Below are 144,179 nucleotides of genomic sequence, written 5' to 3' on the forward strand. Positions count from 1 at the left end.
CCTGTGGTCGTGGGAGGAGCCAGCATTCATAGTGCACTGGTCCCCCTGACATGCCAGGACACCAACCAGGCACCCTAAGGGGCAATGCAGTGGACTTCAGAAAAAGCTCCTAGGTGCATAGCTCCCTTACCTTGGGTGCTGAGCCCCAACCTCCCCCCCAAAACCCACTCCCCACAACTGTACACCACTACCAGAGCCCTTAGGGATGAAGGGGGCACCTAGATGTGGGTACAGCAGGTTTCGTGTGGGTTTTGGAGGGCTCACATTTACCACCACAAGTTTAACAGGCATGGGGGGGGGGGGCCTGGGTCCGCCTGCCGGAAGTGCACTGCAGTACCCACTAAAACTGCTCCAGGGACCTGCATACTGCTGTCATGGAGCTTCGTATGATATTTAAGGCTGGCATAGAGGCTGGAAAAATATTTTAACATTTTTTTAGGGTGGGAGGGGGTTAGTGACCACTGGGGGAGAAGGGGGAGATCATCCCCGATTCCCTCCGGTGGTCATGTGGTCATTTAGGTCACATTTTTGTGGCTCAGTCGTAAAATAAAAGAACCAAGTAAAGTCAGCCAAGTGTTCGTCAGGGACGCCCTTCTTTTTTTCCATTATTGCCTGAGGACACCCATGTGTTAAGCACGCCCCAGTCCCGCCTTCGCTATGCTTCCGACACGCCCCCGGGAACTTTGGTCATCCCCACGATGGAAAGCAGTTGAGGGCGCCCAAAATCGGCTTTCGATTATGCCAATTTGGGCAACCCTGGGAGAAGGACGCCCATCTCCCGATTTGTGTCGAAAGATGGGCGCCCTTCTCTTTCGAAAATGAGCCCAATAGTCTGTCCACAAGACATCTTGTGTCAGAACAATTTAGAAGAAACCAGGATGTTGAACAAGACTATAGTCATTTTCCAGTGAAAAGTTGTGCTATGATTTTAAGTTGAGGCTGGCTTTTAAGGAAGCCATCTTACTGGGTAAGCCGTAGCCGCAGGTGCATTTGACACAGAATTCTGTGAAAAGTAAAGATGAACAGAGGCTAGATGATGACAGCATTTTGTGGCAAATACTGTATCCTCAGAAGCAAGAAGGAAATGAAGGTAATAATGTCAGCATCAAGGTTTTAATAAACTCTCTTGAAAGCTCATCCCTTCTCCGCCCCAGCTGAGGAAACAGCAGCCAATGATGACTTAACTATACCATTAACCTCAGAAGATGATTCTTTGAGTGTAGCATGAGCCATTCTGAGCCCTCTGGATTGCAGGGAAGAAAAAAAAATGTGAAGATGCTTTCTGGGAGAAAGAGAGAATTTTGGACACTACAGCTAAAAAACATTAACGTTAGCTTGTACTACAGGCAGAAGAGAGAGAGGGATTGTGAGGGAAGAATATGAGAATTCGGTGTCTCATCCAGAAAGTGGAGTGGAGGAGTGGCCTAGTGGTTAGGGTGGTGGGCTTTGGTCCTGGAGAACTGAGGAACTGAGTTCGATTCCCACTTCAGGCACAGGCAGCTCCTTGTGACTCTGGGCAAGTCACTTAACCCTCCATTGCCCCAGGTACAAATAAGTACCTGTAAGCCGCATTGAGCCTGCCATGAGTGGGAAAGCACAAGGTACAAATGTAACAAAAATAAAATAGATACTATTGGAGATTCTACATGGAATGTTGCTATTCCACTAGCAACATTCCATGTAGAAGCCTGCGCGACCACATTGGTGATCTGCAAGGGCCGACTTCTACATGGAATGTTGCTAGTGGAATAGCAACATTCCATGTAGAATCTCAAATAGTAGCAACAGTGGAGGAGTGGCCTAGTGGTTAGGGTGGTGGACTTTGGTCCTGAGGAACTGAGTTCGATTCCCACTACAGGCACAGGCAGCTCCTTGTGACTCTGGGTAAGTCACTTAACCCTCCATTGCCCCATGTAAGCCACATTGAGCCTGCCATGAGTGGGAAAGCGCAGGGTACAAATGTAACAAAAAAAAATGGAATTTCTATCCTCTTCACTAATTCTGATCCCATTTCTGTTTGACCAGGGCAAAAGTGTTGGTTTACTTGACCTCCCCCACAATGTTTTGAAACTTTTTTCCCCGACATTCATTTTAATTAAAAAAAAAAAAGCACATTAAAGCTTTGTAACAGATGCTAATCAAGTTTATATGTGTTAAGGTTAAGGTATGCTAAATTGATTTAGCATTTACTAATCTCCTTATTCAATAACAGGTTGCTTAAATTTTATAGTGTTAGGGGGGAATTCATCAAAGCTTTAGTTCGCCCATTTTATACCTATGGGCTTCTTAGCATTTAGTGCGTGCTAAGTCCATTAGCACGCACTAAAGCTTTATTTATTTATTTGTTACATTTTATTTGTTACATTTGTTATTTGTTACATTTATATCCCACATTTTCCCACCTATTTGTAATGTGGCTTACATAGTACCGGTGAGGCCTTTGCAGGCTCCGGTGTGAACAAATACAGGGTGATGTTGTGGTAAGATCAAGTTCATGTGGCACAGCCACATTAGGGAATCGGAGAACGGAAGAGTTGCGTTATGTCCATTACGTGCTTTAGTTTGGTTGTGTTGCAGAGATTAGGCATTTAAGTTGGATCGGTAGGGTATGCCTTTTTAAACAGGTTGGTTTTTAGTGATTTCCGGAAGTTTAGGTGGCCGTACGTCGTTTTCAAGGCTTTTGGTAATGCGTTCCACAGTTGTGTGCTTATGTAGGAAAAACCAGATGCGTAAGTTGTTTTGTATTTAAGTCCTTTGCAGCTTGGGTAGTGCAGATTTAGATAAGATCGTGTTGATTCGGATGTATTTCTAATTGGTAAGTCGATCAAGTCTGTCATGTAACTCGGAGCTTCTAAGTAGATGTTTTTGTGAACCAGGGTACAGATTTTGAAGGCAATACGTTCTTTGATTGGGAGCCAATGTAGTTTTTCACGGAGGGGTTTTGCGCGGGGGGAAGAGGGGTTTGTGGTTGAGAGGCTAGGATAGGGGAGGGCAGACTTATACGGGGTCTGTGCCAGAGCCGGTGATGGGAGGCGGGACTGGTAGTTGGGAGGCGGGAAATACTGCTGGACAGACTTATACGGTCTGTGCCCTGAAAAAGACAGGTACAAATCAAGGTAAGGTATACACATATGAGTTTATCGTGGGCAGACTAGATGGACCGTGCAGGTCTTTTTCTGCCGTCATCTACTATGTTACTATGTAAATCGCGTTTTACCAAATATAAGCCTAGCTGCCGTGTTTTGAGCGGTCTGAAGTTTGTTTAAGGTTTATTCTTTACATCTCGCATAAATTCCATTGCAGTGATCTAAGTGGCTTAGTACCATTGATTGTATCAGGTTGCGAAATGTTTCCCTCGGGAAGAATTGATGAATTCCCCCCAAGTCTTCTTATAGAATAGGCTCCCAACCCATGGAAATTTGGCCCTAAAGTCTATAAAAAGTGCTAAAAATTGAGTGCACAAATTTGGACATGTACCCAATTTGCACGCACAATGAAATTGAATAATGAGCTATTTAGCACTGATAATTGGTTTTTAAGAAGCAATTATTGGCACCAATGAGAATTAATTAAAATCTACATGTGTAAATTGAGGCATGAGTCAAGAAATGGGATGTGGAGAACCAAGTTGGCTGTAGTGGTATGAGACGCTTGAGGATTAGCTCTGCCACTCTCTTACCTTTTCTTAGGAAATTATGCCTAACCGTCGTGGGAAACCATTGGTTCAACCCTCTCATCAATTGGTTTTCCCTTAGTTACAGCTGACTGAAATCACAGCGAATGCTAGTGCTGCTTTGGGCGTACTGGCAGCTCAGGTGGACGAGAAGAGCCTGAACCATGGAAGCGAGGTTTTGCTCAGCCCTGTGGAACCTGATGACTCCCCTGCCTCCCGGGAAGGACTCGTAGGACTTGTGTTCAATTCTGGTCGCTGCATCTCAAAAAAGATATAGTGGAATTAGAAAAGGTACAGCAAAGGGCGATGAAAATGATAAAGGAGATGGGACGACTTCCCTATGAGGAAAGGCTGAAGCTTCTAGGACTTTTCAGCTTGGAGAAGAGACGGCTGAGGGGAGATATGATAGAGGTCTATAAAATAATGAGTGGAGTGGAACAGGTAGTCGTGAACTGTTTGTTCACTCTTTCCAAAAATACTAGGACTAGGGGCCATGCAATGAAGCTACAAAGTAGTAAATTTAATATGAATCTGAGAAATGTTTCTTCACTAAATGTGTAAACTCTGTAATTCATTACTAGAGAATGTGATAAAGGCGGTTAGCTTAGCAGGGTTTAAAAAGGGTCTGGACAGCTTCCTAAAGGAAAAGTCCATAGTCTATTATTACATTGACTTGGGAAAATCCACTGCTTATTTCTGGGATAAGCATCATAAAATGAGCTTTTCTGGGATCTTGCCAGGTATTTGTGACCTGGATTGGCCACTGTTGGGAACAGAATACTGGGCTTGATTGACCTTTGGTCTATCCCAGTGTTGCAATACTTATGTACTTTGTACCCACTGTACGTCAGCGGGCTGAAACTTTTGTGTTGACAGACTTGCTGAACATCCACTCTTCACTGGCAAAAAAACCCAGACCACTAACGTACAGAGGCATTTTTCCTGTTTCAAATCTCAGCAACATGAATAAATCTCATCTCCTAACAATATAGATATAATAATAAAATTAAGACATAAGATTTATGACAAAATCAAAAGTTAAAAAATTAAGTTATTAGAAAACAAAAAATAAGTTAAATTGTTTATTGAGTTACACAGTACCACAAGGTAAGCACTGTTGATTAGGAATAATTTTCATCTTTGAATGGTTAAGTTCTAGTTTTTTTGGAAATAAAATTACCCACCACAAGCCTGCAGGCCAGTCCTGCCATTCACTGATAAAACCTGTCCCTAAACATTTGTGTAAAGCACCTCCATTCCCCTCTCTCCCCAAGCTCTGGGGTTCAAAGGAGACAGGAGTGAACCCCAGTAATTCCTGCCCCACTAGTATCATACTCCAAAATGGTTCCGAAAAATGAGTGGCTAAATCTAAAAAAATAAAATCCAGTGCACCCTTTTTAAGAAAAATTTATTTATCATTTTACATAATTACATTCACATTTATCACATAAATGTAAGGAAATACAGAAATTAATATAAAGAAAAAGGAAAACATTTTCTCTCAACAACATATATATTTATACAATTGTCCACAATTGGAAGATCCAAGATCAGGAAAACAATCTTAAAGAAAATGAGAAAAACTCAAAATGGTTAATCTTACACTTCACATTTTCTGAGGGAGGAAGGTTAATCGGTTATTGCAGCCGGTACAGTGGTAACTGAAGGAAGTTGCTGCAGAGGATTCTTCATCTGTTTCCACAAACTCTTATAATTTCTTAGGTAACATAGTAGATGACGGCAGAAAAAGACCTGCACGGTCCATCCAGTCTGCCCAACATGACAACTCATGTGTGCTAGCTCTTTAGGGCACAGACCGTATAAGTCTGCCCAGCATTATCCCCGCCTCCCAACCACCAGCCCCGCCTCCCAACCACCGGCTCTGGCACAGACCGTATAAGTCTGCCCAGCACTATCCCCGCCTCCCACCACCGGCTCTGGCACAGACCGTATAAGTCTGCCCAGCACTATCCCCGCCTCCCACCACTGGCTCTGGTACAGACCGTATAAGTCTGCCTAGCACTATCCCCGCCTCCCAACCTCCAGTCCCGCCTTCCACCACTGGCTCTGGCACAGACCGTATAAGTCTGCCCCGCACTATCAAACAAATAAGTAATAAGGAAATAAAACACTTACAAGGGAATCGCTCTAGGAAGGTCCCACCTAGGGCAATGATTCCTGGCTTGAAAGCTAAGACTTCACACCTCCCAGTCTGCAATTCCCTTGATGTGTCAGGAAATATATGCATCTTTGAACCCAAAAAACTATCAACCATGTATCGGAAATACAATTTCAAAACATTGCTCCTATCTAAATCAAAGGCAAAACTCACTAATAATATAACTCTTTTTTAATGTATGCATTGGCCTACGTACTTTTCTGTGTGACGCCCATTAGTTCGAGCAGTTGCAGTGAACTAGTGGTTCCACTAGGAGCAGTCTAACTTCAATCACTGAATGGACATTCTTTAGTCTGACTTGTTTTCCCTTCCAACACAACCCAAGTGGATCTAGTCTGAATTCCTCTTTGCTTGATTTCTGCAGCTCCTATTAGAGATTCCGACAGTTGCTAGATAAAGTTAAAGAATCCTGGAGTGATCTTCACACTAATTGGACAATAATGTATAGCCTGGGTCAAGCAAATCTCTCCCGGCACTCCTCTCCACAGACAGCAATCAAGCCATTTACAGAAGATGCATGGGCTGCTGGGACCCTGGAGTAACCTTAAGCTGCACTGGCCTTTAAGTAGAAAATACAATTAATTTTGATACTGAAGGGCAATTAGGACTAGGGTTAAAATAAAAAGTCTTTTGGACGGGTAATGTCAAAGACAGAAAGAAACCTTTTCTTTCAGACAGTACTATGGACAGTCAGAGCTGCTTAATCATGCTTGATTGGTATACTCTGTTATGATTCAAATAGAGCTAATTCATTAGTGCAATGGAATACTTTATCTGCCATAAGATTAATTACCACTTGCCATACATAAATTTTGTGTCTCTATGTGCATGGGTAAAAGACATCAATATGAACTTTGTAGGCCGAGATCTCCTTTTGCTTTGCATATGTTGAATGTGTGGCAAATCTGCGTGCAGAGGGGCCTTGTGAGGTTCTGTAGAAAAGACGTATATATTTTCTTCAAGCATTCTCCATTCATTTTTTGATACGATATGACTCAACCTTGATGCCGCAGGCCGCATGCAAGAGTCCTCAGTTTAATTCTGGAGCTCAGCTTCTGCCTCCCAAATTGGGGTTATGAATTCTATGTGGGCATCCCCCAGGAAAGAGAACGCTATTTTCTTTTGTGCCAGGTTCATGGGTCACTTGTGTCTGGTTCTGGAAAGAAGCCACATTTGCCAATACCCACATAGAGAAAAGGATACGTGTACTAATTACCCATGTGCTTAGTTATAAAATTACTCCCAAGAAGAGGATGAGGTATGCTGATGTGCCAGCAGATTTCAGCTTCGTGAAGGATGATCCTGGAACCAGGGAAGTATAATTGATATTAATTTATATAGCCAAAGCCTGGCCTAGGGGTAGGGTGGTGCACGTGTCCTACTCAGAATCACTTTCAGCATCCCTTGTGACTAGTACAGTTCTTTGGGTGCCATTTCATAAGTATTGCCATACTGGGAAAGATCAAAGGCCCATCAAGCCCAGCATCCTGTTTCCAACAGTGGCCAATCCAGGTCACAAATACCTGGCAAGATCCCAGAAAAGCTCATTTTATGATGCTTATGCCAGAAAGAAGCAGTGGATTTTCCCAAGTCAATTTAATAATAGTCTATGGACTTTTCCTTTAGGAAGCTGTCCTTTTTAAACCGTGCTAAGCTAACCACCTTTACCACATTCTCTGGTAACGAATTCCAGAGTTTAATTACACGTTGAGTGAAGAAACATTTTCTCCGATTCGTTTTAAATTTACTACATTGTAGCTTCATCTACACTGACCATCTACCTTTTCGGAAGCTGCTAAAAACTTACCTCTTCAAGCAAGCCTACAATAAAGACTTGACTTAATCTGCGAGTCCATCTGTACTACCTAGATCAGACTACGAAGACTAAATCTGGAATGTGTCCCCCGTATAATTCTTCTAGTACACTCCTCTTCCTACACCTCCCTGTACATTATAGTACATCCCTCTTCTTCCCTCCCTTTCATTTTTCCATTATAAACAACATGCTAACCCCATTACACACCCACCTCCCATTCCCTAAGTCTACCATCCTCCTTCCTTGCCCAACTCACCTATCCACATCTTACGATCACTTTTCAATTTACTAAATTACATCGACATGCATTTTATATTACTTTGTTTAATCTGCATTACTATTTAAACGACCCCCTCTTTACTTACTGTATTATAGCTGCATCCATTTTATGATACTTTGTTTAACCTGTAGGATTTGTAAGCCGCATTGAACCTGCTAATGAGTGGGAAAGCGCGGGTATAAGTGTTACAAAAAAATAAATAAATATATTAATCGCATGCCCCCCAGTCCTAGTATTTGCTATGAATGAGGTTTGGTACAGCTCTTGTGGGCTATACGTGAAGGGGCATAATCGAACGGAAACGTCTATCTCCATGGGCGTTTATCTCCGAGAACGGGTCCGTGAAGGGGCAGACCGAAGCGTATTTTCGAAAAACATGGACGTTTATCTTTTTTTGAGCTGGGCGTTTTTGTTTTTCAGCGATAATTCCAAGACATTTATTCGTGGGAGGGGCCAGGATTCGTAGTGCACTGGTCCCCCTCACATGCCAGGACACCAACCGGGCACCCTAGGGGGCACTTTTACAAAAAAAAAAAACCAAGGTAAAACAGCTCCCAGGTGCATAGCACCCTTCCCTTGGGTGTTGAGCCCCCCAAATCCCCCTCAAAACCCACTGCCCACAAGTCTACACCATTACTATAGCCCTAAGGGGTGAAGGGGGGCACCTACATGTGGGTACAGTGGTTTTGGGGGGCGGTTTGTAGGGTTCCCATTTACCAGCACAAGTGTAACAGGTGGGGGGGGGGGGGTGGGCCTGGGTCCACCTGCCTGAAGTCCACTGCACCCCCTAATAACTGCTCCAGTGACCTGCATACTGCTGCCAGGGAGGTGGGTATGACATTTGAGGGTGAACATAAAAAGTTCTGAAACGGCATATTTTTGTGGTGGGAGGGGGTTTGTGACCACTGGGGGAGTCAGGGGAGGTCATCCCCGATTCCCTCTGGGGGTAATCTGGTCATTTAGGGCACTTTTTGGGGCCTTATTCGTGGAAAAACACGGTCCAGGAAAAGTACCCTAAATTCTCGCTAAAAACGCATATTTGTTTTCCATTATCGGCAAAAGGCACCCATCTCTGATCGCCTGATAACCACGCCCCAGTTCCGCCTTCACCACGCCTTCGACACGCCCCCATAAACTTTGTCCGCATCCGCGACGGAGTGCAGTTGAAAACGTCCAAATTCGGCTTTCGATTATACCGCTTTATTCGTTTTTGTGAGATAAACGTCTATCTCCCGATTTGGGTCACAATATAGGCGTTTTTCTATTTTGATTATAAGCAGAAAAAGACCTGCACGGTCCATCCAGTCTGCCCAACAAGACAACTCATGTGTGCTACCTTTTGTGTATACCCTACTTTGATTTGTACCTATGCTCTTTAGGGCACAGACCGTATAAGTCTGCCCAGCACTATCCCCGCCTCCCAACCACCAGCCCCGCCTCCCAACCACCGGCTCTGGCACAGACCGTATAAGTGTGCCCCGCACTATCCCCACCTCCCAACCTCCAGCCCCGCCTCCCACTACCGGCTCTGCTATCCAATCTCGGTTAAGCTCCTGAGGATCCATTCCTTCTGAACAGGATTCCTTTATGTTTATCCCACGCATGTTTGAATTCCGTTACCGTTTTCATCTCCACCACCTCCCGCGGGAGGGCGTTAAAGATGTGGGTCCCAAGGGACAGAGTGAAAGAACACTCTCAAAGCCCTGTGTGTATAAGACAACTTCTTACCTCTGCGATATCTTCCCTCTCACTCCTCACAGTTCACTTCCACAAAGACCGGTCATCCCAGTAGTAGGGTTAAAAATAATTTACGAGGTGTTAAAATACTAACAGTTCATATGTTACTTCATTACATTACATTATATATTTTTTTAAACTGCTAATACAGTAAAGTTCAAAGCAGTTTGCCAAACTAAAAAAGATTAGCCAAGTCATACGCTTGGGGATCACGTCGAAACAAACTTCTTAAAAAGCATTGTCCTCATTTTTTTTCCTTCAATAAATTGAAGTTAGACAAAACAATAAAACATGGCTGCAATTCCTTCCAATTCTGGGAGCCTGATAAGCAAGCAACTTCTCAAACAGTTTAAATCTTTTAACACCTCTTGAAATAGGAAACGCAAGGGGGAATTATGCAATGCTCTTCACAGACAGTGCCGAAAAGAAAAAGAAGGAAAAGGGCAAAATAAAAAAAGACCCAGCTTTAGAGGCTGACATTTAAACTCTCTGGGTCTTCTGTATTTTCCTCTCCTTACTTTGCCTTCCACCATTGGGCTTATCAAATTTTTTTGATTTTATTTTAGTTACATTTGTACCCCGCACTTTCCCACTCATGGCTGGCTCAATGCGGCTTACATGGGGCAATGGAGGGTTAAGTGACTTGCCCAGAGTCACAAGGAGCTGCCTGTGCCTGAAGTGGGAGTCAAACTCAGTTCCTCAGGACCAAAGTCCACCACCCTAACCACTAGGCCACTCCTCCACTGTTGCTACTATTTGAGATTCTACATGGAATGTTGCAATTCCACTAGCAACATTCCATGTAGAAGTCGGCCCTTGCAGATCACCAATGTGGCTGCGCAGGCTTCTGCTTCCGTGAGTCTGACGTCCTGCACGTACGTGCAGGACGTCAGACTCACAGAAACAGAAGCCTGCGCATCCTTCTATATGGAATGTTGCTAGTGGAATAGCAACATTCCATGTAGAATCTCCAATAGTATCTATTTTATTTTTGTTACATTTGTACCCCGCGCTTCCCACTCATGGCAGGCTCAATGCGGCTTACATGGGGCAATGGAGGGTTAAGTGACTTGCCCAGAGTCACAAGGAGCTGCCTGTGCCTGAAGTGGGAGTCAAACTCAGTTCCTCAGTTCCCCAGGACCAAAGTCCAACACCCTAACCACTAGGCCACTCCTCCACTCCTCTTCAGTTACTCCTCTTGTGTTAAGGTCTTGGTAGAATCTCACAGAATCTGTAAAGCCACTCCACTCGTTCACTTGCAAAGTTGCTTGAACTCAGGAGACACATATGGGGTCCTTGGCCGTTCCTATTAGGTCGTCTGTACTAACCCTCTATATTTATTTTTTTATTACATTTGTACCCCGCGCTTTCCCACTCAAAGCAGGTTCAATGCGGCTTACACAGTACCAGGGTTTACAGAGTAATGATGAGGAAATATAAATTAAGTATAGCAGAATAATAATAGAAATAGGTAGACAGAGAGGGGCAAAAGTGAAGGGAGTAGGAGAGGTATGATCAAGGGTAAGTGAGCATTGGAGGAGGGGTAGAGGAGGCGGAGGGTGATGGGACATGGGATAAGCATAGGGAAATTTGGTGGGAGAAGTAGTCTAGGTCAATGTCGTTTTCTCCTGGATATGTAATGGGTAGATGGGTTCATAGGATGGCGTAGCCACAGGTGGGCCTGGATGGGCCAAGGCCCACCCACTTAGGTTTCAGGCCCACCCAACAATAGCACATGTTTAGTGGTAGCTGGTGAGGATGCCAAGCTCCAGCAGCTGAAGACTTCCCCCCGATGGTAACTCTACTCTCCATGCTACTCTCCACGATACCGGCACCTGTACATTCTCAGTTTTCAGTACATGCCTGCTGCAGACTGCCAAGATGGAAAGAAGCGTTTTTCTGCCAGCTGAGATATTTTTTGGGTGGTGGTGAAGGAGGGAAACACTTGGTGCCCACCCACTTCTTGCCTAGGCCCACTCAAAATCTGTTGTCTGGCTACGCCCCTGGATTAATCTGGCTCATTTGGGTAGGCTTGCTTGAACAGATGGGTTTTTAGTGATTTCCGGAAGGGTAGATATTCACTGATTGATCGGACAGTTCTGGGGAGGGCATTCCAGAGTTGGCTGCCTAAGAAGGAGAAGTTGGATCCGTAATAAGTTTTGTACTTGAGTCCTTTGCAATTGGGGTAATGTAGGTTGAGGTAAGTTCGCAAAGTTACAGATATGTTTCTGGTATGGGACTGCATGACCTTTCCTCAAAGCTCCCATTCAGTTCTTTGACTCAAAGGCAGGATTTCTGTCTAGCAAGCTTGAGGATCTTATCTTATTCTGCAGATAACACATTATCAGACACTGCACCTTTCTTTTCTCTTTCCTGAAATAATGCAACTTCTTTCCACCTCACGGTGTACACTATTTCCCAAAAATGCATGGTATTATCAGTGAATGACAAAACACAAAGGGCCCCTTTTTCCAAGCTGTGGCAAAAAGGGGCCTGGTAAAGGGGGCCCATAGATATGATGCTAAAGATTTTCTATAATATGGCTTACCATATGTCTAAGGCACTGCCATAAAGATGGTCCTGATTACAAACCTGATTTCAAACTCTTGGTTACTGCAGTTTATCTGCTTGGTCACAGAAGCTCTGGTTTGTTAAATAGAATTGCAAAGAAACTCCCTGCCAGACTCTGATGTTTTGGGGGCTAAGCATCATTTGCTGATCTTTAGCCCCTAGAAATGTCATCAAAGTTCAGAAAATTTCTCTTGAGGTTCTCAAACTTTGATGATGGGTTTTGTAGAAAAAGGTCGCATTTTGACCTTCCACCCCAGTAAAGTTCATCAAAGTTTGTGGAATGATTTAAATCTCAGTGTCAGCTGAGTCGGTAGAAAAGAAGAGGAAGGATAAATCCTGATCACAGGCAGTAGGGTCATTTTAATAGGGAGACAAAATTTATCATAAATAATTATAACGGATGTCACAGGGGAATAACAACTACTAAAATATAAGGCATAGTTGTGCCTCTCGCTTTCGGGTTCAGTAAGTGGTCACCGTTCGAACTTTGAACGTAAAAAAAGGCCCTTTTGCTGAGCGGGTAAATTTTGCCCAGCCAACCTGTAACATGAATCTTTACCTGCATAGAAAAAGGTGGAGCTGGGGGCATTCCCAGCTGCAGTACAAATTTAGCCAGTCAAAGCTGGACATGGTGAAAGGCTGTTCTAAAGAAGGGCCTCCGAGAGACAGAGCCAGACCCAGGGCAAGGCTACTGCAGTTGCCGGTCGGGTCACCCCCACTTAGGGTTACCATATGTTCCTCTTTTTGAGGACAACCGGGTGGGTTTTGCCAATCTGCCCGTTTGTCCGGATTTCTGGTGGGCGGGCCATCCTATAGGATCCAGAGATCTGGACAAACGAGCAGATTGCTAGCCTCCCCTCCCCTTACTTACTAGTGCCTGATTCAAAATGGCCGCTGAGAGTTGAAGTGACCTCGTGAGACTTCAACTCAGGGGCGTAGCCAGACAATAGATTTTGTGTGGGCCTAGGCAAGAAGTGAGTGGGCACCAAGTGTTCTCTCTCCCCCCAACCACCACCCAAAGAATATCTCAGCTGGTGGAAAAATGCTTCTTTCCACCTTGGCAGTCCGCAGCAGCATGCGCAGGTGCCGGTATCGTGGAGAGTAGCGTTTTCATTACCATCAGGAGAAAGTCTTCAGCTGGCTGAGCTTGGGATCCCACCAGCTACCATTAAACGTGTGCTACTGTTGGATGGACCTGAGCCCTGAATGAGTGGGCCCCGGCCCACCTAGGCCCACCTGTGGCTACGCCACTGCTTCAACTCTCGGCGGCCATTTTGAATCAGCGCTGAGGATCAGGAACAGGAAGGATGCATGCAGGGCAGCGCTCAGGGCAGGAAAGGGGGGCTTTTTCCTGCCCCGAAGAGGTCACTAGACCACCAGTAGTAAGGTAAGGCGAGGGGGGAGACGGGGAGGGGGGCGATGGGGTATGTGACAGGGGGGAGGGGAAAATGTGACAGGGGGCGGAGCAAGGGTGTGACGGGGGTGGAGTGTGAAATGGAGCGGGGCAGGGTATGTGGTGGAGGTGGGGCATGTGTCCTCCTTTTTGGGGAACAAAAAATGGTAACCCTACCCCCACTTAGGCAGCTGCTGCTGCCACCCTCTACCTTCCTGCGTCTGGTCCTCCCTCAGTCTGTCACTCTACTGCTTCTGTGTACCAGGACCTGGTTTATAGCATTAATACAATCATCCGGGACCCAACACACAGGAACAGGAGAGAGACCGAGATAGACCGAGATAGACCGAGGGAGAAAAACCTTCTGGTGCTGGGACCCTCCTTGGAGATGGGGCTTGGGGAATCTTGCCCCCCCCCCCCCCCCCCCCCCGGTAGCCCTGTCCTAAAGTTATCCTGATCAAGTTATTGGAGTAAATTTATCTGGATATATTTAGCAGCAGTCTTATCTCAGACGGCTGAGACGGCTGAGACGAGACATGAGAGAGGTATATAAAATAATGAGTGGAGTGGAACAGGTGGATGTGAAGCGTCTGTTCACGCTTTCCAAAAATACTAGGACTAGGGGGCATGCGATGAAACCACAGTGTAGTAAATTTAAAACAAATCGGAGAAAATGTTTCTTCACCCAACGTATAATTAAACTCTGGAATTTGTTGCCGGAGAAAGTGGTGAAGGCGGTTAACTTAGCAGAGTTTAAAAAGGGGTTGGACGGTTTCCTAAAGGACAAGTCCATAAACTGCTACTAAATGGACTTGGGAAACATCCACAATTCCAGGAATAACATGTATAGAATGTTTGTACGTTTGGGAAGCTTGCCAGGTGCCCTTGGCCTGGATTGGCCACTGTCGTGGACAGGATGCTGGGCTCGATGGACCCTTGGTCTTTTCCCAGTATGGCATTACTTATGTAAGCCCAGCTGAACATGCAGGTAGCTCTATTTAAATAACTTTGGGGTCCATTTACTAAGCTGCAGTAAAAAGTGGCCTTCGCACCCTTACACAGGTTTGTACCACATGCCAAGGTCACTTTTACTGTAGCAGTAAAATGGCCGATTTTCTGTTTTGTTTCTTTTTTTTTGTTTAAATTAATAGCCATACGCAGTGGCATAGGAAGGGAGGGCGGTGGGGCGGTCCGCTCCGGGTGCACGCACTGGGGGGGGGGGGGGGGGTGTCGGCTCGCTGGTTCCCTGCTCTTTCTGCCCCGGAACAGGTTACTTCCTGTTCCTGGGCAGAGAAAGCAGGGAAGCAGCAGAGCCGACGCAGCTCCCAGTGACATGCACTGGGGGCGGATCAGCCCTCCCGCCTGCCTCCCGCTGAAAGGTAGGGTGCATTTCGGGGGGAGGGGGGGCGCCATGCCCTGCACCCGGGGGGGGGGGGGGGGGTGCACAGCGGCGACCCGCCCCGGGTGTCAGGCACCCTCGCTACGGCACTGGCCATACGGTAATGTTGCCGTTAACGGAGTGAGCATTTACCGCCACCCATTTTGTAGGGAATAAAGGCTCACATGGTAATCCTGCTCTAACCAGTTAGCGTTGCGATAATGTGGATAGATACACTGTTTAGAGCAGCAACACCCATTCTCTGCCCCCTGATGTGTTCCCTACCCCTCCTCCCTCCCCCCCAAAAAAACCCCAAAATGTTAGCTCCTGAATTAGTGTGTGCTAATTTGGCTATTATCTCAGAACATCTAAGTGTATCCCATAGTCACGGCTGGTCTTAGGCAGGGGCAACAGGAGCGGTCGCACAGGGCCTGGCATCTCCAGGGGCCCCGCGGCACTTCCTGTCGCTCCCTGCCATATCGTCACTCAGCTGTCTATTTGAAATAAAAGAAAATGTATAAAACATATCTTGTCAACAAGGGGCGGGGCTGGGTGGGGCTAGGGGGACTGGGGGGGCCCCAGCGAACTGGTCTGCACAGGGCCCCGCAGTTGCTAAGACCGGCCCTGCCCATAGTACGCCATTTTATGCAAGGGACACGTGTGTACACTGTATGTCTTTCTTAAAAATCACCAAACGACTTGACACAGCTGCCGTGTTTCAGCGCAAAACAGCCTGCTTCAGGAGTCTTAGGGTGTAAATAATAATAATAAGAAGGATGATGTTTTCAAAGTCTAGTGCAAATGAAGGCGAATGGGGAGCTGGTTGATATTGTGTATCTGGATTTTCAAAAGGCGTTTGACAAGGTACCTCATGAAAGGCTTCAGGGGAAATTGGAGGGTCATGGGATAGGAGGAAATGTCCTATTGTGGATTAAAAACTGGTTGAAGGATAGGAAACAGAGAGTGGGGTTAAATGGGCAGTATTCACAATGGAGAAGGGTAGTTAGTGGGGTTCCTCAGGGGTCCGTGCTAGGACCGCTGCTTTTTAATATATTTATAAATGATTTAGAGATGGGAGTAACTAGCGAGGTAATTAAATTTGCTGATGACACAAAGTTATTCAAAGTCGTTAACTCGCGACAGGATTGTGAAAAATTACAAGAGGACCTTACGAGACTGGGAGACTGGGCGGCTAGATGGCAGATGACATTTAATATGAGCAAGTGCAAGGTGATACATGTGGGAAAAAAGAACCTGAATTAAAGCTACGTCATGCAAGTTTCCACGTTAGGTGTTACGGACCAAGAAAGGGATCTGGGTGTTGTTGACGATAATACACTGAAACGTTCTGCTCAGTGTGCTGCTGTGGCTTGGAAAGCAAATAGAATGTTGGGTATTATTAGGAAAGGTATGGAAAACAGGTGTGAGGATGTTATAATGCCGTTATACCGCTCCATGGTGCAACCACACCTTGAGTATTGTGTTCAATTCTGGTCGCCGCATCTCAAGAAAGATATAGTGGAATTGGAAAAGGTGCAGCGAAGGGTGACTAAAATGATAGCGGGGATGGGACGACTTCCCTATGAAGAAAGACTAAGGAGGCTAGGGCTTTTCAGCTTGGAGAAGAGACGGCTGAGGGGAGACATGATAGAGGTATATAAAATAATGAGTGGAGTGGAACAGGTGGATGTGAAGCGTCTGTTCGCGCTTTCCAAAAATACTAGGACTAGGGGGCATGCGATGAAACTACAGTGTAGTAAATTTAAAACAAATCAGAGAAAAGTTTTCTTCACCCAACGCGTAATTAAACTCTGGAATTCGTTGCCGGAGAATGTGGTGAAGGCGGTTAGCTTAGCAGAGTTTAAAAAGGGGTTAGACGGTTTCCTAAAGGACAAATCCATAAATTGCTACTAAATGGACTTGGGAAAAATTCACAATTCCAGGAATAACATGTATAGAATGTTTGTACGTTTGGGAAGCTTGCCAGGTGCCCTTGGCCTGGATTGGCCGTTGTCGTGGACAGGATGCTGGGCTCGATGGACCCTTGGTCTTTGCCCAGTGTGGCATTACTTATGTACTTATTATCCAAGGATTAAAGGAGATATTTCCAACAAACGTCGGCATAACACCATAAGAGTCCTGAAGCAGGCGCTTTGGCGCCGAAACACGGCAGCTGTGTCGAGTCGTTTGGTGATTTTTAATAAAGACTTATACATTGTACACGTGTCTCCCTTGCTGTTTTTGGAAGACCCAGCCTACCCTACTCTTGAATTTACTTGGTTGACGTTCATAGGAATTGAGTGTTCCTCCACATCCTGTAGTTGCTCCCTGTTTTTTGTTGTGTGATGCCATTTTAAGCTGCATTAGGAGCACATTATGACCAAATGCAGCTTAGTAAAAAGGCCCCCTTATCGGGATAACTTCCTTGCTTGCTTGCTATTTGCATATTGCTACTTTGGGGTAATTGACAATATTGCTATAATTCTGAGTTTTAAGAGTCTTTCCTGATGATCAATTTCTGCGTTCAGATATACCCTGTGATATATTTACATAGTAACATAGTAGATGACGACATAAAAAGACCCGCATGGTCCATCCAGTCTGCCCAACAAGAAAAACCTTACTTTGATTTGTACCTGCCTTATTCAGGGCACAGACCATACAAGTCTGCGCAGCAGTACTTCACGCCTCCCAACCACCAGTCCTGCCTCCCATCACCGGCTCTGGCACAGACCGTATAAGTCTGCCCTCCACTATCCTCGCCTCCCAACCACCAACCCCTCTTCCCCCCACCTGCTCCGCCGCCCAATTTCAGCTAAGCTTCTGAGAATCCATTCCTTCTGAACAGGATTCCTTTATGCATATCCCACGCATGTTTGAATTCCGTTACTGTTTTCATCTCCACCACCTCCCGTGGGAGGGCATTCCAAGCATCCACCACCCTCTCTGTGAAAAAATACTTCCTGACATCTTTCCTGAGGCTGCCCCCCTTCAACCTCATTTCATGTCCTCTCGTTCTACCGCCTTCCCATCTCCGGAAAAGATTTGTTTGCGGATTAATACCTTTCAAATATTTGAACGTCTGTATCATATCACCCCTGTTCCTCCTTTCCTCTAGGGTATACATGTTCAGGTGAGCAAGTCTCTCCTCATACGTCTTGGAACGCAAATTCCGTACCATTCTCGTAGCTTTTCTTTGCACCGCTTCCATTTTTTAAACATCCTTCGCAAGGTACGACCTCCAAAACTGAACACAATACTCCAGGTGGGGCCTCACCAACGACTTGTACAGGGGCATCAACACTTCCTTTCTTCTGCTGATCACACCTCTCTCTATACAGCCTAGCAACCTTCTCGCTACGGCCACCGCCTTGTCACACTGTTTCCTCGCCTTCAGATCCTCGGATACTATCACACCAAGATCCCTCTCCCCCTCAGTACCTATCAGACTCTCACCGCATAACACATAGTCTCTCTTGGGTTTCTACTCCCTAAGTGCATCACTTTGCATTTCTTCGCATTGAATTTTAATTGCCAAACCTTAGACCATTCTTCTAGCTTCCTCAGATCCTTTTCATGTTTTCCACTCCCTCCCAGGTGTCCACTCTGTTGCAAATCTTAGTATCATCAGCAAATAGGCAAACTTTACCTTCTAATCCTATGGCAATGTCACTCACAAATATATTGAACAGAATCGGCCCCAGCACCGATCCCTGAGGCACTCCGCTACTCACCTTTCCCTCCTCTGAGCAAACTCCATTTACCACCACCCTCTGTTGTCTTATTGGATGCTTTTATATAGGTCTGAATCCTGAATAAATCTCAAATGCATGATGAATCCAAAAAGATAAAACAGGATGAACCAAAAGCAATTCATGCTCTTAGTATGAGGCTTTTTTAAGCACTTGAACAGACCCTGTTGTTTGACCCTGATCTCTGTTGCGAATAATTTTACTGTAAATCATGGCTCTGAGTTTTGGAGGATATAACACCAGAAGTTAAAGACTTCTAGCGCTTAAGGAGGAAATTCAATAATTGACAAGAAACGCTAGGCTCCCGGATGATCTACGCTATGCTACTATTCTGTAAAAGGTGCTTTGCGTGGACAACTTTTACAGAATACTAGCTTAGCAAATGTAATGCTTAACTTTGGTGCGAGCATTTCCACCAGACAAAGACCATTAGGTTCCCAAATGCAAGTATTCTATAACATGGCTTCTGGGAACGCCCATGACCCGCCCACAAGACATGCTGACCTCCCCAATAGCCTGGCTACTGAAGCATGCCTAACAGCTGTGGGATATATGCAGGACACCCTGATGGCCATGACTCACACGAGAGCTTTATAGTTATGCACCGTGGTGAGAGAAACCCCCAGAGCTTTGGCTGCACTAGATGTGATTTGACGACACCATCGAGGGGAGGAGAGACCTTTTCGATAAAAATGTGTTGTTTATGTCTGTCTTTGTCTTATTTCACAGATGTCATAGTAGAGTAGAGGATCCAGGGAACATCTGAGAGCTCTACTGACCTATGCTAGGTGGTAATGGATGGTGGTTGGTTGGTTGCATATAGTGGTTCCTTGCTTGATTTTTAATGTTAGTGTATAGGTTGGGGTGGTCTTTCATTGGGAATTGCTATGTTTCTTAAGAACATAAGAATAGCCATACTGGGTCAGAATAATAGTCTGTCTAGCCTAGTACCCTGCTTCCAACAATGGCCAATCCAGCACACAAGTACCTGGCAGAAACCCAATTAGTAGCAACATTTCATGTAGAACCCCAAAGAGTAGCAACATTCCATATAGAACCCCAAAGAATCACATGATTCCATTCAAAATCCCAAAGAGTAGCAACATTCCAATAAGAACCCCAAAGAATAGCAACATTCTGGAATACTGAAGAGTAACAAGATTCCAAGCAGAATCTCAAAGAGTAGCAACATTCCATGTTATCAATCCAGGGGCAAGCAGTGGCTTCCCCCATGTCCATCTCAATAACAGACTATGGATTTTTTCCTCCAGGAACTTCTCCAAACCTTTTTTTAAACCTATGTACAATAACCGACGTTACCACATCCTCCAGCAGAGAGTTTCAGAGCTTAACTATTCTTGGAATGAAAAAATACTTCTTTATATTTGTGTTAAAAGCTTTTTTCATGTAATTTCATTGAGTGTCCCCTGGTCTTTGCACTTTTAGAAAGAGTGAAAAATTGATTCACTTTTACCTGTTTCTACATCACTCAAAATTTTGTAGACCTCAATCATATCCCCCATCAGGCATCTCTTTTGTATGTTGAAGAGCCCTAACGTCTTTAGCCTTTCCTCATGTTGGAGGAATTCCATCTCCTTTATTATTTTGGTCGCTCTTCTTTGAACCTTTTCAGATTCCGCTTTATCCTTTTTGAGATACGGTGACCAGAAATGAATTCAATACTCAAGGTGAGGATGCACCATGGGGTGATACAGAGGCATTATAATATTCTTGGTCTTAATTTGCATCCTGCTTGCTTTTTTGACTGCTGCCGCACACTGAGCAGAAGATTTTAGCATATTGTCTACAATGACACCTAGTTCTTTTTCCTGTATGCTGACTCCTAAAATGGACTCTAGCATCAGGAAACTATGATTTGGATTATTCTTTCCAATGTGCATCACTTTGCATTTGTCCACGTTAAATTTAATATGACGTTCGGATGCCTAGTCTTCCAGTTTCCTAACGTCTTCCTGCAATTTTCCACAAATATGCATGTGTTTTCACAATTTTGAATAGTTTTATGTCATCTGCTAATTTAGTCACCTCACTCGTCGTTCCAATTTCCAGATCATTTATAAATATAGTACAAGGCTGGCCAAGTCATTACTGGGAGGGATAGTATATGTGCAGCATAGAGATACAGATTTTCTGCTACAGAGACTCTGCATCTTGTACTAAACATTTTGCATCACAACCAGTATAAGATATTCCCCCCCGTTTACTAAGCTGCGCTAGCGGCTGCTGTGCAGCAAAGCCGACGCAGCTCATTTAAAGTGAATAGGCTGTGTCAGCATTAGCACACAGGAGCTGCTCATGCAGCTTAGTAAACGGGGGGTGTGGGGGTGTGGTTAGCATTAAATGTCTTGCACCCACATGTAATCCACTGCTGGAACCAGGATCACTGCTACCTAATAGAAACTCATACTAATATACTCCAATCCAGTAGTACACTATCCTGCTTATTTTCGAAAGAGAAGGGCGCCCATCTTCCGACACAAATCGGGAGATGGGCACCCTTCTCTCAGGTGTGGCCAAATCGGCGTAATCGAAAGCCGATTTTGGCCGCCCTCAACTGCAGTCCGTTGCAGGAGCGGCCAAAGTTTAAGGGGGCATGTCGGGAGCGTAGCGAAGGTAGGAATGGGCATGGTTAACACATGGGCGCCCTCGGCCGATAATGGAAAAAAGAAGGGCGGCCCTGACGAGCATTTGGCCGACTTTACTTGGTCCATTTATTTTCAGGACCAAGCCTCAAAAAGGTGCCCGAACTGACCAGATGACCACCGGAGGGAATCGGGGATGACCTCCCTGTACTTCCCCAGTGGTCACCAACCCCCTCCCACCCTAAAAAAAAAAAAAAATTAAAAACATTTTTTTCCAGCCTCTATGCCAGCCTCAAATGTCATACCCAGCTCCATGGCAGTAGTATGCAGGTCCCTGGAGCAGTTTTAGTGGATACTGCAGTGCACTTCAGGCAGGCGGACCCAGGCCCATCCCCCCCTACCTGTTACACTTGTGCTGGTAAATGTGAGCCCTCCAAAACCCACCCGAAACCCACTGTACCCACATGTAGGTGCCCCCCTTCATCCCTAAGGGCTATGGTAGTGGTGTACAGTTGTGGGGAGTGGGTTTTGGGGGGATTTGGGGGGCTCAGCACCCAAGGGAAAGAGCTATGAACCTCGGAGCAATTAATGAAGTCCACTGCAGTGCCCCCTAGGGTGCCCGGTTGGTGTCCTGGCATGTGAGGGGGACCAGTGCACTACAAATGCTGGCTACTCCCACGACCAAATGGCTTGGATTTGGCCGGTTTTGAGATGGCTGTCCTTAGTTTCCATTATCAGAGAAACCTTCTCCACCACTGCCAACTCCAGGCTCCGCTCATTCTGCCTTGCCTCACCCTATGCCTGGAACAATCTTCCTTTACCCATACGCCAGGCCCCCTCCCTACCCATCTTCAAATCTCTGCTTAAAACTCACCTCTTCAATGCTGCCTTCGGCGCCTAACCGCTCGAGATAGATAGAATGCCCCAATCTATCCACCCTATCAGATTAACTGTTCACTCGTCCTCTAGATTGTTCACTTGTCTTTAGATTGTTATCTTGTCTTTTAGATTGTAAGCTCTTTGAGCAGGGACCGTCCTTCTATGTTTAAATTGTACAGCGCTGCGTAACCCTAGTAGCGCTTTAGAAATGCTAGTTAGTAGTAGTAGTAGTTTCCATTATCAGAGAAAACCAATGGCGGCCATCTGTAAGGGCGTCGGGACTGTCTCTTTGTATCAGGTGTTCAGCGCTGCGTGCATCTGGTAGCGCTATACAAATGCTAATAATAATAATAAGGTCGACCCAAATGTTGAGATTTGGCCGTCCCCGACCGTATTATCGAAACGAAAGATGGCTGCCCATCTTGTTTCAATAATACAGTTGGGTACGCTTCTTTACGGGGCCGTCCTTAGAGATGGGCACCCTTATAGATGGGCGCCCCAGTTCGATTATGCCCCTCTATATTGCCATTCACTATATATATATATATATATATATATATATATGTGTGTGTGTGTGTGTGTATGTATATATATATATTTGTTTTGAGTACCTTCAGATATTTCCACTATCTTCGCCACTCAGATATACTGCTGCCTAGTGGATACAGAAAGTGAACGTGCCTTGGTGCTTTGTAGCTTTTACTATATGAGACGTGGGGTAAGGAATAATATATTGTAGAGGAATATATTCAAGTTATTCCCCAAGTTTTCCACGTCATCACTGTGACCCCTGATGCAGGTGCTAGTCACCGAAACACGGCCCGTGTCGGGTCTTTTTGTCAAGGCTCATTCATTAAAGAATTGTGTTCCTTTTTTTTTTTTTTGGTGTGTAATTAAAACACCACATAAGTGCTAACGGACTGGTATGTTCACACGACCTTCTAAGCGATACACCTTCTGAACCAGCCCTTGTGTGATAAGCTGTATAAACCAACACCAGTTCACTTCATAAAATAATACTTCAAAATTGGCAATAATTTCAATGAATCGACCAGCACTTATCTTTTTTCGTGCTGCCTCCTCAATGCCTCGCTGCGTCCAAAGGCAAAATTATTAGAAAACATCCGACTGCCTTCCCCTGAACACGCCTGACTCCGCGGGTTTCAAGATTCTTTCTTCAGGGACTAGGGTTAAGGCCGCCCTCTGCACCATCTATCGTTATAGAGCAAACTGCACCCACATGTAGCACTATACATTTTGCATCCAGCCCAAGACGGACAGTGCTCTGTGGGGTCCTTTTACTAAGCCACGGTAAAAAGTGACTTGCAGCAGTGTAGGCATGGGTTTGGGCACATGCAGAAATATTTTTCAGCGCACGTAAAAAAAATGCCTTTTTTTTTCCAAAAATGGAAGTATGGCAAAATAAAAATTGTTGCGTGTCTATTTTGGGTCTCTGACCTTATCGCCAGCCATAGACCTAGCGGTAAAGAATTTGGGCGGTAAGGACCTATGTGCGTCAGATGCCACTTGATGCGTGTCCACTACACACGTCCGAAATAAAAAAATATTTTCCAGACGTACGGTAAAAATGAAATTACTGCAAGAGGCACGCGGTAGTCGGGCAGTAAGTTCATTTTGGCACACGTTGGGCACACGTAGACGCTTACACGGCTTAGTAAAAGGGGTCCTATATTTTGAGCACACTGGGCTAGCACTATACCAGTTGCAGCCAGTGCTATATGCTTTATGTCACCGCTGTAGGCTGTGCTAGGTGTTTTCCCCTGCAGGTGATGATTGGACTCCTGGAACAGCATGGGGACTTCCCAGATGCTACGAAATTGTTCCATGAGGGCAGAGCATGCTGCTGTGGGCTGTTTTCTGTTTTTTGGGTGCACTTGGGTACACTTCTCTATTTATACATTTCACAGTCACACATTTTGAGACATTGCCATTGATGTGGGTCCAAGAAAACACAAGGGCAAACGGTCTGCAAGCTCCAAGATGGAAAACAAACGAAGCAGCGATTTCAGAGATAAGAGACTGATCGTTTGACGTTATGTCAATACTCTTTTGGCATCTCTGATAGAGCTGTTTTTCTAAATTAAGCAAGGTGATCTCCTATTTATGAAATTTCAGTTCATCTCAGCACATATCCAATATTATAAATTAAACTTGTGAGTAAAGGATTGTTGTATAGCCCCTGAAGCAGCCCTGTCGGGCGAAACACGGCCTGTGTCGGGCTATTTATGTATATATTGCCATTGATTGCCATATGTTTTTGATAGGCTTTTTGATGTGCAGTCAGGAGATAGAGGGATGTCAATTTTACAGTACACTTATATGTTCAGTTCTGCATTTGTAAAATATATCATTCTTCATACAAAGGAACCGACTAAGTATTAGGCGTTTGTGCCCTTTGGGACCCTAATGGCTGTTAACCCCTGACGCAGCCTGTAGAGAGGCGAAACATGGCCACCTCAGTGGCAAGAATAAAAGCCTTTTAACTTTTCAGGATGTACTACTACTACTACCACTACTACCAGTGCCGTAGCGGGGGTGGCTGGCACCCGGGGCGGGTCGCCGCCGCGCACCCCCCCCCCGGGTACAGCGTGGCGCGCACCCCTCCTCCGGCGCGCACCCTCCCCCCCCCGGAGCGCATTGTACCTTACTTTGGCAGCGAGGGTCGGGCGGGAGGGCCGATCCGCCCCCGAGCCCACGTCGCTGGGAGCTGCGTCGGCTCCATTGGTTCCTTGCTTTCTCTGCTCCGGAACAGGAAGTAACCTGTTCCGGGGCAGAGGGAACAAGGAACCAACGGAGATGACACCCCCCCAGCGGCGTGCATCCGGGGCAGACCACCCCACCTTCCTACGCCACTGACTACTACTTATCATTTCTAAAGCACTACTAGGGTTACGCAGCGCTGTACAGTTTAACAAAGAAGGACAGTCCCTGCTCAAAGGAGCTTACAATCTAATGGACAACATGTGCAGACAGTCAAATTGGGGCAGTCCAGATTTCCTGGATAGAGGTGAAATGGTTAGGTGCCGAAGGTGACATTGAAGAGATGGGCTTTGAGCAAGGATTTAAAGATGGGCAGGGAGGGGGCTTGGCATAAGGGCTCAGGAAGTTTGTTCCAAGCATAGGGAGAGGCAAGACAGAAAGGGCGGAGCCTGGAGTTGGCGATGATGGAGCAGGGAACAGAGAGGAGGGATTTGTCCTGTGAGCGGAGGTTTCGGGTAGGAGCGTACGGGGAGATAAGGGTAGAGAGGTAGTGAGGGGCTGCAGATTGAGTGCATTTGTAGGTTAGTAGGAGAAGCTTGAACTGTATGCGGTACCTGATCGGAAGCCAGTGAAGTGACTTGAGGAGAGGGGTGATATGAGCATATCGGTCCAGGCGGAAGATAAGACGTGCAGCTCCTCAGTACCTCTCCAGGATGTGTGCTCTGCTGTTGTGGACTGCGCTATATATGTACAACTTACTGTATTCTGTTATGTGCATAAGTGTGTCTGCCCATATTCTACCAATCTCCACCTATGTGCAAGCCTACCTTTAAAATACATGCTATGTAAGATACATGCACTTGTGCAAAATAGCACTTAGGCAGAATTTTGGCATATAGGGTCCCTATTCAAATGAAATGTGTGTGTAATCAGCGAAACTCCACTGCTTATTTCTGGGATAAGCAATATAAAATGTTTTGCACTTTCTTGGGATCTTGCCAGGTATTTGTGACCTGGATTGGCCACTGTTGGAAACAGGATGCTGGGCTTGATGGACCTTTGGCCTGTTTCAGTATGGCAATACTTATGTACTTAACTGTGAGTATGTCCTGTATGAAAGTAAATGCATAAAGGGGTACCTATATATTGATGCCAAGAAGGTGCTTATCTAGATCCTATTAGAAGGCTAACTAAAAGGTTAGGAAAACTCATTAGTACATTATAGTTTGCAAGACAACAATTGAATGCATAGAGTGTTCCTGCCTGGCATTTATGGGCTAAAAAAAGGGTATATAGACAATTCCCCTCTCCCTCACCCCCCCCCCCTCTTCCGTGCTTCCCTATCGTTGTTTAACTTATTGTGTCAGCTGTTACAAAAAAAAAAAATGGTTTCTGGCACAAAACATGACAAATTCTGAAATCCTTTCTCTCTCTCTCTTTGCAAAAGTGTCTGTGCTAGCTCTTGAAAAATTCTGCCTTTGCTCCCCTGAGACCCCCTGACTGCAAAAATCAGCTCAAGTAAGTTCACAGATGCTCATTTCCTCTTCCTGTGTCCAAAGTCAAGGGAAGTAGGTTGAGACCTTTAGCAGATAATCTGACACACGCGTGTAGAAGCGGAAAGCAGGCAATCGCTTAAACAAAAGCTTGGATCTTCAGAGTGTAGGGAAGTTCAGGAAAGAGAGGGAGAACGTTCCCTGAAGGAAATGACCACAAATAAGCATTCGTGAAGGAGAGGTTCCTGGCACAGAGTACGTTCAATCTTAGGTCCTGAACCACAATAACTAAAAATCACAAAACCTATTAGAAATCCCTTGTGAATTCAAATAAAAATATCATTTAATATCCCCATGACTCTCTAAGGTCATGGAGGACATCTGAATTAATTCTGACTGTGTCCCCATGATGCATGGATAGGCAGATCAGAGTCTTTTTTAAGAATTTTTTTTTGCTACATTTGTATCCTGCGCTTTCCCACTCATGGCAGGCTCAATGCGGCTTACATGGGGCAATGGAGGGTTAAGTGACTTGCCCAGAATCACAAGGAGCTGCCTGTGCCTGAAGTGGGAGTCGAACTCAGTTCCTCAGGACCAGAGTCCACCACCCTAACCACTAGGCCACTCCTCCACTGTTGTTACTGTTTGAGATTCTACATGGAATGTTGCTATTCCACTAGCAACATTCCATGTAGAAGTCGGCCCTTGCAGATCACCAATGTGGCCGCGCAGGCTTCTGCTTCTGTGAGTCTGATGTCCTGCACGTACGTGCAGGACGTCAGACTCACAGAAACAGAAGCCTGCGCAGCCTTCTACATGGAATGTTGCTAGTGGAATAGCAACATTCCATGTAGAATCTCCAATTGTATCTATTTTATTTTTGTTACATTAGTACCCTGTGCTTTCCCACTCATGGCAGGCTCAATGTGGCTTACATGGGGCAATGGAGGGTTAAGTGACTTGCCCAGAGTCACAAGGAGCTGCCTGTGCCTGAAGTGGGAATCAAACTCAGTTTCTCAGGACCAAAGTCCACCACCCTAACCACTAGGCCACTCCTCATGTAGGGTAGAGCTACAAATTCCTAAAGGCAGTGGGGTGAAAGCTGTTATTTCTGAGCCTTAAACACTAAAATCATTCTCTTCATAATAAAATAGGCAGCCAGAAACATAAGCATGGAGAGTATAGTGGGAGCAGTTCCGTAACTGTAGTGTTACAAGTTAGGCGCTGACGTTCAGCGTGATGAGTGCAGAAAGTGAAAGTGCCTTGTTGCTTTGTAGCTTTTACTATATGAGACGTGGGGTAAGGAATAATATATTGTAGAGGAATATATTCGAGTTATTCCCCGAGTTTTCCACGTCATCACTGTGACCCCTGACGCAGGTGCTAGTCACCGAAACACGGCTCGTGTCGGGTCTTTTTGTCAAGGCTCATTTGAGTTCCATTTTTAAAGCCCCGTGGTGCTGTTTTTTTGTTTGGACTTTAGCTTGTACTTCGTTCCCTCTCTTTTGTTATATGCTAATTCTATAATGGCATCTGGACGCAAGGAACTGATATCAAAGACTGGTGTAAGTTGGTATCTTAGGTGACTACATTTAGGTGTGCCCAAATATGCCATATCAATAGGAGGCCTACAGTTTCCTTTAATGTCTATCAAATTGACCTCAACTTTGGAAAAGTTGTCTAAATGGCTGAAAACCATTTGCTTGGAGGATATTTGATTCTGACCCATCGAGGTTTACGACTGTTTATGAAGTTGTGGCTTCCCTAGCTAATTGGTGGCATTTATATATGTAGGTTTCTAAAACTGGGCCAGTATGGACCAGATGCTATAAATGGCATAAAAGGTCAGCACTCAATGCTATTCTAGAAAGAGCTCTTTGCAGGGGCGGACTGGGAGTACTCTGAGCCCCCAGGCACAGAGACTACTTTGGGCCCCCCCCCTACTATGCCACTCTGCCCCCCCTGCCATGCTGATGCCAGCCCCCCCACCATGCTGCTGCTGCCATCAGTACCCTCACCCCGCCATGCTGCCTCTCTCCCACTGTGTTGCTGCCGTCCCCCCCCCTCCCCCCACTTTGAAGGGCCCTGGTGGTCTAGTAGCTGTGTCTTCTTCAGGGGCAGGAAATAAATCCTCTCTTTCTTGCCCACCTGCTGCCAAGACGTCCCACGGTAGTCTCGCCTCTCGCAAGACTTCCGCGGAAGTATCAGCAGCCATTTTGTAAACACAGCGGTGCAATCAGGGAGAATAGTGGCAGCAGCCACTAGACCATCAGGGCCCCGTGGGGGCTGTAGTGTGTGGCAGTGGGCAACTAGGCAGAGCCTCTGGGCCCTCAGGAACGGCCCAGTTGCCCGAATGGTCAGTCCACCCCTGGTGCTTTGGGATGATCACTCAACTTTGGGCACCAAATTCAGCATTCAGCTTTGGGCTCGAGTTCTCTTACCGCATGGCCACGTGCCTGGGGTCTTTTTACCCACTGCGGTAAAAATGGCCCCCGCCGCTAGCGCAGGGTCCTTTTCCCTGTAGCTTGGTAAAAGGACCCCTTGGTGTCCAATCATAAGTGGACTGTACTCATGGGCAGAGCATGGTCATATCATAGGTGTTCTACGTAGCAATATGCACAATTTATAAAATACTATCAGTTGGGTGCATTGCGAGGTGCATGTGGAGGGGCATAATTGAACGGGGCCGACCATCTCTAAGGACGCCCATCTCTGAGGACGTCCCCGCGAATGGGCGGGGCATCCTTATTATCGAAACAAGATGGGCGTCCATCTTTCGTTTCGATAATACGGTCGGGGATGCCCAAATCTCAGCATTTAGGTCGACCTTAGAGATGGTCGACCTAAATGTTGAGATGGGCGACCTTAGAGATGGGCTACCTCGGTTTTCGCGTGTGGCACTGGCCGATTACCGCTGGGTACGCACTGGCACTACAGAAATTGAAATACTTTTGCAGCGCTGGAAACGGCGTGAGCTGGGAGAGGGAATGGATGTCGGGCTGCTGCGGTAGCCCGGCGATACTTCCCTTTTAGCGAGCAGGGCCCGTTAATGCATTTTAGTAATAGGGCCTCTAAGGAGCAATATTTATTATTATTATTATTTCAAGATTTCCACATAAACGTACTGGCACTTATAGCTGCGAGGTGATAATTTTTTTTTCATGTACATATTTTTTAAAATCAATGCTCCCATTGTACGTATTTTATAAAAGTCTACACGCTCAGCAGTACCTGTTATAGAAAACTAGTAAAAAAGGCCCGTTTCTGGAAAAAAATGAAACGGGTGCTAGCAAGGCTATTCCCCTCCATTCACCCATGTGGAGCAACCCTCCTGTCCCTTCCATGCAGCCATGGCGAGCAACCCTTCTGTGCCCTCCATGCAGCCATGTGCAGCAAGCGACGTCACCCCTGTATGCAGCAATATGGAGCAGGTGTGCTGTCCCCTGGCTCCCCCTGCATCCAGCCCTGTGCAGCAAGTGTCCTGTGCCGCACCCCGCAATGTGCACACCCCGTGTCTCCCTCTGCACCTGTGAGAGCAACTCGTGTGCCGTGCCATCCCGTCCAGTTGAACGCCCCCGCCCCTCGCAGAAAGCAGAGCACCTGTCACCTGTGTGAAAGCGGTGCAGACAGAAGAACGTTTCTGTTGGATCTCCTTCCCTGCCTGTGTGCCGGTGTCGCACGACGTGCCGTAATGTGACGTCAGGGAGGGCAGGACATAGGGAGGGAAGGCGATCAGAAGGGAAGCGATGTTGGGGGGGGGAGCGTCGTAGGATGGTGGAACTCGCTATTCGGTGGCCTGGGGAGGGGGGGTGGAGCGTCGGAGGGGGGTGGAAGTGGTGATTCGCATATCCCCGCCATCAACAGGTGCAGCCTGGGGGAGGGGGGCGGAGCGTCGGAGTGCGGTGGAAGTGGGGATTCGGTGGCCTGGTGGGGGTGGAGCATCGGAGGGCAGTGGAACTGGCGATTTGCTGAGTGTCATAGCCCTGCCCTCGACATCATAACGTTGTGACGTGAGGGACGGGGCAGACACACATGGGGAGAAATTCTGATCGATGCCACCTCAAAAACAGAAGTGGCAGCTTCATTAGAACGTTGGGGTTGCGAATTATGTGCGGAAGGGGCGTGGCTGAGGGCGGGTCTATGAGTGAGAGTGAGTGGTGCATGAGTGACAGTGAGCGTTGCTAACAGCCTAAGTGCAGGGCTTCAGTGTTTCCCCGAGCTTCAGAATGTTTGAGGTGAGACTTATTTATATAGATACTGGGGGAACATTGAACATCCTGACCTGGACAGTTCAATTCCGCCCCTCCCCCGTCCAACATGCTATTTAAAATGAAGCCTCACGTGTTTGTTTTTATGGCTTTTCTTCCACATACACAATACTAGAATCTTGTCACTCTCATGTTTCCTGGGGACATTTTAGATCAAAAGGAGCTTTGCTTATTTCACTAGCCCTGAGACGGCATTCCAGAAGATGAAAGGAAGAGTTAAGTCCTCTCTCAATATTAGAGAAGGTTTCGGAAATAAATGTTGAGGTTAAAAAGTCCAGATGGTAATTCAACTGTATCCTCGCTATAAACAGGGTTTGATTTATGAAAACCACTAATGGTATCTCAGTTTAGATCTGGCTAGTTTTGCTGTCTCTCCTCTACAGCACTAAATTCATCAGATTCCTTCACTCCCACCATCAATCCTTCACTACAAAGAGATGCTTTTATCAAGAATTTGGGAGTTCTTTAAAAATCCAGCAAATGATAAATGTGAGCAACTCTGATCCATGCAAATGACTGCTTACTGCCTTTATTTATAGTTCACAACGGATGTGCTTAGTCAAAGTATCCTCCCAGGGCCTCCTGACAACTTCATGCTCACAGGACTGATTCTGTTCGGACTACGGATCAAATAGGATCCATTTTCACTTTTTTCTGCCACTGCGGCTATGAAGCTCTTAGTTTATTTCGGCAAATCCATTGGAAATCTTTACCTTGTGAGACAAAGGAGTGGCCTAGTGGTTAAGGTGGTGGACTTTGGTTCCTGAGGAACTGAGTTCGATTCCCACTTCAGGCACAGGCAAGCTCCTTGTGACTCTGGGCAAGTCACTTAACCCTCCATTGCCCCATGTAAGCCGCATTGAGCTTGCCATGAGTGGGAAAGCGCAGGGTACAAATGTAACAAAAAAAAAAAATAGATACTATTGGAGATTCTACATGGAATGTTGCTACTGGATTCTACATGGAATGTTGCTATTCCACTAGCAACATTCCATGTAGAAGGCTGCACAGGCTTTTGTTTCTGTGAGTCTCACAGCGGCCACATTGGTGATCTGCAAGGGCCGACTTCTACTTGGAATGTTGCTTGTTGCTAGTGGAATAGCAACATTCCATGTAGAATCTCAAATAGTAGCAACAGTGGAGGAGTGGCCTAGTGGTTAAGGTGGTGGACTTTGGTCCTGGGGAACTGAGGAACTGAGTTCCATTCCCACTTCAGGCACAGGCAGCTCCTTGTGACTCTGGGCAAGTCACTTAACCCTCCATTGCCCCATGTAAGCCGCATTGAGCCTGCCATGAGTGGGAAAGCGCGGGGTACAAATGTAACAAAAATAAAATAGATACTATTGGAGATTCTACATGGAATGTTGCTACTATTGGACATTCTAGATGGAATGTTGCTACTATTGGACATTCTAGATGGAATGTTGCTACTATTGGAGATTCCACATGGAATGTTGCTACTATTGGAGATTCTACATGGAATGTTGCTATTCCACTAGTAACATTCCATGTAGAAGGCTGCGCAGGCTTCTGTTTCTGTGAGTCTGACGTCCTGCACGTACGTCAGACTCACAGAAGCAGAAGCCTGCGCGGCCACATTGGTGATCTGCAAGGGCCGACTTCTACATGGAATGTTGCTAGTGGAATAGCAACATTCCATGTAGAATCTCCAATAGTAGCAACAGTGGAGGAGTGGCCTAGTGGTTAGGGTGGTGGACTTTGGTCCTGGGGAACTGAGGAACTGAGTTCCATTCCCACTTCAGGCACAGGCAGCTCCTTGTGACTCTGGGCAAGTCACTTAACCCTCCATTGCCCCATGTAAGCCGCATTGAGCCCGCCATGAGTGGGAAAGCGCTGGGTACAAATGTAGCAAAAAAGATAAAATAAAGAACAGCCAAAACTTTGCTTCTGGCAGTGCAACGACTGTTTTGTCCTAAAGCAGGGGTATGGGTGTACTACAAAAACTCCTGGGATGCTCCTTTCATATATACTCCTCAAGCCCTAATAATCAATGCAAATTCAGAATGGACACATGGCTGCTTGTGTTGGCAAAAGAAGTCACATGTGGAGCCAGTTGCAGGTTAATCCTCTAATAAGAAATCCCACCCATGGAGGTAGTTCCACTCCTCAAATAGTTGTTCCAGGAAGAAAGAAGGCTTGATTAGAGATAAGTGAATGGAGTTGTAAAGTCAATGCCAGGATTATGTCTGAGCACACACAGACTAATCCACATGTAATTCTGGGGCAGTTCTGCAGTGTGAAAGCGAACACGGATAAAGGCCAAACTAACCTCAAATTGAATGTTGCATGAACTAATTCAGAAGGAGATGTATTTGTCATAGGCTTATTCACAGTTTATTTTGCAGGTACAAGACCAGCAAAAAGGGAGAAATCAGGATCTTTTTCCCACTCTACTGAAGTTTGACCTACTGTGAAGCAGGGGCGTATCTCCTAGGGGGCCACGGGGGCCAGGGCCCCCATAGATTTGTCCCTGGACCCCCCTCCCGACGACCCTCGCAAACCCCTCCCGCCGCCAACCTGCCGTCTGACTCTGACATCCTGCACGTACACAACGTGCAGGACGTCAGACTCACAGAAACAGAACAAAGCAACGTTCTGTTTCTGTGAGTCTGACGTCCTGCACGTTGTGTACGTGCAGGACGTCAGAGTCAGACTCAGAAAGAAGAAACCCAAACGAACGAAGGAAGACGACCTCGGCTGGCGGGGGTTGGGGTCCCCCGCCAGCAAAGGTAGTCGACAGCGGGCGGGGGGTCGAGAGGGTCATCGGGCGGGCGGGCAGGCCACAGTTTTTGGAGGTGGTTCTGGCGGCGCCGGGGGGGGGGGGCTAAAATGTGCCCCCTCACCTCGACTCTGGACCCCCCTACCAGCGAAGTCTAGATACGCCCCTGCTGTGAAGGGACATACGGAGATAAAGGAATCGAGTCTAGACAGAGCTATGCACCGGGACTCCCGATGATCAAAACTCCAGCACTGTACAGAGCAGCACTGGAAAAACAACGCCCAAACAGCGCATCAAAGGAACTCCCTAATAGTCAATGCTAATGACATGCAAATGTATGCATGCTCATAGCAATGAGCATTAGGGACCTTCTACGGGAGGACAGTGTCTGGTGCATATGCTGAAGAGTTGTCCGTTAAGCAACGCTCTTGAGCGCATGCACAGAACACCAGAGGGGGGAGGAGGGAAGGAGGAGGAAGAGGTTTTGGTTTCCTTTAACCTGAAGTGGAAGTCGTAAGCTTTTTTCCTTTTTACCTGTTTTCTCCTCCCATCTTCAAGCAAGCCTACCCAAACGACCCAACTTAATCCTCAAACCTAGACCACACCACCAGTACCACCCACACCCCAATTCTTTCCCCACATCTTTTACTATTGTCCCACTCTATATAGCTATGTTATCTCTGTGATACATTGTAACATACTTTGCACTGTCTCTGTGATACTTTGTAATATACTTCGTATTGTATCTGTGATACTTTGCACCATACTCTGTAAGCCGCATTGAACCTGCTATCGAGTGGGAAAGAGCGGGGTATATATGCTACAAAGAAATAAATAAATAAATCTCTACCAGGTACCAGTTCCTGTGAACCTGATTCTGCAAAGCTCCAGTGACCGAGCCAGGTCATGCTGAAGTGGGGGGAAGACGATTGAGTCTCCCTCCCTGCCTAGCTCAAGAACAGATGCCCGATGACCACAGCCACCAGCGACACCGGTCTTCATATTCCTCCCCATGGCTCGGCACAACCCTAACACCAGCTCAGAGCTGACGTAGGGTTTGTCGCAGGAGGAGCGCCCCTATTTGGTACGCCACCCACTGAGCATTGGCGAGGAATATGGGATGACTTCTTTAGCATGCATTTGTATGCTGATTGTTCACAAAATCATTCACGCAGATGCCCCACTCTATATGTTAAACTTAGTGGACTTACCGCCACGGAATGCCAAAAGATCGGCCCGCAAATTCCTCAACTTGAACTTTCCCAGCTGTAAAGGAATGAAATACAAACAGGCTTATGCTACTTCCTTTGCGTACAAAAGTACACTACCCATGGCCCTAAAAACCATGACCAATCTAACCAGTTTTCGCAAAGCTTTAAAAACACATCTCTTCAACAGAGCCTACAAAAGTCACCCTCAATGAAACAAATCATTCCTTAAACCACCCAAGTACACCAAAACACCTCTCACACGACCTTACCTAACCTAACACCTTCTACCTAATTTCCTCTTTCACCTCAGCTTATGAACGACTGTTTTCTTATATCTTGTAATGACGTTTTCATTTCCATACTCTGTAAGCCACATTGAGCCTGCAAAAAGGTGGGACAATGTGGGGTACAAATACAATCCTATATAATAAAAAGCACCTCCAACATTCTGAAGCTGACTCCGTGACACTGTGGCAGTGTAGGGTTCGTAAGTCTGTAGTTCAGCGTTTCATTGGCTCTCACTGTCAACGAAGAACCAATCAGACAGAACGGAACTTGGAGGAGGGAAGTGGAGTGGATTGAATCTCTAACAAACAATCATATACAGGGAGGTAGGAACATCAGTGGAGGTAAGTGCACAGAACGGAAGGGAAGACAAACATTTAATCACTTTGTCACTCACACACATCACACACACACACACAGACATCACACACACACTCAATCACTCTGTGTATCTCTCTCTTACACTGTCTGTAAAACACACTGTCACTCTCAGTCTCTCACATGGGCAACTGTATGTTGCATTCTCACGAGTAAGGAGCTCTTCTGATGTGATTGTTAAACTGATTGAAGGGCCTGAACAAGGAAAACTTTTACCACATTGTAACACAGTTTACACAAAAAACATTGTATATAAAGAAACCTTACACATGTAAACAACAATTATATTCAGAATACAACCGTGGAAACATTAATGGCAGGAACTCATTACATTGCTAGCGCCCGTTTCATTGCGTTAAGAAACGGGCCTTTTTTACTAGTAAATAAATAAATTGCACTCAGAGCCAGTGAACTCAAATGCTCTGAGCATTTGGCACTAGGAAATGCAGGGGTTAGTCCAACGCTAATGGCCTCTAGTACCCATATTTGCTTCTGAACATCGGGGCCCGGGTCTTTGCTTACCTACTAACTGCCTGTGTTTTTATGGAGGCATGAAACGCAGTTGTAAATTACAAGATTCTCTGAAAAAGGTTCCACCAAGAAAGAGGTGAAAATGGTTTCTTTAGAAGAAAAATTAGCCAAGCTAATGTGTTAAGCAGCCTAATCAGTAAAATCCATGGTTCTCAGAAACATAAAATTAATTAACTGCTTCAAACCACACCCACCAATAAAGCTCAGCAATCTTCATACATCTCACTAGGGAGATCAATAGAAACATGCACTAAAAATAACATTTGTTATAAAATTATCACTCTTTGCCAACAGGAAAATGCTTTTTTGAAAACTAATGCTGTGTTGTTTCTTCTTGGAAAAGCTATTCTGTCTCTTTCTCCTCTTAGCTGTCCTCCTTGAAGCTGCGATGATTGCTTCTCTCTCACTCTCTCTGAACTTCCCCTCAATTAGAGTCCTTTCTTAATTAGAGGGCCATCAAAAATGTCTTCAGAGAGGACCGAACTCATTTAAAATCGCACAGGCAATCTGCAGTCATGTGGCAGGTATGAACGGATCTGATTGATCTCGCTTCTGGAAGCAGAGGTCGTGATAAGAGGTTCTAAAGTGGTAGACTGAGAAGTTGCATCAGAACATCATTTTTCACGGAAAGGGTGATGAATTCGCGGAACGTCCTCCAGAGGATGTGATGCAGGCAAAAGAACAGAAAAAAAACATTTAAGAAAGCCAGACATGAGTACAGATCTTAGAGATCAGCTGACACTATAACAAGATGTACACTTGACAGACTAAGGGGGTAGTTATCAAGATTCATTATTTGGCCCCTGGCACACGATAAAGGGCTCTACACCTGGCTGTGGTGTTCTCATGCAGTCAGGGCTTTTTTTGAGGGGGTACTTGGGGGTACTGAGTACCGGCACCTTTTCCATTGGCTGCTAAAATTGACCCATGGACCCCAAGTTTTAATGAAAGAGCTCAGGCTCTACACACCAATTCTGCCTTGTCATAGATTCTGTGACTGGTTGTAGGGGGCCTGGCTATTGTGGGGAGGGTCCCTCAGTGATTACCCCCACCCCTGAAGGGTGGCCTAGCATTTGAGTACCGGCACCTTTTTCACTAGAAAAAGTGCACTGCATGCAGTGATATTCAGGTGACCCCACATTACATAGTAATGAGATGTATATCATGCAAATGCTTGTAAAGCAGCTTGTGACTGTGTTAATACTGTAACATGGCTTGCAGTGTTCCTCTTAAATAGGTCTTATATCCTTGAATGCTGCTATATACTAATGGAATGTTTATTAGATTTGTTAAGCAGTTAGGGCAGGATTCTTTTTATGGCACGGCGACTAGTACGCGTTAAATCATGTGCACGGCCAATTTATTCTCACTATGCAATTGAGTAATGAGCTAATCAGTGATGATAATTGGCTGATAACCAATTACCATCACTAATTGGCAATAATTGGCATTTACACATGCTTCATTTTAAGTGTATTCTAGGTAATCAATAGAAGTAAAACAAAATAAAACATGGAAAAGAAAATAAGATGATACCTTTTTTATTGGACATAACTTAATACATTACTTGATACTTAATACATTACTTGACGAAGAAGGTTGCCCTTCTTCGTCAGATCAGAAATAAGCAAATGTTGGTAGATGGCGGTATATATAAGTACAGGAACATAAGACCTTTGAAGTCAGAATGATTAAATATTGTGACACCCACCAGACAGGACTTAGCAAAGATCTGGGTTTTCTAGCCCATTATCTAATATAATAATTTGCTCCTGCAATGTTCCAATGTCTCTCACTGCGTTCGTAACCATCTCCTGATGTCACTCTCCCGCAGTAGAAGCCTGCTTGCCTGACGTCTACCTCCCACCACTGCCTTCGTTTGCCTGCGCTGCCCAGGGATTCTCCTCTCTCCCCTACCCCCTCAATCCACCCAGCGATTCTCCTCTCTCCCCTGCCCCCCCCTACAGCCACCCAGCAATTCTCTTCTCTCCCCTGATTACCTCTGTTGAAGCGGCCGCATTATTGAAAGCCTTGCCTGTCTCTAGCCTTCCCTTCAAGTTTGTTCCCTCAGAGTCCCGCCTTCTGTCATCGTTTCCTCTTTCCGCGAGGGCAGGACTCTGAGGGAATGAACTCGAAGGGAAGGCTAGAGACGGGCAGGGCTTTCAATAACACGGCCGCTTTGATGGAGGTAATCAGGGGAGAGAGGAGAATCCCTGGGTGGCTGGAGGTGGGCAGGGGAGAGAGGAGAATCGCTGGGTGGCTGGAGGGGGGGCAGGGGAGAGAGGAGAATTGCTGGGTGGCTGGAGGGGGGCAGGGGAGAGAGGAGAATCGCTGGGTATGGGTGGCTGGAGGGGGGCAGGGGAGAGAAGAGAATCGCTGGGTGGCTGGAGGGGGGGCAGGGGAGAGAGGAGAATTGCTGGGTGGCTGGAGGGGGGGCAGGGGAGAGAGGAGAATCGCTGGGTGGCTGGAGGGGGGGCAGGGGAGAGAGGAGAATTGCTGGGTGGCTGGAGGGGGGGCAGGGGAGAGAGGAGAATCCCTGGGTGGCTGGAGGTGGGCAGGGGAGAGAGGAGAATCGCTGGGTGGCTGGAGGGGGGGCAGGGGAGAGAGGAGAATTGCTGGGTGGCTGGAGGGGGGCAGGGGAGAGAGGAGAATCGCTGGGTATGGGTGGCTGGAGGGGGGCAGGAGAGAGAAGAGAATCGCTGGGTGGCTGGAGGGGGGGCAGGGGAGAGAGGAGAATCGCTGGGTGGCTGGAGGGGGGGCAGGGGAGAGAGGAGAATTGCTGGGTGGCTGGAGGGGGGCAGGGGAGAGAGGAGAATCGCTGGGTATGGGTGGCTGGAGGTGGGCAGGGGAGAGAGGAGAATCGCTGGGTGGCTGGAGGGGGGGCAGGGGAGAGAGGAGAATTGCTGGGTGGCTGGAGGGGGGCAGGGGAGAGAGGAGAATCGCTGGGTATGGGTGGCTGGAGGGGGGCAGGGGAGAGAAGAGAATCGCTGGGTATGGGTGGCTGGAAGGGGGCAGGGGAGAGGAGAGAATCGCTGGGTATGGGTGGCTGGAGGGGGGCAGGGGAGAGAAGAGAATCGTTGGGTATGGGTGGATGGAGGGGAGGGCAGGGGAGAGGAGAGTTGCTGGACATAGGTGGATGGAGAAAAAAATTTCCTGTTAAATTGGCTTTTGCAATGACAATTAATAAGTCACAAGGACAAACATTTGAAAAAGTTGTCATTTTCCTACCAGAACCAGTGTTTACACATGGACAACTGTATGTTGCATTTTCACAAGTTCGTAAGTCTTCTGATGCAATTGTTAAAGGTATAGATGGTCCTGAACAAGGAAAGCTTTTCCCTCATTGTGACAAAGTTTACACAAAAAATATTGGTATGACAGTGAAAAGAGTTCGGCTGCTCTACTTGAAAATAAAGAAATTTTAAAAATCTAAACCAGCATTATGTTTGCAATTAAAGTTATTTACATTCTGCTTACTCTCTATTTTTTTAAAATACTATACAAATTTCTAAAAAGCACAGTATTACTCATTATATCCCCTGATTTTTGGTAATGGCTCCCTTAACAACATTTTTTTTTTTTTTTGCTACATTTGTACCCTTCGCTTTCCCACTCATGGCAGGCTCAATGCGGCTTACATGGGGCAATGGAGGGTTAAGTGACTTGCCCGGAGTCACAAGGAGCTGCCTGTGCCTGAAGTGGGAATCAAACTCAGTTCCTCAGTTCCCCAGGACCAAAGTCCACCATCCTAACCACTAGGCCACTCCTCCACTGTTGCTACTATTTGAGATTCTACATGGAATGTTGCTATTCCACTAGCAACATTCCATGTAGAAGTCGAAGTCGGCCCTTACAGATCACCAATGTGGCCGCGCAGGCTTCTGCTTCTGTGAGTCTGATGTCCTGCACGTACGTGCAGGACGTCATACTCACAGAAACAGAAGCCTGCGCAGCCTTCTACATGGAATGTTGCTAGTGGAATAGCAACATTCCATGTAGAATCTCCAATTGTATCTATTTTATTTTTGTTACATTAGTACCCTGCGCTTTCCCACTCATGGCAGGCTCAATGTGGTTTACATGGGGCAATAGAGGGTTAAGTGACTTGCCCAGAGTCACAAGGAGCTGCCTGTGCCTGAAGTGGGAATCAAACTCAGTTCCTCAGGACCAAAGTCCACCACCCTAACCACTAGGCCACTCTTCCACTGTTGCTACTATTTGAGAAGTCGGCCCTTGCAGATCACCAATGTGGCCGCGCAGGCTTCTGCTTCTGTGAGTCTGATGTCCTGCACGTACGTGCAGGACGTCAGCCTCACAGAAACAGAAGCCTGCGCAGCCTTCTACATGGAATGTTGCTAGTTAGCAACATTCCATATAGAATCTCCAATAGTAGCAACATTCCATGTAGAATCTCCAATAGTATCTATTTTATTTTTGTTACATTTGTACCCTGCGCTTTCCCACTCATGGCAGGCTCAATGCGGCTTACATGGGGCAATGGAGGGTTAAGTGACTTGCCCGGAGTCACAAGGAGCTGCCTGTGCCTGAAGTGGGAATCAAACTCAGTTCCTCAGTTCCCCAGGACCAAAGTCCACCATCCTAACCACTAGGCCACTCCTCCACTGTTGCTACTATTTGAGATTCTACATGGAATGTTGCTATTCCACTAGCAACATTCCATGTAGAAGTCGAAGTCGGCCCTTACAGATCACCAATGTGGCCGCGCAGGCTTCTGCTTCTGTGAGTCTGATGTCCTGCACGTACGTGCAGGACGTCATACTCACAGAAACAGAAGCCTGCGCAGCCTTCTACATGGAATGTTGCTAGTGGAATAGCAACATTCCATGTAGAATCTCCAATTGTATCTATTTTATTTTTGTTACATTTGTACCCTGCGCTTTCCCACTCATGGCAGGCTCAATGCGGCTTACATGGGGCAATGGAGGGTTAAGTGACTTGCCCAGAGTCACAAAGAGCTGCCTGTGCCTGAAGTGGGAATCAAACTCAGTTACTTAGTTCCCCAGGACCAAAGTCCAGCACCCTAACCACTAGGCCACTCCTCCACACCAATTGCAATTAGATCATCATTTACCTAGCGCCAGTTTCATTTCTTTCAAAAACGGGCCTTTTTTACTAGTAAACCATAAAATTATACTGCTTTGTCACCCTCCTGTCTCCATGCATATCCCCCTGTCCCTCTTCCTGTCTCTCACCTATCCACCCCCATCCTGTTAGACTGCCACTGAAATGCTTTGATGTTTCACTTATATATACTATCATCTACCAACATTTGCTTATTTCCGATCTGAGGAAGAAAGGCAACCTTCGAAAGCTAATCAAGAAATGTACTAAGTTATGTCCAATAAAAAAGGTATCATCTTATTTACTTTTCCATGTTTTATTTTGTTTTATTTCTATTGATTACCTTTAAAAGTGGACTAACACGGCTACCACACCTCTCTACTCAAGCGTATTCTAAAAAGAGGTGTGCATAAATTCCAATGCACGTAGTTGAAAAGGGGGCACGGCCATGGGAGGACTATGCAGTGGCGTAGCAAGGGCGGGGCGGTCCGCCCCGGGTGCACACCGCTGGGGGGGGGGGTGTCGACTCCGCTGGTTCCCTGCTCCCTCTGCCACGGAACAGGTTACTTCCTGTTCCGGGGCAGAGGGAGTAGGGAACCAGCGGAACCGACACCCCCCCCCCCTATGGTGTGCACATGGCAGGCAAGAATGCAGCAGCGAACCTCCCCGGGTGGCAGCCGCCCTCGCTATGCCACTGGGACTATGGGTGTGTCGGGTGTCACTTGAATTTATGCACGTTGTTATAGAATTCTGTAGAACACACCTACATTGAGGTGCAGATTTTTACACCAGGTTTTCAGTGGCATTATCCGCGCCTCAATGTAGGTGCATTCCCCGCTCCTATGTGCTATTCTATAAACTGCGCTTAACTTTAGGTGTGATATATAGAATAGCGCTAGGCACATTAATTGGGTACATCTCGAGTTTAGATGCCAGTTACAGAATCTGGCCCTTAACGCACAGTAGCCATTAGCATGGACCGACTCTAATGACTACCGCCTGTTACAAAGAACAGTGTATGAAAAATAAGGCATTAAGGGAGTAGATCCATAACTATATTTTTTAAGCAACAAGGAGATACTTATTTGTTTCCTATTCAGTAAAGAAAATGATGTATCTACTGTTCTTTATAGATTGCTAGCTTACTAGGCAATATGCCCCTGTATTTTAAACATCACCATTTACACCAGCCATAGAACCATGGTTATGCCTAGATGGCCACGAAATCCACATAAATTATGGTATTCTATAACTTAGGCAGTGGCATTCCTAGGGGGGGGGGCAGTGGGTGCGGTCTGTCCCGGGTGCACGCCGCTGGGGGAGGTGCTGCGCGCACCTGTCCTTCGTTCGTTCCATGCTCCCTCTGCCCCGGAACAGGTTACTTCCTGTTCTGGGGCAGAGGGAGCATGGAACGAACAAAGGACAGGCGCGCGCGGCACCACCCCCCAGCGGCGTGCACCCGGGGAGGGAGGTTCTTTCGTGGGGGGGGTGTCCTTTTGCCAGGGGGTGGGTCGCGCTGCATCCGGGGGGCGCTGCACCCGGGGGGCGGGGCGCATCAGTGATGCGACCCGGGTGTCAGCCTCCTAGGAACGCCACTGAACTTAGGAACCCGATATTCAGTCAACAGCAATTAGCATTTTGCTTTCTGCCCCCAGTGTTAAACTCAGAAATTCAATGCTAGGCCATGTCTAGGCAATAGCTTTGAATTTTCAGGTTTGCAGAGTCAGCTAATGCATAGCTGGTTAAGTGTGATATTCAGCACATAACCAGCTATGGGTTTCTGCATAAAGGGGCCCTTTTACTAAAGAGCGGTAGGGCTACCACCACTTTGGCATGTGGCAAATCGGCCCTACCACTGAGCTACCACAGGAGCCCGGCGGTAGTCCCAGCCTCCGCCGTGCACCAACTCTGATTCTATAACGGAATCTACGTGGGATGTAAAGAACAACTCACATAAAAACTCCAGACCGCCCAAAATACAGCAGCCAGATTGATATTCAGCAAAACACGATTCGAAAGTGCCAAACCCCTTCGAGAAAAGCTGCATTGGCTCCCAATCAAAGAACGGATCATCTTCAAAATCTGCACTCTAGTCCACAAAATTATATACAGCGTAGTCTCAGGATACATGATAGACCTTATAGATCTACCAGTAAGAAACAGAGTTGGATCGTCAAGATCATACCTAAACCTTCACTACCCAAATTCCAAAGGACTGAAATACAAAACAACTCACCAGGGTGATGCTCTCCTTCTAGGAGACCTCCGTTCTTCAAGGTAGCACAGGGGCTACCAGACTGGAGGTGGGACTTCTCTACAACATCCCTGTAGGTCTCCTCTATGTTCCTCTCTGTCTCCCTCAGCTCCACCTAGTCTGCTACTCTAGACTCAAGACAACGGTCACGTTCTCTGAGAGCTAGGAACTCTTTGCATCGGGCACACACATATGACATCTCACCAACTGGGAGATAATCATACATGTGACACTCAATGCAAAAGACTGGACAGCACCCCTCTCGCTGCTGGACTGCTGACTCCATCTTAGTGTTTTTGAGCTTTTCAATAATTTAAAACTTGCTACAGTATTAAGGATATTAGCCTAATATAAAAGTGTCTTTTAGTTTATATAGTATATTGTATGATTTATTTAATGTTTCCTTCTTAGATGGTAATAAAATGCATTTAAAACTCTGTAGGAGCACTCCTTGCTTGTTACCCTAATTACAATTACTGACTATATTTGAAGAGTTGTCCTAGGGGTGGGTGGGAAGACTCAACTAGATCCTGTAATGCCTGCTAGATTCTATCTGTTAATGCTGTGGTACAAAGATTTTAAATGTCCTTTGTGGTTGGATTTCTGCATGGGGGAGGGGGGACAACATGCACATAAACTTTTTGTACTTTGGTTTGAGCCAGATATTTCTGAATTACTTGACTGATCTAGAGTGATTGTGTTTTCCTATCCGTATGATGACATTCCTGTGTTAGTTTTAGCCATTTTTATTATTATTATTATTATATTTTAATGCATTGTGAACCGTTTCGATCTGAGTTCAAGAGAAGCGGTATAATAAACATAATAAATGAAAAATAATAACAGCCGAGTTTCAATTTGGCGCTAACTGGTTAAATGCCACTGAAAATTAGCAGTTAGCTCCAAACAGCCAATTTAACCAGCCAGTGGCTGCTTCTGGCTTTGAATATCAATCCAGATGTGCATAATTATGCACTCTACCCATGTTCCACCAGGCTCCGCCCTTCTACACACTCACCTGGAGGTATTGCATGCAAATTTATCTCATGCATATTCATTGTGGATCATCTGGAAACATGAATGGTTGGGTATTTCCCAAAGACTGGGCTGGGAGCCTCTGTGCTGATTTGAGTATAGCAAAGATTGCAGAAATGATGATATTTCTTTCAAAACTGAGGTAAAGTTTCATCTTCATACAGAGGGGCTGAATTTCTGTGAGATTTAAATCGTATATGTGACTATTTACTATTATTCGTTGGTAGAAAGAGTTGCTATAGCAACCCCTTCCATTCTTTCAACACAAAGAGCCACATCTACCGTTCAGAAAGAGCACAGTAGAGTATAATGTCAACCTCTACAAATTTCGACAATGTTTCAGGGGAACCAGTGTTATGGGAGGAAGATAACAGCCTTGCGTTTTTCTTTTTGTTTTGATTAAAAATTCCTATTGAATGAAAACAAGAGATATTAAACAGGTAATATCAACATGGTAAGCACAGTAATGAATCTTTTCATAAAGACGGTTAATAAATCCCATTAAAAAAAACAAAGAAATTAATTAATAGCACAATGTGTACGCTGACATTTCTTTGATAATAGTACATGGGTGTGGAGGAGTGGCCTAGTGGTTACAGCACTGGTCTTGCAATCCAGAGGCGAAAGAATGAAGGGAGGCATTTTAGTTCTGCTCAAATGTGATTCCTTTTAACAGTAGTGGGGTTATGTTTACGCCTCAGAACAGTTTGGTTAGCCATGCTGTAATTAGTCTTGATACACGTGGCTGGTTTAGGTATACTGTTTGGGAGGGCAGAGGCTGTTAGAGGGTAGCTATGTAAGAGAAGTGGGGGGGGAGGTGTATTGGAGAGTGGACTGTTGATGTTTAGAGTGTGCTGGTATGAGGCTGTGGATGGAGTTGTCGGGTTGATTGTACGTATGAGAGGTTATGGAGGAGGGGTATTGTAGTGATGGCAGAGTTGGGAAAGGGTGTGGGGAGGGGGGGATGTGTGAGGTTGGGATGTCAGGAGCGCGGTGGCTTCGTTCCTCGACTTCCCATTCAGGGGTCATTTGTCCTCTGTCCGGTGTAGGTGGTGGGGAAAAGGGGGTGGCAGGGAGGGTGGGTAGGGTATGTATTGGCTTAGACAAGAAGGAATTGATCTTATGTAACATTTCAGTTTGGGAGGTCCACTGTGTTGAGAGGAAAGGGTTCCCAGATTTACATGCGAAAATAGATACGCTTAGTGAAGAAAGGTTAAGGAGGCTAGGGCTATTCAGCTTGGAGAAGAGACGGCTGAGGGGAGACATGATAGAGGTATATAAAAATAATGAGTGGAGTGGAACAGGTGGATGTGAAGCGTCTGTTCACGCTTTCCAAAAATACTAGGACTAGGGGGCATGCGATTAAACTACAGTGTAGTAAATTTAAAACAAATCGGAGAAAATTTTTCTTCACTCAACGCATAATTAAACTCTGGAATTCGTTGCTGGAGAACGTGGTGAAGGCAGTTAGCTTAGCAGAGTTTAAAAAGGGGTTGGACGGTTTCCTAAAGGACAAGTCCATAAACCGCTACTAAATGGACTTGGGAAAAATCCACAATTCCAGGAATAACATGTATAGAATGTTTGTACGTTTGGGAAGCTTGCCAGGTGCCCTTGGCCTGGATTGGCCGCTGTCGTGGACAGGATGCTGGGCTCGATGGACCCTTGGTCTTTTCCCAGTATGGCATTACTTATGTACTTATTAAATGATGAGCTCTGACCTAAAGATTATGTCTTGCAATGTCAAAGTAGACAATAGTAAGAGGATTACCATACAGGACTCCAAGATGTAAGATCACCGAACTTATAAAGAGGAATCCAATAACATTTATATGGAAATATAATGTTTGATTTTAACAAAATATGTCTGAAAAGCAAGGAAAAGACCTCAAAACGCCTGACCGCTTACTTTCAGTTTTCAGCGGCTTTAACTGGGGGGAGGGGGGGGCGTGGTGTTCATCACTGGTCATAAAAACCTTGCTTGGAAAGAATTATTTTAACTTTTAATTTATTTCCAAATAGATTTTAACAATTTTGCTCTTTTTGCAAGAAAATTTTTTTTTTATATATTGACAATATCAATGCTAACTTCAAATTTTCTTTGGTTCATGAAAACCTTCACTGATTCTCATGAAGTGCTCTAAAGCAGCTTTACAAAGATAAAATAAAGTCAAGCACTTATCTGTTGCCCAAAATGTCAAAGGCCTTAATATGCCTCAGAAGCATCAAAAACCTTTCAAAGAGCTGTTGCAGCTTAGACCACATATAGTGTTTTTGCAGGAGCGCATGAAAGGCTTCTCTCTCACTCCAGTTATCCTACTACTACTACTACTGCTACTATTTAGCATTTTTATAGCGCTACAAGGCGTACGCAGCGCTGCACAAACATAGAAGAAAGGCAGCCCCTGCTCAAAGAGCTTACAATCTAATAGACAAAAATAAAGTAAGCAAATCAAATCAATTAATGTGTAGAGGAAGGAGGAGAGGAGGGTAGGTGGAGGCAGTGCCGTAGCGAGGGCTAATGGCACCCGGGGCGGGTCGCTGCTGCTCACCACCCCCCCCCCCCGGGTGCAGCATGGCGCGACCCCCCTCTCTGCGGTGCACCCTCCCCGGAGCACAACCCCCCCCCCCGGACTGCATTCTTACCTGCGGGAGGGCCGATCCGCTCCGAGTGCACGCCACTCGGAGCTGCGTCGGCCCCGCTGGTTCCCTGCTCTTTCTGCCCCGGAACAGGAAGTAACCTGTTCCTGGGCAGAGAGAGCAGGGAACCAGCGGGGCCGGCACCCCCCCCCCCCCCGAGCGCGTGCACCCGGGGCGGACCGCCCCTCCCGCCCCCCCCTTCCTACGCCACTGGGTGAAGGCGAGTGGTTACAAGTGGTTACGAGTCAAAAGCAATGTTAAAGAGGTGGGCTTTCAGTCTAGATTTAAAGGTGGCCAAGGATGGGGCAAGACGTAGGGGCTCAGGAAGTTTATTCCAGGCGCAGGGTGCAGCGAGACAGAAGGCGCGAAGTCTGGAGTTGGCAGTAGTGGAGAAGGGAACAGATAAGAAGGATTAATCCATGGAGCGGAGTGCACGGGAAGGGGTGTAGGGAAAGACGAGTGTGGAGAGATACTGGGGAACAGCAGAGTGAGTACATTTATAGGTTAGTAGAAGAAGTTTGATTGCCTGCTTTACCTCATCTGTTGAAGCCTCTAAGAAATGTGGAGTGGCTGTGTTGATACATTCTTCAATACCAGCTTGAATAGTTAAGGTTCATTGGGACCCGGGTGGGCGCTTTTTATACAAATTTTAGAGTCAATATCCTTCCTTAGGCTTGTTTGTAAAAATGACATCATCGAGTCACCAAGGATGTAAGAATGCTTTCCATCCCAGTGACAAACTGCCAAACATCCAATAAGGAAATAACCTGTTTCACATGTTGCTTTTATCGAACTTTTCAAAATCACCAGGGTGCACAACAGCATTAGATATAGGGACGCTTTAGGTGTAGGGATGCTAAGGCTCTCTTCCAGAGGAGAGCTAGCCAATGGTAAAAACTTGAGGGCCCTATTACTAAGCTGCGGTACGCACTAACACACGCTAACCGCAGCAAAAAATGGTTTCCTGTGGGGTGCGCAGAGGCATCACGCAGTAAGTTTTGGGCAGGTCTGGGAGTGGAAAGTGGGTGTGTTCTGCACTAATTGATTAGCACAGCTACATTCCTGCGTGCTATTTGACTAGCGCATGCTTAGTGCATGAGGGAAGGGAAATGGGATGTGATATACTGCCTTTCTGAGGTTTTTGCAACTACATTCAAAACGGTTTACATATATTCAGGTACTTATTTTGTACCAGGGGCAATGGAGGGTTAAGTGATTTGCCCAGAGTCACAAGGAGCTGCAGTGGGAATTGAACTCAGTTCCCCAGAATCAAAATCCACTGCACTAACCACTGGGCTATTCCTCCACTAGCAACATTCCATGTAGAATCTTCAAATAGTAGCAACAACAACATTCCATGTAGAATCTTCAAATAGCAACATTCCAGAATCTCAAATAGTAGGAACAGCAACATTCCATGTAGAATCTCAAATAGTAGCAACATTCCATCTAGAATCTCCAATAGTAGCAACATTCCATCTAGAATCTCAAATAGGGAAAGGGGAATTGGGACTTGATATACTGCCTTTCTGAGGTTTTTGCAACTACATTCAAAGCGGTTTACATATATTCAGGTACTTATTTTGTACCAGGGACAATGGAGGGTTAAGTGACTTGCCCACAGTCACAAGGAGCTGCAGTGGGAATTGAACCCAGTTCCCCAGGATCAAAGTCCACTGCACTAACCACTAGGCTACTCCTCCACTAGCAACATTCCATGTAGAAGCCTGCCCTTGCAGATCAGCAGTGCGGCCGCACAGGCTTCTGTTTCTGTGAGTCTGATGTCCTGCACATACGTGCAGGACGTCAGACTCACAGAAACAGAAGCCTGCGTGGCCACGTTGCTGATCTGCAAGGGTAGGCTTCTACATGAAATGTTGCTAGTGGAATAGCAACATTCCATGTAGAATCTCAAATAGTAGCAACAGAATCTCTATAGTAGCAACATTCCATCTAGAATCTCCAATAGTAGCAACATTCCATATAGAATCTCAGATAGGGAAAGGGAAATGGGACTTGATATACCACCTTTCTGTGGTATTTTGCAACTACATTCAAAGCGGTTTACATATATTCAGGTACTTATTTTGTACCAGGGGCAATGGAGGGTTAAGTGACTTGCCCAGAGTCACAAGGAGCTGCAGTGGGAACTGAACTCAGTTCCCCAGGATCAAAGTCCACTGCACTAACCACTAGGCTACTCATCCTTTACTTTTTTTTTTTTTTCATAATTGTCCACAATTTGAAGATCCAAGATCAAGAAAACAATCTTAAAGAAAATAAGAAAAACTCAAAATGGTTAATCTTACACTTCACATTTGGATGGTGGTAGGGTTCATAGGCTAATGGCCGCACACAAATGGGAAAATTAGCCTCTCGCCATTAATTCAGAAAATACAAAAATTGGTCATTTTACCCTACTGGTAAAAATGGCCTTCTCGGGCAGGAATGACCCTCATAAGGATATGCTAAGGCTACTTTTTACCAGGCCCCTAGTGACCAACATGCCCTCTGCCCAATACCAAAACATATTGGTCCACAGAGTCTTGTATAGTCAGAGGAGTCTCACTTTGTATCTTCCCCTGGGGGGGGGGGGGGAGGGTTAATTATCAAGGTTTGGTAAAAGCCTGGCTTTTACTACACCTTAAATTACCAAGTGAGTTACTAGCCAGCAGTAGCTCATGTTACTAATTCCCATGGTATATGAATAGCACTGTATGTGAGCAACCTTGCAAGTAGTGTTATTCTACCATTCTGTAAGCATCAGGCTGCAAAACTGTGGCCTTAAGCTCCTGGGCACATCTGCAAGAGGCCACCCAAAGTCACAAGTGTCCTCAATACCTCCTCTCCAAATCAAGCCTCCTGGAAGTACCCCCAATAAAAGACCTTCCAACCCAAAGCTCTCCCCATCATGATCCCCAACCTGGAAGATTCTTCCCCCCAATTCATAAAACCCACCAGGAAGGTCCAGGAGCAGCAAAGTTCCCCACATATCTCACACAGGTTCCTCAAGCCAACCTTCAAACATCCCTGGTGTCTAGTAGGCTCGGCAAAAGTGATCCTCAGTCCTTCCTGCCCTTGCCAGTGTTAGGTTCAAAATGGTGCTGGCATCCCCTAGAAAGCAGAGGGCCTGCCAAACCTCCACCAACTGTTCTGAGTGGGCTTCCAGCACCCATTCTACCTCTCCATCCAATCTCGGAGAGGGCTCTCTTTAGATCGTTCATCAAAGTGCTCAAATTTGATTCAATTTTTTTCAGATATCATTCTTGCTCTGACAACCATCTTCAGTGAAAGCGAGCTTTGCTTCCGCCTCCTCATACTGATCTGCACCACATGTTTCAGTTGGCACCATCACCATCTCAGTCACTACAGCACCAGCTGTCTGTTCAACTTTGCAGAGTCTGTCTTCAGGCATAAAGTAGCTTTTAAACCTTTTCACCTCCTCTTTTCAGCCATACAGGGGTACTTGACATCTACATAAGTACATAAGCATCGCCATGCTGGGACAGACCAAGGGTCCATTGAGCCCAGCACCCTGTCACCGACAGCGGCCAAAAGAACAACCAATTTGTCCCACCCATCCTAGAAATACTGTATTATTCCCTTGTCCATTCAATAACGTTCTATGGCTTTTTTTTCTCCAGGAAGCCGTCCAACCCTTTTTTGAAGTCCGCTAAGTTAACCGCCTTAACCACGTTTTCCAGCAGCGAATTCCAGAGTTGAACTACGCGTTGAGTGAAGAAAAATTTCCTCCGATTCGTTTTAAATTTACCACACTGCAGCTTCATCGCATGCCCCCTTTTCCTAGTATTTTTGGAAAGTGTAAACAGGCGCTCCACATCAACCCGTTCCATTCCACTCATTATCTTATAGACCTCTATCATATCTCCCCTCAGCCGCCTTTCCTCCAAGCTGAAGAGCCCCATCCTCTTCAGCCTATCCTGATAGGGAAGCCGTCCCATCCCCTGTATTATCTTTGTCGCCCTTCTCTGCACCTTTTCCAATTCCACTATGTCTTTTTTGAGGTGTGGCGACCAGAATTGAACACAGTACTCGAGGTGCGGTGTTGGGGATATGGTTTAACGCTATTGGCTCTTGATGTGACTGAATTGAAAGTTTTGGCTCGAGCTGCTCTGCTCCTAACCCTCCAACTATATGAAATGTATTCCCATGCAGACTGTATAGCAAACAATATAACTGTGTGATGTATAAAATAGATGTATCGTTGTGAAAATAAGAGAGATGGTATTTGAGATGAATTTCAGCACACAAGGTAAGGGAGCTATGTTCCTGGGAGCAATTTCTGAAGTCCACTGCAGTGCCCCCTAGGGTGCCCGGTTGGTGTCCTGGCATGTCAGGGGGTCCAGTGCACTACGAATGCTGGCTCCTTCCACGACCAAAGGGCTTGCATTTGGTCGTTTCTGAGATGGGCGTCCTTGGTTTCCATTATCACCGAAAATCAGAAACAACCAAGTCTAGGGATGACCTAAATTTCAGGATTTGGGCATCCCCGACCGTATTATCGAAATGAAAGATGGTCACCCATCTTGTTTCGATAATACGGGTTTCCCTGCCCCTCCATAGGGAAGTTTTGCGAGGACGTCCTCTGCAAAACTTGGGCGTCCCTTTCGATTATGCCCCTCTTGGTATTTTGGATCTTCCAATGTTTCACGTTTCTGGCTTCCCTTGTGGAAGAGTTGGTGTTCTTTAAAGTTTTTCTCCCTGGCTCTATTGTGAATGAGTATCACACAATGTACAGGAGTTTTCCATCTTCTAAAATGTGATGCTTATTTACATGGAAGGAAAGTGGGAGTTGAGGGCAGAGTTGGAATGATCTATCGTATTGCTCAGGAAAGGGAGGGAGAGTTAACTTTCAAGTAGAAACAGGGTAGAAGGGAAAAAGATGGAAACTCCCACCCATACCAAAGAACTCAGAATGCTGGATTTAGGTCAGTGTTAGGGGGTCACAGTACTTGCATATTTAAGAAAAGAATAAAAGCCTCCTTTTGATAGCTTCTTTGCATTTTCTGGGCCAGATTTTGTATAAAAAGGCCGTTACATCCTCTGCTATTGACCGATATAAATTCAACCTTCCAACTCATGTTCATGCTTATCTTTGTGCAACTTCATTCTAGTGCAATTGTATTATTCTCATATGTCACTTTGAGTTGCTTTCCCCCTAAATGACATATGGTCCTTTTCAGATTCTCTGCTAATTTTCTTCCAGTGGGCTTGTTATAAACCTTCTCATTTGATACGTCTCTGTTATATTCACACATGACATATCTGTGATGTCTGACTTGGGTTCTCAGGAGGAAGAACATTTACATTCAATATTGCATTTTTTGGAGCATGAACTAAGTGGAAAAAAATGAATAATTCAATGCCCCATCTGTTAAGTTTCTTCTAAGGTGGGGTTTGCATTACAAACACATCTAAAGACATATTTAGGTAATTATTTGGATTTTTAATCAAGTCCTCAAAGAGTGAACAAGGTGAGGTAACAAAATCAAAAACATAAAATATAAAATCATTATGGGGCCCTTTTACTAAGGTGCATAGCTGTATAAATGCATTCAACGTGCATTAATTTGGAACTACTGCCCGGCTACCACATGCCCTGGGTGATAATTCCATTTTTCACCTGCGTCCGAAAATATGTTTTTCTACCACGTGGCGCTAATTGGGCACTAATTGGCAGTATACGTGTGCTATAGATTACTGCCCGGTTAACGCATGAGACCCTACCACTAAGTCAATGAGTGGCAGTAAAGTCTCAGGTCCAAAATGGATGCGTGCCAATTTTTATTTTGCCACACGTCCATTTTCGGCCCCAAAAAGGCCTTTTTTGCAGGTACGCTGAAAAATGGACCTGCGCAATCCAATACACGTGTGTACAACAGAGCAGGCCATTTTTCAGTGCACCTTAAAGGACCCCTGTAGCTGTAATATAATACATTTGACATTTATAGCCTACGCATTCCTTTCCAGTTAGTGTGGCTTACACAATATTTATTTAAAGCATTTATATCCCACATTTTTCCACCCAAGGGCAGGCCCAATGTGGCTAACAGTTATCTACAGAAATCATACAACAGTTCTACAGCAAACAATCAACGACATGGAAGTGAAAGAGACAAGGGAGTAACAGCAAAGGTGGGGAAATGTGGAAAGAGTAAGTGAATTCAATAGGAAGCGATGCAGAGCGGGTCTGGAGCGTAAGCGTTTCCAAATAAGAAGGTCTTAAGATATTTTTTGAAGGTTGGATGATCAGGGGCAATAGGAAACTGGGCTTTCCCAGGACCATTACAACATGAGGCTTTATAAAGATTGAATCAACTGGACATCAGGTACCTCCTATATAAATGTTTTTAACATTTTTCAAAGATTACCATAACTTATCTGATATCTAATTACCCGTGGAACTTTATTCCATTAATTGGCTGCTTGGTAAGCAGATGATGTAGAGAATAACTTTGTATAAAAAAAACCTTTCTAGGAGTAGAATAATGCAGTATCAAAAGCTCCCTAGAAACAAACCTAGAATTTCTTGCAGAAAGATACCAGTATTAACCATAATACATAACAAATAAATATAGTTTAATAATGTATCATAACCAACAATATTGCAAAGTCATAACAAATGCACCAAAAATCAAAGAAAAACAACAAAGCAACATAAACTATCATAGCAATAAATTATGATCGTCAATGTATATCATCACCACTGATAGTAGTAGATGATGGCAGAAAAAGACCTGCATGGTCCATCCAGTCTGCCCAACAAGATAAACTCATATGTGCTACTTTTTGTGTATACCTGACCTTGATTTGTATCTTGCCATTTTTAGGGCACAGACCGTAGAAGTCTGCCCAGCACTATCCCCACCTCCCAATCACCAGTCCTGCCTCCCACCACTGGCTCTGCCACCTAATCTCAGCTAAGCTTCTGAGGATTCATTCACTGATCTCAATTAAAATACAAATCGTGGCTACCAAAAATAAAAACCTGAAAATAATCAATAAATAAAATAAGTCATTTAAAATCACAAACCTCAAATATAATAGAAATAGCAGGTTAAGAGCTGAAGTTAATAACATTGATCTTGGCGAGTTTATTTGATAATCTTTCAGGAAGAATTTTGTAGGAATTTGTGTAATGCTCCCTGAAATAGGACATCACACATGGCCTTATCAGGCTTATAGGCATTTTTCAGTGCAGAACAACCCATTGGACAGCAGATGTGTAAAGAAACTTTGTACATGTGATAAGTTTTTCATTTACCATATTCAGTGCCTTGGTTAATGTGTTATTTAATTGCAGATCACAAACAAACACAAACAGAGGAGGAAGAGTTTCAATATCCAAAATATAAAAAAACAAATACTCTACCTATAATTGTATACCAGGAGAACTTGCTTACAGTGCTACTGGCCTTTGCCACTAAAGGCCTGAGAGGGAAGACCTTCAAAGAGAAGTGAGCGATGACTCAGGTGTATAGACGATTAGCCGCACAAACAAGCAGTGGCCTGGCACAGCAGGGGATGAGGCTGTGAGAGGGAAGGGAGGCTTGGGGGGTTTGGATTGGGGGCAGGTTGAAGCAAGTTAGATCAGGCATAGGAAGGTGAGGCGATAGAAAGGAGTAGGGGGCTGGGGTGGAGTAGAGTCATGTAAGGCGAAGAAAAGGGAAAGGGCCGCTGGAGACAGTAGGAGCAGTGTTTGCCAAGGTTCAATTGCCATTTTTGCCTGCTGCCCCAATGGCTTACCCACCCCACCCGCCCCATGTCAGGGGCGTTGGGTCCTAGCCTGATAGAGTACACAGCAGTATGTCTTAGACCAAATCAAGGTCAAATGTGAAGTGGTACCAGAGTAAGAAATTGGTGGTGCCTACCTCAGACGGTGATGGAATGGGGAGGCTGAAGGCTTCAAGAAAGAGAGTCAACGATTGGGAAGGGGAGGATGTTTTTACAGTAATCCCCTGACCAAAGATGTGATGTTAGTGCCTAGGCATGTGTATGGTATATGCCCCAGGCAGAGTAGATAATCTACATGCATAAGGAGGAAGTACAGGGAGCAGTGTGTCTCAAAAGGCTAGACCCCTTGCCCAAAATGCTCTAGATAGAAGATCGAGTCAGGTATTTAATTGCTTGTTCCTGTGTATCTGGATTTTCAAAAGGCATTTGACAAAGTACCTCATAAAAGACTCCAGAGGAAATTGGAGAGTCATGGGATAGGAGGTAGTGTTCTATTGTGCATTAAAAACTGGTTAAAAGATGGAAAACAGAGAGTAGTGTTAAATGGGCAGTATTCTCAATGGAGAAGGGTAGATAGTGGGGTTCCCCAGGGGTCTGTGCTGGGACCGCTGCTTTTTAACATATTTGTAAGCACCAGATCCACCGTCGCTCCCTCCCTCATGGGTAGATGTGAATTGCTTTTTTTACACTTTGCAAAAAAATTCAAACTAGGGGGCACACAATGAAGCCACAAATTAGTAAATTTAAACCAAATCAGAGAAAATAGTTCTTCACTCAGTGTGTAATTAAATGCTGGAATTCGTTGCCAGAGAATGTGGTAAAAGCAGTTAGCTTTAGCGGGGTTTATAAAAAGTTTGGGTTACTTCCTAAAAGAAAAGTCCATAAGCCATTATTAAGATGGACTTGGGGAAAATCCACTGAAGCAGCAAAAAAATGTATTGTACTGTTCTGAGATGTTGCCAGGTACTTGTAACCTGGATTGGCCACTGTTGGAAACAGGATGCTGGGCGTGATGGACCTTCGATCTGTCCAAGTATGGCAACACTTATGTTCTTATGTTCCTAGGTGTCCCTTTATAGGTTCCAGAGGCAGCAGAAGATAAAGGGGCTCATTTACTAAGCTACACTGAGAAATGAGCTTAGGGCACCCATACTAAGGCCTTTCAAGTGAATTAAGCCTATTTCTTGAAAGCTATGAAAAAGCCTTTTTTTAAAAAAAGATTGTTTCATTTATGGTTCTCATTTATGTGGCCATTTAAAAAAATTAACTCGGGGAACTCTTATCGCCTCCTATTTAGGAGGTAATAAGCACTGTTCCCTCTAAGCTGAGTGGGAGTCCTTCATCACTGCCAGTAGTAGGCGGTGGTTCAATATTGTGTTTTCAATCCCTAGGGACAGGCAGGTTTCCATGGAATCCTGCAGAACTTGCCTGTCCCTCACTATTTAAATTGTGATAGTGAAACAGCACCTCTCCCCCCCGCCCCCACTGGCAGGACTGTAGGTAGAGGACTTCTGTTCAGTTTAGAGGGAACAGTGGCAGTAAGGGCTCCTTTGTTAACCCTTCAGTAACCAGTTAGAGGGCACTAATGTGCAAGCACTAACTGGTTATTGCTTTCACGCCTGTTCTCCGCTCCCTGTCTTTTTGAACCAGGGACGTAGCCAGACCTCACGGTGGGAGGAGGCCAGAGTCCAAGGTGGGGGGCACATTTTGGTCTGCCGCCCCCGCCGCCCTGCCACTCCCCACCCACTGCTGCTGCAAATACCTTGGCTGGCGGGAGTCCCCAACCTCTGCCAGCTGAAGCGTTGTCCAGCGCCGCAAGCAAACCCAGGGGCCCACAGGAAATTTGTGGGGCCCAGGCCCCCATGGCCCCATGTAGCTATGCCACTGCTTTGAACACTGTGATTTTGGACCCCTGAGGCAGGCGTTTGTACGCCGAAACACAGCCTATGTCGGGTCTTCTTTGAAATAAAGGACACCGTTTATCACAATCTTGAAGGCCCAGCTGTGCTTTTTTTTCTTTTATTGCTCATCCGTGTGTACTGTTTTACCCTCTGTTTTGTTACCTAACATACACAAAAAACAAAAGTAACGCAGGACGCTTTAGTGTGTCCTGTGTTTGGCCCAGTGGCGTAGCCACAGGTGGGCCTGGGTGGGCCAGGGCCCACCCACTTAGAGCTCAGGCCCACCCAACAGTAGCACACATTTAGCGGTAGTTGGTGGGGATCCAAAGCTCCGTCAGCTGAAGACTTCCGCCTAATGGTAACAAAAATGCTACTCTCAACAATACCGGAACCTGCACATGCTCAGTTTTCAGCGCATGCCTTCTGCAGACTGCCAAAGTGGAAAGAAGCATTTTCCTGCCAGCTTAGATATGTATTTGGTGGTGGTGGTGGTGGTGGTGTGGAGAACACTTGGTGCCCACCCACTTCTTGCCTAGGCCCACCCAAAATCTGTTGTCTGGCTACGCCCCTGGTTAGGCCATTTTCTAACACAGCTTAGCAAAAGGACACCGCCATCACTAGCTCCAAGTCATTAGGAATATCAACAGGGGAAGTTGGATTTGAATCCCGGTTTCCCTGATTCTCAGCCCGTTACTTCAATTAGGGACCTCTCCTCTCTTTATATGTTTACTGTATTATGACCCTTGGAAACTGTAAAGGAGCGAGAGAGCGTTTTCTCCATAAAACGTTCTTGTTTCGCATTAAGAGCTAAATATTCACACCTTGGTTAGACCTCGTCAGGTATGATCATGTTAAGTATTACAAATATTTGAAGAACTTAAGCAGGCCACGCTCATCTCGAAACATTTTGAGATCTCGAATAAGTTGCTGTGAGCGAGGCATTGTCCCTTTAAATCTTCTCTGCAGGAATCGAAACATTTGACACATGAGAATTAACAATAGCTGGTTCTCTTCAGGTACTACATGTTAAAGAGAAGCTTTGAATGGGAATGAGATTACACCTCTTTAAAGATGCAAATTGGTAACCAAATGTAAAATCTAAACAGTAGAACTCTGTTGATACTTTCACCAAGGTGCAAATTACTAATCAAGGCCGTGCGCCAGACTGGCTGGCTGCCTTATACAACAATGTATTTATTTCAAAGGCTGTTTAAGGCAGGTGGATGAAGGCTTAAGTTTCATTAACCACATTATTATGCGGGGGGTGGGGGGGCGGGGGGGGGGGGGGGGAGGAACTCTGAGCCCTTGGGTGTCTATGAATATCTCCAAAGATAGAAAATAAAATGAAAAAAAAATGTATTCTAGGGGGTGGGAAAATATTGATTGAAAGAGATTTGGAAGGAATGCATGCTTCGTTAATGGACCTTTTCCATTCTTTTTTAAGTATAATACTCAGCAAGATGCGTTGCATTCCGTGATTTTGGACATGTGAAGGGCACCGTTTCCTTTAAGCTGAGCGGAAGTCCTCCACCTTCAGTCCTGCTAGTGGGCGGTGCTGTTTTGCTATCACATTTTCAATAGTGAGGGGCAGGCACGCTCTGCAGAGCTCCAGGAAATCTGCTTGCCCCTAGCAATTAAAAGAACAATTTTGAAGCATCGCCCCCTACTGGTAACAATGCAGCTGGAGGACTCCTGCCCAGCTTAGAGGGAACAGTGGTAAAGGGTAATTTTATAAGGGGGAGTCTTGTTTAAGAGGGCAAATAGATGCCTCCTGAGGCACGATTTTATAAAATACTAGCATAAGCTGTAAAGATTGCCCTTACACTCGAAGTGCTTGACAACAGGTGTAAATGTTTGCATGAAAGAGTTGGCAAGTACATATTGATAAAAAGTATTTTATAATCTGCCTATGCTCTTGGAAACTCCGCCTCTGGACATGCCTACTGGCAAAATATATATCGCCATGTCAGTGCACATGCACATACTTTTATGCCAAAATCGAACCCAAAGGTAAAGGTAGAAACCCCTACGTGTAATCCAAGAAAAAGTCCAAGAAGCAGGGGTGGACTAAGAAATTCTCCACAGCCAGATGTCAGTAGGTAACCAGATTTATTCAACACCACACTTGTACTTGACCCGACACGGGGCAATGTTTCAATGGAACAACTGTCTGCTTCAGGGCTATTCAGCTTGGAGAAGAGACGGCTGAGGGGAGACATGATAGAGGTATATAAAATAATGAGTGGAGTGGAACAGGTGGATGTGAAGCGTCTGTTCACGCTTTCCAAATATGCTAGGACTAGGGGGCATGCGATTAAACTACAGTGCAGTAAATTTAAAACAAATTGGAGAAAATGTTTCTTCACCCAACGTGTAATTAAACTCTGGAATTCATTGCCGGAAAATGTGATGAAGGCGGTTAGCTTAGCAGAGTTTAAAAAGGGGTTGGACGGTTTCCTAAAGGACAAGTCCATAAACCGCTACTAAACGGACTTGGAAAAATCCAAAATCCCAGGAATAACATGTATAGAATGTTTGTACGTTTGGGAAGCTTGCCAGGTGCCCTTGGCCTGGATTGGCCGCTGTCGTGGACAAGATGCTGGGCTCGATGGACCCTTGGTCTTTTCCCAGTATGGCATTACTTATGTACTTAGGGTTCACACACTACACAAAGAAATGCCAAACATTAAAATCATGTGGTAGGTTTAAAACAAATCGGAGTACGTTTTTCTTTACTCAGTGCGTAGTTAGACTCTGGAACTCATTGCCGGAGAAGGTAGTGACGGAAGCTGGCCTTACTGAGTTTAAAGGGGGGTCTGGACAGATTCCTGAAGGAAAAGTCCATTGATCATTATTAAATTTTGGGTTTTTTGCCAGGTTCTTGGGGCCTGGATTGGCTGCTGTCGGAGACAGAGTGCTGGCCTTGATGGACCTTTGGTCTTTTCCCAGCGTGGCAGTGCTTATGTGCTTATATATATAAAAAACATTAAAATGATCTAAAAAACCTCATAACATGTGTGTAACAAAAAGCAAAATATATATGAACAAAAACTGGTACCTTTATCGAATATATCAAATAATAATAATAATGAGAAAATAATGTATAAATATGAAAACATTAAAAATAAATAATAAAAAAGAAATGAAAATACTGCATAAAAAAGTAACCTCGCAAACGGAAATCTCAAAATATGGGTGCAGAACAATACAACTTGTAATGATAAATTTTATAGCAGTGCACAAATGACTTCATCAAATGACCCCCCCCCCCTTTTTTTTTCTATCATACTGGGTACTTTATTGTAAATCTATTCTCATTTATCTAGGACAATTTCCTTGGATCATACTATGACCCTTCTTAAAAACAGGACATCAGAACTGTACCAGAATTAGTTAACACTGAATTATTCTTATTTTGGTTACTTTATCACATTGTCATTATTGAACGCTTTTCACTACTCTTGATTTCAGCACCTGAAATGTATTGATTACCGATTTTATTCCAATTTACTGTGTACTCTAGGTTATCAATAGAAATCAAACAAAATAAAACATGGAAAAGAAAATAAGATGATACCTTTTTTATTGGACATAACTTAATACGTTTCTTGAGTAGCTTTCGAAGGTTGCCCTTCTTCCTCAGATCGGAAATAAGCAAATGTGCTAGCTGACAGTGTATATAAGTGAAAACATTCAAGTATTACTATGACAGTAAAATAGATACCATTGGAGATTCTACATGGAATGTTGCTACTATTGGAGATTCTACATGGAATGTTGCTATTCCACTAGCAACATTCCATGTAGAAGGCTGCGCAGGCTTCTGTTTCTGTGAGTCTGACGTCCTGCACGTACGTGCAGGACGTCAGACTCACAGAAGCAGAAGCCTGCGCGGCCACATTGGTGATCTACAAGGGCTGACTTCTACATGGAATATTGCTAGTGGAATAGCAACATTCCATGTAGAATCTATAGAAATCAAACAAAATAAAACATGGAAAAGAAAATAAGATGATACCTTTTTTATTGGACATAACTTAATACATTTCTTGATTAGCTTTCGAAGGTTGCCCTTCTTCGTCAGATCGGAAATAAGCAAATGTGGTAGCAGATAGTATATATCAGAGAAACATCAAAGCATTACTATGACAGTTTGAAAGAGTGGGAGGGTGGGAGTATGCATGGGGACCTCTCTGTGTATTCTATATACTCTGATTGGAACATACTTCTGTATTTCTTATTCCGGAAATAGCGATCGCCACTATGGTATTTTTATATGTGGGATATAAATGCAGAAAATAAATAAATAAATGACATGATATGATATGGAAATACTGTGGGGGTTATTTATTTATTTATTGCATTTGTATCCCACATTATCCCACCTCTTTGCAGGCTCAATGTGGCTTACAATTCTTCAAGGATGCTGGAGGTAGAAGAGAACATACAGTTGGTTTTACAGAGGGTTTCGGGTGGTGAAATACATGATATTTTTAAAGCAAAAGACATTAAAGAACATTTCTGGATATATGAGAGAGAGTGCAGTTATACGTGTTCATCTTTATGATATATTTACAGTAGTTTGCGGAAGTTGGTCAATTCATAGACCGTTTTCACTACCAAAGAACAAAAAGAGAGGAAAAAAATTAAACATCCCACTTACAAGATGATATCAAATATCAGCTTTACTGATAGGTGCTTGGTAGGACCCAGCTCAGTGACCAGTTCCAGTGTGTACATTGTTATGTATTTACCCCCCTCCCCCAACCCAAGCTAGGCCAATATTATCAGTTACTCTGGTGCTGAACTAGAAGGCACCAAGGGGTTTTGGAATAATCAATCACCTCTTCCAAATCTGAGCTCAAGGTAAGTCGCAAACGCAGGTACCGCAAGTGAGTTATTTCCCTGCCGTACTCAGCTCACAATCTAATTACACCAGAGGCAGCGCAATAATAAGTTACTTTCCCAAGGTGTCAGTGGAAGAAGTGAGATTTGAGGTTTGGCTTCCACGGTCCACAACTTGCTTCTTGAATCACTAGGGCTACTCCTACACTCTGTCATGATGACTCAGATTCCATTATCATATCATTGGCGAGCAAGGATATAAAGTGGAAAAATAATAACAGATCTACACCAAACACTCCCTGCTCCAGCAAGAATAAGCAAGGACTATAATTGGTTGACTGTAGGAAGCTATCAGAGCATCATCAGTGAATTTGTTCCATTTAGTGTCATTTTCTTCCGTTCATCATCATTTGGATGTGGAGTCTCTGTGTACTATTTAGTTACCATGCTTTTGTCATCACCCAGCTAGATTACTGTAACGTCGCATATGCAGGGCTCCCTCAATCTAGTCTAAAACGGTTGCAATCCTTGCAAAACATGGCTGCTCACTTTTTATGCAGAGCAAGGCATCAGGGACTCTCCCCCTCCATTTTTCTTGAAATTGCATTGGCTTCCCGTTTGGGCCCGCATTCAGTTCAAGTTTCTATCTCTAACGTTCAAGGCCTTGCATGATGGCATTCCAGATTACTTATTCTCAGTGCGTTCTTTCTAGCAAAAAAGGTGCCGGTACTCAAATGCTAGGCCACCCTTCAGGGGGTGGGGTGATCACTGAGGGATCCACCCCACAATAGCCAAGCCCCCTGCAATCAGTCATAGAATGTATGACAAGCCAGAATTAGTGTGTAGAGCCTGAGCTCTTTCATTAAAACTTGTGTTCCATGGGTCAATTTTAGTAGACAATGGAAAAGGTGCCAGTACTCAGTACCCCCAAGTACCCCAATTTTAGTAGACAATGGAAAAGGTGCCAGTACTCAGTACCCCCAAGTACCCCCTCAAAAAAAAGCCCTGCTTAGTCTATTGTATTCATTAGTCTTATATACCACTTCTAACCTTAAAAAAATCCCGAAGTGGTTTACAAAAGAAATAAACTATAGGATGCAATACCTAGAGAACCAGAAAGAATAGAGAGAACTCAAGTACTACCAGGCATTGTTTAGGGCCCTGTTTACTAAGGTGCACTAGCAATTTTAGCACGTGCTAAAAATTAGCACGCACTAACCATTTATTTATTTATTAGGATTTATTTACCGCCTTTTTAAAGGAATTCACTCAAGGCGGTGTACAGTAAGAAGAGATCAAACATGAGCAATAGGCAATTAGAGCAGTAAAAAAAAATAGAGCAATTAGAGCAGTAAAAACCATGTAGATGCCCATAGTAACATAGTAAATGACAGCAGGTAAAGACCTGAACGGTCCATCCAGTCTGCCCAACGAGATAAAGTCATTTTACAGGGTATGTGGTACTTTATATGTATACCCGAGTTTGATCTGTCCTTGCCTTTCTCAGGGCACAGACCGTAGACGTCTGCCCAGCACTCTTCCTGTACTAAATGTTCTGAAGATTCTGGAATCCTAAAGAGTTACAAGATTCCGGAATCCCAATTAGTAGCAACATTCCATGTAGAACCCCAAAGAGTAACATAGTAACCTAGTAAATGACAGCAGATAAAGACCTGTACGGTCCATCCAGTCTGCCCAACAAGATAAACTCATTTACATGGTATATGATACTTTATACCCGAGTTTGATTTGTTCTTGCCATTCTCAGGGCACAGACCGTAGAAGTCTGACCAGCACTGTTCCTGTACTAAAAGTTCTGAAGATTCTGGAATCCTAAAGAGTTACAAGATTCCAGAATCCCAGTTAGTAGCAACATTCCATGTAGAACCCCAAAGAGCAACACAGTAACCTAGTAAATGACGTCAGATAAAGACCTGAACGGTCCATCCAGTCTGCTGAGGAGGAAGGAGGTGTTTTAGAGAGCTCTGCTGACTTCCAGTGGAAAGGGAGTGAGACCTAGCTCCCTCCCCAAAGATGAGGAGGGTCCCTGGGGAGAAGGCCTCAGGAAAGTCCCAGGCTATGGGGCCTCCTGGGGCCCGGGACCAGAAGGCCGAAAGGAGTGGCTCTCTCCCTGGTTTGACTACCGGGAGAAGGGAAAGGAGTCCAGTGGACCGAAGGGAGAAGCAGCCCAGTGGAGGCCACCAGAGCATTTCCCCCTCCATGGCCCAGCTTGCGGAAGGTAAGCGAGAAGACAGTGGAGGGGGGAGGAAGATAGTACAGGCCCCAGAAGGGCGCTTCCAAGGAAGGGAGAAGGAAGAGGCGATGGAAGTTTGCCAGAAGCCTTTGCTGGGGGCAGCTGAGAGTGAGAGTGAGGAGAGTGGATCGTCAGATGAGGAGTTCCTTGAAGTGAGCTATGACCCTGATGATCCAGCAAGTAGTGTGGTAAATATTGTAAGACGAATTAAGCTGGTGGAAAAAGAAGTAGTGGAGCTAGGAAAACGTCTGAAAATGGCAAGAACTATGTGTAAATTTGCCCCAGCGGAGCACAGACAAATGTATGTTAAAGAGGAAGCCCGGATATCAAAGTTGTTGGGGAAAAAAGAACACTTGTTGAACTGTTTAAAAAAGGGCTCTGTGAATCCTTTGAGGGAGCTCTATGTTAACCGAGAAAGGATGGCTTCAATACCACAGTCTGGGGGTTCAGGAACACTACAGTTGCAGCAAGCTTCAGTGTCTTCAGCAGCATTAGACTCAAAAGAGTTGTCTGGGTTCAGAGGTGACCCCACTTTAAAATACATGAGACAGTTGGCAACACAGTCCAGAGCACTTACCCAGCAGCCAGAGGATAAGGAGGCAGCGGCAGGACATGGCTCTGAGGTGGGGGCTGGAGTAGAGATCCTACCTGTGGAGGGGAGGACAGAACTCAGTAACTTTTCAAAACTCCAGATAATGGAGGCAGCAGAGGGAGACGCAGGTAGCAGCCTGTTTTCTACAGAGGTGGTGGTCGAAGTCTCAGAGGGCTTACCTGCAGTTGTGCAAACAGCAGAGACAGTTGCCGTGAAGGAGGCCCTGTTGGAAAAGGGTCAGCAGAGGCAGACTCCGGTATTTTTGGCCGGGTCTGCAATGACTGAAGTGGAAACCGAAGCAGCATGGCATCTGGAGAAGCCCCGCCCACGAAGTCCGGGAGCAGGGGAGGTCTTCCCTGAGCATGGAGTAGCTGGCGGTTTACAGGAGAGGGGTCGGAGAGAGAGGAATAGGAGCGGGCAGCAGCTGGGACCTCATTTGACCAGCTGTCCATTACAAGAGGTGAAATCGGGGGGGTGCTAACAGCCAGCCTGTGGCGGAATCAGGAACAGACAAGCCATGCCCCCGGGAAGCGCCAGCCATTGGGAGAACGCAGGAGGGACTGCACCAGAAGCAAGGGGGAAGTAACCCGATTGTTGAGAGACTTTCGTTGACTACAGAAGTGGACATGGCAAGTCTAACAGATGTGCAGCGGGTGGTGGAGCAGACCTGCCAGCAGGACGGCTGGGAGCGAGGAGCCAAGGGGAGCGGCGGAGTTCCGGAGGCTTCGCCCCTGGTGCCGGAGGTTGGAGGGAGTTCGGGGGCAGAGCGAGCAGGGAGTCTGGTATCGCCAGCTGCAGACCTGACTGGGCAGGTGCCAGAGTATCGCCAGGAGACAGAGGAGAGGAGGCGATTAGCCCAGAGGCTGGAGCCTGCAGTGGCAGGGACGAGCAGGGACGTTCCAGGAAGTGGAGATGGGCAGGACAATCAGTTGGAGGCAGCCCAAGCCGCAGAACTGACTATGGACGTTGCTGGATGTTTGTCTGAGAGGGAAGGGGACGGGGGACAACGGGAGGGGGAGGGGGCGGTGGATATTGAGGAAGGGAGAGGGATGAGGGGAGGGGCAGAGGGACAGAAGGGGGGGGAGGCAGAGGGAAGGGCTGGAACAAGTGTGGAGGGGGGGCGGTGGGGGCTGGGGTCCAAGTCCTTTGCGGCAGTAGTCCAGGGAGGGGGAAGGAGGGAGGGGGGGAGATCGGGTGGTTTTGAGGGCCCAGGGAGGGGTTGGGGGGGAGCGGGGACAGGGGGTGGACAGCTGCCTAAGCGGCGAAATGTGGTACAGCTCAAATGGATAGGGGAGGGGGCAATGCCCTCCAGGGATCGGGTCTTGAGGCTGGTGATGGGGATGGGGTTTATACCCGAGGACTTTTACGCGTGTATACACCCCATCAACATCCCAGAATATGACTTGAGCTTCATGACCCAGAGGGGGATGGAAATATTCTGGGAAAGGTACGAGGGGGTGAGGGGAAAGGGGAAAGGGGGAGTGGCGGGACCTCAGGGCCATTCCAGTCAGCAAGCCGGACCTGGTGCAGATCACCCTGCTCGTGAGAAATGAGTCTATCTCTGGGGCAGATTTAGCCTACTGGCTACAGAGGTACGCGGAGCTGAGATCCCCACTTACAAAGTTACCGGATCCAAGCAGGGTTTGGGCAGGAGGTTGGGGAGCCCTGGTCAAATTGAGACAGGAGAGCCATGTGGTCCAGCACATTCCTTCGGCTGCCTTTATCGGTCGTGACAGGATACTGTGCTTTTACAAGGGGCAGCCGCGGCAGTGCTTCAGATGTGGTTCGTTTAGGCACTTCAGCATGTCATGCCCAGTGGTAAAGTGTGGAAGATGCGGGGATCAGCATGCCACAGAGGACTGCACCGCGATCAGGTGCAACCTCTGCGGCGGGTTAGGCCATGCATATCGGAACTGCCCTAGGGCGGCCCATAACGAGTGGGATATGTGGGGGAAGGGACGGGGAGGGGGGGTAATGGAGGAGGGGATAGGGCAGGGGGTGATAGGCAGGGAGGGGCAAGGGGGGGAGAAGGAGGGGATGCAGGAGGGGGGGCGGCAGGGGGCTGGGTCAGGAGTGGAGCAGGGGGGAGAGGGGGAGTGGGTACAAGTGCCACAGAGGAAAGGGAAGTTTCGGAGGGGGGGGGAAACTAGGGGTGGGCAGGGAGGGGTCGCTGCAGGGGAAGAGGGGGGGGAACAGATTTCAGGTGTTGGAGGAGGAGGAGGAGGATAGGGAGGTTGGGAGGGAGGAGGAAGAACAGGGGGAAGGAGAAGAGGTGGAGTTAATGGAGGAAGAGGGGGCGGCAGGGGGGATTGGAGAGGGCAAACGGAAATATGAGGAAGCACTGGAGGAGGGTACTGGTGGTAGGAAGAAGGGCGGGAAGGCTTTGGGGGGAGGGGGAGGGGTGAGGGAGGAGGAAGAGGGAAGGGAGGGAGGGAGGGGAAAGGGGAGTAAGAGGAAAGCTGAGGGGGCCGGGCAGGTGGTGAAGGCCCAAGTGCAGGCTTGGGGGGACAGAGTGGAGCTAGAGGAGGATCTGGAGGACTTGGAGGACTTGGGGGAGGTGGAGGACTCGGAGGAGGAGGTAGGGGGCGGGGGTGAAGAGGGGAGAGGGAGGGATCAGGGGGTGGGTCCGGATAGAGCAAAGAAGAAAGGAAGGAAGAAAGGGGGAGGGGGGGTAAGGTGCAGACAGGACGGCTGCGGGGGGGGGGGGGGGGGGGGATCTGGCAGGGGATGATGTAGACCGCATAGCAGAGGACCTGCTTCAGGGTAAGAAGGGGGTATCCCAGGAGATAAGGAAAGAAGTTGGGAGTGAGCAGACCCGTGACTCGCAATGAGGATGGCAGGCTTAGTGTTGACATTTGCCACGCTGAATGTGGCCAGCATCGCCTCTCCGAAGAAGCAGGGTTTAGCGTATGACTGGTTCGCGAGGGTCCAAGCAGATTGCTTCCTGCTCCAGGAGACTCGGCTGCGGTCCATTGAGGTGATCAGGCGGGCAAGGCGGGCCTGGAAGTGGGGTCCCTCGGTGTGGGGGTTGGCGGGGGAGAGGTATGGTGGGGTGGGGATCTTATTTAAGTCCCACCGGGTGAATATTCAGCGAGTGGTGGAGCTGGGGGTGGGGAGATGTCTTGTTGTGGATGCGATTTGGGAGGATAGAGCACTGAGGGTGGTGAATGTGTACGGGCCCCAAAGCAAGAAGGAAAGGGTGCTCCTCTTTGGGAAGATCAAGCCCTACCTATACACTTCGCGCCAAGTAGTCTGGGGGGGAGATTTTAACACCATATTGCGGAAAAAGGATAGTGGGGGACGATCGGTACAGGTGGGCTATGACGGGGTGAGGCTGGCAGGGATCATGCGGGAGGCGGAGCTGGTAGACGCGCATGTGGCCTTCTGTGAGGAACAGGAGGGGTTCACGTTCTTTCGAGGGCAGTGTAAAAGTAGAATCGATAGATTCCTGGTAAAGAAGGGGGTTTGTCTGGGGGGTCCACGAACCGTGGACGTGGACTTTTCAGACCACCACATGGTCCTCCTTCAGGTGGGGGGGGGGGGCGGCAGCGCAGAGGCCAGGGAGGGGGTTATGGCGACTAAATTTAAAGTGGTTAGGTAGCGAGCAGGTGCGGGAGGAGTACCGCCGGTTTTTGGAAGATCAGGTGTCAGTGCAGGGGGCATTTCAGTCATTGGGGGAGTGGTGGGATACAGTGAAAAGACGAACGCGGGGATTCTTTCTCAGACAGGCGAGAAGGGAGGGGAGGGAAAGGACAAAGTTGGGCATGGCAATAAAGAAAAAGAGGGACACATTGATTTCACAAGGGGGGAGGGAGGAAGAAATACATGATCTCCAAGCACTCCTGGAGCAGGTACAGTACAACCGCTACACCTCCTTGGTGTATGAGCGGGACTTCGGGAAAATGTGTAGCCCGGACCCCTTCGCATGCTGCCGGGAGCGGAGGGCGCGCAGGGTGATGGAGGGGGTGCGGGATGCACAGGGGGTCCTGCAGGACACCAGGGAGGGGATTCTGGGGGCAGTGAGGGACCACTTTGCGGCGTTCCTTTCAGCCCAGCAGATTGAAATGGAGCAGATGGAGTGTTATGTGGAAGGAACCCCGGGGATAGGTCACGGGGGACCCCAGCTTCAGGCCCTCTTGAACCCGTGGACAGAACAGGAGGTGGAGGAAGCCATCGGGGCGCTCCACAGGAAGACCTCGCCGGGGCCGGATGGGCTAACAACTGAGTTCTACCAGGCCTTTAAGGAGCAGCTGGTGCCGATCCTGGTGAGGGTATGGGGGGCAGCCCAGTTGGAGGGTTCCTTGCCTAGTTCCTTGACAGAGGCGGCTCTTATCCTACTAAGTAAGGGGAAGGACCCGGCGATGCTGGCCAACTGGCGGCCTATAGCACTGCTTAATACGGATCGAAAAATCTTCGCGCGAATGCTATTCCAGAGAATGAGGCAGGTGTCTGGGGATTTGCTAGCAGCCTCGCAAGCATGTGGGGTTAAAGGGAGAGGGGTCTTGGAAGCTGCAGCGTGGGTGCGGGAGGGGGTAGAACGCAGTAGAGTGGGAGGGCATGGTAGGCTGTTGGTAACACTCGACCAGGAAAAAGCGTTTGATAGAGTGCAGTGGGGTGTCCTATGGAGCATTCTGGAGCGCTATGGGTTTCCGAAGGGTTGGATAGAGCAATTACAGCTACTCTATCGGCATGCGGGGTGTTTTCCCCTGGTTAACGGGTGGAGAGGGCAGGGGTTTGAGGTAGGGGCAGGGGTCCGACAGGGGTGCCCACTCAGCCCGCTGTTGTATGCATACGCCATCGACCCTTTTATAAGACGGCTGGAGAAGGGGGGGGGGCGGAGGGGCTGGAAGGGGTGGAGGTGGGGGACAATAACCAGTTAAGGGTCGTGGCGTATGCAGATGACGTTACAGTGTGGGTAGCGGACCAGAGGGAGGGAGGTAGATTGCAGAACCTGATCCAGGAATACTCGCAGGCAACAGCGTCGCAGGTCAATTTTCAAAAGTCCAATAGCCTGTGGGTTGGGGATCAGGGGCTGCAATTTGAGTTGGGAGGTAGGTTTCCTACAGCTGTGGAACGTATACGGGTCTTGGGAATATACTTCGAGAAGGGGGATTATAGGCTCTACAACTGGGATAGGTGTCTCCAAGAAGTGAAGGGGAGGGTGGATAGATGGAAGGGGTGGAAAATGACCATGGGGGAGCGGGTACAGCTCATCAAGGCACACTTAGTTCCTTTGTTTCTGTTCGTCAGTTACATCTGCCTGCTGCCGGAGAGCCGGTACGCGGCCTTGTATGGGGTGTTCTTCCGGCTGCTCTGGGGCAACAGGACGAATCCGGTAAAACGGAATGTTACCTATCTGCCTAGGAGGGAGGGGGGGGTGGGCATGATAAACCCAGTCCTGTTTTTCAGCGCTTTGTTCCTGCAGTTCAATCTGGGGAGGGCGGTAGGGCGGGAGCCACCGGGGTGGGCTAGGAGTGTCCTGCAGTGGTGGCCGAGATATTGGGACCTATGGCGGGAGGGGGGGAGGGTAGTGGCACTGCGAAGGGGGGCTCCGGGGGGGGTGAGTTATTGCAAGACCCTAGTGAAATTGGTGAGGGTGTGGGGGCTGACGGTGGGGGAGGTGAAGGCAGGACAACGGGGGGTCTGGATGGACAGAGTACGGGCGCAGGTGTTCTCAGCGCCTCTGGCGCTGAGGGACGCGCCGGCCCCACGGATGCAGCAGGGGTTACGGTTGATTGCTTCGAACCGCATCCCGGTGAAGTATAAAGACCTGGCGTGGCTGTCCTTTCACGGTAGACTGTACGTCCGAGGAAATTTGAAATATCGCAATGTGCGGGATAGAGGGTGCCCACGGGAGGAATGTGCTGGAACTGAAGAGACGATGGAGCATTTCCTGGTGAGGTGCCCATTTACAGTCCAGGTCTCTGACCGGGTTTCCTCGTTGCTGCAGATCCCCAGTTTCCGCAACTACAGCTATGTGGACTGGGTGTATGGCCCAGAGGGTGGAGAGGGACGCGGGGATCCGGTAACACGCTTTCTGATTTCGGTGATATTGCGGTACTGCCTCTGGATGGCGCGCTGCAGGGTGTCCCTGTACCAGGAGGTCCGGCCGGCGGAGGTAGTCAGCTGGGATGTGGTAAGGGCGGTGCAGGAAGCGGCGAAGTGGGAAAGGGTGGAAAAAGGGGTGGGGGTGGCTTCGAGGTGGTGGAGACACGTGAGGCTTAAGCCGCCATGAGGGGACATGCTTCCCAGGGGATTGTGTGCCAGTTGTCTGAAGGGGTTGTGGGGGGTCGGGGGGGGGGGGGGTGATCCATTGTATTATTGAGGAGGGGGTGTACATAGATAGGCAGACCATGTCTAGCTAGGAGCCTGGGGTTTGATTTGCATGTCCGGTTTTTTTCTTTGGTCTTTCTAATAAACAGTTTCCACTGTACTATTGAGGAGGGGGAGGGGGTGTACATAGATAGGAGGACCGTGTATAGCTAGGGGCTTGTTTTTGATTTGTATGTTATTTGTTTTTAGTTTTTTCCAATAAAAAGAGTTTTCCAGTCTGCCCAACAAGATAAACTCATTTACATGGTATATGATACTTTATACCCGAGTTTGATTTGTCCTTGCCATTCTCAGGGCACAGACCGTAGAAGTCTGCCCAGTACTGTTCTTGTACTAAGTTCTGAAGCTAACGTCGAAGCCCCTTAAAATTTACACTCCAGCCCATCCCTATCTATTGAGTCATGATCAGGGCGTAGACCATAGAAGTCTGCCGAGCTCCCGTTTTGTTTCCCCAATTACCAGCGTCACCACCCAATCTCTGCTAAGATTCCTCAGAACCATTCCTTCTAAACCGGATTCCTTTGTATTTATCCCACTCATGTTTGAATTCCATTACCGTTTTCATCTCCACCACCTCCCGTGGGAGGGCATTCCACATATCCACCAACCTCTCCGTGAAAAAATACTTCCTGACATTAGTCCTGAGTCTGCCCCCCTTCAACCTCAATTCATGTCCTCCAGTACTATCGCCTTCCCATCTCTGAAAAAGGTTAATTTGTGGATTAATACCATTCAAATATTTGAAACATCTGTATCATGTCACCCCTGTTTCTCCTTTCCTCCAAGGTATACATGTTCAGGTCAGCAAGTCTCTCCTCGTACGGTTTGCAACGCAAATCCCATACCATTTTTGTAGCTTTTCTTTGCACCTCTTCCAGTCTTTTTACATCTTTAGCAACATACAACCTCCAAAACTGAACACAATGCTCCAAGTGGGGCCTCCCCAACGACTTTGCCCCACTTGGAGTAGGAATATTATGGGCATCTATACAGTTAGCGTGTGCTAATAATGCTAGCACACCTCTAACATGGCTTAGTAAATGGGGTCCTAAATGTTTTCTAAATATAGGATATGAATCAGCAAATCTGATAACTGCCTTATAAGAAAAGGAACACTTTAGCATTCTCTTTAATCGAACACTTTTAAAAGAGGGAAACGTAAGCGTAAAAATTCTTGATAGCAAAGAAAGAAGTACCAGAGGTCTTCACAAGTGGGACAAAACCCTTTTTGGATATACAGAATAAAACGTTTTTGTCCCCAGGGTTGCCGAGGGACTGAGCCGGGCCTGGGGCAAGGCCGCCCCCCCCCCCCCCCGAGGCCACCGCCGCCACCTCCCCCAATCACTAGTCAGGCCGCCGGCGCCGCAGTCCCCAGTCTCCAGCCCCGTCAACAGCCCCCCTCCCGTTCACCACCGGGACAGGGGGGACAAAATTCCTTGGCCTCCAAGGGGGGCCTTGGTGCCACAGTTCCCAGTCTCACTCGCCCGCCCTCGGCTCCACCGACAGCCCCTCTCCATCCTCCACCGGGCCCCCTGCATTCAAATCAGCAGCGCCTCACCTCCGTGTGAAAGCGCAGTGGCAGATCGCCTCCCTTCGGGCCTTCCCTCCCTGTGTCCCGCCCTCGCGGAAACAGGAAGTTACATCAGACAAGGGCAATTAGTAATTGAAAACCGAGCAATCCTTTCGATCCATTAAGAAAACAGCTCAAAACCCATCTTTTCACGGTGATTTTTAATACGCGCTAGTTCTGGTGAACTTTTCAGCAGCAACAGTTAGTTACGGTTTTTATTTATTAAGTTTCATTCACCTCTGCTTCAGTGGCGTAGCCAAGGGTGGGCTTGGGTGGGCCCAGGCCCACCCACTTTGGGTTCAGGCCCACCCAGTAGCAGCATACCTATGATGTGGCTGGCAGGGATCCCCAAGCCCCACCAGCCGAAAACTCCCAACGTGTCCCTCCTGCATACCTTGTAAGTAGCAGATCTTCGCCTGCAGTGAGCAGTGACATACATACTGCTCACACCGGCCCCACAGCCATCCTCTGATGTATTTCTGCCTAGGCGGAAACAGGAAGTTGCATCAGAGGGAAGGGTGTGGGGCCAATATGAGCAGTGTGTATTAGTTGCTGCTGTTGAAAATCTGCTATTTAAAAGGTATACAGCAGAGGGGGGATGTTTGAGAGACCATATGGCATGCAGGCGAGAGAAGGAGAGACCAAATCACCTGTGGGACGGGGCGAGGTTCTTCTGCCCACCCATCTTGAGCGCAGGCCTACCCAAAATTGGGTGTCTGGCTACGCCCCTGCTCTGCTTTCCTCTGTAACTTTCTAAAGTTAGTTTTGGGTGTTTCTGTTTTCTGGTGTCCCTGGGATCTCTCCTGTTGTAGCATGATATGAGTGTAATTATCAGCGTTATTGATTTTACTGGATCAGATACAAATGTATATATAAAATATATACAGATGCAAAGACTTTACATTCCCCTTCCCCCTGGAAATTACTGATAACAAAATCTAGTTGGGTGGATACCTGAGCCCATCAATACATCGCCAAAGAACAAGAAGCAGGAGAGCGAACTGGGCATTTTCCGGGCTTTTTATAATTTCTTGTTGGACCCTAGGCTGAAGTCAGGTGGGGTGTACTTGATCCAATGAAAACTCAGGGATAGCTGAGAACTGGCTTCAACTAGTTTTGAGATGGAGCATGGCAGTGGCGTTCCTAGGGGGGCGGACACCCGGGGCAGCACCCCACTGATGCAGCGCGGACCCCTCCCCCGGCCAAAGACCCCCCCCCCCCCGCGAAAGAGCCCCCCCCCGGGTGCATGCCGCTGGGGGGGGGGTGCCGCAGCGCGCGCCTGCTGCGAGTTTACTAACTTTGCTCGTTCACTGCAGCTCCCTCTGCCCCGGAACAGGAAGTAACCTGTTCCGGGGCAGAGGGAGCTGCAGCGAACGAGAGAAGTTAGCGAACTCTCGCAGCAGGCGCGCGCCGCGGCACCCCCCAGCGGCGTGCACCCGGGGTGGACCGCCCCCACCGCCCCCCCCCCCCTTGGTACGCCACTGGAGCATGGTAACTGGTCACATGTTTAATGACATCATAAGACTTTCTGTCTGGACATCTGCTGGTAGATACACATCCAGAAGGCATCTGACAGGATTACAAGAGTCTTTGTCTGAGAGTAGGTGGGCTTCTTTTGTCAGATTAGATAGGTGGAGCATGGTAACTGGTCACCAAGGTTGCCAAGTGGGCGGTTTTCTGCGACCCGCTGCAGGAAATATTTGCCCGCTGTGGGTCGCGGTTTTTTGGGCTGTTTTTTGTTTTTTCTTCGGTGGTTTTTGTGCGGTTTTTCGGGCCGCTGGGGGCGGGGCTAGTGATGTTTTGGGCGGGGTTAGATGACATTTGGGCCGGGGCCGGTGACGAAGGAGGCAGGGCCGATGACGGAAGAGGCGGGGTTGATGACGGAGGAGGCGGAGTCGATGACGGTGGGGGCGGGGTTGATGACGGCGGGGGTGGGGTGTGAACTTTTTGGGCAGGTTTCGGGGCCGAGTACCTGGCAACACTGCTGGTCACATGTTTAATGACATCATAAGACTTTCTGTCTGGACATCTGCTGGTAGATACACATCCAGAAGGCATCTGACAGGATTACAAGAGTCTTTGTCTGAGAGTAGGTGGAGTTTCATCGTCTTTGGTTAACTCCAGTCTCTGTGATTACTGTCCACCTTCAGAGTTTTGTTCTTTGGAGATATGTTGATGGGGGGGCTTAGATATCCACCCAGCTAGATTTTGTTATCAGTAGTTTCCAGGGGGAAGGGGAATGTAAAGTCTTTGCATCTGTATATATTTTATATATACACTAGGAAAAAATGCCCGTTTCTGAGCGCAATGAAACGGGCGCTAGCAAGGGGCCCCCTCCCTCCGTCCCTCCGAGCTACTTGCCTTGTTAGTTGTTCGCTGTGGCGTTTCCGTTTCGGCCCTCGAGTGTCATAGCTCCGCCCTCGACGTCATGACGTTTTGACGCGAGGGCGGTGCAGACACTCCAGGGCACACCGGATATCACGGGCGCCTCAACTTCCGTGGAGGCTTCAGAACGTTGGGGTTGCCTTTTATATAGAGAGATTTGTATCTGATCCAGCAAAATCAATAACTCTGATAATTACACTCATATCATGCTACACTGTCACTCAAAGGTGTTCCGCTTTCTATTCTTTTATATATTTGTGAAATTTTGTAATTCACTTAGATATGGGATTTGCAAGGATTTGGCAATTCACCAAATCATTACTAAACAAAAGCATAAGCATATTGGCCCACCCATCCTGTTCTCTATCTAGTGTGTCACCAGAGAACCTATTTGGATGGACATTCAGGCTGCCCCAGCAGGGGCGTATCTGCGTGGGGCCACAGGGGCCTGGGCCCCTGCAGATTTCGCCCTGGACCCCCCTACCACCGTTAACCCTCCCCCGCCTACCGCCAACCCGTTCCCCGCCTACTGCCGTCACCTACCCCGAGGTCCGCTCCTGCCGGCTTTTTAAACTATTACTTCAGCTGGCAGGGGACCCCAACCCCCGCCAGCCCAGCCGAGGTCTTCCTTCTTCATCCTCGTGCTGTTAAAGCTGCATGATGCATCCTTGACTTCCAGTTGGACGGAGTTTGACGTCGCAGCACCAACGTGCACCAAGGATGCATCATGCAGCTTTAACAGCACGAGGATGAAGAAGGAAGACCTTGGCTGGGCTGGCGGGGGTTGGGGTCCCCCGCCAGCTGAAGTAATAGTTTAAAAAGCCGGCAGGAGCGGACCTCGGGGTAGGTGACGGCGGTAGGCGGGGAAAGGGTTGCCGGTAGGCGGGGGAGGGTTAACGGTGGTAGGGGGGAGGGTTGACGACGACGACGGCGGTGGTGGGGGGGCGGCAGCGGTAGGGGGGTTATAATGTGCCCCCTCACTCTAGCCCCTGCCCCCCCTACCGCCGAACCTCAGATACGCCCCTGTGCCCCAGTATGGCAACACTTATGTTTTAATGTTAATGCTACATACCTTTGTCTTTATAAGTACATAAGTACATAAGTATTGCCATACTGGGACAGACCGAAGGTCCATCAAGCCCAGCATCTTGTTTCCAACAGTGGACAATCCAGGTCACAAATACCTGGCAAGATCCCCAAAAAGTACAATACATTTTATGCTGCTTAGCCCATAAATAAGCAGTGGATTTCCCCATAAGTCCATTTTAATAATGTTCTATTGACCTTTCCTTTCGGAAGCCATCTAAACCTGTTTTAAACCCACGTTAAACTAACCGCCTTTACCAAACTCTCTGGCAACGAATTCCAGAGTTTAATGACACGTCGAGTGAAGAATCATTTTCTCCTATTTATTTTAAATTTACTATTTATTTATTTATTTGTTGTACTTGTATCCCACATTTTCCCACCTGTTTGCAGGCTCAATGTGGCTTACAATGTTCCGTTATGGCGTTCGCCATGCCAGAGTAAAAGATAACAATAGGAGTTACAGAGATAACATGGATGACATAATAGAATTAAGCAAACAGATATCGGAAGAAAACAATTCAGAATAGAAGGTAAAGTGGTGATGTGTTATATTTACAGTTATTTGTAGCTTCATCGCTTGCCCCCTAGTCCTAGTACTTTTGGAAAGAGTGAACAAAATGATTCACATCTACCCGTTCAACTCCACTCATTATTTTATAGACCTCTATCATATCTCCCCTCAGCCGCCTTTTCTCCAAGCTGAAGAGCCCTAGCCGCTTTAGCCTTTCCTCATAGGGAAGTCGTCCCATCCCCTTTATCATTTCCGTTTCCCTTCTCTGCACCTTTTCTAATTCCACTATATCTTTTTTGAGATGTCTTTAATTACTTGACTGTTTATACCCCTGTCTACAAGTTCTTTTATGTTATTGTGTACAGTGAAGTTTATAAATTTAATCAAAAAAGGTGTCTTGCTGAAATAAGCACACAACTGTGGAACGCACTACCAAAAGCTTTGAAAACGACGTATGACCACCTGAACTTCCGGAAATCACTAAAAACCAGTGGCGTTCCTAGGGGCGCTGACACCCAGGGTGGATCACCGATGCGCCCTGTCCCCCGGGTGCAGCGACCCCCCCAGCGAAAGAACCTGGGTGCAGCGCGACCCCCCCGGCGAAAGAACCCCCCCGGGTGCACGCCGCTGGGGGGGGGGGGGGGCACACGCCTGTCAGCTCTTCATTTCAATGCTCCCTCTGCCCCGGAACAGGAAGTAACCTGTTCCGGGGCAGAGGGAGCATGAAAACGAAGAGCCGACAGGCGCGCGGCACCCCCCCAGTGGCGTGCACCCGGGGCAGACTGCCCCCACCACCCCCCCCCCTTGGTACGCCACTGCTAAAAACCAACCTGTTCGAAAAGGCATACCCCACCGATCCAGCTTAAATGCCTGATCTCTGCAACACAACAAAACTAAAAAACGTAATGGACATAACTCAATTCTTCCGCTGTACGATTCCCTAATGTGGTTGTGCCACATGAACTCTATCTTACCACAACATCACTTTGTATTTGTTCACAGCGGAGTCTGCAAATGCCTCTCCGGCACTATGTAAGCCACATTGAGCCTGCAAATAGGTGGGAAGATGTGGGATACAAATGTAATTAATAAATAAATAAATACAACTTGGAGTGCATGAGGGTTGTCTATAGAGTTCAGAAAACTGTTGTATGTTGGGATAATAGTTTTACACCCCCTTATCCATGCACAGATCTGAGAAATCTCAATCCAGGCAGAGGAGACACATTCCCACAAAAACCAAGGCTCCTTATACCTGAAGCTGTACTAAGACCTACTTCCTAGAAGGCAGAATAAGTCACAGGGCAAAAGGGATCATAGCACACCAACTCAGGCTGCCAAGAACCGACCATCAAAAAACTCCAAACAGCCCAGAACACCGCAGCCAGACTCATTTTTGGAACACCTAAATACGAAAGTGCAAAACCCCTCAGAGAGAAACTGCACTGGCTCCCGCTCAAGGAACGAATTGAGTTCAAGATCTGCACGACCGTACACAAAATCATTCACACAGATGCCCCACTCTATATGTTAAACCTTGTGGACTTACCGCCCAGGAATGCCAAAAAATTGGCCCGCAAATTCCTCAACCTGAACTTCCCTAGCTGTAAAGGAATGAAATACAAACAGGCTTATGCTACTACCTTTGCGTACAAACGCACACAGTCTTGGAACGCACTACCCATGGCCCTAAAAACCATGACCAATCTAACCAGCTTTCGCAAAGCTTTGAAAACACATCTCTTCAACAGAGCCTACAAAAGTCACCCTCAATGAAACAAATCATTCCTTAAACCACCCAAGTACACCAAAAAACACCTCTCACACGACCTTACCTAACACCTTCTACCTAAATTCCTCTTTCACCTCAGCTTATGATCGACTGTTTTCTTAAGTCATGTAATGACGTTCTCATTTCCATACTCTGTAAGCCACATTGAGCCTGCAAAAAGGTGGGAAAATGTGGGGTACAAATACAATAAATAAATAAAATAAATAAACTCAGGAAATCAATTCACTAGGCTCCATGAATAATGCCATCTAGCTGTAGGGTATTAAGGGTTATTTGGTTTTCACACAGGTAGAGGCTTACAAAGCAGGAAGCAGCCACTCCTTGATACCTTAAACCTCTCTTCGGGGTTCTTTTATAAAAGTGCACTGAAAAATGGTAGGCACAGGTTTTGGGTGCGCACTGATCCATTTTTTTAGCGTGCCTGTAAAAAAGGCCTCTTTGTTTGCCGAAAATGGACACTTGGCAATATGTAAATTGCCGTACGTCCATCTTGGGTCTGAGACCATACCACCAACCATAGACCTAGTGGTAAAGAATCTCGGCGGTAATGACCTAAGTGCATGAAATGCCATTTGGCACGTGTCCATTACGTTTACCAGAAAATAAAAAAAATATTTTTCAGACGCGTGTAGTGGACGCACGCCAAAATTGAAATTACCGCAAGGGCCAAATGATAACTGTGCAGTAACTCCAATTTGGAGGGGGGCAGTTGGAGGGGGGGAGCGGCGACCTCGGTGGGGCCGGTGGCAACGGGGGCGGCCTTGCCCCGGCCCTGACCCAGGCGTGTAGGCGCCTACGCGTGCTGAACATGGGCCAAATTGGAGTTACCGCATGGTTACCGTGTGGCCCTTGTGGTCATTTCAATTTAGGGGCCCATGATTTCTGAAGCGCACAGTTCCATGGCAGTGCCTAGGCTAACTAGCTGTCCTTGAAAACATGTTGCCTGCTCAGCAAGAGAAATTTTCATATATAAGGCTTTGAAATATCCGACAATTGCCAGTGTAGTGTATCAACAGAGTACCCGTCTCTGATTGTATACCTTTTAACAAAGTGTTATTGTTCCACAAACATTGGGAATTACTTGCCAGAAGCCTGAATCTGATTGGTGACAAAACTCCTGAACAAAACATTCTGTAATGTTCCTAAAATTAAATTAGCAGCCTGTGCTGGCAATGAAAAGCATTTAAATTGACTCCGGGTTTCTTACACTGCCTACTACAATGTGGATTTACGATTGCTGAGAGATGGTAGAGTGCAAAGCACATAACAAGTGTAGTATAAAGTGCCATATTGGACTACCATATGGCTACTAACCTCAGAGGTTGGTAACAACTATCAGTGTAGAAATTGCAGAGCAGAATGAGCCTGAGGAAAGAACCAGTTATCATTCAAGCATGCAGTATAATTGGCTGTGAGATCTAAAAAAAAAAAAAAAAAGAGAAAGGAAAGGAAAAAAAAATTGCCTTCAAAACCAGATGGATATGAAATGTTCCATTATTCATAAACACTTTTTACAAAAAATTGTGATTTCTCATTTTGCTGGAATACCAGCTTTGTGTTCCCAACTAGTCTGTCTCCAGGCACATTGAAATGAAAGTGGATGGGGCACAGCCTCCTGCACTGTGCACCCAGTCTAGGCATACACAGTGCCCCGATTCGAGGACGTGTGTCCATGTCGGTTTAAAAACTGCTCTCTTTCCTTGAAACTTAGGGGTCCTTTTACTAAGGTGCGCAGAAAAATGGCTTGCAGTAGTCTAGGCGCGGGTTTTTGGGCACACACCGATCGATTTTTTAGCGCACCGAAAATGGATGTGCGGCAAAATCAAAATTGCCGTGCGTCCATTTTGAGTCTGAGACCTTACTGCCACCCAGTCTGTGCATACACAGTGCCCCGATTCGAGGATGTGTGTCCATGTCGGTTTAAAAACTGCTCTCTTTCCTTGAAACTTAGGGGCCCTTTTACTAAGGTACGCAGAAAAATGGCTTGCAGTAGTCTAGGCGCGGGTTTTTGGGCACACGCCGATCCATTTTTTAGCGCACCGAAAATGGATGTGCGGCAAAATCAAAACTGCCGTGCGTCCATTTTGGGTCTGAGACCTTACTGCCACCCAGTCTGTGCATACACAGTGCCCCGATTCGAGGACGTGTGCCCATGTCGGTTTAAAAACTGCTCTCTTTCCTTGAAACTTAGGGGCCCTTTTACTAAGGTGCGCAGAAAAATGGCTTGCAGTAATCTAGGCGCGGGTTTTTGGGCACACGCCGATCGATTTTTTAGCGCACCGAAAATGGATGTGCGGCAAAATCAAAATTGCCGTGCGTCCATTTTGGGTCTGAGACCTTACTGCCACCCAGTCTGGGCATACACAGTGCCCCGATTCGAGGATGTGTGTCCATGTCGGTTTAAAAACTGCTCTCTTTCCTTGAAACTTAGGGGCCCTTTTACTAAGGTACGCAGAAAAATGGCTTGCAGTAGTCTAGGCGCGGGTTTTTGGGCACACGCCGATCGATTTTTTAGCGCACCGAAAATGGATGTGCGGCAAAATCAAAATTGCCGTGCGTCCATTTTGGGTCTGAGACCTTACTGCCACCCAGTCTGTGCATACACAGTGCCCCGATTCGAGGACGTGTGTCCATGTCGGTTTAAAAACTGCTCTCTTTCCTTGAAACTTAGGGGCCCTTTTACTAAGGTGCGCAGAAAAATGGCTTGCAGTAATCTAGGCGCGGGTTTTTGGGCACACGCCGATCGATTTTTTAGCGCACCGAAAATGGATGTGCGGCAAAATCAAAATTGCCGTGCGTCCATTTTGGGTCTGAGACCTTACTGCCACCCAGTCTGGGCATACACAGTGCCCCGATTCGAGGATGTGTGTCCATGTCGGTTTAAAAACTGCTCTCTTTCCTTGAAACTTAGGGGCCCTTTTACTAAGGTACGCAGAAAAATGGCTTGCAGTAGTCTAGGCGCGGGTTTTTGGGCACACGCCGATCGATTTTTTAGCGCACCGAAAATGGATGTGCGGCAAAATCAAAATTGCCGTGCGTCCATTTTGGGTCTGAGACCTTACTGCCACCCAGTCTGTGCATACACAGTGCCCCGATTCGAGGACGTGTGCCCATGTCGGTTTAAAAACTGCTCTCTTTCCTTGAAACTTAGGGGTCCTTTTACTAAGGTGCGCAGAAAAATGGCTTGCAGTAGTCTAGGCGCGGGTTTTTGGGCACACGCCGATCAATTTTTTAGCGCACCGAAAATGGATGTGCGGCAAAATCAAAATTGCCGTGCGTCCATTTTGAGTCTGAGACCTTACTGCCACCCAGTCTGTGCATACACAGTGCCCCGATTCGAGGACGTGTGTCCATGTCGGTTTAAAAACTGCTCTCTTTCCTTGAAACTTAGGGGTCCTTTTACTAAGGTGCGCAGAAAAATGGCTTGCAGTAGTCTAGGCGCGGGTTTTTGGGCACACGCCGATCCATTTTTTTAGCGCACCTGTGAAAAAGGCCTTTTCTTTTTTTTTTGTTGCCGAAAATGGATGTGCGGCAAAATCAAAATTGCCGTGCGTCCATTTTGGGGTCTGAGACCTTACTGCCAGCCATTGACCTAGCGGTAAAGAATCCAGGCGGTAATCACCTACGCGTGTCAAATGCGTCTCGGCGTACGTCCATTACACGCGCACGAGAATAAAAAATTATTTTTCAGACGCGCGTATCGGACGCGCTCCAAAAATGAAAGTACCGCAAGAGCCACGCGGTAGTCGGGTGGTAACTCCATTTTTGCCTGTTTTGGGCATGTGCGTAGACGCTTACGCAAGCTTAGTACAAGGGCCCTTAAAAAAACAAAGCATTCATAAAAACAAAAAAAATCAAATCAAATCAACAACAACAAAAACCCACCACGTCACATCTGTGGAACCCCTTCCTCCAGGCACCACTTCCCTCCTTTTTTGATCAGTGGGTTGACAGCTATTGTAATCTCACTGACAGGAAATACCTCCCTTGGGCTTTGTAGCTCTGATCCTCTCTCTGGTCCCTATCTCTCCTTCTCCAGCTGGACGCACAGCAAAGGCAGAAGAAAGGCTGTTCAATTCTAGATGAGCATCTTCTTAAGTAAATATCAAGTGCTAGCACAAAGAAGGAATGATGACATGATGTTTAAATGATAAGCCTGCAATAAAACTAACAGAGGGAAGGAGGGAGCTGTTGGTTGGTTGCACTTTAAAGTACATTTAACTGGCTTGCTGCGGAAAATACTCGGGGATGAAGACAACTTGACTTGTAAAATGCTAAAGGATGCTTCAGGTGCACAGTGCCCTTATTTATTTATTAGAATATATTTACCATCTTTTTGAAGAAATTCACCCAAAGCAGTGTATAGCAAGGGTAAGCTGAATATAGGCATTAGGGAAGGACAGCCTGAAAATGTTTGTTTCATGTCATTTCTAGGAATGATCATTTAATTCATTTTAATTTACCCCTTGATTCTATAAACGGTGACTAATGTTGCACGTGGAGGTCAGCGCACGGTGACTAATGTTGCACGTGGAGGTCAGCGCACATAGAGACCCTTTCACAAAGGCGCGGAAGAGCTAATGCATGGGTAGCATTCAGGCGCATAGCCAGACCTTACGGTGGGAGGGGGCCAGAGCCCGAGGTTGGGGGCACATTTTGAGCGCCACCCCCCCCCCATCACCGCCACGACTCAAAGCTTCGCCTCACCTCCCTTGTGCCTCCTCGCACCCCCCTCATGCCTCCTCACGCCCCTCCTTGCCTTCTCGCACCCCCTCACCTCGCAAATACCTTTGCAGACGGGGGTCGCCAACCTCCACCAGCCGAAGCCTTCTTCAGCGCCGTCTCAGGCACAGCTGTGCTCCTGCCCTGCTCTTCTTGCTCCTCCTGTCCTGTGCACGCTGACGCTCATTCAAGCAAGTACACACAACCTACACCACGAGAGGCCAAATAGACCCTGAAACATTCTGGTTTGGGGGTGGTTTTGCCTGCCACTGCTGCTCCACGGCAATGGTCCAAGGGCTCACAAACCCTGTGCTTCCATGAGAAGCCTGACACACACCAAACCCATGATTCTAAATATCACACCTTAATTTCCACACGGAAATCAAAGCGTATTCTATAACAGTGCACGTAAATTAATTAGTTAACTAGCTAATCAGCACTGTCAATTGGATATTAACAAGCAATTATCAGCACTGATTGGTATTAATTAAGATTTACGCACACAACTTGCTAAGTGTATTCTGTAATGTCATGCACTTAAATTCTAAGTCACAAAGTTGAAAAGGGGGCATGGCCATGGTGGTGCATTGGGATTTCTAAAATCGCAAAGGAGCAAAAAAGGCACTTAGGAATGACAAGGCCATAGCAGAGAAACTGAATGAATTCTTTGCTTCGGTTTTTACGGAAGAAAATATAAGAGATCTGCCTATACCGGGAATGGTTTTCAAGGGTGATGATGCAGAGGAACTGAAAGAAATCTCAGTGAACCTGGAAGATGTACTGAGCCAAATGGGCAAATTAAAGAGTAGTAAATCACCTGGACCAGATGGCATACATCCAAGGGTACTCAAACAACTCAAGCATGAAATTGTTAGTAATATGTAAACTGTTGTTAAAATTGTTCATAGTACATGTTGATTGGAGGGGTGGCCAATGTAACGCCGATTTTTAAAAAGAGTTCCAGGGGTAATCTGGGAAATTACAGACTGGTAAACCTGATGTCAGTGCCAGGCAAAATAGTGGAAAATGTTATAAAGAATAGAATTACGGAACACATAGACAAACATGGTTTAATGGGACAGAGTCAACAATGGTTCAATCAAGGGAAGTCTTGTCTCACCAATTTGATTCATTTCTTTGACGGTGTGAATAAACATGTGGATAAAGGTGAGCCAGTTGATGTAGTGTATCTAGATTTTCTGAAAGCTTTTGATAAAGTTCCTCATGAAAGACTCCTGAGAAGATTAAAGAGTGATAGGATAGGAGGCAAGGTTCTGATGTGGATTAGGAATTGGTTATTGGACAGAAAACAGATGGTAGGGCTAAATTACCATTTCTCTCAATGGACGAGGGGGAACAGTGGAGTGCCGCAGGAATCAGTACTGATACCAGTGCTATTTAACATATCTATAAATAATATGGAAATCAGAACGACGATTGAGGTGAGTACATTTGCAGATGACACAAAACTATTAAAGTTTGTTAAAACACGTGTGGACTGTGAAAAATTGCAGGAAGACCTTAGGAAATTGGAAGACTGGGCATCCAAATGGCAGATGAAATTTAATGTGGACATATGTAAGGTGATGCACATTGGAAAGAATAATCCGAATCATAGTTACCTGATGCTAGGGTCCACCTTGGGGGTCAGCAACCAAGAAGATGATCTAGATAATACGCTGAAATCTTCTACTCAATGTGCAGCGGCAGCCAAAAAAGCAAACAGGATGTCTCCGTATCGCTCCGTTGTGCGACCTCACCTTGAGTAGTGCGTTCCGTTCTGGTCGCCGTATCTCAAAAAAGATATAGCAGAATTAGAAAAGGTTCAAAGAAGAGCAACCAAAATGATAAAGGGGGTGGAACTCCGCTTCTAGAGGAAAGGCTAAAGAGGTTAGGGCTCTTCAGCTTGGAAAAGAGATGGATGAGGGGAGATATGATTGAGGTCTACAAAATCCTGAGTGGTGTAAAACGAGTAGAAGTAAATCAATTTTTTACTCGTTCTAAAAGTACAAAGACTAGGGGACACTCAAGGAAGTTACATGGAAATACTTTTTAAACAACTACCTTTCGTAAATCTTTGAAAACCTATTTCTTCAACAAGGCCTACAATGGGATCCCATAGCTAATCACAACACCTCACAACTTCACCCTATTCCGATATTTATCTTTCTATAACTTTGCTTAGACCTTTTCTTTCTTCATCCAGAATCTTCCTGTAACACCAATTGTATTCATTTCCTGGAATGGCGATGCCATAACAGGTGCTTGAAAGCCACATCGAGCCTGCAAATAGGTGGGAAAATGTGGGGTACAAATGCAATAAATAAATAAATAAAAATAGCTCAGCTCTGGAACTCTTTGCCGGAGGATGTGGTAACAGCGGTTAGTATATCCGAGTTTAAAAAAGGTTTGGACAAATTCCTGGCGGAAAAGTCCATAGACAGACATAGGAAGCAACTTCTTGCCCTGGGATTTGTAGTATGAAATGTTGCCACCATCTGGGTTTCTGCCAGGTACTTGTGACCTGGATTAGCCACTGTTGGAAACAGGATACTGGGCCAGATGGACCATTGGTCTGACCCAGTATGGCTAATCTTATGTTCTCTTGTGTTCTTATGTGCGCTTTGTTATATAATACATTCGCTCTGTGCCTAATTTAGGGGAAGGGAAAGGGAAATGGGACCTGATATACCGCCTTTCTGAGGTTTTTGCAACTACATTCAAAGCGGTTTACATATATTCAGGTACTTATTTTGTACCAGGGGCAATGGAGGGTTAAGTGACTTGCCCAGTGTCACAAGGAGCTGCAGTGGGAATCAAACTCAGTTCCCCAGGATCAAAGTCCACTGCACTAACCACTAGGCTACTCCTCCACTAGCAACATTCCATGCAGGACGTCAGACTCACAGAAACAGAAGCCTACGCGGCCGCGTTGCTGATCTGCAAGGGCAGGCTTCTACATGGAATGTTGCTAGTGGAATAGCAACAATCCATGTAGAATCTCAAATAGTAGCAACAGAATCTCAATAATAGCAACATTCCATCTAGAATCTCCAATAGTAGCAACATTCCATCTAGAATCTCAAACAGGGAAAGGGAACTGGGACTTGATATACCACCTTTCTGAGGTTTTTGCAACTACATTCAAAGCGGTTTACATATATTCAGGTACTTATTTTGTACCAGGGGCAACAGAGGGTTAAGTGACTTGCCCAGAGTCACAAGGAGCTGCAGTGGGAATCAAACCCAGTTCCCCAGGATCAAAGTCCAGTGCACTAACCACTAGGCTACTCCTCCACTTTACTGTAGGCATCGGGGTTTATGCCAAGTAAAATGTGGCATAAATGGCCACAACTACATTTGGAAACACCAGAAGAGGAACGAAATGTTCTGCAGTGCAGAAAGCAGTCCGAAGAAGAGCAGAACCCACGTCTAATATGATAAAAAGCAGCAACAATCAGCTTTGCAGCTCGCAGGGTTGATAGAAACACAACTGTCTCTCTCATTCAAGGCTGATTGTTGCTGCTTTCATTGGATTTTACTCTATTGCATGAATGTGCCCTTTGGGACCACAATGGCTGTTCTAGCCCCTGACGCAGCCTCTAGTGAGGCGAAACATGGCCATGTCGGGACATTTTACAGAGTGGCACAAATAACCCCTTTTTATTATATTAGATGTGTGTTCTGCACAACTAAATTTGGTCACAGGGAGAGGCGGTCAGCGTATTCTATATACCGCAAGGAAATTTAAGCCTTTCTCGATAAAATATAAGCGTATTTTACAGAGTATGACTAGGTGTATTTTTTTTCCACATGGAATTTTCAAGTGCCATATATTTATTTATTTACTAGTAAAAAAGGCCTGTTTCTGATACAAATGAAACGGGCGCTAGCAAGGTTTTCCTCGGAGTGTGTATGTTTGAGAGAGTATGTGAGAGTGACTGTGTGTGAGAGAGAGTGAATGTGCGAGTGTGTGTGTGTGTGAGAGAGAGAGTGAATTCAAACATGCGTGGGATAAGCATAAAGGAATCCTGTGCAGAAGGAATGGATCCTCAGGAGCTTAGTCAAGATCGGGAGGCAGGGCTGGTGGTTGGGAGGCGGGGATAGTGCTGGGCAGACTTATACGGTCTGTGCCAGAGCCGGTGGTGGGAAGCGGGACTGGTGGTTGGGAGGCAGGGATAGTGCTGGGCAGACTTATACGGTCTGTGCCAGAGCTGGTGGTGGGAGGCAGGGCTGGTGCTGGGCAGACTTATACGGTCTGTGCCAGAGCCGGTGGTGGGAGGCAGGGCTGGTGCTGGGCAGACTTATAAGGTCTGTGCCAGAGCCGGTGGTGGGAGGCGGGGCTGGTGGTAGGGAGGTGGGGATAGTGCTGGGCAGACTTATACAGTCTGTGCCCTGAAGAACACAGGTACAAATCAAAGTAGGGTATACACAAAATTAGCACATATGAGTTATCTTGTTGGGCAGACTGGATGGACCATGCAGGTCTTTTTCTGCCGTCATCTACTATGTTACTATGTGTGTCTGTGAGAGAGAGAGTGTGTGTGTGAGAATGAGAGTGTGTGCAAGTGCATATGTGAGACACAGTGTGAGAGAGAAAGAGTGTGTGTTTCACACAGATACAGTGTGTGCAAGAGAGAGAGAGAGAGAGAGAGAGAGAGAGTGAGACACAGACTCTCTATGAGACTGAGTGTATGAGACCAAGAGAGTGTGTGAGAGACTTTGTGACACATAGAGAGTGAATGTGATACAGTGTGAGACATAGAGTGTGTGAGAGACAGTGTGTGAGAGTGAGAGAGAGAAAGACATTGACTGTGTGAGAGAGAGAGAGAGTGTGTGTGACAGAGATACTTCCCCCCCCCTACACTCTCTGGTGTCAGGCCCCCCCCCCCTCTCTCTGGTGTCTGAGCGTTACTGTGCAGGACGCTGAGCTCTGGCTGTGCTTCAAGGAACTGACCAATCCTATTTAATAGAATGCACCTCCAACATTCTGAAGACGAGAAACCTCGTGTGGTTGGTCACTTCTGCTTGTGACGAACCCGGAAGTACGTGATGTCAATTGAGGGGATGGATACAGCGAGCAGGAATGCCTCAGCCATGCAGTCAGCTTCAGAATGTTGGAGGTGCGTTTTATTATATAGGATTTATTTGTTGCATTTGTATCCCACATTTTCCCACCTATTTGCAGGCTCAATGTGGCTTACAATGTTCCTTCATGACATTCGCCATTCCAGAGTAAAAGATACAATTGGTATTACATAAAGAACATGGATAACATAATAAAATTAAGCAATCAGGTATAGAGAGATAACATTCAAATATCAGGTAAGTGGTGATGTGTTACAGTTCCTATTATGGATCATTGTGGTATACCTTGTTGAAGAGATAAGTCTTCAGTGATTTACGAAAGTTGATTAGGTCGTAAATTGTTTTCAGGTTAAGTGGCAATGCATTCCATAGCTCCGTGCTCATGTAGCAAAAGCTAGACACATTTGAGTCCTTTACAGCTGGGGAACTGAAGATTCAGGAATGTGCACGCTGATCTTTTAGCGCTCCTGGGTGACAAGTCAATAAGGTCTGACATGTAGGCCGGGGCATCTCCGTGAATGATTTTATGAACCAGAATGCAGACCTTGAACGCAACATGCTCTTTAAGTGGGAGCCAGTGTAGTCTTTCTCTTAGGGGTTTGGCACTTTCGTATTTCGTTTTTCCAAATATGAGTCTGGCTGCAGTGTTTTGGGCTGTTTGAAGTTTTTTGATAAGTTGCTCTTTACAGCCAGCATAAAGTGCATTGCAGTAGTCTAGATGACTTAGCACCATTGATTGTACCAGGCTGCAAAAAATATCCCTTGGGAAGAAAGGTTTTACTCTTTTGAGCAGTGCCGTAGCGAGGGCTAATGGCACCCGGGGGCGGGTCGCCGCTGCGCACCCCTCCCTGGGTGCAGCACAGCGCGACCCCCCCCCCTCTGCAGCGCACCCCCCCCTCCGGAGCGCACCCCCCCCCCCCCGACTGCATTCTTACCTGCGGGATGGCCGATCCGCCCTGAGTGCACGTCACTTGGAGCTGCGTCGGCCCTGCTGGTTCCCTGCTCTCTCTGCCCCGGAACAGGAAGTAACCTGTTCCGGGGCAGAGGGAGCAGGGAACCAGCGGGCCGGCACCCCCCCCGAGCGCATGCACCCGGGGCGGACCGCCCCTCCACCCCTCCCCCCCCACTGCTTTTGAGTTTCCACATTGAATGGAACAACTTCTTCGTTGCATTCCTCACATTTTACCTCCTCCAGATCATGTATTTATTTATATATTTATTTTTGTTACATTTGTACCCTGCGCTTTCCCACTCATGGCAGGCTCAATGCGGCTTACATGGGGCAATGGAGGGTTAAGTGACTTGCCCAGAGTCACAAGGAGCTGCCTGTGGCGGGAATCAAACTCAGTTCCTCAGTTCCCCAGGACCAAAGTCCACCACCCTAACCACTAGGCCACTCCGCTCCACTTCTGGAAGACTGAACACTGCTGTGAGTTTATTGATATTCCTACGGAACAGTGGCCACGTAGAGAGCAAAACGTATTGTAAACGATTGATTACTAGACACTCATCATCTGCTCAGTTGAAAGGTTGACATGATAATTAGCTGTCAAATAAGGTAAGATAATTAGCCCATTGTTTCTGAATTATGTTAAGTTTAATCTTTACAAATCTGCTGTTTCCTTTTTTGCCTTAATAAAAGATGAACACAAACAATAGTGTATATTATTTTTATTATGGTTCAATGGCACATGATGCCCAGGGCCGTAAATATAAGATAGAATGTTACCTAGCCCCAAATCAGGTCATTTTCTTCAACGATGTATTATTTTGTTTCATATTTCAGAGTAGGGGCTACAGCCAGATTGTCTTAAGTGAAATAGGAATGAAACTAGTACCCAAAAATTTAGGGCTTTTTTTTTTTTTTCGCTAAGCTGTGGTAAGCGCTAGATCATGCTGACTGCAGCTTAAAAGGGCTTCCTGCGGGACGCATTGAGGTGTCCTGCGTTAAGTTTCATATGTGTGCAAACAAACCACGTGCAACATATTTTTTCACAAACAAAAAAAGCAACACTGGGCCTTCAAGCCTGAGACAATAGGAGTATTTTATTGACAAGTGACCCGACACGGGCCGTGTTTCGGCGTAAAACAACGCTTGCCTCAGGGGTCAGCGTTTGGATGTGAATTGTTTAAAATATATATATGTGTCCAAAGCCTCCGAAAACAGACGTAGATAAATCTGTAAAGCCAAACTTGCCTGTCGGAATGGACAGCCTCGATATTGGAAAACAACTCTCCTCTGTTAGCAAATAGTAAAATACTATTGTCTCAGTCTTGAAGGCCCAGTGTTGCTTTTTTTTGTTTGTGCACTTTCCATGTATACTGTTTACCCTCTCTGCTCGGTTTCAACGTATTTTTTGCAGAATTTTTCTCAGAGGGGCTGTGCCTGGGGGCAGAGAGTAGGCATGACAGTGTGAATCGGTTAGCACAGCTGCATCGGTGCAATACTAAGGGCCCTGTTTACTAAGCTGCACTGTAGGCAAGCTAGAGTTTTTCGTATGCGCTAAAAATTAGCACTCACTAAAAACACGAGCGCATCTCAGCAATCAGGGCCCTAAGGGTCCAAGTTGTGGCAAAAGGGGGCCTGTGCTGGTGTTGGTGAATATTTTTCACACACGCCAAGGCCTCCTTTTACCGTAGTGGGTAAAAGGTAGGTCTTTCATTTTTTTAAAGAATTGGTCATTCAGCAACTGAAGCACCTGCCGTGTGGCCATTTTGGGGAGGAGCCCTTACCGCCATCCATTGAGGTGGCGGTAAGGGCTCCTACACAAACCCGGTGGTAACCAGGCTGCAAGTGGCACTGCCTGATTACCACCGGGTACACGCCGGTGTTACAAAAATATATATATTTTTGTAGTGCTGGATATGACGGGAACTCCTGCCGGGGCTGCTGCGGTAGCCCCATGGTTCTTCCTTTTTAGCAAGCGGTAAGCCCGCGTTGGGCTTACCGCTACTTTATAAAAGGGGCCGTAAATGATAAACACGGGTCTAGAGCAGGGGCGTAGCCAGACTTCGGCAGGAGGGAGTCCAGAGCCCGAGGTGAGGGGGCACATTTTAGGCCTCCCCCCTGGCGCTGCTGACCCCCCACCCCGCGCCATTGCCGACCCCCCCACCGCCACCACCACCAACAACAACTTTGACCCCCCCCTGTCGATGACCCTCTCGACCCCCCCTCCCACTGCCAACGTTCCGCCACTGCCACCGTTACCTACCTTTGCTGGTGAGGGACCCCAACTCCCGCCATCTGAGGTCACCTTCTTCCTTCATTCTTTTTCTGAGTCTGACGTCCTGCACGTACAATGTGCAGGACGTCAGACTCAGAAACAGAATGAAGGAAGAAGACGACCTTGGCTGGCGGGGGTTGGGGGTCCCCCGCCAGCAAAGGTAGGCGACAGCTATGGCGGGTTGGCAATGGGGGGGGGGTGGCAGTGGGAGGGGAGTCAAGAGAATCATCGGCAGGGGGGTCCATGGCCAAATCTACGGGGGCCCAGGCTCCTGTGGCCCCACGTAGCTATGCCACTGGTCTAGAGCATGATCCCTTACCACCCAAAATAGGTGGTGGTAAGGGCTCACATACTAATTTTTGGTTATGGCCACATGCTAATGGCAACATTAGCATGTGTGACCATTAATTCAAAAAATAGGAAATTGTCCGTTTTCTAGCAGTGGTAAAAATGGCTTAGCGCATGAGAAAGATCGATATTAGGGCAGTCTAAGGCCACGTTTGACCACAGCTTGGTAAAAGGAGCCCTTAGAGAGGCCTGATAGATATGCTCAGGACTGAAGAGGCTGGGATTTGCCAATGGTCTGTTTTTTTTTTTCTTTTTCTTTTTAATCAGGATTCTACAGATTTGGAAATTAACTGTGTGGAAGTCAGAATTATGGCTTGTTAAGTGCTGTTATCAACACCGATTAGTTTGTTAAGCCAATTAAGTTATGTGTGCTATTATGCACCTGGATTTTGGCATGGATTTCTAGGCATGCTGTATAGAATCTGGGGGTTTGTGCCTAACTTTGGATGTGAGTATTTACGCCTGACAAAAGTTAGCGCAAATGCTCACCCAACTCATGGCAGTTAGGCACAGAAATGTGGGCAGTCTAGTACATGGGGCCTAAATTCTGGGAATGCCCCTGACCCACCCATGTCGCTCCCATGACCATTCTAGTAATATAAAGGCAAATGTACACTTAAAGATATGAAGGGAGTGTATAATAGGTCACTTTCAATATACTCAGCTTCAGATTATCTCCTCATTAGATCTAAACATTCAGTCCAAACATTCAGAGGCATTCATTATAGGTCCTCAGATTATCGTCGCGCAGGCAAGCCAAACCACCACAAGGGTGGAGGTACACAAATTCCTGCGAAAAGTAGAATCTGAGGAAAGGGGGAGTAGGAGGAGTAGGCTCTTGAACAACACTAGTAGGCGACGTAGGTTAGGAACAATCTCTTTATTTAAATATACACTCGACTCAGATTATCGTACCAACCTCTATAATTGCTATTGTGAGCCAAGCATTTTGAGAAGAGGCGGTAACGAAATCCTCATCGATCCCAATTTTTGAATATTTTTTACTTATATTTTCATTGTAACATTTCTTTATATCATTTATCTCAGTCTCTCCTATTTTATCTTTACATTCAAGGTTTGTACTTAGCTTTCCAGCAACAGCGAATGATGTACGGTGGAGACCCAATATCACCGACTTAGATCCATGTTTCGCATAATGCTGTTTCAAGGTAGTCTCCTAGAAAATCAATCATAACAGAACACTTAACTATCACTCGATTTTGAAAATATAACACCCCAATATGTAATCCATAGCAGGGGTGTAGCCAGACTTCGACAGGAGGGGGGTCCAGAGCCCGAGGTGCCGACCCCCCCCCCGCCTCCATTGCCGACACCCCCCGCTGCTGCCAGTACCACCACAAACAACTTTGACCCCCCACCCGCTGACGACCCTCTCAACCTCCGCCCGCCCCCGCCATCGCCTACCTTTAAATGCCATAAATGTTAACCATATATGCACAAGTTTTACAAACTCAATGCACCCCAAGCATTAAGCTGATCATGGAAAGTAACAAACTGCTGGAAATTAGTTGTTGCAGAAAAATTTAAGGGCCCTTTTACTAATCCACATAGAGGGGCATAATCGAACGGGGGCACCCATCTGTAAGGACGGCCCTGTAAAGGGGTGGGGCAACCCGTATAATCGAAACAAGATGGGTGTCCATCTTTCATTTTGATAATACATTCAGGGATGCCAAAATCTCAACATTTAGGTCAACCTTAGAGATGGTCGACCTAAATGTTGAGATCGCCGACCTTAGAGATGGGCGACCTCGGTTTTCACCGATAATGGAAACCGAGGACGCCCAACTCAAAAACGACCAAATCCAAGCCATTTGGTCGTGGGAGGAGCCAGCAATCGTAGTGCACTAATCCCCCCCTCACATGCCAGGACATCAACCAAGCACCCTAGGGGGCACTGCAGTGGACTTCACAAATTGCTCCCAGGTGCATAGCTCCCTGTCATGGAGCTGGGTATGACATTCGAGCCTGGCACAGAGGCTGGAAAAAATTGTTATTTAATTTGGGTTTTTTGGGTAGGAGGGGGTTGGTGACCACTGGGGGAGTAAGGGGAGGTGATCCCCTATTCCCTCCGGTGGTCATCTGGTCAGTTCGAGCACCTTTTCGAGGCTTAGACGTGAAAAAATATTGGACCAAGTAAAGTTGGCCAAATGCTCGTCAGGGATGCCCTTCTTTTTTCCATTATCGGCCGAGGATGCCCATCTGTTAACCACGCCCCCATCCCGCCTTCGGTACACTGCCGACACACCTCCAGGAGCTTTGGTCATCCCCGCGATGGAAAGCAGTTGAGGAAGGGCCAAGTCGGCTTTTAATTATGCCAATTTGGCTGACCTTAAGAGAAGGGTGCCCATCTCCCAATTTGTGTCAGAAGATGGGCGCCCTTCTCTTTCAAAAATAAGGATAGGCACCTACATGCACCCAATGTGCGTCAATTTGTAGTTACTGACTCGGCTAACGTGTGTCCCGAGCGGTAATTTTGTTTTTACGTGTGTACGCTAAGCACACTGGAAAATATTTTCTCTTTTCTGACATGCGGTGGAAACCAGTTGGTAATTGTCATTCTACGCATGTCAATGATTACCGCCCGGTTCACACATGGGACCTTACCGCTAAGTCAATGGGTGGCGGTAAGGTCTCAGACCCAAAATGGACGCTCGCCAATTTTGATTTTTCCGCACGTCCATGTTCAGCAAAAAAATTTTAAAAGGCCTTTTTTTTTACAGGCGAACTGAAAAATGGATCTGTGCACGCCCAAAACGTGCATATACATTAGTGCAGCCCATTTTTCAGCGCACCTTAGTAAAAGGACCCTTAAATAGCAACTGTTCACCCATATGTGAATGCTTTCAGGTGCCAAACATGAAACCAACAGATGTACAAAGAGTGAACTGACAACGTTTTTTTTTCCAGTAATACTGCTATATTTATTCATGACCATGAGACCCTTAAACAACGAGAGTTCATCTGACCTTTATGATCTTCTTGTTGCAAAAGTAAAACTTAGTAGCTCTGTAATATAAGAAGATAGCGCCATGAAAAGCTAGAAGGGCTCTTGAGCAAATGCAGCAGCTTCTAAATTCTTTTCTTGACTTATATTCCCCCCCCCCCCCTGTTGCCTTTCATGTTACATTTCAATTCAAAAAAGATTGGCTTTTAGTTCTAATCCATATGTCATTGTTCCTTTTTTGTGCCCCACTGATATTTTCATTCACTAACATTTAAAAGCGTCCCCATGTCGACCTGGACATTGGATGAGAACTAGCTATGCTGCTTTTGTCTACAGCTGGTCTTGCCTTTATCGAGCTTAGCTGGAGCTTTGCCTTGCTATTTTCTTTCCTAGGAATGTTTCCAATGTCTTCTAAGCGACCACTAGCTCTGAATAGGGTCTCCAGCTTAATCTTCAGTTAGTTGATGCAAGAGCTTAATGGCTTTCATTTTTGAAATTGCCTCGGGGAAGTGTTTAGTCTTTCTCACCTACACATATTTTCGGGGTTATTTTGTCGTGATCTCCTGATTGACATTTGTTTCAAAATGTTTACATATATAGCTACAGAATGGTGAGTCTCGATGTAACACACGCTGAAATGCGTCACTCACAGCTTCCACAAAAGAAAAATCTGTGTCATGTATCATTCAATGTCAGCTTCTCTTTTAATCAAACTACACTTGCTTCCTTCCCATAAATGCAAGAATTACCTTTAAACCGTGTGTACTTGTTTATCAAATGTTATTTCAAATTTTTTTTTACCTGATTATATGCAATACTTGTTAGAATTACCTTTATGTAAAGGTACAGCTTAAACTTCTCGTACTGACCTTTAAATTCTGGAACGGCCTGCCACGTAACCTAAAAGCGATCTATGAACTGACCAACTTCCGAAAACAACTGAAGACCCATCTCTTTGACAAGATATACCACAGAGATCAACACACGTGATACTCCCCACATATATCCAGAAATGTTTTATAATGCCTTTTGTTATATTACTATCATGTATTCTATTACCATGCAACCCCAAATCCTTCTGTAATACCAAATATCTATTCTCATAAGTACGTAAGTAATGCCATACTGGGAAAAGACCAAGGGTCCATCGAGCCCAGCATCCTGTCCACGACAGCGGCCAATCCAGGCCAAGGGCACCTGGCGAGCTTCCCAAACGTACAAACATTCTATACATGTTATTCCTGGAATTGTGGATTTTTCCCAAGTCCATTTAGTAGCGGTTTATGGACTTGTCCTTTAGGAAACCGTCCAACCCCTTTTTAAACTCTGCTAAGCTAACCGCCTTCACCACTTTCTCCGGCAATGAATTCCAGAGTTTAATTACACGTTGGGTGAAGAAACATTTTCTCCGATTTGTTTTAAATTTACTACACTGTAGTTTCATCGCATGCCCCCTAGTCCTAGTATTTTTGGAAAGCGTGAACAGACGCTTCACATCCACCTGTTCCACTCCACTCATTATTTTATATACCTCTATCATGTCTCCCCTCAGCCGTCTCTTCTCCAAGCTGAATAGCCCTAACCTCCTTAATCTTTCTTCATAGGGAAGTCGTCCCATCCCCGCTATCATTTTAGTCGCCCTTCTCTGCACCTTTTCCAATTCTACTATATCTTTCTTGAGATGCGGCGACCAGAATTGAACACAATACTCAAGGTGCGGTCGCACCATGGAGCGATACAATGGCATTATAACATCCTCACACCTGTTTTCCATACCTTTCCTGATAATACCCAACATTCTATTCGCTTTCTTAGCCGCAGCAGCACACTGAGCAGAAGGTTTCAGTGTGTTATCGACGACGACACCCAGATCCCTTTCTTGGTCCGTAACTCCTAACGTGGAACCTTGCATGACGTAGCTGTAATTCGGGTTCTTTTTTCCCACATGCATCACCTTGCACTTGCTCACATTAAACATCATCTGCCATTTAGCCGCCCAGTCTCCCAGTCTGGTAAGGTCCTCTTGTAATTTTTCACAATCCTGTCGTGATTTAACGACTTTGAATAACTTTGTGTCATCAGCAAATTTAATTACCTCGCTAGTTACTCCCATCTCTAAATCATTTATAAATATATTAAAAAGCAGCGGTCCTAGCACGGACCCCTGAGGAACCCCACTAACTACCCTTCTCCATTGTGAATACTGCCCATTTAACCCCTCTCTCTGTTTCCTATCCTTCAACCAGTTTTTAATCCACAATAGGACATTTCCTCCTATCCCATGACCCTCCAATTTCCTCTGTAGCCTTTCATGAGGTACCTTGTCAAACGCCTTTTGGAAATCCAGATACACATCAACCGGTTCCCCTTTGTCCACATGTTTGTTTACTCCTTCAAAGAATTGAAGTAAATTGGTCTTCTTATTTCCACTATCCATGATGTATTGTAAGCCACATTGAGCCTGCAAAGAGGTGGGAAAATGTGGGATACAAATGCAATAAATAAATAAATAAATGCATCCACTCTGCAGCCCCCCATTACCTCTCCGCTCTCATCTCTCCCTACATTCCTCCCCGTGAACTCCGCTCGCTGGACAAATCTCTCTTGTCGTCCCCCTTCTCCTCCACTGCTAACTCCAGGCTTCGCTCCTTTTCTCTCGCGGCACCTTATGCCTGGAATAGACTTCCTGGACCTATACGTCTAACTCCATCTCTACCTGTTTTCAAATCGATGCTGAAAACCCACCTTTCCACTGCTGCTTTTAGCTCCTATCCACAATTGCCCTCCCCTTGTCCCTTCCTCCCTTCTCACCCATTATTTCCCTCACCCGTAACTGTCTTGTCTGTCTGTATTATTTAGATTGTAAGCTCTTTTGAGCAGGGACTGTCTCTTTGTATCAGGTGTTCAGTGCTGCATGCGTCTGGTAGCGCTATACAAATGCTAATAATAATAATAATAACAAGATTCTACGCGGAATCTCAAAGGGTAGCAGCATTCTGGAATCCTAAAGGGTAGCAACATTCTAGAATCCTAAAATCCTAAAGAGTAAATGCATCCATTCTGCAGCCCCCGCACTACCTCTCCACTCTCATCTCTCCCTACATTCCTCCCCGTGAACTCCGCTCACTGGACAAATCTCTCTTGTCGTCCCCCTTCTCCTCCACTGCTAACTCCAGGCTTCGCTCCTTTTCTCTCGCGGCACCTTATGCCTGGAATAGACTTCCTGGACCTATACGTCTAACTCCATCTCTACCTGTTTTCAAATCTATGCTGAAAACCCACCTTTTCACTGCTGCTTTTAGCTCCTATCCACAATTGCAATCCCCTTGTCCCTTCCTCCCTTCTCACCCATTACTTCCCTCACCCGTAACTGTCTTGTCTGTCTGTATTATTTAGGTTGTAAGCTCTTTTGAGCAGAGACTGTCTCTCTTTGTGTCATGTGTTCAGCGCTGCATGCATCTGGTAGCTCTATACAAATGCTAATAATAATAATGTAATGCTCATCCAACGTCGAGAGACTATTTTCTCCTCCATTTTCCGTGTTGTAAAAATCTTTGTTACAGATCTATTCATGATACAAGCTTCACATACTAAGGGGCCCTTTTACCAATCCGCATAGGTTCTTACGTGCACCTAACATGCGTCAGTTTTAAGTTACTGCCCAGCTACTGCATAGCCCTTGTGGTAATTTCATTTTTGAAGTGTGTCCGCTAGGCGTGCCGGAAAATATTTGTATTTTCTGCCATGTGGGTGGTAATCATCATTCTATGTGCAAAGACCATTACTGCCCGGTTACTGTGTGAGACATTACAGCTAGGTCAATGGCTGGTGGTAAGGTCTCAGATCCAAAACGGATGTGCGGCAATTTTCATTTTGCCACATGTCTATTTTCGGCAAAAGTTTTAAAAAGGCATTTTTTACAGGTGTGCTGAAAAATGATTCTGCGCGTCCAAAACAGGCCATTTTTCAGTGCGCCTTTGTAAACGGACCCCTAAGCTACTCGGAATTCCCTACCAAAGTCACTCAGATAGGTTACTGACTACTTGAAATTTCATAACTTGCCGAATGCATTTTTAATTAGTGAATTCCTTGCCACTGTTGGTGATTGTTATTCTTATAGTTAATTCTGGTTGCCGCATCTCAAAAAAGATATAGTGGAATTAGAAAAGGTGCAGAGAAGGGCGACGAAAATGATAAAGGGGATGGGACGACTTCCCTATGAGGAAAGGCTAAAGCGGCTAGGGCTCTTCAGCTTGAAGAGAAGATGGCTGAGAGGAGATATGATAGAGGTCTATAAAATAATGAGTGGAGTTGAACGGGTAGATGTGAAGCGTCTGTTCACGCTTTCCAAAAATACTAGGGCTAGGGGGCATGCGATGAAGCTACAATGTAGTACATTTAAAACGAATCGGAGAAAATTTTACTTCACTCAATGTGTAATTAAACTCTGGAATCCATTGCCAGAGAATGTGGTAAAGGCGAGAAGCTTAGCAGAGTTTTAAAAAGGTTTGGACGGCTTCCTAAAGGAAAATTCCATAGACCATTATTAAATTGACTTGGGGAAAATCCACTGCTTATTTCTGGGATAAGCAGCATAAAATGAATTTTTTCGAGATCTTGCCAAGTATTTGTGACCTGGATTGGTCGCTGTTGGAGTAGGATGCAGGGCTTGATGGACCTTTGGTCTGTCCCAGTATTGCAATACTTATGTACTTGTGTACTTATGTAAAGGGGATGGGACGACTTCCCCATGAGGAAAGGCTAAAGTGGCTAAGGCTCTTCAGCTTGGAGAAAAGGCGGCTGAGGGGAGACATGATAGAGGTCTATAAAATAATGAGTGGAGTTGAACGGGTAGACCAATACTTTCAGGTTTGAGATAGGCATATTTTACAAAAATCTTTGTGCCTATTGATCTTTGCATAAAATACCTGCCTACTTTTATATAAGTGGTATTGGGCATCCGTGTAGCCACTCAATGACCTAAAAGGAATAAGGAACAGTTCAACTCTTCCAACAAAACAGAGGCCAGAACTGCTGTCATCCATAACATGTGAATTACAACTGCGTGGACATATTTATCTAATTTTATTTGTTTCTCCTGTTCAGCTTTCTTTCTCATTCCCAGAACATGTTAGAAGAAGTGAAATTTATACTGACATCTCCCCAAAATGCTAACATTCCATGTTTACACAGAAAATTAATCAGTTACGGTTTTAAATTTTAATTAAAGAATGCTTTCCAATGTTATTGCAAAACAGACAAAAAGCCCATAAAATGTGTATTTGACTGCAATGGGTTGTTGTCTTTGGATTGCGGAACAGCCTTGAGCTCAACGATCCATGATATATACATATATATTTTTTTTATTTTCCTTTTTTTTCCCTCTAACAGCCTACACATAAATTAAATTTGCTTTTAAATGCCCAACAAAATAAAAGCCAGCTTGTATTTTAGAATTCTGTGTGTGTGTGTGTGTGTGGGGGGGGGGGGGGGGGGGGGGGTTCATCCATTTATTTAAGTGGAAATAAAAACTCTTCCAGATTGGCTAGAAATGGAATCTATGCACAACTGCAGGTCAATGCGGAATAAAGTGTCTGTGACATTTCTTAAATGAATTGTCTTAAATGCAGACGTACTTGTTGAGTTAGAAAAATACAGAAACTAAAATGAGCTGCTCACCCTCTATTAGTAAAATACAGGGGCCCTTTTACCAAGCCGCGTAAGCGCCTATGCGTCCCCAACGCGTGTCAATTTGCAGTTACCGCCCAACTACCACGTGGTCGGTGTGGTAATTTCATTTTTGATGTACGTCCGTTAAGTGTGCCAGAAAAAAAAATATATTTTTTGGCGCAGGGTGAAAATCGGGCGATAACTCTGACTTGACGCACGTAGGTGATTACCGCATGGTTAACATGACAGACCTTACCGCTAAGTCAATGGCTGGTGGTAAGGTCTCAGACCCAAAATGGACACGCGCCAATTTTTATTTTGTCGCACGTCCATTTTCGGCAAAAATTTTAAAAAGGCCTTTTTTACAGACGCACTGAAAAATAGATCAGCGTGCACCCAAAACACACGCCTACACTAACGCAGCCCATTTTTCATGCAGCTTAGTAAAATGACACCACAGTCCTGTTAAATTTCTTGTTACACTTACAGTGAAATGTTTAAATTTTTTTTTGTTACATTTGTACCCTGCACTTTCCCACTCATGGCAGGCTCAATGTGGCTTACATGGGGCAATGGAGGGTTAAGTGACTTGCCCAGAGTCACAAGGAGCTGCCTGTGCCTGCAGTGGGAATTGAACTCAGTTCCAGAATCCACCACCCTAACCACTAGGTCACTCCTCCACTGCTACTGTTTGAGATTCTACATGGAATGTTGCTATTCCACTAGCAACATTCCATGTAGAAGTCGGCCCTTGCAGATCACCAATGTGGCCGTGCAGGCTTCTGCTTCTGTGAGTCTGACGTCCTGCACATACGTGCAGGATGTCAGACTCACAGAAACAGAAGCCTGCACAGCCTTCTACATGGAATGTTGCTAGTGGAATAGCTGAAACCACTAATATCTCCAATACAAGAAATCTTTGGAAACTGTAATCACACGCCTCACAAATCCAAAGATCAGAACTAAGTGTATGCACACAGTATATAAGTGAATGCCTTTAATGATGCAAATTCACATGTTATTTATATATATTTTTATATATATTTTTTGGGAGCCCTCGGACGATGCCACTTCAGAGCAATTTCATTAGTTTTTTGCTTAGCGGCCAGGCCTCTCTTCATTGGGTATTCCCTTTAATTAAACCTTAAATAAATGCTGTGGCAAACACACTCCACTGGAGCCCAAAAATATATACGTGCTCAAAATTCAAAAGAAAAATAGAAAAAACTTATCTTGAACATTACTGCATGTCTCTCACTGTTAAAGTCCACTTAGGCTTCCCCTAAATTACGCCGGCGTAATTTAGGGGAAGCCGAAGTGGACTTTAACAGTGAGAGACATGCAGTAATGTTCAAGATAAGTTTTTTCTATTTTTCTTTTGAATTTTGAGCACGTATATATTTTTGGGCTCCAGTGGAGTGTGTTTGCCACAGCATTTATTTAAGGTTTAATTAAAGGGAGTACCCAATGAAGAGAGGCCTGGCCGCTAAGCAAAAAACTAATGAAATTGCTCTGAAGTGGCATCGTCCGAGGGCTCCCAAAAATATATATATAAAAAAAATATATATATAAATAACATGTGAATTTGCATCATTAAAGGCATTCACTTATATACTGTGTGCATACACTTAGTTCTGATCTTTGGATTTGTGAGGCTAGTGGAATAGCAACATTCCATGTAGAATCTCCAATAGTAGCAACATTCCATGTAGAATCTCCAATAGTATCTATTTTATTTTTGTTACATTTGTACCCTGCGCTTTCCCACTCATGGCAGGCTCAATTGATGCATGTTGGATGTGCGTAGGCACCTACGTGGCTTAGTAAAAGGGCCCTTGAGTGCTTTTTCTTTAATTTGACACAAACAGGAAGCAAGAAGCAGTATATATTTGTAATCTTGTTGACTGGGCTCTGATTGGCCCAATCAACCAGATTGAGCTCATCTCATTTGAATTTTACTGGTTTTGAGTTGAGTTTCAGCCTGGGAGAAGAGAGAGAGAGAGAGAGAGAGAGAGAGAGAGAGAGAGAGAGAGAGAGAGAGAGAGAGAGAGAGAGATCTTTGCTAAAGTCCTGTAAAAAGCAGTTATATTTGATAACTAGTGAACAGCTATATATGTCCTGATCTCCCCAGGTATTTTCTATAAGTATGCAAATGTTTAGTTAGTTTTCTAATTGATCTATTTTCAGTTACTTGTTACTGTTTGCTATTTGCACAATTTTTTTGTCCACTGTTCCAAGTTCTGAAAATAACCACATTTGTTTGTTCATTCTGCCTGTCTGGACTGATAAAGAATCCTGGTAGTTTGTGTGTTGGGTCTGTGAGTGCTTTCTGGGAACTGTGGGACCACTGGGAGTGTGGCCCCAGTAACCTATAAATAACTGGGGATAATTTGAGAGCAGGAGACTCGCTCAGAGATGGGTGTGACCTAGTCAGTGGGAGGAGGGTACTAGTGTAGAGCACAAGCAGCAGGTGGACCTAAGCTGTGCTGGGGATAGACCCTCTAAATAGCCATGGGGTAACCCAAGGTGGGTGGCTAGGCATTTCATGACCGGATCTAATTAGCTTTAATTAGAATTTACACACACAACTTTCTAGGTGTATTCTACAACATGGTGCACACAGCTGTAAAGGAGGCATGGCTATGGGTGTAGAATGGGCGGGTTGTGGGCGTTTCAAAACAACTTTGCGCAGGTATATAGGTCTGGTTTTAGGTAGTTTAAATGGGTGTGCACCAATTTTAGTCGCAAGAATGACGCATGAGCATTTTCTATAAAATAGAAATCATATAATATGGAATTGCGCTAAGTATGTGTTTTTTCGGCACTGATTTTTAAGGTACCATTTATAGACTTTGGCCCTTAATGTATTTTCCCAGGTATGCCTTACAAACAATTACTTTCTACTCTTAAAATTTCTTACTTTAGGGTCTGCTTGGCTAATGTCTTCTACTCCCTAAGTTGACTAGAGCAGGAGAGGCTGCAGAGGTAGGGTTTCCTTCCCTTGGACAGGAGGAAGGCACAGTCATTACACAATGGCGACACCTAGTGGGGAAGTTTTATGGAAGCAGCTTTGGTGCACGGTCTCCAGCTGAGGACAGTTGCTGGTGTGAATGAATTAAAATAAGTTGAGAAGAGATTAAAAATAGGTAGAAACATCCTTATGTCAGTATGAATCCCACAGTACCAGATTGTGTGAGAGGCTCAAAGAAGCAGGAGAAAATATCTAGGTCAAAAATAAAATAAGAAACTCATATTTGGTGTCACTAGATTTAAATGGGTAACAGAATTGGACTCCACCAAGTCTCTCTTTGGGTGTATCAAGTTCTGCCTTCTCAGTGGAAGAAAAATGAATTCCTAGGAGAATTGTTTAATAGGCTTGAAGTAGGCTCTTTGTTACTGCCTTAGACTAAATGCCTGGTTATGAAAGCACCCTCATAATTTGCTTTCAAGCTTGTGAGGCTATTAACATATTTTAGTCTATTGGCCCTTTAGAGTTAAACAATTAAAAGCTCCAATCTTATTTAATGTCTTCCTCCATTTCCCTTTTCATACTATGACTGTTTCATGTTGCAATTCAGCTGTTTTGCTTTGGTTGCTGGAAAAGTCTCTGGTGTCAGTTTTTCACATGGACTTCTAATGCTATGAAAATAACAAAGACATGACCATTATCAATGACGTAAAGCTGCAGTCTGGAATGGTGAAAGTGGCCAGTGTTTTTGTCTTGTTTGCAAGAATTTGATTCGCATATTTTACTGTCAGCCTCTTGACATTTTTGTCAGCTTGGAACCGGAGGGCAGAGGTGCTGCCAGCAGGTCTCGCTGCTTTTGCATTCTCCATCTCATTTTCAAGAGGGAACGAGGGAGCGTTAGAGGCAAGGAAGAGCCAGCGAGAACCAAAACCCGGACGAGATTTGAAGAGCCAGAGAAGATAACCTTCCTACGCACAGTTATTGTGTTAACAAAAAATGGTTTCAGTTTTTCAATCTATGCACACATGTGTGTGCATGCATATAGACACATGTATCCACACACACACACACATACATATAGAAATGCACACAGGAATGCACACACACAGACACATCTTCTCACACTCACACATAAATGCATACATACATATAGACACATACACACACACACATAGAAACATGCATGCATGCACACACATACATACTCACACACCTGCACATACATGCACACAAACACATAGAAACACAAACACATTCACACATATAGAAACATACATACATACATACACATATATAGAAACAGACACACACATGCACACACACATAGATGCACACATATAGAAACAGACACACATATGTACATGCACATACATGCCGGTGCACATATACACACTCACACACCCACACATGCATGCACATATGCGCACAGAAATACATACATATATAGAAACACATACATACGGAGTGGCCTAGTGGTTAGAGCACTGGTCTTGAAATCCAGAGGTGGCCAGTTCAAATTCCACTGCTGCTCCTTGTGATTTTGGGCAAATCACTTAACCCTCCAATGCCTCAGGTACAAACTTAGATTGTGAGCCCTATTAGGACAGAGAAATATCCAGTGCACCTGAATGAACCTCATCTTGAGCTACTACTGAAAAAGGTGTGAGCAAAGTCTAAATAAATAAGATTCTGGAATCTTAGAGTGACAAGATTCCATGCAGCATCTCAAAGAGTAGCGACATTCCATATAAATTATTTGAGATTCTGTTGCTACTATCTGAGATTTTACATGGAATGTTGCTACTATTTGAGATTCTATATGGAATGTTGATATCTGAGATTGTACATGGAATTTTGGTCTACATGGAATGTTGCTACTATTAGAGATTCTATATGGAATGTTGATATTATTTGAAATTCTACATGGAATGTTGCTACTATTTGAGATTCTATATGGAATGTTGATATTACCTGAGATTCTACATGGAGTGTGGCTACTATTTGAAATTCTGTTGCTACTATTTGAGATTCTACATGAACTGTTGCTGGAGTGGCCTAGTGGTTAGAGCACTGGTCTTGTAATCCAGAGGTGGCCAGTTCCAATCCCACTGCTGCTCCTTGTGATCCTGGGCAACTCCCTTAATCCTCCATTGCCTCAGGTGCAAACACAGATTGTGAGCCCTCCTGGGACAGAGAAATATCCAGTGTACCTGAATGTAACTCACCTTGAGCTACTATTGAAAAAGGTGTGAGCAAAATCTAAATAAAATAAATATACACATAGACATGCAAATATACATGTGGGCACACACAGATATAGACATATACTTCAGCCTAATTTCCTTTCCAACTTCAGTTTTTATTTAATTTGGAGCCGTTCTTACATATATTCTTTCTGTTTCCTTTCAGTAGAATGTTCCCCAGCTTCTCTCCTCTGCAGCTGATTGCAAACTCCAAGTAAACATAATAACCCAGATGGAAAAGAAATGGTCATCTCTCCCTAGGAGAGACCTCACCTGTCCGTAATGTGAGATTTCCTTCACAATGATCTCTCTCTTCACCCCAAAGCCAATGGATATCATCACCTTTTATGGATTGCCCCAATGTCTTAGGAGGCTTTTCACAAGAAGTGACGCTGGTACTGTTAAAAATGTGGCCAGTTTGGAAACCATTAGTTTCCCATTTATCTGGCAGAGAGAAAACAAAGCAAGTTTCATAGTAAAGATGGACAGATAGAGTTTGTCTAATTTGGTCATTCTCTTCTAAGTGAGGGTCTTCGGAGATGGCTTCCTTCACATACCAAATATGGGGGTCATTTTACTATGCTGTGGTATGTGCTACAGTGTGGTTACTGCAATTTCAAAGGGCTTAATGCGGAACACGCTTAGGCATCCTGCAGTAAGCTTGAGATATGTGCATGCAAACTGTGTGCTAAAAAATATTTTATTTATGAAATGGAGAGGACATGTCAGGGGTGGAGAGTAGATGTTTTTGCAACGATCGCCTACAAAATAGGTGGCGGCAAGCGCTCGTGCACTAAGTTTCTGAAATGGTCATATGCTAATGGAACATTAGCGCATGGCCATTAATGGAAAATCAGCCATTTTACTGCTCTGGGAAAAAATGGTGTTAACATGTGGTAAAAACCCTCATAAGGGTGAACTAAGGCTACTTTATATCGCAGTTTAGTAAAAAGACCCACGTTACCTTGATTATTTCAGTTTATCTTATCTTTCTTATAGATTCCTAGTTGGCTGTTGTGCTAATCTGCAGGATTTCCCACAAGTTTTTGGCTTTTTCACATGAAAATTTAGTATGTAAAAAATATGTAACTTTTCAAGCAAAACAAGATTTTTGTGAAAATGTTCTGTGTTTTGTAAATTCATAATTGCATCCTTTTACATTGTAGAAGCTCACTATTTATACATTTATAATTTGGTACAAGAATGCTTACTATATTAGACCAATTCATGCGTGTGTGTGTGGGGGGGGGGGGGGGGGGAGGTTCAAGTTTTTTTTTTTATCACAAAAGAAGACAATTGCACACAGCTTTGTTGTATTCCTGAACAGTAGTGAAGGATTTCTGTAAAACCTTTTTGTTGTTATTTTTTATTAGCTATTATATCATTACAATCGCACACAAAAAAATATTTTGCGACAGGAAATACCACAAATATTTCAATCATAATATGAAGTAAATATCCATCTACAGATCTGACCACAAAAAAACAAAAAAGATGCAAGATATAAAGGAAATACATTTAAGAGAAAATAAACCTGAAATACCAAATCACTACATAATCCAGCTAGCCAACCTCAGTGGATTGCGAGGCAGATACATGAATCCTCGCTTCTTCCTTAGACACTGAAAATGTGATCAGTTGTGTAGGTTCAAAGAACAGAAATGACTTATTTTAAAAGAAAGAACACAAGAACAAGTTAGGGGCATAGCTACGAGGGGGTCACGGAGGCCTAGGCCCCCGCAAATTTCATCCGGGTCCCTGGTTTGGCTGGTGGGGGTCCCCAACCCCTGCCAGCCGAAGCCTTCTTCAGCACCGGTCTCCGGTGCAGCCGCGTTCGCTGCCTGCCCCCTGCTCTTCTTTCTTCTTGCTTTTCCTGTGCACACTGACTCTTATTGTGGATTTAGGCAAAGCAATGTGTCCTCAAGTGCAAAAATTGACCCAAAATTGACCCAAAGTTTATCTCATCCACACCCTTGTCACCTCTCGTTTAGACTACTGCAATCTGCTTCTTGCTGGCCTCCCACTTAGTCACCTTTCCCCTCTCCAATCGGTTCAAAACTCTGCTGCCCGTCTCGTCTTCCGCCAGGGTCGCTTTACTCATACTACCCCTCTCCTCAAGACCCTTCACTGGCTCCCTATCCGTTTTCGCATCCTGTTCAAACTTCTTCTACTAACCTATAAATGTACTCACTCTGCTGCTCCCCAGTATCTCTCCACACTCGTCCTTCCCTACACCCCTTCCCGTTCACTCCGCTCCATGGATAAATCCTTCATATCTGTTCCCTTCTCCACTACTGCCAACTCCAGACTTCGCGCCTTCTGTCTCGCTGCACCCTACGCCTGGAATAAACTTCCTGAGCCCCTACATCTTGCCCCATCCTTGGCCACCTTTAAATCTAGACTGAAAGCCCACCTCTTTAACATTGCTTTTGACTCATAACCACTTGTAACCACTCGCCTCCACCTACCCTCCTCTCTTCCTTCCCGTTCACATTAATTGATTTGATTTGCTTACTTTATTTATTTTTTGTCTATTAGATTGTAGGCTCTTTGAGCAGGGACTGTCTTTCTTCTATGTTTGTGCAGCGCTGCGTACGCTTTGTAGCGCTATAGAAATGCTAAATAGTAGTAGTAGTAGTATATTAGAGCAGAAAACTAAAGAAGTGGAAACTCTAATGCAACAACAACAACAACAACAACAAAAGGAATATGAAAAAGAGGTTCAAAAGGTACAGTCTTACCAAGAAAACATACTTAAAAGATTTAACATTTTTAAGGAGGAAAATTGAATTTCTTGAGAGCTCATCAAAGAGTAACAATCTCCGTTTTCTAAATTTTCCTAAACAATTCACAATTTCTCCGCGAGATATGTAAAGAAAATATATAAAAGAAACATTAGGAGTAGCTGAAGAAGCTGTTCCGCCATTTGCCTACTAAATTACAGCAAAATCAAGGTAATCAAGAACTAGATGTTTCCACATTGTTGGAATCTTCGGACAATGAGTTGGTAACACCATCAACTCTAATCGCAACCGTTGCCTTAACACACGATAAGAACTGGTTAATGAAACTGTTCTTTAAGAATAAAGAAAAAACTTTTCTTGGACTGAGAATCCAAATTTTCCCTGACGTCGCAAAAGATACTCAGAAGAGACGTCAGCAATTCTTGCTGATGAAGCCAGGTGTTCTTCAATTGGGGGCTACATTCTTTTTAAGATACCCCTGTAAATGTGTCATTAAATACCAGTCAACTTAAGTATGTTTTTTTTTAATCCTCTCCAACTTACAGCTTTTTTAACAGCTAGAAGAAATAGTGGAGGGGGGGGGGGGGTCCCAATAATTGCTCTCTTGATAGGTAATTTAACTCTTATCATTTGGGTAGTCAGACCTAGCAAATTCCTGTACTTTACATTTCCATGTGTTTAACATCTTGAACCCTAATAGTGGACTTGAGTAATACCTGGCGGGAAATTTGATTTCTTTATGATTTTGTAAAATAAATATCGTTGTAACATAGTAACATAGTAGATGACGGCAGAAAAAGACCTGCACGGTCCATCCAGTCTGTCCAACAAGATAAACTCATATGTGCTACTTTTTGTGTATACCTTACCTTGATTTGTACCTGTCCTTTTCAGGGCACAGACCGTGTAAGTCTGCCCAGCACTAACCCCGCCTCCCAACCACCAGCCCCGCCTCTGCCATCCAGTCTCCGCTAAGCTCCTGAGGATCCCTTCCTTCCGAACAGGATTCCTTTATGTTTATCCCACGCATGTTTGAATTCCATTACCGTTTTCATCTCCACCACCTCCCGCGGGAGGGCATTCCAAGCATCCACCTCTCTCTCCATGAAAAAATACTTCCTGACATTGTGCCAGTTTTTTTACTTTTCTGTACAAGTATTATACTTGATTGTAATTAAAAATGTCATGAATAAAAAATAAACAAATAAAAATAGGCGTGCGCTAAATGCTAAAGATAACAATGTATTTCTATGGGCGTCTTTAGCGTTAAGCTTGCACCTATTTTTAACGTTTGCTAAAAACACCAGCATGCCTACGTAAAAGACCCCCCTAAGTCAATGGCTGGCGGTAAGGTCTCAGACCCAAAATGGACACGCGCCAATTTTAATTTTGCCGCATGTCCATTTTCGGCAAAAATTTTAAAAAGGACATTTTTTTTGCAGGCGCGCTGAAAAAATGATCTTTGCGCATCCAAAACCCACATCTACACTACCGCAGGCCGTTTTTCAGTGCACCTTAGTAAAAGGACCCCTAAAGCTGCTGTCAACTGACGTGCTGTAGAGGGGACTCAGAGTGTCTTGTGGGGCTTGGGTATATCTGCCAGATCAGACATTTAATATTTTAAGGGGTCCTTTTACCAAGCTGTGGGAAAAGGGCCCTCTGCTTAGCGGTGGAGGCTGTTTTTCCAGCACACCAGGGTCCTTTTAACTGCAGCGAGTAAAAAAGCCCCACATGGAGGGGCATAATCGAACGCGAACGCCAATCTCCATGGACGTCTATCTCCGAGGACGGGTACGTGAAGGGGTGGGCCAGACCGTATTTTCGAAAAAAATTGGGCGTCCATCTTTTTTTTTCGATAATACGGTTTGTGCTGGGCAAATGCATCGGATTTAGGCGGATTTGAGCTGGGCAGTTTCGTTTTTCAGCGATAATGGAAACCGAAGGCGCCCAGCTCAAAAACAAACAAATCCAAGGCATTTGGTCGTGGGAGGGGCCAGGATTCATAGTGCACTGGTCCCCCTCACATGCCAGGACACCAACCGGGCACCCTAGGGGCACTTGTAACAAGTAAAAAAAACATTAAAATGCCTCCCAAGTCCATAGCTCCCTTCCCTTGGGTGCTGAGCCCCCCAAATCCCCCCCAAAACCCACTGCCCACAACTCTACACCATTACCATAGCACTTATGTCTGAAGGGGGGCACCTAGATGTGGGTACAGTGGGTTTTGGGGGCGGTTTGGAGGGCTCCCATTTACCACCACAAGTGTAACAGGTAGGGGGGTATGGGCCTGGGTCCACCTGGCTGAAGTGCACTCCACCACTAACAACTGCTCCAGGGACCTGCATACTGCTGTGATGGAGCTGGGTATGACATTTGAGGCTGGCATACAGGCTGGAAAAAAAAGTTTTTAAAGTTCTTTTTTTGGGGTGGGAGGGGGTTAGTGACTACTGGGGGAGTCAGGGGAGATCATCCCCGATTTCCTCCGGTGGCCATCTGGGCAGTTGGGGCACTTTTTGGGGACTTGTTCGTGAGAAAAATGGTCCAGAAAAAGTGACCCAAATTATCGCTTCTGGCGCCCTTCTTTTTTCGATTATTGGCCGAGCGCGCCCATCTCTCCTCGGCCGATAAACATGCCCCAATCCCGCCTTCACCACGCCTCCGACACGCCGCTGTCAACTTTGTCCGTTCCCGTGACAGATTGCAGTTGGAGATGCCCAAAATCGGCTTTCGATTATACCGATTTGGGCACCCACGGGAGAAAGACGCCCATTTCCAGATTTGGGTCGAAATGTGGGCGTCTTTCTCTTTCGAAAATAAGCTGGATAGCCATGTGGCAGGAAGCCCTTACCGCCACCCATTGAGGTGATGATTAGGCAGTGCATTTTGTCTAGCAAAAAAGGTGCTGGTACTCAAATGCCGGGCTACCCTTCAGGGGTGGAGTGATCATTGAGGGACCCACCCTACAATAGCCAGGACCCCTGCAACCAGTCATAGAATCTATGATAAGGCAGAATTTGTATGTAGAACCTGAGCTCTTCCATTAAAATAGAAGAACCATGGGTCAAGTTTAGCAGACAGTGGAAAAGGTGCCGGTACTCAGTACCCCCAAGTATCCCCTCCAAAAAATGCCCTGTGATTAGGGCTCCCTCACTAACCGGGCAGCAACTGGGCAGTGCACGGCGATGCCCGATTACCACTGGGTTATCGCCGCACAAGCCATTTGCAGAGGTTTTCTTTTTCCCCTGGAATTGACGCATGCTCAGGGCGGGACTACCCCCAGTGGCTGCGTTGGACTGGCAGTAGTCCCGGAAGAGCGAGCGGTAAGCCCGCGTTGGGCTTACCGCCGCTCTGTAAAAGAGTCCCTAAGTTAGTGTGGGAGTGTGGAAAGTGGGGAGGGGACACGCTATTATGCACACCCATTTTGGCGGGAGGCCCATCCAAAATGTGGGATCTGGCAAATGCCACTTTGTCCACCTTTACAACATTATTGTGTGACTTCAATGAAAATTGCCCCTCATCCTCATTATTGTTTGAAATGCAGCCAACATTGTCATGAAAAGCTAACCATGAGAAGAGACAACAACGCTAACAGTTCCAAATAACATTGTGATATATTCCATCGCCTTGTGACTGAGATCTGTTGGTCATAACCATAAAAAGAGATTAAACGTTGACCAGATTTCAGATATAAATTGAATTTTTGAAAGGCTTCTGGGAATCTTTCACAGTAAATACAATAACATATTCCTGAGTGTCCATTAGAGAATTTTATCGCAATTCCTGTATTCCGAGACGCTGGACATTTCTCTTAATGCCTTATGGTACACATGGGTCATGCATCAAAATCCTTTAATCCGCATCCTGCCTTTGAATTGGTTGCAGCCCACGTGTCTTTGTCCAGACCATTCTCCATATGCTTAAAGGAGACAGTACTATGGTAGCTGTGTTAGTTCACCTTGAAAGGTGATAAATAGAAATAAAATAAAATAAAGAAACAGCTCTTTTGTTTTGTTTCATTTATATTTATGAGCTGTAAGGAGAGAATACAAGCTCTCATCGGGTTGGCACCTCATTGGGTATTGAGAGCCTCGGGGACTCTTTCACCAAGCTGTGGCAAAAGGGGGCCTGCGCTGGCATCGGCGTGTGTTTTTGACGTGTGCCGAGGCCCGCTTTTACCACAGCGGGTAAAAGGTAGGTCTTTCTTTTTTCCGGAAATGGCTGTGCAGCAAGTGAAGCACTTGCCGTGCGGCCATTTCGGGGGGAGCCCTTACTGCCACACATTGAGGTGATGGTAAAGGCAGTGCCGTAGCAAGGGCGGCTGCCACCTGGGGTGGTTCGCCGCTGCGCCCCCCCCCCCCCCCGGGTGCAGCACAACATCCCCCTCTCGGTGCATCGATACCTCCCTCCCCCCGGGAGTGCACTTACCTGCTGGGAGCTGCGTCGGTTCCGCTGGTTCCCTGCTCTCTCTGCCCCGGAACAGGAAGTAACCTGTTCTGGGGCAGAGGGAGCAGAGAACCAGTGGAGCCGACACCACCCCCAGCGGCGTGCACCCGGGGCGGACCACCCCTCCCCCCTTCCTACACCACTGGGTAAGGGCTCCCACTCTAACCAGGTGGTAACCGGGCAGCACGCAGCAGTGCACGATTACCACCAGTTACACACCGGCACTACAAAAATAAAAATATTTTTGTAGCGCCGGATATGACGGTGCATTGGGGGTGGGAATTACCACCGACCTGCTGCAGTAGCCTGGTGGTGCTTTCTTTTTAGTGAGTGGTAAGCCCAACCGCCACTTTGTAAGAGGGGCTCTCAATGTGGAAAGAACTTATCCTTTTTATGCCTGTGAAAAACTATTTACAAATAAGACCCATAATGTTTGTTTCTGTAGAACTCGTATTGCCCATATAATAGGGAAACGGGGATAGAAAAAGCCTCTACAGCAAGTAAAGATCAAAGTCTAGTAGGACTGGGGCTTATTTTGAGGGCGTACTTGGGGGTACTGAGTACTGGCACCTTTTCCATTGTCTGCTAAAATTGACCCATGGACCCCAAGTTTTAATGAGGGAGCTCAGTATCTACACACCAATTCTGCCTTGCCATTGATTCTGTGACTGGTTGCAGGGGGCCTGGCTATTGTGGGGCGGGTCCCTCAGTGATCACCCCACCCCTGAAGAGTGGCCTTGCATTTGAGTACCGGAACATATTTAAGATCATGTAATGACTATATCATTATAACACTTTGTAAGCCACATTGAGCCTGCAAAAAGGTGGGATAATGCGGGGTACAAATGCAATAAATAATAATTAATAATAATAATAATAATAATAACATTGTTTTGCTAGAAAAAATGCATTGAGTAGGGTCATCAAGATCACGAACAGGGGAATTGTACCTTGCTTACTGAGGTCTACCTGTAAAACCCTTTCCTTCCTTTGAAAATTGTCCCAGGCTCCGGGGGCTGGGGATGAGGAGAGACGTATATACACTGTTGACACATGCACGTTTGGCCAGTGGGAAAAATGAACAGCGTGAAGGGTTGGAGCTGAGAGTAAACGTAGGATTTCATATGTAAGTCCACATTACATTGCATTCTAATATTTGTTAACCGGCTACATGCCTTTACAGGTTCAGCGTGGCTAACAAAGAGTAAGCTAGGGATTCCTAAGAATATACAAAAGCAATCAGAGAATGTTACAAATTTATGGAACAAAAAGGTTTTGAGTTGTCTGTGAAACAATTTATAGTGATCAATGGCCCTAATTTCAGCAGGCAACGTGTTCCCACCATTTTTCTGCCTGATAAGCTAATGTGAGAGAAGTAGCGGATTTGTGTATTACTTTTTTTTTTTTTTTTTTTTACAGTTGGAAACTGTAGATCCAACTGCCTTCTGATAATGCAATTACATTTTTTTTTCATTCAATATTCAATCATATTAACCCTATATCCATGTGCCTGGCCATTTAATATTAGAAAAATAAATGTGCATAATTTGAAAATTGATCTGGCCTCAACTGGCGGTCAATATAATTCTGTAAATAAAAGGTGGATGATTTGAAAATCAGCCCAGCAGCCTAGCCAGCATAAACAATATTGCGGTTATCCAAGTCTGATAGAATGAATGTTTGTACTACCAGCATCCTAAAATAACCTTGTTCAAAGTAACTTCTGATCCTTTTAAGTTTTCGAAGGGGCTCATTTTCAAAACTGAAAAACGTCCAAAAAGCGGCGCAAAGCGGCAAATGGACATTTTATTTTTTTCAAAATGTCCAAATCACTATTTTCAAAACGGTTTACTATGCAGTTCGTATGCAGTGCATTCGAATCACAAGGGGGCATTCTGGGGGTGGGATTTGGGCGTTTCCAAAACTTGAATGTTTTTCAGCCATATTGGAACAAAGAAAAAATGTCCGAGTCTAAAGGGTAGATGGTTTGGTCTCTAGACCTAACTAAGTCACAAAAATGTGCCCTAAATGATCAGATGACCACTGGAGGGATTAAGGTATGACCCACTTACTCCTCCAGTGCTCACTGACTCCCTCCTACACCCCAAAGATATGAAAGAAACAGTACATACCAGCCTCTCTGACAGCTTCAGATGTTATGACCAGCCCTATTAGAGCAGCAACAGTAGAGAAGGGGACCCAGGTTCATATCCCACCAGTGGCGTTCCTAGCCTGGCTGGCACCCGGGGCGGATCGCTGATGCGGCGAAACTACACCCCCCCCACCCCGGGTGCATCTTTACCTGCTGGGGGGGGGGGGGTGCCGCGCGCCTGTTAGCTGCGAGTTCGCTCGTTCCCTCCCTGCTGCTTCCTCTGCCCTGGAACAGGAAGTAACCTGTTCCGTGCAGAGGGAACAGCAAGGAGGGAACCAGCAGACTCGCAGCTAACAGGCGCGCGGCACCCCCCCAGCGGCGTGCACCCGGGGCGAACCGCCCCCACTGCCCCCCCTTGATACGCCACTGTATCCCACTCTAAGTGGGACACATGTGGTGGAAAGTGTAAGCGCCCCAAAACACACACAATGCCTACTGAACCCATGTATAGGTGTCACCTGCAGGAATAAGGGCTATTGTAACGGTGCATAGTTGGGTACAGAAGGTTTTTGGTGGGTTTTGGACGTGTACCTGGGATCTTTTAAGTGACGTCTACTGCAATGTTCCCCTAGGGTGCCCCACTGCTCTCCTGGGGTGTCTGTGTAGTCAGTCTAATAAGAATGCTGGTCCCTCATACATCCCAATGACTTGTTTTTGTGCATTTTTCACTTGTTTTTTTTTTAATATTCCAAAAAGGTAGAAGCAATAAGCATAAAAACATTTAGAAAATCACCATTTTTGAAAGAAAAAATTGGATGTTTTTTTTTCTGGTTTGAAAATGGCCATGTTCGCTACTGGATTTTTGGATGCTTTCCAAAAAAACGTTCAAAATCGGATTTAGACGTCATATCAAAAATGCCCTTCTAAGTGTCATAAAGTCCTTTTTTGAAACAGCCTGAACTTGGGGTTCAAGGATCAGGAGATTATCCAAGATAACACCCAAGATTTTGAGTTGAGACTCCAAACTATACTTGGATTCCCAAATTGCCAATGCTGACATTGGAATATGATTAAATTGATTTATCTACTACTAGAAACTTAGGGTCTGATATTCAGCTACTGACAGTGAGTCTTTGGGTCTGAATATTCAATTGTAACAGTGGCTAGTGTATCTGGGTTTTAAAAAGGTTTGGACAAATTCCTGGAGGAAAAGTCCAGAGTCTGCTATTGAGACAGACATGGGAAGCAACTGCTTGGCTCGGGATTGGTAGCATGGAATGTTGCTACTCTTTGAGATTCTGCACGGAATCTTGTCACTCTTTAGGATTCCAGAATCTTGCTATTCTTTGGGGTTCTACATGGAACGTTGCCACGATTTGGGTTTCTGCCAGGTACTTGTGACCTGGCTTGGTCACTGTTTGGAAAACAGGATACTGGGCTAGATGGACCATTGGTCTGAGCCAGTATATGGCTACTCTTATGTTCTTATGTTTTGAGCTGGCTAACACATAGCTGCTTAAGTCGATATTTAGCACTTAAGAGGCCATTGGCTAGTTCATAAAAATAGAACAGCTTTTATGCAGTCCCAATTTGTGCACTAAACCTGTCCGCTTAGGGGGAGATTCTATTTATGGCGCATAAAAAATTGGCGCTGAAATCAGTGCTGATGAAACGCATTCTTTAATTGGTGCCTACTTAGAATGTATTTAGTTGATATTTCAGTGCCTAAATCTACGTGCATCCATTTCTACCAACAAAAATGAGGCATAAATCCCAGCATATAGATTTAGGCGCACTGGGCCATATTCTATAACTAGGCATGTAAATTTCAGAAAGCCCATGAAATGCCCATTTCCCTGCCCATAACCACATCCCTTTTTGCCTGCACGTGTTAGAAGTTTGGCGCACATCGTACGCTTCATGAATTGTGCACCTAAAGTCTAATCAGTGCTAATTAGTGTTCATTATTGCTTGTTAAGTGCTGCTATCGGTGCTCATTAGCTTGTTAAATTATGTACACTGCTACAGAATCTGTGCTGATTTCAGCGCCAATCTCTAGGCGTGCTATATAGAGTCCGGGGGTTAAGGGCTGAATATCAGCACTTATCAGCACTTAAGTGACTAAGCGCTGACTCTGCCCCTGAAACACCCCCAATATAACCAGCTTTCAATTTGATCCTAACCACGAATTTCAGTGGCACTTAGCCAGTTACGTGATGCTGAAAATTAGTGGCTTGCCCCAATCAAGTGGTTTAATTAGTCAGCGGCCGACTAAATTACTTACATAAGAACATAAGAGTAGCCATACTGGGTCAGACCAATGGTCCATCTAGCCCAGTATCCTGTTTTCCAAATAGTGGCCAAGCCAGTTCACAAGTACCTGGCAGAAACCCAAATCGTGGCAACATTCCATGTAGAACCCCAAAGAATAGCAAGTTTCTGGAATCCTAAAGAGTGACAAGATTCCATGCAGAATCTCAAAGAGTAGCAACATTCCATGTAGAACCTCAAAGACTAGCAAGATTCTGGAATCCTAAAGAGTGACAAGATTCCATGCAGAATCTCAAAGAGTAGCAACATTCCATGCTGCAAATCCCAGGGCAAGCAGTTGCTTCCCATGCCTGTCTCAATAGCAGACTATGGACTTTTCCTCCAGGAATATTGGCCCCTTAGTTTTTTCCTGATTTAACTTTAATGTATGTGCAGAAGCCCAGGTGTCAACTAGTTTGTTATCTCCTAATGGTTACCACTTCTCACTCTCCCTAGTAAAACTAATTACTTAAACACATTGCTAACTTCCTCTGTCTTCAAGGTGTTTTTTTTTTTTTTTTTTTTGCTTTTTCACTGTATTTCAGAGTTTATAAAGGATTAGAAACATGATCTCTATGGTTTATGTTCTTTTCCTTACAAGCGCTTTCTCTGAGCTGATTCGGAGAGATTCCTTAAACAAGGTTTGACCTACTGCTCACAACTTTCGAAATTGTGCTAGTTCAATCCTTTTTATGTATCTAAATACAAATTAGGAGAAATCAGTGTAAGTAAAAGGTTTCTACAAAAAAAAGGCTCAAGTTATTGGTATGATTCGATGCACCATTAGAAACTTGTGGAATCAAAGTGACTTGGAGGCTGTCCTCCTTCCTCCCACGCCCTCACTTCCCATAAATCTAATGCTACAAGTCGAACCGAGAAAACAAGGAACTAGACACCAGCCACATTCAGTTCGGATCTTTTGAAGGGACAGAATAAGACTTCAAATAAAATGGTTCAGGAAACCCTGCTTTAGTCCTGCAGCTTCTGTCTGTGCAGGTGCCTTCTCGAATATAATAAAGACAATTGAAAATGTGTTGTACAGTTAGAGGTCAATCCCTTGCCGGAGACAAAGGAATCTTTGTAACGATTCTCCTCCTGTTCCCAAAGAGCTCCCCATAAGAAAGGGAAAAAAACAAAACAAAGGGATGTCTGTGCTCCAGCTTCCAACACCTATCAAAACAAAGTGTGGGAGGGCGGTGGACGTGCTTAACCCTTCCTGAGTTCCCGAAAGCAGCAACTCAGGTGGCTTTAATGTGGGGTGCTTTCTCCACAGAGTAACTGAACGTTCAAGCCCTCTTTTCAATCAAACATCTTCACTAAACAGATTGGAGTTCCGGCTGTAATGGAAATAATCATTCAGCTTTACTGAACTGTTCTACCCTTTAGTAGGGATGGGCAGCCGGAAGATTTCGGTTTCACGTCGTTCCCTGTGCCATTTATGGGAATTTTAGAAACATGGCGGCAGATAAAGGCCACCGGGAGGCCATTCCACACATCCACCACCCTTTCCGTGAAAGAGTATTTCCTTAGATTCCTCCTAAGCCTATGTCCTCTTAACTTCATCCTATTCCCTCTCATTCCAGTGTTTTGCTTCATTTGAAAAAGGCTCACCTCCTGTACGTCAATGTCTATATCATATCCCCTCTCTTCCAGCGTGTACATGTTGAGGTTCATAAGCCTGTCGTATGTTTTATGACAGAAACTGCTGACCAGTTTTGTAGCTGCTCTCTGGATCAACTCCATCCTGTTTATATCTTTTTGTAGGTGAGGTGTCCAGAATTGAATACACTCTAAATGGGGCCTTACCAGAGACTTATACAAGGGCACTATCACATCTTTTTTTCTGCTGGTCATCCCTCTTCTTATGCACATAGCATCCGTCTGGCTTTGACCGTCGCCTTTTCTACTTGTTTGGCCATCTTAAGATCCTCAGACACAATCACCCCCAAGTCCCGCTCTTCTTTCGTACACTGAAGCACTTAACCCCCTATATTGTTTTGTTGGGGTTTTCTTGACCATTTTGACACTATGGGGTCCTTTTATGAAGCTGCAGCAAAAGGTGGCCTGTGCTGGCATTGGCATGTGTTTTTGACACGCCGATGAGGCCCCCTTTTGCCGCAGCGGGTAAAAGGCAGGTTGTTTTTTTAAAGAAATGGACATGCGACAAGTGAAGCACGCAGCACTGCCCGAATAACGCCAGGTACACACCAGCACTACAAAGATTAAAATATTGTTGTAGCACTGGAAATGGCACGCACTGGGGTTGGGAACTACCGCCAGACTGCTGCAGTAGCCCGGTGGTACTTCCCTTTTAGCGAGCAGGAAGCCTGCATTGGGCTTACCATCACTTTATAAAAGGACCCCTAAGGGAACAATGTCATTCGAAGTGTGTCCTCTTTCCAAAGAAGGCATGCTCTTTTGAAGAGAGTGCACAGTTTTTCCTGATAGTTCATATGTATATGTGCTTGCACAATGGTTCACACATGCATGCACTATTGGGAAAGGGTGCACACCAGGGGCGTAGCCAGACTTCGATGGGAAGGAGTCCAGAGCCCGAGGTGAGGGGGGACATTTTAGCCACCCCTCCATCACCGCCACCCTCCGCTGCTGCCGCTGCCGCCACCGCCACCACCACCTACAACTTTGCCCCCCCCGCCAACGACCCTTTCAACCCCCTCCTGCCGCCAACCCTCCCCCGCCGTTGCTGTCGCCTACCTTTGCTGGCGGGGGACCCCAACCCCCGCCAGCCGAGGTCCTCTTCTTCCTTTGTTTTGTTTCTGAGTCTGACATCCTGCACATTGTAGGATACTGATTGAGGGAGAACTGTGACTCAGAGCTACTCTCCCCACTCCCATCTCCTCTGCTCATTAACTTATCACAGAAACCTGATCCAGTATTGACTTCAGAAGCGTGAAAGGCAGACTTAACCCAGAGCAGAGAGAGAGAAGCCACTGCAAAGCTAGCAAGTCCCAGCACACCTCCCATATTGAGTAATCTCTACACCTCTAGCCTCCCTGCATACAAGAGCTGACCCCTCACTTAGTAAAGACAAGATAAGCAAACAAGCACAGAATGGCAGAATTTAATGCCTCACAGACAGTACCAGATGAAGTGTCCCCTACACCAGACACGCAGGAACAGCCAAAGGGCAACGCAGATACGTTAGACACCTTCTCCCTCCAGTCCCAACAAGGGTCCAAGAGTAGAAGAACTCACAAGGTAACCCAGACATTCCTGGAAATTTATCAAGCAAAGCAGGAAAAGTATAGCGAGAAACTAAACAGAATCTGGGGAGAGGTAGAAAAACATGCTTATGCTTCAAAGGCAGGGGCAGACAGTGACGCCTATCTGTCATCAATAGAGAATAGCTACGCAAGATACCAGCAAAAGGCTGAAGAGAAAACAGCAAATGCAACTGTAGATCCACAAGACAGTATCTCCCTGCGCTCTCACTCTTCTAAGCATTTGTCCAAAAGCTCAAGATCTTCCAAGTCACGGGCAACAAACCGCTCTGGCCAATCGACAGCTAGGTTGGCAGCCCTCTAGACGAGGGCCTTGGCAGAGATGGCCAAGGCTCACCAGTGCTTCACTGAACAAGAAACCGCCCTGAAGTTAAAATGAGCTGTGCTGGAAGCTGAAGAAGCGCGCAGAAGGGCCAAGGTGGAGGCTGAGGAAGCATGCAGAAAGGCTGAGGCTGCACATAAAAGGGCTGAGCTGGACATTATGATAGAAGCGCTCCAGCAAGAGGAAGAGTAAGCTGCACTTGAGGCAAAGGCCAAAGTCTTAGAAGCTGCTGTGGGTCAGAACGATGGAAAGAACCGACTTATACATTTCGCCTCTGAAGACTACGCTCTACGAACCAAAACTAATACGATGGCACACACTCCACTACCTACCAGTTCATTGAAGCAGTTCGAGCCAGAAGAACCCTCATATCTTGAGGAACCTGATCCATTCTCAGCAGAGTCCAATTTACCTGAAATGAGTGAGCCTAAGCCAAAGCGCGCTATGGAGGCAGGCCCAGACGACAATGATCCACACACATGTACACACACGGATGCACTACCACTGGCACTTGTTCCAAAAAGATGCGCTAACAGAGACGCTCAATTTCAGCCGCTGAGTCTGAGTCTTCACACAGGGTGGGGGGCAAAAGGGACCCGAGCAAGAATGCTCATTGCAGAGTCTGAGCCTTCACACAGGGTGGGGGCAAAAAGGACCCAAGCAAGAACGCTCATCGCAGAGTCTGAGCCTTCACACAGGGTGGGGGCAAGAGAGACCGGAGCAGTCGCTCTCAAGCAGGATATCGGCTGAACTCCTTTGGCCTAAACCAGAGGGAGCTGGACAGCCACACTCCCCACCAGACAGGACTTAACAAAGATCTGGGTTTTCTAGCCCATTATAAACCATAAAATTGTACTGCTTTGTCACCCCCCTATCTCCATGCATATCTCCCTATCCCTCATCCACCCCACTCTTCCTGTCTCTCACCTATCCACCCCCATCCTGTTAGACTGTCACTGAAATGCTTTGATGTCTCACTTATATATAATGTCATCTACCAACATTTGCTTATTTCCGATTTTACGAAGAAGGGCAACCTTCGAAAGCTAATCAAGAAATGTATTAAGTTATGTCCAAAAAAAAAGGGTATCATCTTATTTTCTTTTCCATGTTTTATTTTGTTTTATTTCAATTGATTACCTTTAAAAGTGGACTAGCACGGCTACCAGACCTCTCTTCACATGAGTCTGAAACAATTGATTGCAGTTTGCTGAGAGACCTATCAGAGTGACATCATATACAATGAAACACAGCAACTCACCCACATAAGTCAGATGATTGCCATTGTGGTTTAGCAGGGCCAGCTGGACAGAACAACACCCTTGGCTTATTCACTAGAAGCCTAATGAAAACCAGACAGGAATGCACACAAAGAACTTAATGTTGTAAGAATGACAGTGCTTTCCAAATTTAAACCTTTCACTGAAGACTAGATGTACCAAAGTGTATAGAATAAGACCAGCGTCATGCACTAATGGTAGTGGCAGCTTTTACTAAATCTAGCCCTGCATGAGGTTAAGTGAATTTAAGAGGACAATGTAATAAACTTCTATCAATGTTCTTTATCAGAAAGCATAGACAATGGAACAGGGTGAGCCATGAATACCATGGTACCCCCCCCCCCAATATCCTTCTGTTTACCTCCCCTGCCCCCTGTAACATGTTTCGTACCTTACTCTTCTACCCTAGGGTGGTGATACTCTAACCAGCACAGCACCAAAAGCATTCAGACAGGTGGGCGCGGGGCCTTATCAACCAAGATTCAATTGCGTGAAAATAAATACACAAAATATCCAACGTATCCCCTGGGTTTCCATTAACAGGAAAGAAGAATTGTATATCGTCAGCATACGGTTTATATTTTATTCCTAAACCAGAAAGAACCTTACAAATAGGCATCAAATATGTATTAAAAAGAACAGGAGAAAGAACAGAGCCTTGTGGAACCCCTGAACGAAGCAGGATAACCAGGAGGACAGAGTTGAAAAAATAATAATATCAGTGCCCAGAATCCAAGACTCTGTAATACACAAGACATTCAGATGATGGACACAAACCAAATCAAATATTACATTACTCAGGGGTGAACTGACAGTGATCAGGGCCCCAGGGCACCAAGGATCATGGGCCCCTAACCACTTTTCAAAAATGATTAAACTAGATGGGAGCTAGGGGGGAGTGGGCCCCCTACTGTGGGGGCCCTTGGGTGCTGGTCAGTCAATACCTGCTTCTACTTTATTCCTGATTGACATAAGACATAACAAAGTCGGAGAAAAGAAGGCTTGCAAAACTCTAAGGGCCTAGATGGAGGCAAAGGCCTATATCTTTCTTGACCCATCACAGTTGGAACTGAATAGCAAGTCATCATAAACTACTTATGGGTAAAAACAAAAAAAAAGATACACACACAACTCAAACAAGATCATAAAAGCCAACCCAAACTCCGCACAAAAAACACTGTCCAAAGACCCCCATGCAAAAGGTAGGTGTTAGGTGCTAAGCCTTTCCTTTTGAGTTCAACAGCTGGCTGTCAACTATGACAAATTATAGTTCTCCTAAATTTAGGAATTGCAGACACTAGCATGCCTTAAGTTTGGAAATTGGACCTGAGTGTGTAAAGTCCACAGTGGTGCTTCTCAAGGGGCTCACTTCGATTCATGCCTTCCACTAGTGGCAGTGATAACGAGGTGCTGTTGATGTCAACAGCACTTAACTCCATCCACCTCAGAAGGTCTGTGTAGTGGTGATGTGACTGGGCTGACCAGGCCCTCTGATGATTAGATTGCTTCCAGGTAGGTACAGTTGTAAAGCAGGCACTGCAGTTGCTATTTAAATGTTCTGCTAGTGGCAGTGACAAAGGCACCTAAAGTATTACAAATGGACTTGGGAAAAATCCACAATTCCAGGAATAACATGTATAGACTGTTTGTACGTTTGGGAAGCTTGCCAGGTGCCCTTGGCCTGGATTGGCCGCTGTCGTGGACAGGATGCTGGGCTCGATGGACCCTTGGTCTTCTCCCAGTGTGGCATTACTTATGTACTTATGTCCTCTACTTGGCTCACCTTTATTACATAGAGCAGTGATTTAACCTATTGTGATGTCATAGTGGCTCATTCCACCAATAAGAGCCAACCTCATTAGTGATGTCACAATGGCTTGATTGTATAGAATGTTTGTATGTTTGGGAAGCTTGCCAGGTGCCCTTGGCCTGGATTGGCTGCTGTCGGGGACGGGATGCTGGGCTCGATGGACCCTTGGTCTTTTCCCAGTGTGGCATTACTTATGTACTTAAACAAATAAACAAACAAACAAATAAATAAATAAATAAAACAGTGCCTAGGGATGGGCAATCATTGAGAATGAATATCATTCACTGGTCAGAGCTCACACAATTTGCATAAAATTTAGCGGTGCTTAGCAGGCAACTCTAGTAATTGGGCAGACTTCTACAGTCTGTGCCCCGATTATGGCTATCCAGATCAGGATGAGCTGGAGTAGACTTTGATTGCAACTCCAATAGTTGGGGGGTAAGACCACTGCAGGGTAGACATCTATAAAAACTGCAAGGATAAATCAAGTTCATTTATGCATATGATATATCACATCATATCATATGTTATGAGTTTATCTGTTGGGTAGATTGGATGGACCATGTAGGTCTTTATCTGAAGTCATCTATTGTGTTACTATGCTACTCCTTCCTGGTAGTGTGCTCATGCATGATGGTTCACACATGTGTACTGGTTCTATCAGGAAAGAATGTGCACTATCCAGCTCATTTTCGAAAGCGATCACCGGCCATCTTCTGACACAAATCAGGAGATGGCCGGCGATCTCCTGGACCCTGCCAAATCGGTATAATCGAAAGCCGATTTTGGCCGGGTTCAACTGCTTTCCGTCGCGGAGCAGGCGAAACATTAATGGGGCATGTCGGTAGGGTAGTGAAGGCAGGACTGGGGCGGGACGGGGGGCGTGCTCACGAGATGGCCGGCTTTGCCCGATATTGGAAAAAAAAAGCCAGGCTTGACGAGCATTTTGCCGGCTTTACTTGGTCCCTTTTTTTTCACGACCAAGCTTCAAAAAGGAGCCCCAACTGACCAAATGACCACCGGAGGGAATCGGGGATCACCTCCCCTTACTCCCTCAGTAGTCACCATCCCCGTCCCACCTCAAAAAAAAAACAAAAAACTTTTTTGCCAGCCTCTATGCCAGCCTCAAATGTCATACCCAGCTCCCTGGAGCAGTTTTTAGTGGGTGCAGTGCCCACCCCCCCTACCTGTTACACTTGTGGTGGTGAATGGGAGCCCTCCAAAACCCACCCAAAACCCACTGTACCCACATGTAGGTGCCCCCCTTCACCCCTTAGGGCTATGGTAATGGTGTAGAGTTGTGGGGAGTGGGTTTTGGGGGGGATTTGGGGGGCTCAGCACCCAAGGTAAGGGAACTATGTACCTGGGAGCTATTTTAATGGGTTTTTTTTATTTTTGGAAGTGCCCCCTCGGGTGCCCGGTTGGTGTCCTGGCATGACAGGGGGACCAGTGCATTACAAATGCAGGCTCCTCCCACGACCAAATACCTTGCATTTCGCCAGGTTTGAGATCGCTGGCATTATTTTCCATTATTGCCGAAAACCGATGCCGGCCATCTCAAACCCGGCGAGCTCTGACATTTGGCCGGACCCAACCGTATTAGCGAAGAAAAAGATGGCCAGCCATCTTTTTCGAAAATACGGTTGGCTCCGCCCACTTACGGCGCCGGCCCCGGAGATGGCCGCCCATAGAGATGGCCGGTGCCGTTCGATTATGCCCCTCCATGTCAGATAGCATTTGCTCTTTAAGGAAAGTGCACACTATCCACCGGATTCTAAATATGGCACCCAGATCTGCATGTCAAAAATTGTGCACATGCCCAAAATGTATGCACAATTTAATTGAGTTAATTACCAGTAATGGCATTTATTAACATTTGTGCACACATCTGGCTGCGTACTATTCTATAAGGTATGGCACCTAATTCTCATTCCAAATTGTCCACCTCGTCTTTTGCACTCATCTCAACGGGACCTTCTTGTTGTTCCTTCTTTTCATGATATTCCATCTGCTAATGAACGTCGTTCCATTTTTTTCAGTGCAAGCTTCCCAGCTTTGGAACCACTTGCCACTATGTTTGAAGAATCTTCCTACTTTGGGGCAGTTCAAAACTGATTTCATGATCTATCTTTTTGTGGAAGTTTATGGGCACCAACCGAAGTTGTATGGAATGCTGGTAGTTGTATTTTCCTGATGTTTTTGCCTTCCCTTTCTCTTTCTTTCCTATTGCCATTGTAGTCCTTCCCCTGTTCCTTTTGTTCCAGTATATCTTTGAAGGGTGGGTGACTTTTCTTCTTCCCCTCTTTGTTAGTCTGTAAGCCGTCTAGACACATGGTTAATGGGCAGGATAGTAAATCTTTTAATAAACTTGATACTTGAAACTTTACTAGCTCGTAACTCAAAAGGGGCCATGGCCGGGGGCATGTCAAGGGCATTCCATTATAGAATATTGCCTCAACACTCCTAACTTGGGCGCCAGCATCAACACCAGGTTTCAGCAGGCGTAAGTCGGGCACCTATAGTTAGGCATGGGAATCGGAGTGAAGCATGATTCTATAAAGGGCTCCAATTAATATCCCCAGTGGCACACAAATGTGAGGGTTTATGTATGCATGCACTCTATGCACAGGCTCAATATTTTATAAAGTAATCTAGTACGCTGCAAATCCATCCCACTTTTGTCCACCTCTGTAGAGAACACCTATGCAATGATTATATTCAGCAGACTGCTAAAACCTGTCGTTTCTTTCTCTATAATATCAGCAAAATTCGCCCTTTCCTTTCTGAGCACACCATCAGAACCCACATCCACACTCTTATCACCTCTCGCTTAGACTATTGCAACTTGCTTCTCACAGGTCTCCCACTTAGCCATCTCTCTCCTCTTCAATCTGTTCAAAATTCTGCTGCACGACTAATACTCCGCCAGTGTCGTTATGCTCATATTAGCCCTCTCCTCAAGTCACTTCACTGGCTCCCTATCCGTTTCCGCATACAGTTCAAACTCCTCTTATTGACCTATAAGTGCATTCACTCTGCAGCTCCTCAGTACCTCTCCACTCTCATCTCTCCCTACATTCCTCCCCGGGAACTCCATTCACTAGGTAAATCTCTCTTATCTGCACCCTTCTCCTCCACTGCTAACTCCAGACTCCATTCCTTTTATCTTGCTGCACCATATACCTGGAATAGACTTCCTGAGCCGGTACGTCAAGCGTTAACGTAGCAGATACAAAATATTGCAGCTCCAGTTTCAATGTCCCACTGTGTATATTCAACATGTCTATGTCTGTTAGGGCTCTGAACATATCAGAACAGCTCTGGAAGCTGATGATAATATCACCCTGTGGCTGTGATGTACCGAGAACACAGTAGCTGAATAAAAACCGCAGCTGCTTAACTGATGTGAAAGACTTCCCAGACTGATGTGGTGTATAGTGATTTGCACCATATGGCTTTTTGGTTGGCATTTGGGTTTCACTGCTTAGCTGCCAGTAGGTTTATTTACTAGCATTAGGTTAGTGGCTGGAACATTAGGCTGAGAACCAGGGAAATCAGGGTTCAAATCCCGCTGCGGCTCCTTGTAAACTTGGACAAGTAACTTAACCCTCTGTTGCCTCAGGTACAAAACTTGGGGCCTGTTCATTAAAGGTTTTACTTCCATATTGTATCTATGGGGAAATGCTTAGTAAATAGGGCTCTTAGATTGTAAGTCTTCCGGGGACAAGGAAATACCTTCTGTACCATCTGAATATACCTTGCCTTAAGCTAAATCTAATTAAATTAATTAAGATCTGAAAGTCAACGTGCCTTATGCAAAAATTGACAATGATACCCCAACTCATTCTCCATGCCTTCTCTCTCTCTTTCTACCTCCTTCCCTCTTTGCTCTCTTCTCTCTCCAGGCAGTTTCTTTCTGCACCCCTGCACCTATACATTATCCCCTTTTCCCCCTCCCTCCATCCTCTCTTAACCTTTCCCCCAAACATTTCTCCATCTTTCTCTCAGGCTCTGTTTCCTCTTCCCCCTTCTTCATTCCAGGAATTATTCTCCTCTCACCCCTCCACACACATTCTTCCCACCTCTCCAGTTTTTTCTTCCATCTTTTCTGACACTTTGAGGGGCATAATCGAAAGTGACGCCCAAGTTTTGCTGAGGACGTCCTCATAAAATGTCCCGATGGAGGGGCGGGGAAACCCGTAGATGGATGTCCATTTTTCGTTTCGATAATACGGTTGGGGACGCCCAAATCATGAAATGTAGGTCATCCTTAGAGATGGTTGTCCCTAGACATGGTCGTTTCTGATTTTCAGTGATAATGGAAACCAAGGATGCCAATCTCAGAAACGACCAAATCCAAAACCTTTGGTCATGGGAGGAGCCAGCATTCATAGTGCACTGGTCCTCCCGACATGCCAGGACACCAACCGGACACCCTAGGCGGCACTGCAGTGGACTTCACAAATTGCTCCCAGATACATAGCTCCCTTACCTTGTGTGCTGAGCCCCCCAAATCCCCCCCCCCCAAACCCACTACCCACAACTGTACACCGCTACCATAGCCCTTACGGGTGAAGGGGAGCACCTAGATGTGGGTACAGTGGGTTTGTGGTGGGTTTTGGAGGGCTCACATTTACCACCACAAGTGTAACAGGTAGGGGGGGATGGGCCTGGGTCCACCTGCCTGAAGTGAACTGCACCCACTAAAACTGCTCCAGGGACCTGCATATTGCTGTGATCGACCTGAATATGACATTTCAGGCTGGCACAACATATTTTTAAAGATGTTTTTTAGGGTGGGAGGGGGGTTAGTGACGACTGGGGGAGTAAGGGGAGGTCATCCCCAATTCTCTCTGGTGGTCATCTGGTCAGTTCGGGCATCTTTTTGTGCCTTGGTCATAAAAAAAAAACAGGACCAGGTAAAGTCATCCAACTGCTCGTCAGGGACACCTTTTTTTTTCATTATGGGTCGAGGACATCCATGTGTTAGGAACACCCAAGTACCGCCTTCGCTATGCCTCCGACATGCCCCCGTAAATTTTGGTTGTCCCTGCGACAGAAAGCAGTTGGTGACGCACAAAATTGGCTTTCGATTATACCGATATGGGCGACCCTGTGAGAAGGACGCCCATCTTCCGATTTGTGTCGAAAGATGGGCGTCCTTCTCTTTCGAAAATGAGCCTGTTTGTCTTCTTTCCTCCATTTGTACTTCCTTTCTACAGGCATTCTCTTTCCCACCCAACATATTGTTTGGGAAGTTTCAGCTTTGTGGTTTTCTGCATTCCCAGGGCTATCAAACCTACCTCTGCCCAGCAACTCCCCCTCATACCTGTGCTAGTGTAAAGACCATGACTCTATTCTTCCTTAATAGTAGCTACTTGCTGCTCTTTATAGGTCACTCTGTCCATATTTTTTCCTGCCAACCTTGGCCTCGATCACGGCCAATGTTCTTTCAAGCTTGGCACTAGAGGTGTGCAGTCACAAAATTTTCATTTTGTATTGTTTCTCATGATGTTTACAGGAGTTTTTGTTTTGCTTGTGTAACCCCGTGCAGCACCTCCCTCCGGCTCAACTCTTCACCCCAAGAGTCACTCACTTCTTTCCCCAGGAGCCAGGGGTCACACAAACTGGTAAACTCTCCTCTCTGCCACGCTCACAGCTTCCTCTGTGCACTCTTTCTCTGAGCACTCACTCCTGAAGAAAAGCCTGCCGTCTCAGTTTTTCAGAAACAATAACTAGGAACTCAAAACACAGTTTATAACAGATCAACTTGGTCTAAGCATTTCAGGGATTCTTCATAGTACATAGTAACATAGTAAATGACGGCAGATAAAGACCTATATGGTCCATCCAGTCTGCCCAACAAGATAAACGCATTTTACATGGTATGTGATATTTTATACCTGAGTTTGATTTGTCCTTGCCATTCTCAGGGCACAGACCATAGAAGTCTGACCAGCACTGTTCCTGTACTAAAAGTTCTGAAGATTCTGGAATCCTAAAGAGTTACAAGATTCCAGACTCCCAGTTAGTAGCAACATTTCATGTAGAACCCCAAAGAGCAACATAGTAACATATAGTAACATAGTAAATGACGGCAGATAAAGACCTGAACGGTCCATCCAGTCTGCCCAACAAGATAAACTCATTTTACATGGTATGTGATACTTTATATGTATACCCGAGTTTGATTTGTCCTTGCCTTTCTCAGGGCACAAATGTATCAGCACAGCTTTAAACCTAGGGGAAGATGCACTAAAGACTCGTTAAAGCCCTTCCCTTACCGATTCCCTTAGCGAATCGGTAAGTAACGGGCATGTATCAAGGAAAAGGAATGCAAATGAGCTGCTCATTGTAGCTCACTTGCATTCTCTATTCCATCGGTAAACAGTGGGCCAGTCGGCCGGTCGAGCATGCGCAGAGCAGCCAAGCGTTATGCTGGCTGCTCTGCGCATGTCAAATACGCCTCTGTGCCACCCAAAAGGAAGACGCCACGCCGCTCACCCCCTCCACGGCCTGCTGCAGGAAGGCTCCGATGCGGCTCGATCGTAGCAGGACAGTGCAGTTGAGGACGTCCATCCAAAAAGAAATCCTTTTTGGATGTCACCCCTCCCCACCAATAATTAAAAACATCCTTTTTGGATGTGCTTCACTCAGCCGAGAGAACTTGGTCTCTGAGCCAATCACAATGTGTTTAGCTGAGCTGTGATTGGCTCAGAGACTTCCAGGTCTCTCGGCTGAGTGAAGCACATCCAAAAAGGATGTTTTTATTATTGCGGGGAGGAGGGGGGAGGACATCCAAAAAGGACGTCTTTTTGGTTGGACGTCCTCAACTGCACTCTCCTGCTATGATCGAGCCGCATCGGAGCCTTCCTGCAGCAGGCCGTGGAGGGGGTCAGCGACGCGGCGTCTTCCTTTCGGGCGGCACAGGTTTTTATTAAGTGAAGGACGTCCAAAAAGAACGTCTTTGGAGTGTTTTTTTTTTCAGGTGAAAGACATCCAAAAGGATGTCCCTGACGACATTTTTTTCTTCCGATTTGCCCCAGCGAGAGTTGTAGACCTCCCGTTAGGTTTTTCATGGTAAGGGGATCGGAAAAGCATAGTGTATCTTGCCATAGCCTTTGGATCATCTGCATTCCGTTTTCGTTAGCTGCTACCCTGATTGGAAAATGACTCGGAGAAGCCTTTAGTGCATGCCAGGGTTTACTACTTGCTTGTTAATGGCTCGTTAATGGCTTGTTAAGTTTAGTGCATCTGGCCCCTAGTCTCCAATGCTATCAGGGTGCTTTTCTAAATTCACAGTTCAGTCTTTCCAAACAATGATTATGTCTCCACCAAACAAAATAAAAGAATATAAGAGATGATACTCGGGATGATGTGCAGGTACATTCAGAACCTTTAGTCTCACATTTCTCCTAATTGCAACTGGAACAGACCACTTGCCGTTGTCCTCAGAATCGGTTCTTAATTTTCAGATTTAAATCTGTGGTCCAGTTACTTGGTAACTCCGCACTGAATCCCCCTTGCAGTATTTTCTCTGGTCTGGGTGCAGCAGCGGTGAGGGCCCCGCTCTGTCCCCTCTCGGTTTAGAAACATTGACCTAGGCAACATCTGCGTCAAGGGCACTGCAGGGCTCCCGATCAGTAGACTTATTTACTGTTTGACTTAGGGGTCCTTTTACTAAGGTGCGCTGAAAAATGGACTGCAGTGGTGTAGGCGCATGCTGTGGATGCGTGCATATCCATTGTTTCAGCGCACCTGTAAAAAAAGGCCTTTTTAAAAATGTTGCCAAAAACAGACGTGCGGCAAAATTAAAATTGGCGTGCTATTGACTTAGCGGTAAGTTCTCTTGCGTTAACCATGCTGTAATCGCCTAAGCAGGTCAAGTCGGACTTACCGCCTGATTTTCGCCACGTGCCAGAAAATAAAATATATTTTCTGGCATGCGTAGTCAAAAATGAAATTACTGTACGGGCCATGCAGTAGCCGGGTGGTAGCTCCAAATTGACATGCATTGGTCACATGTAGGCGCCTACGTGTCTTAGTAAAATTTCTCTGACCCATCCTACAACAGGACTCCCTCTCAGTACTGTGGGCCATCTGGTGGGGGTGGCCTACCAAAGACCCAGAACTCCTTATATTCACGATTTTTATCAGCTCTCTGGCCCAACCTCCATGGACTGGCTCTACAGTGATTTCACCATGGGGCTGTCAATAACAACTCATAAGTACATAAGTAATGCCACACTGGGAAAAGACCAAGGGTCCGTCGAGCCCAGCATCCTGTCCACGACAGCGGCCAATCCAGGCCAAGGGCACCTGGCGAGCTTCCCAAACGTACAAACATTCTATACATGTTATTCCTGGAATTGTGGATTTTTCCCAAGTCCATTTAGTAGTGTTTTATGGACTTGTTCTTTAGGAAACCGTCTAACCCCTTTTTAAACTCTGCTAAGCTAACCGCCTTCACCATGTTCTCCGGCAACGAATTCCAGAGTTTAATTACGCGTTGGGTGAAGAAATATTTTTCTCCGATTTGTTTTAAATTTACTACACTGTAGTTTCATTGCATGCCCCCTAGCCTCAGTGACCACCCTGAAAATCTAAGCTTTTTCATGGGATCACACTCGTTTTGTTATGTTATGGGACCAATATTTATTTATTTGGCTATAGTTCATGCCTTTTCAGTAGACATTCAAGGTGACTTACATTTAGGCACGCTAGATATTCTCCTGTCCCGAGAGGGCTTACAATCAAAGTTGCAAAGATGGCGCACTTTTTGGAAAAAGTAACCTTTCCAAAACAGCGCTCACTCTTTTTTTAATAGTGCACATATGTACACATGATTCGCACATGAATAATAGTTCATGCATGTGGGCATTTTGGGGAAAGCGTGCGCAATCTCTCTGAAAATGTTTCGTTTTTGCTCTTCTGTGGAAAGTACACACTTTTGGCAGAACGCACATTACTTTAGCAAAGAGTTCACTATGAACAACACATGAATACAGACAACATTTTAGTGTTTCTTCCTTTTTTGGGGGGGGAGGGGGAGAGCTACATGAGTAACATGGGATACATTAATTGGCATTTCCTATGTTGTTTCAAAGAAATGCACATCCCTACTTGGCTCGTTGCACTGGCTGCTACTGCTCCTACCTCAGGCCTGGTTTCCCTTTCCCTTCCGAATCACAGCCTGCTGCACTGCTTGCCCAGGCCATCTCATTCTTACCCGCTGCTGCTTCTCCTGGATCAGAGGGAGTTGACCTGCCACAAGCGGAGCAGGTGGGGGGAAGAGGGGTTGGTGGTTGGGAGGCTAGGATAGGGGAGGGCAGACTTATATGGTCTGTACCAGAGCCGGTGATGGGAGACGGGACTGGTGGTTGGGAGGCGGGAAATACTGCTGGGCAGACTTATACGGTCTGTGCCCTGAAAAAGACAGGTACAAATTCAAGATATGAGTTTATCTTGGGCAGACTAGATGGACCATGCAGGTCTTTTTCTGCCGTCATCTACTATGTTACTATGTGTAAGCGGTGCTTCTCATTGTTACACTTCAAAGAAAACTGACCCAGGTTGGGTTGGTAAATAAAGTTGGAGTTCACAGAACCCCAATCCATTTATTCATAAGCCAAAACTATAGGCGTTGGAAAAACCTCAACTTCAGCCACGTCCTGTGTGTAGAATCCTCTTTGTACCTCAGCAGATATGAACAGACCTTTCTTCCATTCAGTCCCATTTTTAACCTACAAAGAATAATCTTTTAAAATTAGCTTCCCAAGTATGACAGTCCGAGGAAAATAGCCTAACTCCCTATTATACGAAATGACTGGATGATGGTGCTCTTGGCTTATGAATATAGCTGACTTGCAATTGCGAGACACAGGGGCAAAGAGGTAAAGAATAGACTTAAAAGGCTCAGTCCTTTGGTCCATTTCTTCACTCTGAAGTCATATTCCTCCCATTCGAACCTTCTTTTCCATTATTCTTACTAAACAGAAGCAACCATGGCGACTGAAGAGGCAAAGAGGCATTCACAAAAGGGAAGGACCAGCAAATGACGAAAAGAAAGATCTCTAGCATTCGGCTCATTCTTATGTAATGACAAAAATCCCTAAGCATTAAGGATCAACGCCAGAATGGAACAGGACATTCAATCCATACTACTTAGGAATCTTATCATGATGCAAAAGTACAACCTAATTTTAAAGGAATATTTGCTGCAGATAGAGGTCCATTATAATTCAGCTTATCTTTTTAATGACTAGACAGACAAATAGAAATGTAACCATCTGACAACTTGTTTCTTTATAGATAGCAAGTTAATCTTCTTGTTGTGCAGATATCAAGAAAGGGGCAGGAAATAACTGTGAGGATGCTCAGAATTATACATTTTGCGGAGTCAGTACGCTCCTCCTCAATGGTACTGGGCTGCATAGGATCTATATTCACCTGTTATCTGGATGTGTAGCTGACTGGGATATTCAGAAGCCATATCGGGGTAATCTATAACCTAGATGCTTACGTTTATATATGCATTAGGGGAAAAATTCTATAAACCACACTCAAAACTGGGTGCCAGAAAAGACCAACACTAAGCGTGATTCTATATCATTACACAGGGGCTGCCCTACCATTGGGCCACCTGAGGCGAGGGCCTCAGGTGGCATGCTCCAGGAGTGGCACTCCCCTTTCCTCCTCAACCCTTTATCTTAGTTCTTTTTTCGAAAAAATGGCAGCGACAGCTGAAATTATTCCCATAGGCTGCCCTGCCGGGGTGCCACCAGCACCAGCGTCTTCTCCCACTGCGACCCACCTCTGAAGTAACTTCCTGCTTCCTCAGAATAGGGTGCAGTAGTAGGGTTACCATATGTCCAGATTTACCCGGACATGTCCTCTTTTTGAGGGCATGTCCGGGCAACTGGGCGAGTTTTGCCAATCTGCCCGTTTGTCCGGATTTCTGGACAAACGGGCAGGCTGGTGGGTGGACAAACGGGCAGATTGCTAGCCTCCCCTCCCCTTACTTACTACTGCCCTGGTGGTCTAGTGACCTCTTCCGCCTTTGGGGCAGGAAAGAGCCCCCTCTTTCCTGCCCGGAGCGCTGCCCTGCATGCATCCTTCCTGTTGGTGATCTCGGTGTCGATTCAAAATGGCCGCCGAGAGTTGAAGTGACCTTGCAACAAGAAGGATGCATGTAGAGCAGCGCTCCGGGCAGGAAAGAGGGGGCTTTTTCCTGCCACGAAGAGGTCACTAGACCACCAAGGCAGTAGTAAGGGAAGGGAAGGGGGGCGACGGGGAGGGGGAGTGATGGGGTGTGTGACAGGGGAGAGGAGAAAATGTGACAGGGGGTGGACCGAGGGTGTCACACGGCATGAAAGGGGGCGGGGCATGTGTCCTCCTTTTGGGGGCACAAAATATGGTAACCCTATGCAGTAGCAAAGAGGCTGGTGACAGCGGCACCGCGGCAGGGCAGGCCTATGGGAATCGCTGCAGCAGCCACTACTGCTACTGCATTTTGGAAAAAATAATAAGGTAAAGGGTTGAGGAGGGGGCGAGGAGTGCAGGGAGGGGCGCAGGAGCGGGACGGGGGTGGCAGTTCATCCTTGCCTCAGACGGCAGATTGCCTTGGGCCACCCCTGCAATTACACACCTAATTCATTAGAACAGTATTCTTTAATACGAGGCTTGGGGACCAATGGCAACCCCTGAAGACCTCTGAGGCAGCCCCTGTCCTCATTCTGATTTGTTTTTTTTTTATTTCTGCTACTGTCTGCCTCCACACTCAAGCACAGGACAGAAAGAGGGAAGTAGATGTTAGGAAGAGCCATATGCTTGAAGGATAAGTTATTTCTCAACAGTCTTGCCCAACAAGATAAACTCATATATGCCACTTCATATGTATACCTGACCTTGACTTGTATCTGTCATTTTCAGGGCACAGACCATAGAAGTCTGCCTAGCATTAGCCCCACCTCCCGACCACTAGCCTCACCTCCTAACCACCGGCGCTGCCACCCAATCTCTGCTAAGCTTCTGAGGATCCATTCCTTCTGAACAGGATTCCGTTATGTTTATCCCATGCATTTTTGAATTCCGTTACCGTTTTCATCTCCACCACCTCTCGCGGGACGGCATTCCAAGATGGACTGGAAGGGATGGATGTCACTGACACACACTGGTCAGCAATATGGAAGCCACATATAGAAAGATATTTTGCAGCTCTCCTTCAGCCAGAGTGGAGCAAAATTAAAAATTAGAGAAGATCTACTGCATTAGAATAATAGAATATACACGTCTGTGTTCACATATGCAGATATACCGAAATTGCACTATTCTGTAAATATGCATATCTGTTAAAAAGTGTGTATTTTACAGGTAGACGTACACAGAGGTAGGCTCTGGGTCAGAGGTGTAGCTAGGTGGAGTGCCAGGGGAGCAACCTCTCCACCAAATGGGCTTCCGACGGCGCCCACATTTTCAGCAGTCCATCACGCCTACATAGTGCGCACGCACGCCTATGCAGTCCACGTTCTGCTCCCCATGACGTCACAGCCTGGCTACACTTCTGGTCTGGGTTAAGCATGGGCAGAATACACACATGTGTAGCTTCTTAAAACCTATAACTTACAGGTGCATCTCTGGAACTTAGGTGGACATGTTTATGTTGCTTACACCTCCGAGATGTATATTTTCATTGTTGCACTAGTATTCTGTAAAGGAAAATGGACATCTGTGTTATTTTATAGAATAGACTCCTACCTGGTGCCCAGTTATTTAGTAATTTGTTACATTTGTATCCCACATTTTCCCACCTATTTGCAGGCTCAATGTGGCTTACATAGTACCGTAGAGGCGTTCGCCAATTCCGGTATGAACAAATCCAGTAATGTTGTGATAGAATAAGGTTCATGTGTACAGACACATTAGGGAATCGTAGAGAGGAAGAGAATCGTAGAGAGGAAGAGTTATTATTAGCTCTTGTTTGGATAGTGCCACTGAATATTTTTTTTTATTTTTGTTTATTTTTGTTACACTTGTACCCCGCGCTTTCCCACTCTTGGCAGGCTCAATGCGGCTTACATATTACAGACCACCTTGACCCTATCTAGTTAGTGCCAGAGCAGTCTGTGGGTGGAGTGACCAATTATCTGGTTAGAGGCAATATTCAGCACCTCTGTCCGATTAACTCTGCATTTAGTTTGAACTTTGAACCAAAACTTGTATTTCGATAACAGTTGGGGTACAAGAATAGATACATACATACGTAAATAAATAAATCAAATAAGTTTAGGATGGTTCTAGGTAAGCTCCCACCTGGACAGTTCCCACCCACCAAATCCCATCTGGACAATTCCTACTGAACCAATTCCCACCACACCAGAGAGGACAATTCCCACCCATAAGACAAAATCTACAAAACACACAAGGCAAGTAATCTCCCTTCCTTTCCTCTTGCAGAACGTTTGGGGGGCCAGTACCACCTCACCCCCCCCCCACAACATTATCTTTTATACATCCTTTTCCTCTTCCAGACATGCAGTTCATGTGGGGGGAGGCAATGCCCCCTCACATCCATCCCGAACTAGATTTCAACCTAATTCATACTTAATTTGGGATCTAAATGTCATAAATAAGTACATAAATAAATAAATAGATAAATACAAACTGCAGTTCATGTCGGGGGGGGGGGGCAATGCCCCCCCACCCCCCAAACTAGGTTTCAACCTAATTCAGCCCCTCAAAATGACACACTGATTACGATTTATAACAAATTACTACTCTATCGTTGAAAAGTTATTCTGGGGTCCTTTTACTAAGGTAAAATGATTCTTATTGACGATTGTTTATACATTGATCATGTTTCCCATTATCCTTATTGCTACCCCATATCTATTCCTCTCCATCTTCCTACGCCTACCTCCCAACGCTCATTTCCTCCTGCACTCAATTCCTCCTATATTCTATTGACTTACCCATGAACCCCATTAATATTGCGTTTACTCAAATTGTATATTCTTCTTACGACATTGTAATTCTTTATATTGTTACTATGTAAGCCGCATTGAGCCTGCCACGTGTGGGAAAGCGCGGGGTATAAATGTAATAAATAAATAATAACTAAATAAGGTGCGCTGAAAAATGGCTTTCGGTAGTGTAGGCACAGCTTTTGGGCACGCACCAATCCATTTTTCAGCACACCTGTAAAAAAAAAACCTTTTTACATGTTTTGCCGAAAATGAACGTGTGGCAAAATCAAAAGTACCGCTCATCCATTTTGGGTCTGCGACCTTACCGCCAGCCATTGACCTAGTGGTGAAGTCTCACGCGGTAACCGGGCGGTAATGAGCTACGTGTGCCAAATGCCACTTGGCGCGCGTCCGATACGCATGGCCAAAAGTAAAACATTTTCAGCCGCGCATATCGGCCATGCGCCAAAAATGAAATCACCGCAAGAGCCACAAGATAACTGTGCGGCAACTCCATTTTGGCGCCTGTTGGGCACACATAGATGCTTATACGGCCGTTCGAACAGTCCGTGACCACTTACCCTTCCGGAAGCTCCTAAAAACTTACCTCTTTAAGCAAGCCTACACAAATGATCTGACTTAAATTAGGAGTTCATCTGCGCTACCCGGATCAGACTATAAAGACAGAACCTGGAATATGCTACTTAATCCTTTCTAAATTCATCTCTCTTCCAACCCCTCAATATACATTCTTCCTTAATTAACAACAGGCTTTCCCATTACACACCCTTCTTCCACTTCCCTACCTCTACCACCCTCCTCCCTTACCCAGTTTACTTTCCCACATCTAACTGACCACTTCTTTATACACTATATTACAATTATTATCCATTCTATGTTACTTTGTAAACCTGTTATACTATGTAAGCCACATTGAACCTGCTAATAAGTGGTAAAGCACGGGGTATAAGTGTTACAAATAAATAAATAAATAAATAAATAAATAAATAAAAGAGCCCCCATGTTCCAGACCCAATACAAGAAACAAGCTACAGTCAGTTAAAAAAAAGGCTAGGAAGGGTGGGAAATGAACGGTTGGAGGGAGGGGGGTGGAAAGTCCTTGGTGGAAATTGCCCCCCTTAAGCGGGAATTGTGCTGGGGGGAATTGTCCTAGGTGGGAATTGTCTCGGGGGGAGTTGGTGGATGGAAACTGTCCCGGTGGGAACTCGGCTGATACCATTTAGGACCACACAAAGGCTGGAAACTGGTGCAGAACATCTGGATTGTTTTTAAGTTGCAGCAGCCGCCATAAAAAAAAAAAAATACATTGACCAGCAGGACTCACAAATGATGGAGTAAAAGAGCCTGTTCAGCCAATGTGTAGGAAGGACAAGCACAATAGTTGGCCTGACTCTATCCTGGGATTGATGCCTTCAAAGAGCTCCCTTGACACCTCCCACTTCGTTCACAGACTGATTCACCAAGGTTAATCATTCGGATATTGACTAATTTTCGCTTCCCTGCTGATGCCTTCCACAGCAGACCTACAAGATTTGCATCAGTCCAGTGTAAGAATACCTCCAAAAGGCTCACTGTTGTAACCTTCCAGCTCCCATTACATTCTAGGGAGTGATTTTGGCACATGGCTTCTCTCTCTGTCATGGTTGAAGCTGAGACTCTTCCTGAAACAGCATTGTCAAATTTTACTGTATTGCATGCTATAAAAGAGAAAGATGACAAATTTTGTTTTTCTGGGAGAAAAAAAAAATCCCCTCATTTGCTGGACATTCTTGTGGCAAAAATCATTTTTAACAAGAAAGAAGCAGTTTATGTAGAGATGGCTCACACATTTTCATCCGAAGTTTAAAGTATGCTCCATTTCAAATACACTAGCCGGAAAGCTGAGTTTTGTGTCTGTAGCAGGGGCATATCTGCATGGGGCCACAGGGACCTGGGCCCCCGCAGATTTTGCCCTGGACCCCCCTACCGCCATTAACCCTCCCCCGCCTACCTCCCCCGAGGTCCGCTTCCTCCTGCCGGTTTTTAAAAATATTACTTCAGCTGGCGGGGGACCCCCAACCCCCGCTAGCCCAGCCGAGGTCTTGTTTAAGTTCTTCATCCTCGCACTGTGAAAGCTGCATCCTTCCAGTTGGACGGAGTCTGACGTTGCAGCATGTTGTATGTGCAGGACGTCAACGTGCTGCGACGTCAGACTCCGTCCAACTGGAAGGGATGCAGCTTTCACAGCACGAGGATGAAGAACTTAAACAAGACCTCGGCTGGGCTGGGGGGGGTTGGGGTCCCCCGCCAGCTGAAGTAATATTTTTAAAAACCGGCAGGAGGAAGCGGACCTCGGGGGTAGGTGACGGCGGTAGGCGGGGGAGGGTTAACGGCGGTAGGGGGGGAGGGTTGACGGCGGTGGGGGGGGGCGGCGACCGGGGGGCTATAATGTGCCCCCTCACTCTAGCCCCTGCCCCCCCTACCGCCAAACCTCAGATACGCCCCTGGTCTGTAGTAATAGAGAGGAATGCAATTTACCCAAGGTCGGGTTCAGCAACAGTGGGCGAGTGGGATTAAAGCCCTGACTGTGCTTCTTCGTAGCCTGCTGCTCTAACCACTATGTTACTCCTCTACTTGCACATTCCTTATGGATATTTACAATATATATATATATTTCCTATTTCACTGGTGAGCACCATATAAATCTATATTTCTCACCCTGCATTGTCTTATCTATTTTTCTTGTTGGTGCACATACAGGATGTTCAGGGGACCTGAAGGGTTAAACGTAATGACTTGGTTAGAAATGTCTTGTTTGTGTGGCATGTTTTCTTTGTATTGTGACCTGCAGGCACACACCTGGTGTCAGGTCAAGTTACCACCAGGCTCCCTGGCCAGAGGGTCAAGACCTGATTGATGACAAGCCCTTCACCCTGCATTTAACACACAGATCCCACAAACAAGCCAAAGAGTATTAGTTGTCAATCAGTCTCTATTTAGACTCCAATTCTCTTTTGTTAATGGAAGGAAAACTGGCTACATACAGATGTGGCTGCCCTGGAGACTTTAAAGTATTATTGTTTTGAGAGAGAAGGCACTCAAAGCCTACAGCAGGAAGGACCCATGTTGAGAGTCTGTCATCTACTCTCCTTCTGTCTCTGGGCGGAAACCTGTGTCACTGGCATCTGATGTCACCTAGGCACTGACTACCATCTACAAAAGAGCTGCTACTACAGCAAGGGACAATCCAGTCCCCTTAGAGGGAGCCCCAAGAGACTGGAAGAATTTATATTCAAAGGTTTAGTAATAGTAATCTTTAACTCCTTTACCCCCAAATTCTTTAAATGGTGCCTTAAGTTGTGTATGCTAATTTGGCCACACGGTCAAATTGTACACACAACTTAATTGATTAACAAGCCAATCAATGCCAATAAATTGGTACTTAACAACCAATTAGCAGTATTAATTGGCTTCTTTTAGATTGTAAGCTCTTGAGCAGGGACTGTCCTTCTATGTTAAACTGTACAGCGCTGCGTAACCCTAGTAGCGCTTTAGAAATGTTAAGTAGTAGTAGTAGTAGCAGCAATTAGTGGAGTGGAGGAGTGGCCTAGTGGTTAGAGTGGTGGACTTTGGTCCTGGTGAACTGGGTTTGATTCCCACCGCAGGCACAGGCAGCTCCTTGTGACTCTGGGCAAGTCACTTAACTCTCCATTGCCCCAGGTACAAATAAGTACCTAAGCCCCATTGAGCCTGCCATGAGTAGGAAAGCATGGGGTACAAAAAAAATAAAATAAGTCTATGCCCACAACTTTCTAGGCATATTTTATAACATCGTGCACAGAGATTCTAATGCATGCAGCTGAAAAGGGGGCGTGGCTATGGGCATGGAAGGGGCGGGATGTGGGCATTTCAAAAAAGCAGATATTTAGGCCTGGTTTTAGGTGGCCTAAATGGGTGCACCTAAATTTTAGTTATAAGAATAATGCATGAACATACTTTATAAATTACACCTTTTAGGCTTAGGGACCCTTTTACTAACTCGCGTAAGCGTCTACGCGCACCCAACGCTCCCCCAAAATGAAGTTACCGCGTGGTTGTTGCGGTAATTTCATTTTTGGTGTACGGCCGATACGCACAGCAAAAAAATAATTTTTATTTTCAGATGTGCATGTTGGACACGCACCATGTGGCATTTGATATGCATAGGTCATTTCCGCCCAGTTACCGCGTGAGACTTTACCACTAGGTCAATGGCAAGGTTGCAGATCCAAAATGAATGCACGACAATTTTGATTTTGCCACTCGTCCATTATTTAAAAAAAAGGCCTTTTTTGCAGGCACGCTGAAAAATGGATAGGCGCGCACCCAAAACCCACGCCTATACTACCGCAAACCATTTTTCAGCACACCTTAGTAAAAGGACCCCATAGTTTAAAGAATCATGCTAAGTGCATGGCTTTTTGGCACCGAGTTTTAAGACGCCATTTATAGAATTTGGCCCTTAGTGTGTAGGATGGGGAAGAATAGGAAGAATAAAACTGAGATGACAGTAATATCTATCCCAAAAGTGGAAGATCCTATGGATAGGCATCCGCTGAGTAATCCTGACCCAGAGGCTGTTTTGGGAAGCCCTTCACTGGAAGGAGCTTCTTTGAGTCTTTCTACTAGAATTCCTCCACCTCATCCAAGTTCACTGATAGATCCTGAGATCTTAGGGCAGCAGAATCCAGACGTTGGTCATGCTTCTCAGGTCCCTTTGATGTTTCCTATGGAGATAACTTTTCCTACTAACTTGACAACAATATCTCCTATTTCTGATGAAGAGGTGACTTTAAAGGACACTTGGTCTGTGGCTTCTAGAACAGAGACACTTTTGAGAGATGTGATCCCTCAATTGTGTCAATTCTCCTCAGATTCTTTCTTTAAACTTAAAGAATCGAGTATGAATTATGGCCAATTATCAAAGCATGTTGGTTCCTTAGAGAATAAGTTGTCCACTCTTCAAAATACTAATCTCTCTGCAACTAAGGGAAGTGTCTACATGCATCGCAAAATGGAGACTTTAGAAAATTCCCTCAGAATTAGGACCCTTTATTTTCTTAATTTTCATAAGACTCATTATTTATCTGCAGAGATTTGGGTTAGGAAATATTTGAAAGTGATATTAGGTTTGTCTAATTCAGAACAGATAGTGTTGGTAAAATGTTACTATTTGCCTATGAAATCTTTCTTTCTTTATTTGTACCTCTTGCTTTCCCACTCATAGCAGGTTTAATGCAGCTTACATATTATATACAGGTACAAATTTGTACCTGGGGCAACAGAGGGTTAAGTGACTTGCCCAGAGTCACAAGAAACTGCCTATGCCTACAGTGGGAACCGAACGCAGCTCCCCAGGACCAAAGTCCACCACTCTAACCAGTAGGCCACTCCTCAATCTGTAATAGAACGTGATCAACTGGATGAACTAGCTCTAGTGGATCCTTCAGGCAGTATTAATTGAACTGCCTTTTAGAGGCTTCAACTGATACCATCCTATCTAGATCTACCCTGTGGGTAACTTTCTTGAATGAAACGGACGCATCAGTAATATTGAGATCATATTTCATGAATAAATCTATTTTGTTCTGTGGTCAGGCAATCCAGGTGTTTCCGGAGGTCTCACGTACTACCCAACAGCAAAGGAAGGCTTTTTTAGCCTTTAAGAATCATGTGTGATTGCTGGTTGGGGGGGAGGAGCAACTTTTTTTTTTTTCTTGCATTTCCCTTGTAAATGTTTGGTCACTTACCAGGGCAAACAATATATTTTCTTTGAATCTTTGCAGTTGGAAAACGTTTTACAGGAGACTTCAACTTGAAATAGGCAGTAGTGTTTGAATAAGGGTTAGTAACTAATGTTAGCTCTAGAAGTCGAGATTTGATCTTGTCCTTTCTTTGTTTTGTTTTCCCTTTATAAATGCTTGTTCTCTCTCATTTATGTGGGCTTATATTCTTACATAGGTACAAAAGTATTGCCGTACTGGGAAAGACCAAAGGTCCATCAAGCCCAGCATTCTGTTTCCAACAGTGGCCAATCCAGGTCACAGATACCTGGCAAGATCCCAAAAAAGTACAAAACATTTTATACTACTTATCCCAGAAATAGTGGATTTTCCCCAAGTCCATTTAATAATGGTCTATGGACTTTTCCTTTAGGAAGCCGTCCAAACCTTTTTAAAACTCTGCTAAGCTAACCGCATTTACCACATTCTCTGACAATGAATTCCAGAGTTTAATTATACGTTGAGTGAAGAAACATTTTCTCCGATTCGTTTTAAATTTACTACATTGTAGCTTCATCACATGCCCCCCTAGTCCTAGTAGTTTTGGAAAGCGTAAACAGACGCTTCACATCTACCCGTTCAACTCCACTCATTATTTTATAGACCTCTATCATATCTCACCTCAGCTGCCTTTTCTCCAAACTGAAGAGCCCTAGCCTCCTTAGTCTTTCTTCATAGGGAAGTTGTCCCATCCCCGCTATCATTTTAGTCGCCCTTCGTTGCACCTTTTCCAATTCTACTATATGTTTCTTGAGATGCGGCGACCAGAATTGAACACAATACTCAAGGTGCAGTCGCACCATGGAGCGATACAACTGCATTATAACATCTTCACACCTGTTTTCCATACCTTTCCTAATAATACCCAACATTCTATTCGCTTTCCTAGCCGCAGCAGCACACTGAGCAGAAGGTTTCAGTGTGTTATCGACGACGACACCCAGATCCCTTTCTTGGTCCGTAACTCCTAACGTGGAACCTTGCATGACGTAG

The sequence above is a fragment of the Microcaecilia unicolor genome, chromosome 1 (assembly GCF_901765095.1).
Source record: "Microcaecilia unicolor chromosome 1, aMicUni1.1, whole genome shotgun sequence".
In the NCBI taxonomy this organism is placed as follows: Eukaryota; Metazoa; Chordata; class Amphibia; order Gymnophiona; family Siphonopidae; genus Microcaecilia; species Microcaecilia unicolor.